Below are 103,995 nucleotides of genomic sequence, written 5' to 3' on the forward strand. Positions count from 1 at the left end.
GGCCGATCACATGGATATGACTTTTGTGAGTCAAAGTTATAGCGCCACCAACTGGCAGCAGGAAGTGTGACACTTTCAAAATTGCTTTAAATCCCCATCTTATTTTCACCCGATTCACTTCAAACTTCATCAGTTTAATGTCAAAACATGGCAGATATAGACATATGAATGGATTCCTGATTCTTGAAATACTGTTGTCATGGCAACGTGTCAAAGTCTAATAATCTTTTTATGTGTTTTTGAGACTCTTAGCATGCTTGAAATTGCATGAAACTCAACACACACATCAGACATGCTGTCCAGAAGATGCAAGCAAAGATTCAGAAACGGGCGTGGTAGAGGGGCTCAATAGCGCCATCTTTTGTCCAAAGTGGGGGGTTAGTTTTATCTACAGTCACCAAACTCGGTATAGATATTGTACTTTTCGAGCCGGACAACTTTCTAATTTACTGTCATTAGCTCTGACCAACAGGAAGTTAGATAATCTGGTTTGAAAATGAGAAAAAGTGAAAAGCGAGCTCTGAGTTTTTACCTTCTCATCAAAAGCGATTCATTAAATCTCCTCCAAACTCGGACAACATGAAGTAAATATACAGAAGATGCTAAAATGCGAACGGTTATTGGATATCTCAAACGGTGTTCCCTTAGCAAAAGCCTAAAAAACACAAAATAAGCACACCAGTGCCTGGTTCATAAATAAGGCTATACTCCCACCTGCTGGTTATTCTATATAATCACAGTTTTTTTTTTTCTTTTTTTTTCTCAACACTTATGCTCTCATTTAAATGACCAGTAGAGGGCAATATTGTATAAGTTTTCAAGCAAAAAACCTTGCCTCTGTGTGTGTGTGTGTGTGTGTGTGTGTGTGTGTGTGTGTGTGTGTGTGTGAATGGTTTTTTAGCCTGGTGGGGACTTAAACCTGAATGCACAAAGACTCATGGGGACTTCCCAATGGGTACAAAAGCTTATAAATCATACAGAATGAGTTATTTTGAAAATGTGAAAATGCAGAAAGTTTTGTGTGATGGGTAGGTTTAGGGTAGGAGCAGTGTAGGAGGACAGAATATATGGTTTGTACAGTATAAAAACCATTAAGTCTATGGTGAGTCCCCAGAAAGATAGCACACCAGAGACCAGACATGTGACTCTGACTGTGTGTGTGTGTGTGTGTGTGTGTGTGTGTGTGTGTGTGTGTGTGTGTGTGTGTGTCTGATGGGGGATGGGTGCCAGTTGCATTTTGATGAGGAAAAGATTAGCTCTTTTATTGCTGTGTGCTTTGGCCAGCATTAAAGGATATATATATATATATATATATATATATATATATATATATATATATATATATATATATATATATATATATATATATATATATATATATATATATATATATATATATATTTTTTTTTTTTTTTTTTTTTTTTTTCTGGGTTTGAATAAAAAAATTGAAAAAGTATGGAACCAGTTAATTTGTAGAGCATTGACAATATCGTTTTATATAATTAGTTTCGTAATTGTGAAAATACAAATATAAAAAGACCTTTAGATAAATACTAAAGTCAACTCGGTCAACATGAAACAAAGGACACTGAAGATTTGACAGGCATTGACAATATTTTTTATATAATTAGTTTAATAATTGTGTTAATACAAAGAAGGTGGGAGTATAGCCTTATTTATGAACACGGCTGGATAAGTCTTTGAGAAAAATGTAAAAAAATAAAACACTTGGCTAGTTTTTTCTATAGTCACCAAACTCAGAAAGAATAAAAATGTAAAATGAATGTACTTTTTGTATTTTTTTTTATCAATATATTGGTTTTCTTTAACATTTTGTATTTGAAGATTAATTCTTAAAACTAAAATACTAACATAAAAAAAACACATTTGAGTTTCTTTTTCAAATAATTTTCTCTGACCATTTAGATTTTATTATTATTTTTTGTTTAAAATCTTGTTCAATGTTCATGTTTTTCTTGCCTGGTGGGGACTTCAACCTGAATGCACACAGACTCATGGGGACGCGTGTCACTGTAGGGACCTAAATTGAGGTCCCAATGGGTACAAAAGCTTATAAATCACACAGAATGAGTTCTTTTGAGAATGTAAATGTAATTTTTTGTTTCAAATCTTGTTCAATCGGAATCAGACTATGCCTCTCTCTTTCTGTCTGTCCTTACCCCCCCCCCCACTCTCTCAGGCTCACTCTGTGTGTGTGTGTGTGCGTGAGTGTGTGTGGTGGGAGGGGGGTCTCTCTCACTCTGTGTGTGTGTGTGTGTGTGTGTGTGTGTGTGTGTGTGTGTGTGTGTGTGTGTGTCACCTTGTCTCTTGATTGTCATACTTTAACGCTTTTATATCATAGGCTATCACAAATAGCTATCACTTTGATGTGAAAAATAAGTTAAAAAAACCACACAAAATATAACATATCTTTAAAAAATATACAGGCCTTCTGGACTTACAAAATTGTGCATGTATATTACTCTTACCTGACACTGATATTAAAATCATTTTTGTGGATTCTGCGATTTAGATTTATTTATCTATTTATATTTTTAAAAATATTGAATGCCACACATATTAAAATAAAAACATGCATGCTTTTTACTGCATAAGACTGGTGAACAAACAGAAGCTACGGTAGGTCAAAAACACAAAGAGAAGTGTAAGGATAATACAACTTCAGCATTTGGACAGTGTTCTGCACTCATTTTGAAATTGACATTTGACATCATCTGACATAAAATTAGTGAATAAAATGTAATTGATCTCATAGATGTGACTGTTGTGGTTCCTGGTCATAGCAGCACCAGTTTCTGCAGTTAATGAGGTGAATTCAAATGACTTTGACATAGTCCTTTTATTTTTTCCCATATTAAATGCCTATTGGCCTTCTGCGCACAGTTAAGCTGATGCCACCGGGGTGGCGGTGCCCCCGGCTTGGGCCCGTCATTGCTGCTCGCAGCTTTAATTATTTATTATTTTTTTACGCGACTATTTGGGCATTTTTGGGGCCCTTCCCATGCTCGAAAACTCTTGAAACTTTGCACACGCGTCAGAATGCGCGGCCATCAGGGCCGGGCTGAGGCTGGGACCCGGGCGTGGCAGGGGGGCTCGACAGCGCCCCCTAAAGTGGGGTCTGAAAACGGGGTCTATAAATCAAACACACTTGCACGTACACATATGAAACTCGGTACACATATAGAGCTCATCGGGCCGAACAACTTTCGTGCTCTAAGTCATGCGTCAGCACAACAGGAAGTGAGCTATTATGGGTTGTTCGGGAAACGCATGCTGTGGAATTTGCGATACTCCTCCTAGACGATTCACCCGATCAGCACCAAACTCGGTCAGCATGAAGTCAAGACACTGAGGATGCTAAATTGCGAGCAACTTTTTGATATCTCAAAAGGTTTGGCCGTGGCGAAGAGACGAATTTATGGCGAGAAAAGGGAAACAGGAAGTGTGTAATAACTTCTGCATACATTAATTCATTTTGATGAAACTTCAGCTGTGTGTTCGTTGTAAGAGGCCGATCACATGGATATGACTTTTGTGAGTCAAAGTTATAGCGCCACCAACTGGCAGCAGGAAGTGTCACTTTTGTCCAAAGAGGAGGGTTAGTTTTATCTACATTCACCAAACTCGGTATATATATAGTACTTTTCGAGCCGGACAACTTTCTAATTTACAGTCATTAGCTCTGACCAACAGGAAGTCAGATAATTTGGTTGGAAGATAACACAAAGTGGAAAGCGAGCTCTGAGTTTTTACCTTCTCCTCAAAAGCGATTCATTCAATCTCCTCCAAACTCGGACAACATGAAGTAAATATACAGAAGATGCTAAAATGCGAACGGTTATTGGATATCTCAAACGGTTTTCCCGTAGCAAAAGCCTAAAAAACACAAAATAGGGACACACGTGCCTGGTTCATAAATAAGGCTATACTCCCACCTGCTGGTTATTCTATATATCACACTGGCTGTTTTTCTGTTTTTTTTTTCTGTTTTTTCAACACTTATGCTCTCCCTTAAATGACCAGTAGAGGGCAATATTGTATAAGTTTTCAAGCAAAAAACCTTGCCTCTCTGGGTGTGTGAATGGTTTTCTAACCTGGTGGGGACTTAAACCTGAATGCACACAGACTCATGGGGACTTCCCAATGGGTACAAAAGCTTATAAATCAGACAGAATGAGTTCTTTTGAAGAAAGTTTTGTGTGATGGGTAGGTTTAGGGGCAGGAGCAGTGTAGGATGACAGAATATATGGTTTGTACAGCATAAAAACCATTACATCTATGAGTCCCCAGAAAGATAGTGAACCAGACATGAGTATGTGTGAATGTGTGTGTGTTTGTGGGTGGGTGTGTGTGTGTTGTGGATGGGGGATGGTGGATGGGCTTAACTGATAAGAGTTGCCTGCAGCATACTTCAGCATTACTACTGTGTGTGTGTGTGTGTGTGTGTGTGTGTGTGTTCTTTTTTCTAGCCTGGTGGGGACTTCAACCTGAATGCACACAGACTCATGGGGACACGTGTCACTGATTTCTACAGTGTGTGTGTGTGTGTGTGTGTGTGTGTGTGTGTGTGTGTGTGTGTGTGTGTGTGTGTGTGTGTGTGTGTGTGTGTGTGTGTGTGTGTGTGAGCCACTCTTCTGTCTAAAAAGATTACCTCTCAATGCTGTGCTCTGGCCTGCATTCAAGGATAAAAAAATTTATTCTGGGTTTGAATAAAAAAATGAATGTATAAAACCAGTTTATTTGTAGGGCATTGACAATATTGTTTTATATAATTAGTTAAATAATTGTGTTAATACAAATAATTATTAATAAAAAATATAAATATAAAAAAACATTACTAACAAAAGAAAAAACCCATTTAATTGTCTTTAAAAAAAAAAAAAAAAAAAGTAGTGTGTGTAACTTAAAAAATGAGAAGATTAATGCCTTTTGTTTAAGGACAAAAATGAGAACCAATGAGCTACCGGCATATAGAATAACCAGAAGGTGGGAGTGTAGCCTTATTTAGTAACCAGGTTGGATATGTCCTAGGGAACACTGTTTTGAAGATTAAACTATTGTTGTTATTGCAAAACAGTGTTTTCAGACAGTGAAATAAAAACAATGTTCGCTCACTGTTTAGATTTTGTGTCTGTCATTCCCCTCCCCCCTCACTCTCCCTCTCTCAGGATCACTCTGTGTGTGTGTGTGTGTGTGGAGGGGGTCTCTCTCCCTCTCTCAGGATCACTCTATGTGTGTGTGTGTGTGTGTGGAGGGGGTCTCTCTCACTCTGTGTGTGTCGCCTTGTTTTTTGTTTTTTTTTCATAATTTAACCCTTTCATATCATAGGCTATATTAGCAATTTCTATCACTTTATTGTGAAAAATAAGTTTAAAAAATGTATTATATATATATATATATATATATATATATAACACTGGTCTTCTGAACTTACAATATTTTGAGCTGCAAAAAATGCATTTGCACATAATTGAAAGTGACCTATTATATCCTAATACTTTTAATTGTTTTCTATCACATGAGCTTTAAAGAAGGTCATGTGCTGTGTTTGCAAAGATCATGTATGTCACCTCTTTAAACTAATAATTTATTGATATAATTCAAATGGATTAAAAAAATAATTTCACATGATCTTATAAAAGTGGCTGTTTATAATAAACTTCTATAAATGATATGCACGCATATTACTCTTACCTGACACTGATATTAAAATCATTGTTGCGGTCTCTGTGATTTGGCTTAATTTATTTTTAAGAGAAGTGTAAGGATAATACAACTTCAGCATTTGGACAGTATTCTGCACTCATTTTGAAATTGACATTTGACATCATCTAACATAAAATTAATGAATAAAATGTAATTGATCTCAGAGATGTGAGTGTTGTGGTTCCTGGTCATAGCAGCACCAGTTGCTGCAGTTAATGAGGTGAATTCAAATGACTTTGACATAGTCCCATTATTTATTTTTTCCCATATTAAATGCCTATTGCCTGCTGTGCACAGTTAAGCTGATGCCACCGGGGTGGCGGTGCCACCGGCTTGGGCCCGCCATCGCTGCTCGCAGCTTTAATAAATATTGCTATTAGTGTATTATGTGCAATTAAACCATGTATGTGTATTGTGTAAACAACTTTTACAGTCTATGGTAAACACAAGATAAATCGTTTCCCAGTAGAATAACTGGAAAAAAAACGGCCTAACAGTTGAAAATTATGGAGTTAAAAGGCAAACTGGTGTTACTCAGATTTACACATAGGTCTTTTCCTGTGATTCTTAATTTTAGAGCAATCGTTAAATCTTGGCCTAGTAAAAAAAGGAAATGTGACGCATTTAAATTCAATACAGCACCGGAATATAAAATACACAATTAATAAAAGTAAACGCAAAAGTATTTAATTAATTAATATTGCTGTTTGTAAATCTTTTGGATGAAATCTGAGAGGTGTCTGTCCCTTCATTGACAGCATAGCAAATTGGCACGTCGAAAAGAGATCGTAAAACGAAACCATACGCCGCATTATATGATGAACAGATTTAATGTAAGCTTTAATTTACATATAAACATGCATCAGTGAACATAAAAAGAAGCTCAAGCAAACATGATTGATATTCTGTTTATCATAACTGATGTGTGCGTTGATGGTTATTTATAGAGAAAATCTTAAATTACGTAGGCCTATAGCCTTCATAAAGATTGTGTCTCTTCAGAAGATTCAGGCTAAACGGCTCAAGTCATATGGATTAGTTTAACAATCTCTTTATCAAAAGGTTTGATAAACCTAGGTAGCAGTCAATGGGGTTTCAATGGAAGGGTTGGGTTATGATTTCATCAATAAGATCTTCATTTGTGTTTTGAAGATGAACAAAATTCTTACAGGTTTGAAACGATATGAGGGTGAGTAAATGATGACAGTATTTGAATGTCTGAAATAATGGCATTATACAAAATATCAATTGCCATATGCAAACAAATTTGAAACCAAAACAAGTGTGTTTATACAATACTTTAAAATAAATGGCACTCTGACTCGACACATGACGTAATGTCAGACGGATCTCACGAAAATGCGTATAGTACGAGTGTGCAATGTTGTGGAATGTATACGCCAAAACTCATTTTGGCGTGCATATGATACATATTTTATGGCGTATTATACATACGAACCCCCCACCCCACCACCCTAATCCTACCCAAGAGTGTGCCATATATACGCCATAAAATGCGTATCATATGCACGCGAAAAACAGCGTATCATATGCACGCCAAAATGAGTTTTGGCATATACAGGTCCTTCTCAAAAAATTAGCATATGTGATAAAAGTTCATTATTTTCCATAATGTAATGATAAAAATCAAATTTTCATATATTTTAGATTCATTGCACACCAACTGAAATATTTCAGGTCTTTTATTGTTTTAATACTGATGATTTTGGCATACAGCTCATGAAAACCCAAAAATCTCAAAAAATTAGCATATCATGAAAAGGTTCTCTAAACGAGCTATTAACCTAATCATCTGAATCAACTAATTAACTCTAAACACCTGCAAAAGATTCCTGAGGCTTTTAAAAACTCCCATTAGTTTTGGTTCATTACTCAAAACTGCAATCATGGGTAAGACTGCCGACCCGACCCTGTCCAGAAGGCCATCATTGACACCTTCAAGCGAGAGGGTAAGACACAGAAAGAAATTTCTGAACGAATAGGCTGTTCCCAGAGTGCTGTATCAATGCACCTCAGTGGGAAGTCTGTGGGAAGGAAAAAGTGTGGCAAAAAACGCTGCACAACGAGAAGAGGTGACCGGACCCTGAGGAAGACCTTGGGGGACCTGCGGAAGCAGTGGACTGAGTCTGGAGTAAAAACATCCAGAGTCACCGTGCACAGGCGTCTGCAGGAAATGGGCTACAGGTGCCGCATTCCCCAGGTCAAGCCACTTTTGAACCAGAAACAGCGGCAGAAGCAGCACTGGACTGTTGCTCAAACATCGTGCGTTTCCACGTTTGTCAATACACCATGCGTCAGGTCACAGGTCACTCTTTGGCCGGTCACAAGACTCACAAACTCCCATTACCAGAAGCCAGTGCTTATAAAGCAATATTGATATTTTTATTTTATTTTTACTTTTTAACCCCCTGGAGCCGTATATTACTTTTATGGTGAATGGATGCACTTTTTTGGGCTTCAAAATCTCTATCACTCCTATTATAAAGCTGGGAAGAGACATTTTTTTCATACAACTCTGATTGTGTTTGGCTAAAAGAAGAAACTCACACTGCTCATACTACACTGCTCTGGAGAAAACGGTGATGTCATCAGCTCATTTCAATTGCCATATAGCAACAATGTGGGCAGATCAGTAATATAGTTGATTATAGTTCATTTAGTTTGGTAAATTACATTTATTTGCATATTTAGTAGAAATATATTTGATATATTTAAATTATATTTCATTGATATATGAAATTAGTTGATATTTCAGTGAAATTTTACCTAATAATAAAAACAGGAAATGTGATGCATTTACTGTACACCAATGCACCAGAACATAAAATACACAAATAAAAGTAAATAAATTGACTTAATTAATATTGCTGTTTGTAAGTGGAACATACATCAAAATATCTACTTTTAGTTTCAGCATGAGTGTGAGTAATGGCAGCATTTGGGAGAACTCTACTAAACCTTATTTCCTTTTAATATCTGAAATATCAAACTCCTGATAAACTGTGAATATCCATCAGATATTCCATCCATCTGATGATAAACTCAGTACTTATCCAAATTCTTTCTAACTGCACGTGTCATATTCAGGAAAAAGCCTAAACCTTTAGAGAATATGTGGGTGTGCAGTTTCATTTTGAAATCTTGGCACAGATAAAACAACTTCCTTTCCCTAAACTTTGAAACACGCTGACTTTCCCTTTTCCTACAAAAACAATGTAACAAGTCCATTTGACCTGTTAATTATCACAGGCATTGTTTATTGTCTTTCTGTCATCAGCAAGTTTCATTCTTTGTTCCAACACCGCAGGCGTTAACATACACTGATTTAAGTGCTGTCAGGGGTGTATGTTATATCAAGGGATTTTACTCGATTAATAAAGTGTGGTTTACTCGAGTGCTATTTAAACTGACCTGATACTTTTACATTACTTTTCTTTTTTTACAATTAACTACCTTTTTTGAAATTAACTACTAAATTACAATATTATTTATACTTGAAAAGTATTTGAGTAAAAAAAGTATTACAGCTGTGTTTTCGTATTTTGTACTTATTTTTATAACATAAAAATTGATTTGTTAGTAAAAGACATAACATTGTAAAAAACAATCAAATTAACCCGATTTCTTCAGTGAGATTTGATTTAAAAATGTCTACTTTTTTTTTTTTTGTGTGAAAATTATATTGTATAATCTTTTGGAAAACAATTATTTAAAAAACATTATGAAATGATACAATCTTTGTAATTATTTATTGACGTTGTTCTTACCAGGGAGTGGATAAAGTATTATTATATTAAAGTTAATAAATTATTATATTGACTAACAATTAGGGCTGTCAATTAATTTGTAATCAATTACGTAATACCCTATTTAATTTAATCGCAAACAATCACATATCAATAAAAATAAAATTTTAAAAAATGCCACAAATTAACTATTGAAATAAGGGCTGTCAAGCAATTGAAAAATTGGTCCCACTTGATTATTAATGATTAATGTTTGAAGAATTTCTGTTATGGGGGGGGGGGGGGGGGGGGCAATCATAGTGACAAGTGGATCATGAGCTTATTTGAGAACAAAGTTCTATACTGTTGTACTCATTCAGCAAGAATTGTGCTATGCTATGTAGCGACTGGGCTACATATAATAATAAATTAAATTAGCTCAATAGGGAATTATGGGGATTAATATTTAATTATTTATTCTTAATCATAACTGGTTATGATCAAACAATAAATCTTCAAATCACCCAATAGGACATACCTAACCTAGGTATTTAAGCAATATAAATTTGGTTAACCACAATGGATTGCAATTAACGAATATATATTAAATCATTACAGAATAACCTTTAAAGAATTAATTCAAAACTCATCTGATCCGTTCTTTTAACGAACGATCAGTACAACCTCTTATCAACTCTCAAAGCTTTTATTCTTTCTACCAAATCTCTGGGAAGGTTACTCCTCTGGCCACAAAGAGTAAACTTTCCGAGCTAATGGGATATTAGTTAAAGTATTCAAAGATACTCATGAGAGCTGTAGCTAGATCTGAACATTAAAATGACTTGTCTTGTGAGCAGTAACAATGACAATTAAACATGGATACAATGGTTTTAATAATTGATACTACGAATACACACGACTAGATAAAGAATACATGTATATACAGAATAACGACAGGTAACGAAATAGAAAAGGAGAAAGAAGAGAAAGGAAGGGTTCAGAATGGCATTTCACAAACATTACTACAGAGAGCCAGCAAAGAACAATAACACCTTAAACAGGGTTACTAGTCTTAAAAGCATCTAAATTTCGATGGAATTTATACTTGCATGGGTTGCTTTGTGTTGAGTATAAAAGAATGTGTGTGAGTCGTCTCAGAGTGTTCTGTGAGCTGGAGTTCTCTCTCTCAGTTCGTCCATGTGATCATGTCTCCGATCCGCGGGAAGTTTGAAAGTAGTTTGAGAGTGAATGTTGCCAAAAGGAGAATAAGGTTTCCTTCGAGGTTGTGGAAGTTCCTTGACCGTTGAGATGGTTGAGATGGGGCTCAGTGACTGTCCACCTTTGTCTAAGGACTGAGTAGCGGAGCGCGCAGACTTCAAAGGACACAACCAACCTGACTTCACCTCCTAGCCAGGGCCGAAGCCTCACGGCAAGAGGTGAGCCGGCTTCAGAGGATGGGAGGAAAGGTCCGAGGACGAGTAGAGAAGAGACCAAAGAAATGTTTCCACTTGTCTTTTAAGACAATTAATCCACACCCCTTCTAGGTTATCTTACCCAATCCAGAGGGTGAATTCTGAGCGGGAAAAATTCTCTTTGTCTCTGTTTACGACCTACTTTGCATGTTTTATCAGGTGTCGTAAAGGGTGTCGATTTTATAAAGTTTTACTCCCAAGATTGCTAAACGTACTAATGATACATTTCATAATCCTATTCTGTGCATCGTTGATTAAGACAAAGAGAGAGGAATATTTAGATATCAAACACGTTATGGCTGGGAGATATTAAAGCAGAGATACATTCTCACACAGGAATACAAGCATTTAAAACGAACTTACATGGTTTATACATCATGACTATGTTGGTATGACATAGGGAGCATACAGACACACAAGGATACTTCATATACAGTCTGGAATAGTTTTTAATTAAAGCTTCATAAGGAATGTGTGTGTGTGTGTGTAGGTCTGTGTATTGGGAAGTCTCCGGCGTCTCTCTGTCTGAGAGAATGTGAGGGGGGAACAGGGTTCAATTCATGTGACCAGATAACAATCTGATTGAAGTTGTCACAGTTTTCCAAAGATGCTGTCTGTCTCATTTCATCTAGGTCACAAAACTGTCTAAGGTGTCAACTTCACCAGACTCGTTGGCATCGGGCCCCTAATTTATACGTGGCTATAAGCTATCCACCCTAAACATCAGAATTGACTCATCTTTGATCCTGATGCGAGAGAGACCACAGACGCTACAGCTATATGGCTATTAAAGCACGGTGTTACCAATTAGCAAGGTAACATTTATTGAATTAGGTAGTTAAATATTTCAAGTTAAGAATAATTCAAACATATAAATACAAAGTACAAATCTGCCAGTTCTTCTTCATTCAACTAAAACGTTGAATTCCTGTATTTGATGTAAATGATCACCACAAATATTTTAAGTTTTGCCAACTTATTTGGGTTACAGTGCACTTTGGATTGTGTAAGTAGTTTATATTTTTAAACAATTTATCTTCCACCACCAGATAAATGTAATCATTGTGTAAAACTCCTGGATTTCCTTTGACAATGACATTGTTCCTGCAGGGGAGCAAAATAAACAGACTGCTTCTTTATCTGCTTCCAAACACGTGCAATCAAAAGTGAAAGTACATTCATCAAGAAAGGGGTTGCACTTTATTTTAAGATGTCTGTTTTACTGTGTAATTATTTATTACAGCTATTCTCAATTGCCAAAACACAATTTATGAACCCTTGCTCTATTTTCTAAAAACATGAAACGTTTTACCCGTGTTCAAAATCAAACAAAATCATAAACAAAGTGATCAAAATGATATACACAAAACAAAGAAAACATTGTTCAAAATATAGTTCTCAGGAAAAAGTACATTTTTAATCTCAAAACAAATTTCATAAAAATGTTCCATCATTGTCTTTTGATCAATGAAAACATGTTCTATCATAGCTCAAAATCGATCAGAAGTTACTAATCTGCTTTGCTCTTTGCCATTTTTTTTGTTCTTCCTCCTTCTTGTACCTCTATTTTTACCCGGCACCTCACAAACTTGTCCTTTGTCTCTCTGATACTGTAATTCTTGTTCTTTGTTGATATTGTTAGGGGTTAACAGCGTATGACCCAGGACCAGTAGTGAAGAAATGAGGACAAAGAGTCAGGATTACAATTAATTAAAAGAAAAATTTACTTAAAGGGTTACTTCAGCAATTAGCATATGGCTTTGTATCATTAGAAACCCTGCAGTATATTCGAATGATTGTGCCCCCCCTCACATATCCCCCTGCGACAAGAGATTTATGCATTTTATTTCTGGAAAAATTCCTCCCATGACGCAAATATCGTCAATTTGTGTCATCGGAGGAATTTTTGGCCAGAGGCTAAAGACTACAGCCAGCAGAGGGAGCCAATTCCGCATGTTTTCAACTCGCGCGTGGGGGATGGGAGATCACACTCACAGCACTCAGCTCGCAGCTGCAGCCTCAGGCATTCATGAAAATGGTGCGGCCAGCAGAGCAAAGTAAGTCTTTCAAATTCTCAAATTAATTCCTATGAAAGTTAAGCTTTCAAAGGCATAAACTGAAAACGCACCAGACTGAACATGCGCTGTGGATCTATGCCGCGGACGCGTTTACCTCGGCTCTCATCACAAGCTCATCCATGACTGTCAATATATCTGACTCCTGCAGTTTTTTGAGACTCCCTCAGCGGCTAAATCACATATTTGAACAGACACTTTCAGTTTTTAATTGTAGTGTCTGTTCTCTAACTGAACTGATTTTATGAAAATTAATGCGGTAGCGGTGGGAAAGTGATCAGTGATTCAGTAATCTAGTAGTGGTGGCATTGGGTGTGGCTTCATAGGGCAGCGAAGCATTCTGGGAATTGTTGTCTTGAGACAAATACGTTTTCTGTCTATTCTCAGTCTAGAAAGCACTAAATTAAAAAATAATTTCACATTTCTACTACATTAAAGACCAAGTTTAAATACAGATTCCTCTTCCCAGCGCTAAAGTACTCCTTTAAGAATAGTTTGTGGTTTCAAAAGCAGAAGCCAGCTTCAAGTCTTACAAGGAGTTCGTAGGCCGCGCTCCCTCTCTCACCGTCTCGTTGCCTCGACCCAACATACATACAATTGTACCAATAGTTATAGTGTTTTCAAGTTCTTATCCATGTCGTTACTGCAATGTGGATGGTTTTGATTGGATTAGAGACAATGCACAGTCATGGTAAATTTCCACACGTCAGTTTATCTGAAACGAGCCACTTGTTGACGCTTTCACCCCAGATTTAGGCCCGTGGTGACCTTCCAGATATGGAGCAGGCGCCAGCTTGCCCAGAACAAGAAGTCCAGAACACCAATCTCTTAGAGTGCCCATTGTACACTATTCTCAATACTGATCTGTAACCTAGAATATTGCGCACATACACAGATACACAGTCTCTCCAAGGTTAGAGCTGATTATGCTCCAGTTCTAACCAGTTCTAACCAAAACATACTAATAACGGGCTTTCTTTCTGTGAGAGGGACCGACAATAGTACAGCCAATATTCATCTCGACTCTTTAGTGTTTCAGTAAAAGGAAATATAAAAAAGGAATAAAATATAATAAATTAAATGAAGCCGGGCTAAGTGAGCAAACCCTGTTACTGCACTCCTGACATGTTAGGGATGTGTGATGCCTTGGCACAGCCTTGCCTTGTTTCTAAGTGTTTAGTGAAACATCACACATCCCTAGGCCAGACCCCCAGTCACTCCTCAGAGACCAAATATACACTTTAGAAAACAAGAATCTAAAAGCAAAATCATAACTGGAAAGAATCATTATAATAATATAGGAAGATAAATATTGATTAAGGTTTTGATTATGAAGTTAATTAGGATACACTTACCTAAAGGATTATTAGGAACACCATACTAATACTGTGTGTGACCCCCTTTTCCTTCAGAACTGCCCCCAATGCAAGCTTATCTGCCAACAATGTCCTTGTTACCAATGTCTTAATTACGTTAGGCTGGCGATAAGCGATATGAACGTTCAGTAGGCTGACCGTACCCCCCGTGATGAACTCCAGAGTCTCAGGTTGCCTTCTGATACGATTGTGCCGTTCCAATCTAGAATTGACCCGTAGTCCTAACTCCATCAGGCCATTAAGGCTCTTTGGAAGGTCCAACGTGTAGATCTCTTGTTGGATACGGTCAGCCAGCCCATGCAGGAATCAGTCCCACTGCACCTCCTCGTTCCAGCGGCACTCGGCGCCCAGGGTGCAGAACTGGATCATATAGTCAGAGACAGAATGTTTGCTGTATTTATTATGCTCAAGTTCAGAAGAACAAACAGTTCGCTGCAAGATGCGATGACGAATACTCAGGAACACAGTAGAACAGGTAGACAGAAGCTCAAGAACCAGCTGGACAGGCAGGCAGATCGGAACCTCGCCGGGCTGTGACGCAGGGATGCAATGGGCTATCCGAATCGACAGGAGACAGGACTCCGGAATGACGAGCAGATAATCCAGGACACACGAGGACAGGAAACATGCAGACAGGAACGAAATGAACTACAATAATCTGACAACAGAACTGGGTGTGACCCTCATATAAATAGCCCCGGTGATGAGTGCAGCAGGTATCCGTGATCAGAGTGAACAGCAATCAGAAACCACGCCTCTAACAAAACCACACACACAGAAAAGGTGAGACCATGCATACGGGACACAACACAGAGTTTTTAAATCCTAATTATGAAATCGCTAACATGAGAATTTTTCTCTCTCTCAAAAATGCCCACACTAAAATATTTTTGTGCATCACACTACAAGATATTATTAAGATTATCATGCCAGTATGAACACATCACATGATGGAAGCAGTGGGAAGCAGATGTAAAAATGTTGAACGCTTGCCATACAGCACTCCACACGCCGTTCCCCCATCTCCACTGTTCCAACAGTCCCGCAAACAGCAGCTTGGTTTGTAGATCAATCACAACAGACTGGGCCACCTGGCCAATCAGAGCAGAGTAGCTCATGAAAAGGAGGGATTTAGAGAGACTCAATCATCAGACGAATTGTTTGAGAATCATTGAACAGTTTTTGAACTTTTAAAAAAATAAATGTTTTCGAAATCTATTAAGACGACATCTAAAACAAAATTTGCAGCCTTTAAAATAGCATGTTAAAGAGACTTTAAACACCTTGTACAAACCCTGCGCAGTTTCTTTGGGGAGTGCAAAAGCATTGAAATATAATTTTCCCTCCCATGTCATATTTTTTCCCTTCACCTCGTCCCTTTAAATGTTCACACAATTATCAAATCAAACACAATTCTGACTTTTGTTTCTCCCAATTGTGAGATGTAAAATCGTAATTGCAAGTTATAAAGTCTAAATTGTGAGATAAAAAGTCTCAATTAATATTTGTTATTTTTTATTCTGAAAACAAGCTTCCATAGTATCATAAGCAAATGCATAAATTCTCAAATTAAATAAAAAAAGAAAGAATCTAAGCCTAAATATAATATAAATGTAATTTAATTATACATGTAAAACCATCAAGGCCTGAGAATGTTACTGTGGTACTGTTACAAAATTCCACCAAACTTGTGTTGGACAAACTCATGCATTATGAGATGTGCACTTTCAAGGTTTTAAAAGTACCATGCATGGCATTTGTCCAAAAATGATGACATATCATCTTATAGTTGAGATTGCACCAGTCTCTCAAATATGCTAATACATCATATCCTGCTCTTGTGATTAGCATAGCTGGGAAAGCCGAACTGTGAGATCATGATGTTGGAGTGGCGGAGCGGCATTTCCCCGTAGATCTGAGTCAGCTTGTTGAGGCAGTAGGAGCGCTGCAGCATGTGCTCCGCTCTGTGCCACATGCCCACATACCCGCTGCTGGCTTCCTTCTCCAGATTACGCATATCTACGGGCCTCACGAACACCCCAGAGGGGCGCTTCAGACCGGACACCCGTGAGAGATGATGTGCTACGGCAAAGTTCATGGCGATGTCGTCGCAGTTCTGGGTTTCGTCCACCAGAGTGTGCACTTGACCGGGCTGATCTTGATACAGCTTCAGGAAGCGCTGATGGAAGAACGCTGCACCCACTAGGATCATTGAATAGCTAATGGGATGATAACATGGCATTCAGGAAGTTTTTGCTGCTCTTTCAAAGACATTTTACATTCATAATGTGAAATGGGGATCAATTACATATAGTTGTCAACAAAAAAAACATTTTTTTAATCGATACAGTTTAAAACCAATGTTATTTTAGGATTATTTCTATACTTTTATAGCATTTATTATTATATGTTAAATGAGCTTTGATATTTTTTATTTTAGGTTTAAAGGTGTCCTAGAATGAAAAATTTAATTAACCTCGCCACAGTGAAATTATAAGAGTTCAGAACATGAACATCACATAATGTGAGTCTCCTCCTTTATATGTAAATCTCGTGCATAAAAACACTACAGAAAACTAAGTGATTCTCAACATAACGCCACCTGTGACGCAATCGTTGGGGATCATTTATATGTACGACCCCAACATGTTCGAGCATGTGCATTGTCAGGCGGAACTGCACAGCCAAATGATCGGAACTGCAGGTAAACAAGCGACACTCGAGGGATAGAAAAAACTGCTGCCCTCATGGACACACGTCATGTTCCAGGCTGTGTAGGAGACGTGAGGACTTTTCTACCCTTCCCACAGATTAAAAATGTCAACAGTCATGGTTGATGTTTATAATTGGATACCTTAACAGACCATGAATAACTCTAAAAGCACAATACTTTCCACAGCAACAACAGCCGGCTTAAATATCACTGTAGTAATATGTATTCTGCAACATACTTTGCCTTAATCAATAATGTTCATTAACTTCAGCATTGCGTGATACTAAAGTGATTGCTGTCATTTTGATAGATAATAAATAGTATTTACCCGTGAAAACAAACCTGGAAAAAGAGAGACACTTTCCAGTGAATTCCATTCTTCATTCCAGTGAACTATTAAATGGATTAATTGTAAATGAAATCAAGAGAACAGACCACAAATGTGCAGTGTATGTTGTCCGTTTTCATACTTTAGGCCTACAGCGCAATGCAAAGGGGAAAAAAAATAATCATGAGGAAATTAAATAGAGCGTTTGCCATATATATTATTCTTGTTATAACATGTTACGTCAAAATACCAAGCTTTACGTTATTTTCATGATGTCTGACAATAAAAGATAAAAGGAAAATTGACAGCTCATTCATTCAAACTGACAAAGAAGCTTCATTTGAAGGGCAACTTCATGATTTAAAATTATTTTGTTTTCAGTCTTTTTAAAATGGAAGTTTCTCGAACGGGAAGTTCCACCCATAATTTAAAATACAGTATTCTCGTCAGGAATAAGGTGGATAAAGTTTCAAGGGCAGTTTCAATTGCATGACTTTTTCTAGGTAAAATATATTTTTTTATAAAATAAATATATATTTTATAAAAATATATATTTTTATATCAAGTTCTTGAGATTGTCTTTCTGAATAAATTAATAGATATGACAAAAAGGAGCAGTCATTTATCCAGTGAAAAGGAATTTAAAGGAATTATATGCAAGAAATATATTTCAATTAATCATAAAATGGCCCTCATATGTCACTAAACATTAAGAAATATGTTAATTTCAAATACTTATATCACTGACAACAGTAGTCTGGCAAAGTTAGTCATTTTAAAGTTTTTGTTGCAGCCCTCAACTTATGTTAATGTTGACATGTGTTTTGGTCTGAAGCTCCGCCCTCCACCTATCGACCAATCACAAAGTCAGTAGTGTTTCGGCATTCGGGTTGCCAGCTCTGCTCTAGTTAGCACAGCTGCAGCTACAAAATTTCCTGCTGGATCCTGCAGCCTATCTGGCAACTTGAGTGGGACAGGGGATAGTGATTGCAGTACCAGTTTTGACCACAATCTTACATACACTTCCTTTAGGAGTGTTTCTGTTTCTTTATTTGAGTGACAGTAATATGACTTTTGAGCACAGACTGTAAAAAACAACGTGCCTCCACTTTTTTCGACTATAGAAAAATGAATTGATGATTCCATCATTCGGAGTGGAGCCGTGGTATCAAGGTCCCTCCCATAATCCTGCCCTAGACTCCACTTTTAGACATGCGCTCGCTAACTTCCCTAAGCACAATTCCTGTTTCTCTAAAGCCCCTTTCACACTGCAATTCCGGCAAATACACGGATAATGCGACCCGGCATTTGTTCCCGGGTCGCTAGATTTGGTCCAATCACACTGCCAGCAAAATACCGTAATATGTGCACTTTTCACACACAACCCGTAACGGTCCCGGGTCGAGTTGACACGTGACATCCTGATGTGACGTATAATGGCGAGCGATCTCAGCTTCAGCGTGGATAGTAAGTAGCTCCATGGTCTCGACTTGTGTCCAGTTTGCACATATTTCTGCTTGTTTAATAGTTTCTTTAGTATACGAACACTCTCTGCGTTTAAAACACCGACTAGCTCTTCTGGCACTGCAGGGTTGTATTATTGAAAAAACAAGCTCTAGGAGTCGCACGATAACTACGTTCACGTTGCTGCATTAGTTTCGGCTTTTGTTCACACAGCGCTCGTCCCGGGTCGAATACCGCAATATTACTAGGTCCCCGACCCGGGTCGAATTCGGTAATCAATCCCGGGACGTGGTTGCTTTCACACAGAAGGCGACCCGGCAATGTTCCGGGAATATTGCGGGTCCGACGTGCAGTGTGAAAGGGGCTTAACTGTCATCATGTTAAACCCGCCCATAGCATGCCAGGTGGATAATTCAGTCTGTGATTAGTTCCCGCAAAAGTGTAACAGAAGCATCAGAAAAGAATGTACAGGTTTCCAGACGGAGTTGCCGGGCAAAATCAAAGGCAGATCAGGCTGGGTTTACCCAGTCTAACTCATAAGGGAAAAAACTAAATAATAAATCAGCATGTTGACCAGTGCAATGTTTGCCATTAAGTGTAGCAAAAGCATATTTGTGATATTTGAGGCTGGATGTGCTGCGGTGATACGCTAATTCCTTGTTGTATAGCTTGCTCACAACCATGCTCTTGACGACGCTTCCATTCTTTCGTTTTTTAAAACAAAATTTCCCATCCACGGGGCCAAGCAAAGCAGTCTCATCAGCTTCTTCGTTCATGTTCACTATGGTTTGTTGTTGTCGTGACTCCGGAGCGCTAGTTGGTGTTCCAGTATAATCGGTCCGTCGAAACGTATTCATTGAAAAACGTTCCGCGGTGCAAAAATAAGTGTGGTTAATTTTTTTTTTTTTTGGCGTAATAAATTAACGCGTTAAAGTCACGTAATTAATTAATCTTAGTTAACGCGTTAAAGTCCCGGCCCTAATTTTTATTTAAAAAAAATTGACTAAGCCTTGTTAAATGACTATCATTTCAACTTAATGGTGAAGGTGACGTTAGTTACAAGGATCGAGTGAGCGATCTGTAAGCAACTAAACAGTAATAGTAAACGTAGTTAGCTTCTGAGTTGTGTGTTAATGATGAAATATAGACTAATTAAGATTTCAATCCGTCAAAAGGGATCGACATAAGTATCTACTGTTGTATTTTATGACAACACTGGCAAGAAATAATATTAACCTTTGTCATTTGACAAACTGTTACATGAGCTAGTTGAAGTTTCCAATATTCGCATCTCGCGTTAGATCTAGACAACACAGGGGATATTATCGTAATGTTGTCTTACTAAGAAACTTTCAATTTAATCAGAAAGAAGTTCAACAGTCAAGAAGTGGATAGAATCACTACTTACTGTTTGCAGGAATATGGTTGGAATCTGCCATTTCTTCAGTTTTAGACGCTGAGCGAATCCTGCTTGATATTGCCCCAGGATAGAAAAACTCTCCGTGGTGAAATGGGCCGAGCAAACAAACAACTTTTAATTAAATCGTTGCGGTATCCGATTATAAATAAACATCAACCATAGCTGTTGACATTGTTTATCTGTGCGAAGGCTATGAAAGTCCTCACGTCCCCTGCGCAGCCTGGAACATGACATTTATTTCCATGATCTGCCATTTTCGCTATCCTTGCGTGAAGCTTGTTTATCTGCTGAACTCCCGATGGCTGTGCACTGCGCAGTTCCGTTTGACAATGAACATCAGCTGACATGCAAATGTTAGGGGCGTACATATTAAGGATCCCAGCGATTGCGTCACATGTGCTGTTAAGTTGAAAATAGCCTGTTTTTCCGTGGTATTTTTCCATAAACAATATTTACATATGAAGTAGGAGGTAATGGTGTTTGAGAATTACTGTATGTGATGTCCATGCACTTAACTCTTTATTTAATTATGGCAAGGTTAATTTAATTTTTCATTCTAGGGCACCTTTATACCCATTGTGCAACGTAAGCAATGTTGTACATCAATTTGTGAGGAAAGAGCATAAACAAATGGACTTAAACAGCCTCAATCGCAAGCACAACACCCCCCGTTTTTATAGCATCAAATAACTAACTAAAACCTAACTTACTTTAAAGCAGAGTATACATCTAATAAGAACAACCTAAAATGACAGAAACCATCTTTGAAAAAAAAATATTTGTAATTGGATTCTTTTGACCTATATTGCGGCAAGCCATCAGGGGTTGATCGAAATACTATGGCTTCACTTTTCAGATGTATGCGGCACTCTTGAGTGTTCATTTGCCACAATGCTTATTGATATATTTTGATATATTAACCATGAAAAATATAGGACAAGACTCTAACCCTGTCAGAAATTTATTTGGGAGGAGACAATAAAAATAGCAAAAGGAAAGTTGTTTCAGAGGCGAAGCGAGTTTCCTTTGGAATAATGTACTCCAATGGACAACAAGTCCAGAAACATCATTTTAACTAAGTAGGTTCGTTTTAGTTTCATATCGACTTTTGTATTAATTTGGAAATTTTTCCCAGTCTCACCTGTCACCTCCACCTTTGTCTGGATCCTGAAGCTCAAAGCTGCCATAGCTGTACACACCAGATGCTGTGGTCACATGCTTCCGCGGAACAAAACCCACAATCTGATCCGGGAATTGCTATAACACAAATTGAAATGATAAGTTAGGTTATGTGTCTCTAAAGAGAGTAACCAAAACAGCATTTAAAATGATAGTCAAGTAAAACACACATTATCCACTGACTGTCAACAACACAACGCTTATGGCAAACATTACCTTCCAGACAGAAAATGCAAAGCTGATGTCAGGAACACTGATCAATGTGTCATCGTCTAGCATCAAAACAGCTGCCCGGGTGAAAGAGAGTGTCAGTCAGTACAATCTCAAAGACAAGAGCACATACACTTGTAATGAATCTAGTAGGATCATGCTTTAAAGGGAGAGTTCACCCAATCATCGTTTATTCACCATAATGTTGTTACAAACCTGTAGAACTGACTGGGAAAACAAGATATTTTTAGAAATGTTGAAAGAAAAAGAAAAAATTGACAAATTAGGCACATTTCTGAATGAACATTTGTTTGGATATTTTTGTGGGGCATAAAGTAAAAAAAAATTAAAACCTTGTTTTGAGTACCTTCAAGGCATGGTCCCTGACACATACTGAGTTCCGTAATGATACGATAATGCGTTCTTAAAGTACAGCATTTTAGGACAAAATTCTAAATGGCTGACACTCACAATAGTCAAAGACCAGTTTTATGATCTTAGAGCAAACATTCAGAATTTATAAGCAAAAGGACCAATTTTTCATATCTCCTGACCAGTAGGTGATGCTGTGCTGAGATGCTGCATGCTGCATGCAGCCTCAGGTCATGCTTGAGATGACAAGTACCAAATTTGGTCAGAATACGCTAAAGTGATACCTGACGTCCAATTTGACACGCTTTTAGTCAAATTCGGTTGCACGTTATTCAAAAACTGTTGGGTTTATCAAAAAGTTTTTTATAACGTTTTGCCAGCATGGTCATGAAGAGGATCTGATTCGATTTCCGTGAAAATCGAATGTACCACCTAGGAGGAGTTTGAAAAAGTATGGGTTTTTTTGGCTGGAAAATTTTCATGACAAAAATTATGAGAAAGAAATGAAAAGAAAAAAAGTCAAAAAGTTCAAAAGTTATTCGCATAAATGTAAGTGAAAATTAGGACAGCTGATGGCGCTAGAGAAATTGAGTTAGAGACTCCAAATTTGATGTGATGAATGTTTGGACTGTACTCTGTCTGTGTGCCAAATTTTACACCTTTTTATTAACTGGCTCTATTGTCTGTCATAGACTTACATGGTGGAAGAATAATAGCAATAATAGGAAATCACACCTTCAGTGCTTGGCCCCAAATAATAATATTTTATGTATTAAAATATTTTAATTTTAAAAAATGTGCATGTCTATAAAAAAAACTATTTTCAGGGGGTCATTGTGTCCAGAGACTACAGACATCTGGTACATTTGCAGAAGTGTTTATTAATCTGTGCTGTCCCCGTTAAATAAACAAATGAATAATACACAAAATGTGTACTCTCATGAGTGTTTTAATCCAGTTTTTCAAAAACGTCCTTTTCTTTATCATGGGCACTCTTATGCCACAGACCCATGACCCTAAATTGGAAATGATATGGTTACATTTTTGGATCAACTATCTGGTCACCTCTCCTTTATGTGAGAATCACACACCTACCGTCAGTCTTGATCTCAAGGTGCGGCTGCAGTCGATTGCGCATTCTGTTGACGGTCTGCTCTTTGAAGATGACGGACACAGGATGTGGGCCGAGGGCATCCCACAGTTTCCTGGGCGGTGGCTCTCCAGGGTTATTCCACACGATAATGATGCAGTGCAGGTGAGGCACAGCCTGATAATGATTGAGGAGCCTTAGGAGTATATCCGTGCGGTTGTACGTTTGCATGATTATAGTAAAACTATTCTCTGGGTCCGGGAGGCTAAGTGAGGTGTTGGATCTACGGCGGAGCTGTTGGAGAATGTTGCCGTCCTCATTGTTAGGCAATAAAAAGGTCAGAGAGGCTCCGGCCAGAAGCAGTAACACAATAGAGCTGATGATGAAGTGTGTCCGCACACGGCCCAAGGATCTGCAGCAGCACCAACGAATCCTGAAGACAGGAGAAGACAAGAGTTTTTAAGTGAGGAGTTTTTATATTGCTGCAAACCTGTATATATTTATTTTTCAGTGGAACACAAAGAGATATTTAGTAGAATGCCCAATTTGCTCTTTTCCATAAATCAAAAACACACTGTGGCAATACTGACTAGCATTACAGTTATTACTGGAATAAGATTTCAGACAATTGTGAGGGTGCATGCACACACAAACTGGAGTAATGGTGCTGAAAATACAGCTTTGGAATCACAGGAATAAATACATTTTAATGTATGTTAAAACAGAAAATGTATTTAAAATTATAGTGATATTTCAGAATATTACAGTTTTCACTGTATTTTGTGTATTACAGTTTTTTTTGGTAATCCTTAGAATAAGGATATAAAGTCCAAGTTTTGCAGTAACAAGTAAAAAATAGTGACTTTTTGTTGTTGTTGTTGTGAACTATCACTTTATGACCATAACAACATTTACAGAATTATTAATGCTTGGACTTATTAGTGTAATTTAATAAAGGGGGGTTTCACTACCATCTCTATGCAGGTTTTGTTCTCAAAAGTTTCAGTAGTAACTAAATGGCCCCCCAAAAAAATCTTTAAAAAAAATCGAGCAAACAAAAGAAACAGATAATATGTGTTTACAGACACGGATGCCTTTCTGGCATGCCATCAATTTTACTAAAATTATTGTGCGACCCTCTGGAAAAAACAACAGAAAACACTGTTGATTTATTAACATTATTGACTTAAAAGACACGGCAAGCGACGCATATCAAATGCATGTAGCAAATAAACTCAATATAACTTTCATGATAGACAGAGTAGATTTACATCTTGAAATATGGAAAAGCAACAAGTACCTCATTGTATTCCCATCATACACGGCTCCAGAAGGAAGTTTACTTCTCGCGCATGAGCATATTCGTTTCTGTCCGGCTCGTTTTCGGGAATCTGTTCGTTGCAAAGATCCGGTTCAAAAAGCGATTCAGCGGTTCTTTACGTCACCATGTGGATTCTGCCTTTTTTTTTTTTTTTTTTTTTTTTGACCACAAAATCAGTGATATTGGATTTATTAGTCCACTATTTGTCGACGAGGTTTTATTAATAAGACTGTTTATTATAATTTCATGTATTCCAGCGGTGCAACCTATCTCTTAAAACATATAGCCATTTAGAAACTAAATATTAATTTAATTTACAATAACTCATCAGTTTTTGGCTAATTACGAACCTATCCTAAATCGCCCTTTCTCGGTTCAATGTTTCAGCGAGTCAAACATGCCGAATCTTTTCGACCCCTATTGGTTCGACCACTGACTCGGCCAGTTTAGCAAATGATTCACTTTCATTTGGTTCATTAAAGTCTTCTACTCAACGGAATTTCGTTCACTGTGCTTATTTATTTAGAATAGAGATACGTTTGAGACTGGTACATGTTTAGACATGGTTTGTGCGTCCCCATTTTGTGCGTCGTCGCAAAGCAACTTTGTAGAAACATTGAGAAACGCTCGCGTTCTTTCCTGCAGAGAGCGGTAGTGAGTGAACTGCAGTACTAAGACGGGGTTTCTTCACTGATTACACATCAAATCGTTTTGTGTCCATAGAGTGCACATGATCTGCAGTCTAAAATATGGTGACAATTCCCAGCAGCTGCTCAGCACCCTGTCCTGCAGTTACGCTGTCGAATGGACTGAACATTCCCATACTGGGTTTAGGTGAGAACAAGCTGAATTTATTACATCCGAATGCAACCATATGAATGACAGAAAAATGTTTCTACTCACTGCTTGTTTATCTGACTGAACGCAAGCCTGTTCAGGTCTGAATTTCGGCTTACATAATAAGTCATATTTATGAGATGAAAAGTTGAAATTGTGACATAAACATATTGTCATAATTATGACTTTTTAATGTAATAATTTCGGCATTTTTGTATCATAATGATGGTTCTTTATTATTTTATTGTTTCATATGGCCTTAATGGCTATTAAGTTTTTCGTCTTAGACTTTATCTCATTTCAACTTTATAATCTCTTAATCTACATTTTATAATAATGACTTATATGTGATAATTATGATTTAAGGTCATGGATACCTTTTGTCCTTAGGGATAAACAAACTGAATTGAACTAATAATATATATGTATGTATGTGTGTATATATATATATATATATATATATATATATATATATATATATATATATATATATATATATACATATATACATTTTTTTTTTTTTTTTTTTTTTTTTTTTTTTTATATACTTTTTGAAGCACTTGAAAGGCAAATTTCCATGAGCCCAATGATTTTTCCTCAGCTTAACTTTGAAATAAAGCTTACATATTTCTAAATTAGCATTTTTAGTATACACATTTACTTTTTGACAAAGAATACCATTTAGGTGCATTTTTTTAACGTGTAAAAGCATTAAATTAGTTTATGTCCCTCAAAATCCAGTTCACCCTGTTACTTTGATGCTATTTTTCCATTATAATATTAAAGCTACAGTCCGTAAGGTATAGCTCCTTGTCAGCATCTCGTTTGAAACCTGCAATTGTAGTTATTTATTTGTGGAATTATCTTCTTTACGTGGGTTGTCTATTGGCATGGCTCCTGCAGACCATTCCTGTCGGATCCAATATAGAAGGCACAGCCTTGTGTTTTAATTTCCATATGTCTGCAAATCCAGCTCGACCTGAGACTTGTTTACAAACTATTCCGCAGTGAAATGAAGTGAACACGTGTACATGTCTTCCCCACGTGAGCTAGAACTTGAAAATAATAATAAATATTATAATAAATACTAAATGGAACTTAAATAAAATAATAATGGAACTTTGCAATAAAATAAGCATCACACATTGATCCAAAGGGAGCTTATGCAGCGACTGTGTGTTCTTCCACAACCAGGAATAGCGCAATATCTTGCTATCTTCTTCAGCATGCTTATTGCTACTGGCTAGCATGATCCAAACTGCTCCATGAGTCGGTGGGCGGGGCTACTAAATAAGACTTGCTCTCGACATGCTTATTATTCTGTAGAGGCAGTGTTTCGCAACAGATGACTTAAAGATAAACACAATCGCTTTCTGGGCCTGGTGTCTGTCTATAAAAGCTTTTCTTTGACTAACAATGAAGTTTTCAGCTCTGAAACTTACAGGATATTCTTATATTACCATGACCTTTTATAAATCGAAAGCTCAAGGGAAATTTGTTTTCTCAATGTATCACGCATACAGATGATTTTGTGATAATGAAGAACCACAATGTCATGTGAGCGTGTCCGCGATAGCAGGGTTGCCAGGTTTTCACAAGAATACATGTCCAATTGTTACTCAAAAGAAGCCCAATCGTGTTTCAGGGAGTTTTTTTGGCAGGGTTCCATGCTAAAAAATCGCATTCCTGGGGCTAAATACCTCATAATTGGGGTCGCTTATACCCACAAACATGAAAAACAGCCCCCGGTAACAGTGTTACAGTAGCCCACTTCCATGGGAAATCTGCGGCCTTGGCAACACTGCGTGATAGAGAACCAAGCAGATGTATCACGTCTTCGTTTTCATTTGTGTGTTCACAAGCTGTGAAGGATCCGCGCTCAGTGGTGTGGAGCAGCAGCTTATTTGCATTTCAAGCAGATACACAAAACAGCAAATTTTTCTCAAACCCAAAAATCGGCTTTTTCAAAAGGTTATATTAAATGATCTGTTAGGGATTTTGATCTGAAACTTCACAGGCACACTCTAAGGACACCTGAGACTTATATTACATCTTGTAAAAAGGGGAATAATAGGTGCCCTTTAATGTTTGATGATACCATTTTTCTACAAATGTATATGACTAAATATGCTATCGCTTGTTTCTGCTGCTTCTTCACATATGTTTTGATCAGGAGATTCAGTACTCTTTTAGAAGATGTGTAATGGCCTCTACCATATAACAGTGTAAACACGGAAAGCCATACATTTTCGTCAATGGTAAAAAAGTTAAAAGTTAAAAAAATGTACATTTGTCAAAGAATCATTCATTCAATAAATATATATATATTTTCAAAAACTGCAGCGATTAACATTGTGTCAGAACCGCTAGTAAATTACATGTTTTGTTTAGTTGTCTGTTTCAGAATCGTTGGGAAATTGTGATCTTTATTAGAAACAAAAAAATTGTGATTCTCAATTTATCCAGAATTGCTTAGCTTTAATAGACAGATATTTTCTTCAACTGACAAGACATTTTTTTTTTTTTTTTTTTACCAAAATTGCTCAGTCCAAAATCAATCAAACTGTAGGATTGACCTGGGAATGTTTTCGTAGTGTTTGTTTGGTAATATTTCGGTAGCTGTAGTTATTTGTTAGTGACAACCAAATTGACAGCATTTACTTTTTACCAGTAATAATCATCTGTGTATATATTAGCAGTATAACATGTCATTATTGTCACTACACTTTTACACAGTTAACAGTTTTGAATTATTGTCGTCTCTCATTCATCAGGGACATCTCATGATGGAGGCTACAGTCATGAAGCGGTGATTTATGCTCTACAGGAGTGCAGCATTAGACATATAGACACAGCCAAGCGTTATGGCTGTGAAGAGGCTTTGGGGAAAGCTGTGGCTGACAGTTCTGTACCACGAGAGGAGCTCTGGCTCACCACCAAACTATGGCCTGGAGATTACGGCTACCTGAATGCCAAACAGGCCTGCCGGGACTCGTGTGCCAGGTTGGGGGTGGATTATTTAGGTAAGAGTGACATGTTGTATCAAAACTCAAACGCTAGATTTCTTTGTAAACAGGCATTGACCGTCTCGAAACGGCTTTTAAAACAACTTTTCAGACTTGTACCTGATGCACTGGCCTGACTGCATGGTTCCAGGTCTCTCCAGTCGCGAGGTTCGGGCGGAGACGTGGAGAGCTCTGGAGGAGCTTTATGATGAAGGTTCATGCTCTTTGAGGCTCATTCTACTGTGCTGAAATGACAGTAACTCAGACAGTAGATAATGTCCTATCTTCCTTGTTGCAGGTTTGTGTCGTGCCATTGGAGTTAGTAACTTTCTCATCCATCACTTGAACGAGTTGAAGGATCGTGGTGGAATTGTGCCTCATGTTAACCAGGTATGACTGAATGAATGGCTTTTGATTCAACTCGAACTGCAACATCTGATGATGATCATCTTAAAAACAACTGTACACTACTAAGAAAAACATAAAAATGTTGGTTAAATCTTATTTAGCTTTATGTATATAGAATTATGCAGTTTACAATATAATGATAATTTTTTTATTCTCCATGATAACACCAAACAATGTTTATTCTATCTTAAAGGGTTACTTTAAGCGATTAGCATATGGCTTTGTATCAGTAGAAACCCGGGAGTATATTCGAATGGTCGTGCTTATACCAATAGAGCATATTTGGGATATGGTGGAACGGGAGCTTCGTGCCCTGGAAGTCCCACAAATCTCCATCAACTGCAAGATGCTATCCTATCAATACGGGCCAACATTTCTAAAGAATACTTTCAGCAATACTTTTCATACCTTGCTGAATCATTGCCATGTAGAATTAAGGCAGTTCTGAAAGTGAAAGGGGGTCAAACACAGTATTAGTATGGTGTTCCTAATTTAGGTGAGTGTATATACACACTGACTACACACATAACATTATGACCTAATATTGTGTTGGTCCCGCTTTTGCTGCCAAAACAGCACTGACCTGTTGAGGCATTGCCCCCACTGTACTCCTGAAAGTGTGCTGTGGTATCTGACGCCAAGATGTAAGCAGCAGAGTCCTGTAAGTTGCAAGGTGGGGCCTTCATGGATCTGGCTTGTTTGTAGTTTCCCAGCAGAACATTGTCCAAAGCTTCACACATCCTCCGCCAGCCTGCCTTCATAGTGGTGCATAGTGCATCAACACGACGCACAAGCACCCAACTATCTGTGTGATCTAAAAGAAAACGTGATTCATCAGACCAGGCCACCTTCTTCCATTGCTCTGTGGTCCAGTTCTGATGCTCATGTGCTCACTATTGCCCCTTTCGGCAATTGACAGGGGTCAGCATGGGCACCCTGACTGGTCTACGGCTATGCAACCCCATACGCAACAAACTGCGATGCATGTGTATTCTGACACCTTTCTGTTAGGACCAGCTTTAACGTCTTGAGCAATTTGAGCTACAGTAGTCTGTTTGATCGGACCACACGGGCCAGCCTTCACTCCTCACGTACATCAATGAAGCTTGGCCATGGCCCTCTCACCGGTTCACCAGTTTCTTCCTTAGATTACTTTTGATAGATACTGACCACTGCAGACCGGGAACACCCCACAATAGCTGAATAATTTGCAGCTGAATAATTTATTGTAGGTAAACCATGTTACTGTTTGATTGACTCGCAGGTGGAGTTTCATCCCTTCCATCAGCCCCTGGAGCTGGTTGAATATTGCCGGAAGGAGGATATTGTTTTTGAAGGCTACTGTCCTTTGGCCAAAGGTCAAGCCCTCACTCACCCAGCAATCTTGGAGCTCGCCCATAAATACGGCCGTAGCGCATCACAAATATGCATCCGCTGGAGTATTCAGGTACAGTTTGCTTTTCAAAAGATCCTCAACTTCACTTTATAGGGATCACTCAAAAAGATTATTCTTCCATTATCTACTCCCCCTCATGTTGTTCCAACCTGTAGAAAGTTAGATGACAGATATGTTATTTTGTGTTTGAAGAAAAGCTCAAAGCTGGTTATGCGTAGTGCAGCTAACAATGTAGATTGTAACACTGTTATGAAACCGTATATATAATGTGCATCCAGCTGCTTATTGCAGAATAAACTGATGGGGTGATCAGGTAATCTTGCATCAGCCTGAAGGGGTTTATTCTGTGACAACAACTGGCTGGATGTAAATTACCCTAATTATTATGCAGCTACGTGCCACACAAGTAAATAATTAGACATTAAATATTCATACAAATAGTGTCTATAAAAGCTTTTCTTTGACTAACAAGGACGTTTTCAGCTCTCAAACTTACAGGATAGTTTTATATTACCATGACCTTTTATATATCAAAAGCTCAAGGGAATGTTGATTTCTCAATTCGTAAGCCCTTTAAATATTTTATTAACTCACAAAATTCAAAATTTCCATGAGGAATTTTTTTCCCCTAGCAAGCATAAAGTGCTGACTTCAGTTATCCATTTTTACGGGTTGTTGTTATAATATTTGTGAAAAATCTGTCTGTTAAAGGGGGGGTGAAACACTCAGTTTCAGTCAATCTCATGTCAATCTTGAGTACCTATAGAGTAGTATTGCATCCTTAATTTCTCCGAAAAGTCTTTAGTTTTATTATATTTATAAAAGAAATATAGGCTGTACCGCGTCTTTCCGGAAAAAAACGAGCGCCTGGAGGTGTATCGAGTGGGCGGAGCTAAAGAATGACGATCGCGAACAAAGCGGTGACATCCTCAAGCGTGGAGAAACCCATGTTTATCTCAGCTAATAGATATATGATCCAGAATCAAATCTGAGGCTGAAATAAATAGAACAGGAGAAACAGCAACAGCAGGACTTCCGTCTCTGTGGTATGTACTGTATTTAGTGGACTGTCAACATTTGCGTGTGTTTACTCGCAGTTTATGAGGACATGGTTTCGGTTTATGGACTAATGTATGCGACTAAACCTTAGCAGTAGCAAGCAAAACGGTTTTGCACGTCAGACTAGTGTAACGTTATACATAGAACAACAACGGACTAACCGTTAGTGCATTTGAATGATGAAGCACGTGATCGTGTCGTTTACTGATGTTTACTCACGCGACGATAGCCAACAGCACAGACATTTGAAGCAGTTTTACTCACCGGCTGCTTCCAAAGCAGGACCGAACCTTTATCGCTGGGACCGCTCCGTCAAAAACGCACTTCTTTGGTATGATTTGGTGAAGTCCTGTGACAGCATTGACCGTGGAAATCCACTTTGATGTTGTGAAGCTTCCCGTCATTTCTGCGTTCAAATCGGTTCAAATGCAGCGCTGCCTTCCTGGAATGCTGTGCTGAAGCGTTGAAGTCGATTGATGTCACTCATAGGAATAGAGTGGAGCACGGCGCGACATAAGTGTTCACGGACGACTGGATCTGCACCTGAGCGAGTGTTTATGGGCGTGCATTTCCTCTCTCGCTCTAGTCACGTGCGCACCCTACCGGGAGAAGAGCCCGTACGGCCCATACAAGGACCTTCCGCTCTATTAACGTCAAGTCGAGCCATACTCAAAAAAAAACTCTCCGAAACTTGTGAGAAACCGGAAGGAGTATTTTTGACACAGAAATACTCCATCAAACGTCCAACATTAGTTTTTGAAACTTTGTCTATGTTTAGGATGGGAATCCAAGTCTTTAACAGTGTAAAAAGCTCAGTATGCATGAAACAGCATTTCACCCCCCCTTTAATGTAATAAAATTAACTTTTGATTGTGATATTTTTTCCCCAGAATGTCATACAAATATATTTCACAAGCATCCGTTTTGTTATTCATTAATTGTAGTTCTACATTTATTTTCAGAATGGAGTTGTCACAATTCCAAAGTCCACCAAACCACACAGGATTCATGAAAACTGTCAAGTAAGTTTGAATCTGGATCTTAAAGTTGCAATTTTCAGACAATTACACTATAATTTTATACAATATTAAATCAAACTTTAAAGTCATTAGCCGAAATAAGACATTTAAATGCAAAAATACATTTAATGCCTTGCAAAATGCTTTTTACTAAACCACAGAGGTAAAGTAATACTAAAAATGAATAACACTAATAACTATTTGTACCAATTAACAGGCAGAGCTACACTAAGCTCTACTAAGCTGAGATTTGTATTATACATTCTCAGTTCTTTTTTTACTTTTTGCCAGTTTGTACTGCACCACAATGGAATCATCAATAGTTTCTCTATGAAATCATCCTTTTTAAACCGCACTCATAATGTTGTGCTGCACAGGTGTTTGGGTTCAGGTTGGATGATTCAGACATGGCAGCTCTGAGTTTGTTGCATGATGGGAGACATGTGAGCTGGGACCCAACTCATGTGGAATGACAAAATCTCCAAGAAAACCACCTTTTCAGGTGAGCTTGGAAAACAGTGAGGCTCTATTTAGAAATAACGGAGAACAAAATGGTATTATCTTTAAGTAATTATGTACAAAGGGCTCCAGACTGCGACCAAATACTCTGAATTCTCGACCTTTTTTCTTGTTGGTGCGACAAAGTTTTGTGAGTGGTCGCACTGGTGCCACCACCACAGTGCCCAACTGATAAGAGCTGCCATTTCTGTTACATATGAGAAACATCAAACGGAAACAAAACGGAGCTGCGCTGCATGGACCGTTTATCAGCTTGGAGCAAAACTAGACAGTGCAATGCGAGCTCACATACGGGCCGGTCTCGATCACGTGACATCGCTTCTACACAACGCTGGGAGATCCATTGCAAAAGCGTTTGAATTCACCACAGAATGAATAACATTGAAGCGAAATCTAGTGGAAGTGTTCGCCGCAGAATTCTCGGTTAATGTTATTTTTAATGTGATGATTTGTCAAACTAAAAGTTTAAATGTGTTGGCCACTTTGTGGCAAACAGGCACTTTTATTTAAAGACATGAAATTATCACTATAACCAGTAGTTGGCAGCAGAGGAGCACTTATTGACTTATTTGCCATTTCCACTCCTTTAAGTGTAAGTTCACCCAAAAATGAAAATTTTGTCATTTAATTCCTCACCCTCATGCGGTTCCAGAGTCCATAAGACCTCCGATCATCTTTGGAAAACAAATGAAGATATTTTTCTTGAAATCCGAAGGCTCAGAAAGGCCTCCATTGGCAACAATGTAATTTCCTCTCAAAAGACCCATAAAGGTACTAAAGATGTCTCACTACAGTGGTTCTACAAACATTATATGAAGTGACAAGAATAGTTTTTGAGTACAAAAAAACCTACATAAACTCTTATTTAGCGTTGGCCAATTTCGAAACACTTCTTCCTGAAGCATCAGAGCTTAATGAATCAGTGTATTGATTCATGATTTGGATGGTGTGTCAAACCGCCAACCTGCTGAAATCACGTGACTTTGGCGATCCGAACCACTGATTCGATAGACTGATTCATAATGGTTTGAAGCTTTAAGAAGCGGTGTTTTGAAATCGGTCATCACTATGTAAGTCGTTCTTTAGGTGTTTTTTTGTGCACAAAAACTATTCCCGTTGCTTCATAAAATTATTGTAGAGTCACTGTAGTGAGATGGACTTTGTAACGACGAAAATATCAAAATAACAAAAATCAAAGTAACAAAAATATCTTCATTTGTGTTCCGAAGATGAACGGAAGTCTTACAGGTGTCGAACAACATGAGGGTGAGTAATTAATGAAAATGTTCATTTTAGGGTGAACTAACCCTTTAAATGGTTAGAGCACCCAAAACTGAGAATTGCCCCATGATTTATTCACCCTCAGCCATAGGTGTATATGACATTCATCTTCCAGACGAATAAAATTAGAGTTGTATTAAAGGTGTCATGAACTAGCTTTATATATATATATATATATATATATATATATATATATATATATATATATATATATATATATATATATATATATATATATATATATATATATATACTGTTGTCTGAGATCAACTAATGATGTTGGTGTGGCTTTTACGTTTTTACAAACACATAACTAATAAGTAATAGGCTATTTTCTACACTGGTTTTGAGGCTCTCTCTCCAAAACCCTGGGTTTTGATGGGCGTGACGCACTGGAGACTTGGAAGTAAACACCCACAGCTAGGATTGGATAAGATTTGCATATTTAATGAGATCCCCTTTCAGTTCAGTTGAGGGAGAAATTGTTTTGAAAGCGGCAACCGGAATGATTCTCTTGACCACGGGGCTCGTAAACATCTTAATCAAACAAACACAATTATTTATTTCTTAACCACCCACGATTGATTGAAATATTATTTTTTTATTACTTGGCCCGCCCGAATGGTGGATATGAGCGTGAACCGCACACGCCCCGATCAAGAAAGCACACGTGCGCACGCCCAGATCAAGAAAGGAATATTATTTCATTATTTGATATTCACCAGCCTGCCGATGGTCAGATCCAATATAGAAGTCACAGCACTGTGTCTGCAAATCCAGCGTGTCCTAAGACTTGTTTACAAACGATTACACAGAAATGAAGCAATTGCGTCTTCCCCACGTGAGCTGGAACTTCATTAAAAATAAATGAAGTAGTATCACACATTCCTAATATTAGGATTCGAAGAAAGCAAGATATTGTGGAAGAACAAGTTATCTTCTTCGGCATGTTTATTGCTGCTGGCTAGCGAGATCCGAACGGCTCCATGAGTCGGTGGGCGGGGCTACTGAATTAGACGTGCTTATTCTGTAGAGGCGGTGTTTCGTCAGTCGATGGCGTCAAGATGTGGCACATGATCGTTTTTCTGGGCCTGATGTCTATAAAAGCTTTTCTTTGACTAACAATGTTTTCAGCAGAATATTCTTATATTACCATGATCTTTTATATATCAAAATCTCCAGGGAAAGTTGATTTCTCAATTCACCCTTTTAATATAACCCCGCTTTTATTAGTCTGAAAGAAGAATGTCATATACACCTAGGATGGCTTGAAGATGAGTAAATCATAAGGGGTGAGGGTAATTTTCATTTTTTAGTGAACTAATCCTTTAATATATGGAAAAAAGTAGGAAGTCGCAGTCTCATGAAAAAAAAAAAAAAACTGTTCTTTGAATTATGACTGAATTACAGAGAAAACAAAGTAGAGTGCACCTTTTATCATCACTGAAACTCTGTCCGTTCAGTGTGATACTAGGAGGAACACTGGTACATTTAATAAGAGTAAAATATTTAAATTTTCCCTATAAAAATCAGGTTTTTGCACATTACTGTTGTTAATGAAAGTGAATTGTATTTGCATATAATTTCAAGCTCAGTCCTTCACCGTTACATTTTTGATAAACAAAGATGTAATATTATTAGTAAGTGCACTATTAACAAAACAACGCGAAACAAATTTTTATGATTAAATTAACTTTTCCTCCAGCACTACCAAATCTGGCGCTTGGCGCCACTGCTCTCAAATGTTAGTCTGGAGCCCTGACAAAGGTTGATTTTTGACAGTTTCGGTCTTTAGGTAAAGTTATTACAGGATTTGAGTTTTTTTATTTACCTGATATTCATATTAGCTTCATCATTATTTTACAGGTTTTTGGATTCACACTAACAGCAGCGGACATGGACCAAATTAGTGGATTACACACCAATCAGAAGCTGATTCATCTCACTCATCCAATCTGGAAAGGATAACCTAGCAATCGAAATCCAAGAGGATTGTTTTAGGATACTGGCAGGCCCTGATCTCTCTGTGAAAGGAAAGGTCATTTATCAAAGTGATGCATTCAAGGCAATCAGGGATTTGAAAGCTGCTCTGTCCACATGTGCCTTTTTAAATGACAACACAAATGTGGTATTTTAGTCATGTTGAGGGACTATTATTTGTGCAATGTCTATATATTTATAGTAACAGTATGTAGTATTCTGCACATGGTACAGAATTTTTGCCTCAAATATTTTTTGACATATTAGCAGTCATTACCTGTGGCTAAATAAATGTACAACTCTTCAACGCATACATGATGTATTACTCTGAAACTACAACAACAGAAAACTACAACCTCATTATTTAGTGTACATAACAGCTAGTTAGTATACTTCATATCCTCAAACACTAGACATGAGAACATTTTTAGTCTGATGTAAAACTATAGGTGAACACAAGCAAGATAAGTTGATATTGACATATACTCATATGCATCCTCATTCTGTATTATGATTATGGCATGTTATGGCAGATACATATTCTGCTTTCCCCTATTGTTTGCCATTAAGCTTAAATGTCAAATTGTTGGTTCAATGAGAAACACTACTTTACCAAAAGTTTATGTATAATTCTACTGTAAATTTGGGACCACAGGAAAAACTGCATCTGACTGCAACAAAATATTAAAAAAAAACAAAAGATTGTATATTTTTTAATTATAAAATCAATCATAATTAATAAAAGGTTAGTTTTAACCTTTAAATAGATCATTATTTACTTACCCTCATGTTGTTCCAAACCCATAAGACTTTTGTTTATCTTCATAACACAAATTAAGATAATTTTCATTCAATCTGAGAGCTTTCTGTCCCTCCACTGACATTCTATGTAACTACCACGCTTCAAAAAGTTCAGAGATCGTAAATATAACCCATGTGAATTGAGCGGCTTAGTCCAAATTTTCTGAAGAGACACTATCACTTTATATGATGGACAAATTGAATTTATGCTTTTATTCACATATAAACATTCATCAACGCACACATTAGTTGTGGTAAATAGAGGCTCAAACATGTTCACTTGAACGAGGTTCATTCTCATGTTACACAGCACGGCGAGCACGCTTGACTATTTGGACTAAACTGCTCAATAAATATAGATTTGTTTTTGATCTCTTTATGGACATTTTTCAGTGTTGTCAGTAGCATAGACTGTTTATGGAGGGAGAGAAACTAACCCTTAAACTAAAGGGTAAACTAACCCTTTAAGGTGCATTACCTTAACCCATAAACTTCCTAGTGCAAGTTCTGTACAATTTGTAATTACATGGCACACAGTGAGGTCATTGTGAACAAGGAAAGCTACTTTGATCTGTGTTTGAGTTTCTCTGAAGCCGCAGTGTTGGGACTGAAAGGAATCTTTATAAAAAAATAATAAAAAATCAAATAAAAAAAGCACAGCCAACACACATCTTTATAGCAGTGTTACCAATATTGTTTATTCCATCCCTTGCATTTAGAATCGTTGTACACAAGTTACATTTTCTTCTCAATATCACAGGTTCTGTTAAATTATTTTTTTTAAATCTTGTCCTCTAATATCCAGTTTCACCTCCCTCTCCTTTTAAACAAACAAAAAGCAGATTGTAGTATACAAAAATGCAAACCAATTTTCACACAGTGAATTCTTTTACAAAGTCATAAAATGGCGTAATAATGGCTACATCCACATTGGAGTAAGATGGTTCTAAACATTCCTTAATGGAGTATAATATATATTTATATATAAAACCTTTCCTTGTTGAAATTGAGCCTGTACCTTAATTTAAGAGATTTTACAAGACAACTTGGAAGTAATCATAAAAAAGCCATTACATTTCCCAAAAAGTTAGGAATAAAACAAACAAAAACAACCAAAAAAATAAAGACAGCCATAACAGTGTTATAAGGTTCAAAATGAGTTAATTTGCATTTCATTTAAATGAATTCAACAGGTCTGTTCAAAACAGACACAATCCAGGCAGAGAAATGAATATCATCCATTGGGAACAGACCCATTCTCAAAGAAAATCACATTATTCTGCAATTTCTTACTTGAGGAAAAATAACCTCATGCACAAAACTGTAAATGAGCCTTACTGAGTCGTTTCCCATAAGTTGCTATCTGTGGATGGTTGACAATAATTTGTAAAACAAACAAAAAATATCCACGCCTGAAGTAATTCGCTCAGTGATATCACTGATCATTAGAGGTGGGGGAAAAAAGCACCCAAGCAAGTGCTAAATATTAAATACAAGATAGCACTTTCCCATACAATCCAAAGATTCAAATAGAAGCAGCATCACTGGAGAATGCTTACTGTCATACAGCTTTGGGCACTCTGTGAAAGCCAAAAAAAAAATCTCTCAACACACCTGCCAAACGCTGGCTAAAGGCTTGCCAGTCGTAGAAGCGATTAGCACTGCGAAAGAGCGTGCTCGTTTTGCTAGCGCCTAACAAAAACCAAAGAAAACCCAATGATAACGGTGACAGGAGCGTGTAAATTGTATGGAAAGCTAGGGGAAAAATAAGCAGAAACCTTCACCTCTGTATAAAAGCCTTGCCGTTTAACTGTTCTTAGGTCACGTTCGTACGCCTCTATAGATGAGACGGCAATATCCCCCCCTCCCTTATAAATATAAATTGAATTCTTAGCGCATCATATCCTCCCGATGTTAATGTTCCTCTCAATTTGAGGTGGCACATAATCGTGAGCAATATCTAGAAAGTTTAGTAAACCTGGGTGAATCTCATGAAACCTGGCAAGAACATGCCTGGAACATATTTAATCTCAAAATAACAATAATGTATATATTCTCCATGTGTTTTCAATTCGGGGAGGAAGATGTGCTCCATTGTCATGAAAAAGCCACAAACATAACAAAACATTGCATTTTTGGGTGAAATGTGACACGGCATGTTCTCATGAGCTTCACTTTTAATAAATGCGCTACAGCAAAGGTGGAAAGATCTCAAAAGATCGAACCAGAGGTAAGATTCACCAGAAAGGAAACAAGCGGCTCAGCTGAGAAATCATAGGCTAACCCTACTCAGTTCACGAGATCTTCAACGGCATTAAAAGGAAATTCACTACGAGAATTCAAATTCCTTGTCGAAGAGAGGGAGGAGCTAACAATTTAGCATGGAGAAAGACAACATTCTGGAAAATTAGCTCATGGACCTCACGCGATAAGTTTAAACCTCGATAGCAAGGTTGACGTCGTCTCCGCGTGTCGGCACAGCTCGATCTTAATCTCGACGACTGCTTGAAAAGGCTGCGTGTGCTCTTTCACGAGCAAGAACATCAAATCATAACAAGAGAAATCAACTATATCAACACGGGTATAGCACAGAAACCACAAAAGATTACACGTTAAGAGGTTGCACCCAAAATTGGAGCTGTATATCATAGTCGGTCTCAAGAGACTAGAACAAAATGTCACACGTGAAGAATGTCATCACTATAGGAAGACTTCAGACTTCAAACCTTTGTTCTCTTCAGTTACGGGGCTACGTTTGGAAACAGTCACTGTGTAAAACCATGCTTCGGCCGAAGCCGGTTGATGAAGGGATAAACTCAAAGGGGCCTCCATTCACGAAACATTCGAGTCGCATTAAATTCTGTGCGTCTCTTTTCTGTTTTCTTTTCAATTCTTAAAGGGTTAGTTCCCCCAAAAATGAAATTGATGTCAGTAATGACTCACTCTAATGTCATTCCACACGCGTAAGACCTTCGTTCATCTTCGGAACACAGTTTAAGATGTTTTATATTTTAGTCCCAGAGCATATGCAGTCTATGCACACTAAGGGAATGTCCAGAAAGGGAATAAAAATCATCAAAAAACATCAAAGTAGACCATATGTGACATCAGTTAGTTAATTAGAATCTCTTAAAGCATCGAAAATACATTTTGGTCCAAAAATAGCAAAAACTACGACTTTATTCAGCATTGTCTTCTCTTCCGCGTTTGTTTTCAATCCTCAAATTAAGATTCAAATGGCCATGAATCAGTGAATCAATCAATGATTCGGATCGCCAGTGTCACGTGATTTCAGCAGTTCGGATCACGTGTCAAACTGCCAAAATCACTTGACATTGGCGATTCACTGATTCATGGCCGTTTGAATCTTTATTTGAGGTTTGAAAACAAACGTTGAAGAGAAGACAATGCTGAATAAAGTCATAGTTTTTGCTATTTTTGGACCAAAATGTATTTTCGATGCTTCGTGAGATTCTAATCAACCAACTGATGTCACATATGGACTACATTGATGATGTTTTTATTACCTTTCTGGACAGTACAGTATAGTGTGCATAGACTGCATATGCTCTGGGACTAAAATATAAAATCTTAAACTGTGTTTCTATGATGAACGGAGGTCTTACGGGTGAGGAACGACATTAGGATGAGTCATTAATGACATCAATTTCATTTTTGGGTGAACTAACCCTTTAAGAATTGATTCCAAACTGTTTATGTTAGACTTAAAATACATTAAATAGCTCATCTATAATGAACATCTGTCTGGATTTTGCTTCATGCCTTTCAAAATCTGCATGACTTTATTCTGTGGAACACAAAGGAAGATCCTCTAAAGAATGTTTTAGTCCATATATATGACAAAAAAAACATCTCGTTATACAGGTTTGGAAAGGCATGAAGGTGAGTCAATGATGACAATTTCTTATTGGTTGAACTATCCCTTTAACGAATTAATCAAATTTCGAGCGTTTTTATCAGTGTGTCAAAACTAACCCAATCGCTCAGCGCTACGGGACTATGCACCCTGGTGTGTTTCTCTGCAGCGATTTAGTGGCGAGACCCGAATATGCAAACTCAAACCAGGAGAGCCAAATATGCAACTTCACAGAAGTTAGGGAAAACTGATGAGATCATTTCCTAATGGGTTGTAATCTTACGAAGACTGTGGCACTCGGAGAAACAAAAATCATCCTGACCCCAGAGCTCTGAAGAACACAAGGGAAGCGAAGTGTTGCACCTCCTCGACTAAAAAGCACACACTCATGGAAAACATGGAAAAAAGTGCTCATTTTAAAGACGTTTGCATTCTATAAAACAGAACGCTTTAGACACGTGTCACCACACATTTACAAATTCCTTAACAGTTATATAGCCAAACCATAAATTAAATGAATCCTGACAACTGATTATATATAAAGATATATCTATCGCTCTTGCCCCTTGTGTCATCCAGAGCCCAATCGAACTGCCTTACAGCGATAAACTGCCACGGTCGAGCATCATGCAAGGAGACCCGTGTTAACGGTCCATAAAAATGGATTCATAAAAGGTTCTCCATGCTACTTTAAGCCTGGTGAGTCAGATCATATTCAAGGCTGCAGAGATCCAGGGAGCTGAACGTTTCGACAGAGCCCGACGGCACCGTCGCAAATCTGCAACTTGCCCCGAACGCCGCGTTCGATTCTCGTTTGGATTCCACTAGTTTGCGTCGTCCTGTCTGTGCTAGCTTTGGGTTGACTGTCCTTTCTTGATATACTGGGAACACAACAAAGTAAGCATTATTCAGATGCCCTGGTTTCCAGGCGATGAGAAGTCATTAAAACAAAAAGCTCATTCACAGAACAAAAAGAAAGAAAATTTATATCACGGCAGATACTGCTCATTTTTCTAAATAAAACAACAGAGAAGTTTGTGTTGTGCATGCATGTAGCAGCATGCAGGTGTGTGCGTGTTCGTGTGTGTAAATGTGTGTCCCTAATATCAGCTCCTTCTGATTAATAAAAACACATCTCGCAAAAACTCTTGAAACTGGTTGAATTAGTCAAGAGACAAATTTCAAAGCCCTCCGAGAAGGAATATTGACCTCTGGAGAGGTTGTCTGTGTGTGTGTGTGTGTGTGTGTAGGTGTGTGAATACACTCTTAAGAGCAAGAGTGAACGACACCGTTCTTTTGAAGGTCTGAGCTATTCGCCGCTTGGTCAGCGGAGCAGAGGGTGAGAGAAGTCGTCTTATTGGTCAGTGAGAGCATAGATCCACCCATGCTGCTGGCTGGCTTCATGCCACTGGATCCATTAGACACCTCACTGATGGAGAGAAGAGGAACAGACGAGACGGAGAATAAGTGTATTTGTGGAAACATTACTCAAACATGCCTCCTGGCTAACAGAGCAACAGGAAAACAGACAACAAAAGAGGCTGTTTTAACTCTATTTGCTTAGCCTAAGGGAGCAAACTGCTGAGCCTCAAAAGTAGCAATGTCAAGGTAAACAGATGTCGAATGGAGATAGTTCAAACCAAGTCTAGATTTTGATAATCACTTCATCTCATTATTTTAAAGCTGAAGTCACAACCATATTCTAACCATAGCGATGCTATCAAAGATGTGCATTTGTCAGTTCAGTTATAGAAATAAAAAAAAGTAGTGCAGTTGAATGCAAAAACTCATTATGAACAGCCTTTTAAATGGTGAGTTAGCAAGTTTCCTCACTCACCCCAGTGCTAAAGAAAGCTCCTCCAGCTGGGCTTTATGGTCAGGCTGCCCGTTCTCAGTGGGCTTCAGCTTGTACTCATGGGCCACCTGGTTTTCCTTCAATCATAAACACAGGTTTAGTGAGCTCAGACTGGTCATACAAAAATTAGGGTTGTCAATCGATTAAAATATTTAGTCGTGATTAATCGTATGATTGTCATGAGTTATCATGTTCTAAATGTACCCTAAATTAATGTTTCAAGTTTTTTATACTCTAATCAACATGGGTATAGACAAATATACATGCTTTATGTAAATGTTCATTTATTATTAGTGAAACCATACTCAGAGCATGAAGACAAGACATGCATCAAAGCTCATAGATGTTTTTCAAAGAACTTGTTCATGTCTCTTAAGCCTAAGCTTAAAAATTCAGAATAAGCAGTTTCATTTTAAGAATATAGAGTTTTTACATTGGCAGTTTAGTTCAGAACAGGTCACAGTTCCTATGAAAAACTGGTAATGTGAAAGTTGTCATGCGGACCTGAGATTGCACCAGAACCACACCATACCTGGAGGAGATCTATATTCCACCAGTAGGAATATAGTGTGTTCCCTTTAAGAGATGTGTGTTCCCTGTTGAACTGCTAGTATTTTGTGTGTGCGCCGAACTGTGCCGCGATTCAGTGTATTCACGCTCGTACTTGGACTGCAGAGAATGTGCTCAGTGTAAAGTCTTATGCTGCTTTCACATGCTATCAGAATTATATTAAATACCAGTTTCCGAGGTAAAAATTGCACGTGAACGGAGAAGGGTCTAACTGCAGAGCCTAAGTTTTACCACAGCAGTTCTGACCGCGCATTGCGTCGTGAGAATCTTATGTCTTTGAGATGCAAGTTATGACACTGGAAGGGAATAAAACTACAATTTTATTTATTTATTGTAATTAAACTTGTTTGATTTTATACTGATATTAGTTATTAGTTAGTGATCAACTGTAATGGTAAAATAATTACATGTTTAAAATGTAAATGTAATAAAAAATAAAAAATAACATTTTTTTTAGTTATGTCTCCAACAAATTAATAATATGCTCACACTTTCAGCAGACTCACCATTTCAATTTCTCGGGTTCTCTTTCCGATCTCTCGCTCTACATGATGAAGCTCCATGCTGAGCTGCTCACTGGACACAGTGCCACCTGAAGACCACTTCACCCCAGCCGCGGGCTGAGCCGCCAGCGCACACGCCTCCCTCTGCAGGAGCATGGAGTTGCTGGCAGCCTGAGTGCATATGTGAGACATTAATATTCATGAACTTAAGAACGTTTTTAGTTGGAGTCATGAATATAGACAGACAATTCATACACACCTCTATCCCGCGGGTCTGCTGACTGATCTGTTGGTTGACTTGCTGGAGCTCAATCTTGAGCTGCTCGCGGTCAGGGGCAGACATGGGCAGACTGGCAAAAACATGGGGGGAAAAAATCAATGTTTTGTATGCTCAAAAATGAAATCATACTAAAACCGAATTACACATCCTGATTAAGTATCTGCAGTTGTTGTTGTTTTTTGGATGAAGGTTCATGGTATTTTCACACGTTATTTTACTTGACTTAAATGGCATATCGTTTAAGACAATAAAATTATTCTATTTGCCAATAAAGTGCAAAATTGCAAAAACAAAGACCTATATATATATATATATATATATATATATATATATATATATATATATATATATATATATATATATATATATATATATATATATATATATATATATATATATATACACGCCAAACTTTAAATTCTTTCCACACTTGTTTTTTTCAAAAACATAATTAGTGCATTGTTAATATTCTGTTGTTTTCATTAACATTGTTTTCCATAAAAAAATTCTAGTATTGCCATGATGAATCTTTACATCTTGTCTTTATCAATGATAAAATAAAATATTATTTTTCATTTTTGATAGTAACTTGATGGACAATATTGCCACTGTTCTGGAAGTGTAAGAGGCAAGGATAAGTACCGCTCGCTGAAATGTCCCTGAGAGTTCATGCTCTGGTGCTGAGGGTATGACGCTCCGCCCCATCCGCTGTGGCTTCCATACGGATAATCTGCAGAGAAGAAAACTAATTGTTAATAGTGTGGCGATGTATGAAGCACCGCTTACACAGAAGTCACTTTCAAAGCCAGCTACTTTCACACTAAATCTGAGTTACTAACTTTAATCTTAATGTTATAAGATAAAACTTAAGGTTGCAGATTCTGCCAGGCAAAGTTTCTGATCAATTCCTACTGATATAGAAAACAGCAGAACATTGGTAAGTATGACAGTACCTCTAGTACATCATTCCAGAAGTAATAACCTATTATAAACAGATTTCCTCAAATAATGTGCATGTTGCATGTAAGTGCATGTTATGTTTGTTTGTTACCAGGGCAACCACTTTTGTGTCCAGGTTAGTTTAACACATTTCTCATGTATGAAAAGCATCCGTACACATGACAGGCTGCAAACTCGCAAAAAAAAAAGCTTGACGTTAGGGCTGGGCAATATGGCCCAGAAAAATTATCATTATATAATTTTCCATATCAGTCGATATCGATAAACATCACGATAAATGTAAAATCTTTATTTCTTTAAAGTTTAAAGGCATTTTTTGCTCCTGAGTGAAATATGTAGAAAACAGACAGTTAACTGTGGTGGGGGAGCACAATCATTTGAATATACTCCAGGGTTTCTACTGATACAAAGCCATATGCTAATCGCTGAAGTAACCCTTTAACTGTGGTCAGCATCTTTTTACTCTACACTATATATCAATAATATCATTATATATACTTAATTGTGTAGCATTACGCATAGCGCATAAGAATTATATTGAGAAATTATTGAACTGTTGTTATCGTTTAATCGAGGAAAATTATATTGTGTTAATTAACGTTATCGTTTTATCACCGTTTTATCACTTGACATGTGCTGACAACTATACAGTAGCTTTAAGATGTTTAATATAGCAACTGTTAATATAGCAGAACACTTCAATCTGATATAAAATGTCATTGTCCCTCATAACCTCATCAGGTTGACATTTAGCATTGGTAAAAATTATAAAGCAAAACATAAAATAAAATATTGTATCCGATTATTATTTTCCAAGGCTAGTCTCGCACATCACTAATTCTGATGACACATTTTCATGTTATATTTGTATTTGTCAACATAAATTTTTGCAATAGTGTTTTCATTCAAATTTTTCTAATTCATTCAAATTATTAATTTTTCAAATATCTGTTTTTAAGTGATTCAGTCCAAACAAATCACAAATGTACTGAAAAGTTGTAAGAATTTTATTTTAGAATAGGACAATATTAAGAGACCAGAAAACTTTCTCTCCCCATAAATGATTATTATAAAGATCTCCATTCACCTGACATGGTCATGTGTTTAGAGCCCGAGACCTGTGAGGACGCCATGGCCTGTACAGGCCCAGTGGTCTGGTAACCCGTTTTAGAGGTACGTGAAATGGCACCAAAAGGAGACACTGTGGGCAGAGGACCAAAGGGAATGATGGGATCGTCATCTTTGGCTTCCGCAGAGCGCCGCTGGGTGTCCAGTGGAGGCTCACGCAGAACTTTTCCCTCCGCGTTCTGTTGTAGGAGAGTACGGGAAGGAAATGACAAATTAAAATTACTTTACTTTAATTAACATTACTCTAATTACTTATAGTCTTAGTTAATGTGTGGAAACACAGTGTCATGTAGATCACTTGCCATCATCTCCACAGCACTACTGACATCTTTTGGTTTAGCATCCTTGGAGCCAATGTATGATCCTATGGTGTCACATGACCAGGGGGAATACTGCCCAGCATAGTCCGGCTCCCGACTTCCAAAGGCTTTAGAGCCATCCTCCAAATACTGCAGACATTCAGAATCAAAAATGACAGAGCATTGTTAAGCAATATATAATGAAAGCTTAAAAAATAAAATAAAAAACATCTCACAATTCTGACTTTTTTCCTGAAAATAAGCTTCAATATTAAATTAATGATCCATTATATACCTGCAAGCATTGGGGATCTCCTTCAAGACTTACCTCCTGAGGGTAGTCGTTGGGGAATGGGTGTGTAGGGAGAGTGGGGGAGGCAGCAAAGGGGGGAGGGGAGATGACTTTTCTCTCCTCCAGCTGGACAAGCAGCTCCTTGCGCCTGCGATGCAAGTCATCCAGACTGGGCTGAGAGCGGCTGTATGGGTCCTGCTGAGGGACAACATTGAAATAACTGAACTGACTTGAGGTTCTTAAGGAAATTAGTGCAACAAGTACTCAAGTGATTTGGTATCAAAACATACTAAAAATGGCCGGAAATTAAGTCGTATTTAAAATTAAAAGTTGACTCTGTTAAATAACAAATTTACAGAATCCCTCTGTAAAGATTCACAAACAGTTAATTTTTTGTGAAGTGTTTGAATGTTTTTAGAGTGCTATTATTCATTCCTTACATGATGTAAGGAATATTTCTTAAACGTGTTGAATATTTTGTCATATTAAAAAAAGTGAGTGACTAATAAAAGTCTTGTTAACCTATTAATCGTTAACCAGAAGTATTTCTGGTTCATTTCGAATTGCCCGTTCACAAAGACCCGTCACCTTTAGTTACTGTTGCTATGTCCGACAAGCCATGGCGATCTCACACCACAGAAGTTCACACTTAGAGAAAATACATCATGGAGCAAAGAGGACATTGACCACAAATATCACTGTGGGTGTTGGGAGAAAGTTGTAGAAAGATCACTGCAGCCCTCTAACAGAGTGGCCCGACGGAAGCCTCTCCTCAGTGCAAGACACATGAAAGCCCTCATGGAGTTTGCTAAAAAAAAAAAAACACCTGAAGGACTCTAAGATGGTGAGAAATAAGATTCTCTGGTCTGAAGAGACCAAGATAGAACTTTTTGGCCTTAATTGTAAGCGGCATGTGCGGAGAAAACTAGGCCCTCCTCATCACCTGTCCATGCAGTCCCAACAGTGAAGCATGGTGATGGCAGCATCATGCTGTGGGTTTTTTTCAGCTGCAGGGACAGGACGACTGGTTGCTATTAAAGGGTTACTTCAGCGATTAGCATATTGCTTTGTATCAGTAGAAACCGTGGAGTATATTAAAATTATTGTGCTTTCCTCCCTCATATCTCCCTGAGACAAGAGATTTATGCATTTTATTTCTGGAAAAATTCCTCCTATGATGCAAATTGATGATTTTTGCATCATAGGAGGAATGTTTGCCCAAAGGCTAAAGACTACAGCCAGTAGAGGGAGCCATTTCCGCATATTTTGAATCCGCGCATGGGGGATGGGAGATAACACTCAGCTTGCAGGTAGAGCTCAGCTGGCAGCTACAGGCACTCATTTAAACGGAGCTATGGTGTGCAATGTAAGTCTTTTAACTTCTCAAATTAATTTCTATGAAAGTTAAGCTTGTAAAGGCATGAACTGAAACGCGCCAGACTGAACTCGCGTTGTGAATGTATGCCGCGAATGTAGTCGCGATTACCTCAGCTCTCATCACTCGTTCAGTTAGTGCTCAGTGCTGTGATACTCGCGCGGTGACTAGCTCATTATATTGAACAGACACGTTCAGTTTTTAATTGTAGTGTCTTCTCTAACTCAGTCACTGTAATCAAGTTGGTGGCTTTGGGAATGGCCTCACAGGGCAGTGAAGCATTCTGGGAATTGTAGTCTTTCATCCCCATGTGACAAAAATACATTTTCTGTCTTTTCTCAGTCTAGAAGACACCAAATTCAAAAATAATTTCACATTTCTACTGCATTGATGACCCAGTTTAAATACAGATTCATCTTCCCAGCGCTGAAGTACCCCTTTAAGGAAAAGATGAATGCGGCCAAGTACAGGGATATCCTAGACGAAAACCTTCTCCAGAGTGCTCAAGATCTCAGACTGGGCTGAAGTTTCACCTTGCAACAAGACAATGACCCTAAGCACACAGCTAAAATAACAAAGGAGTGTCTTCACAACAACTTCGTGACTGTTCTTGAATGGCCCAGCCAGAGTCCTGACTTAAACCCAATTGAGTATGTATATGTATATATATATATATATATATATATATATATATATATATATATATATATATATATATATATATATATATATATATATACACAAGTGAATGTTAGATGCAATTAATCACGGTTAAACAATTTTGACAGCACTAATATTTATACATACGCGTGCGTGTTTATAGTAACGTTCAATTAACGCGAAAACCTAAAAAACTAAAATTAACTCTTCTAAAACCTTATCTGAAACATAACGGCAGGCATATCAAGCAAGGAAAACTACCGTTTAGTATGCAAAAACCTTAAAAAGAACGTAACTTACTCTTATGTGGGACCTCATTTGGCTGTGGTGCGGTCCACCAGGATAGTACCCGTCCGATGGGTATCTGTCTCTGGATGACGTCTCCTGGGGGTGGTACAGAGAACCTGAAGCTCCTGGAGGTGGAGGCATAGCAGTCGGGGGAACGTCCAAAGGAACCGGGCTCATCCTGACCAAGTCGTCTCTGGGCGGGGCAAACGGAGGTGGGGGAGCAGGATAATGCCCGTGCCTACGACTGTAATGAGGGGGCGGTGCATAGTTGTGGGCTGAGAAAGGGGGACCCGAGTGGTGGCCTGGATATTGGCTTTCTGGGCCATAACCTGGGTAGGGTTCTGTGTAAGGTGGTACTGCAGACTCGCCTGGTGGCGGCGGGTTACGGATGTAACGGGGAGGGACATACTGTGGAGGTTGGTATGGGTAGGGGTTGCCTGAAAGAAAACAAAGGTTATGAGCATTATGAAAATTCTAAATGTCTATTTACACCAAGACAAATATTTATTCACTAATTTCATGCAATAAACATTTTAATTTGAATGAACAGCTGTTGATGCAATTGTTCAGACCAACACAAGCATTTGCATGCCGTCAATGTCACAGAGAGGTGTTCTAATATCTCCACCATCGCACTGCGAAGAATAGTGGCCAACCAATAAGGTTTGCATTTAGTAACATGAACAGATTCACTGCCGTTACATAACACAATGACTTGATGGCACTCACGAACAGAGAGTTTTGCTGAATTTCAGAGGAAGAATCCTGAAGCGACTCTCGTCTCTGTATTCTTGTATTTAGTCATGTTTGATAAACACCACAGTAAATACAAAAAAATGAACGGCTGTTTGAAAACATGTAAATACTGTTCGACTTCGTGACAAGCAGGTGTCTGAATCTGAATGCTTTGTGTACCGGGTTTTCCCTGCCATTTATTTACGCATTGGTCTGCGCAAGGCAAGGCAAGGCAAGTTTATCTATATAGCACATTTCATACACAATGGTAACTCAGTGCTTTACATAAAAATAATCATAAAATAAATCACAACAAGTGCACAGACAAATCACATGCGAAATCGTACCAATTTTTTGTGCCGAACATTCGTGTTGGGCCTTAAGAAGAAATTAGATGCATTTCTAGTCACAGATTGCACAATTACATTGATATCACCATCTAATTCTCATTTAAACGTAAAGCTTTAAAAACACCAATGTAATAACGCTGTTAAAATCTCTAGATGAATATCCATTATGCATACAGTATATTTTAAATGCTGTGATGCTTAAATTTACTTAGTTTTTAGTATTTTATTATTTTATCTGTTTATAATAAATAAATACATTTGCGATTAAATTGACAATTAAAAATGGGCCTAATTCCTGTTTTTAACAAACATTTACAGCTATTCAGTCAACTCCAAGCTAACACAGTCATCAACTTCCTGTAAAAATGAGTCACTTGATTATTATTGCAATATGCATCTTCTGCATGTTAACATTTTATTTTGATTGGTTGGCCGGCAGTACTCAGAGTTCATCTATTACAGACACATGAGCTAGTTAGGACAGTGTCAGATGAAAACTTCTTGACGATCAATTCTGTGCGAAACTCTGGGTAGCAACACTGGCATTTAAAGGTCCCGTTCTTCGCGATTCCATCTTTCAAACTTTAGTTAGTGTGTAATGTTGCTGTAAGAGCATAAATAATACCTGTAAAATTATAAAGCTCAAAGTTCAATGCCAAGCGAGATATTTTATTAAACAGAAGTTCCCTTTCAAAGCCTACAGCGAACGGCTGGTTTGGACTACAGCAGGAAGTGCAGGGATGTAATGACATCACTAGAACCATTTGTTGACTAACCCTCCGCCCACAAGAACACGCAAAATAGGGGGAGTGGTCTTGTTGCTCTCCCACGTGGAGAAGAGCGCACATTCAGCGCTTGCATCTCCCCGTTATGGTAAGAGGTGGGACCTTTCCAGGCAAAGTGCGCTAAGCTGCTGTCCAATCACAACACGGGAAGCGCTGGCCCAATCAGAACTTGTTACGTGTTTCTGAAGGAGGGACTTCATAGAACTAGGAAATCAACAGGCTGTTTTTAGGACAGAGGAAACAGCGCTGTACAGATAAGTCAATTGTGTGAAAAATACTGTGTTTTTTTACACGCGAAACATGAACTCATGTTATATTGCACACTGTAAACATAATCAAAGCTTCGAATACACGCGAAGAACGGGATCTTTAAGACCTTTAAGAATCTGGGGAGCCAATGAATGACAATAGTCATAATCTGTTCAGACAACCATCCATATGAGCAAATCCATTCACCTGCTGGGTACTGAGTATCATACTGAGATCCTGAAGCAGGTCTGGCTGGCTCTGGATAGAAGAGTTCAGGCTGCTGTTGCGGATACATCTGTGGCGCACCTCTGGGCATGACTTGCACCTGCTTGGGCATGGGTAAGTGCTCCGCCCTGGGGTGAGGCACAGGGTGGGGTGTCAGGTTTAAGCCAGATTTATCCAAACTGAAGAGAAACAATAGGCAGGAATGAGTCAGTGGTAACATATGTTGTTCTTTTCTGTTTACACCAAATCTATTTAAAGGTCCAGTGATGAGTGGACAAAATGCCAAATGGCTTAAATCTTTAAAGGTCAGTTTAAATCCGATCGATCAATTAATTGAAAAAATAATCGGCCAACTAATTGATTATCAAAATATGTATTATTTGCAGCCCTACACTAAACCTCTGCTGTGGAACACTTAATCCAGTCCCTCCAGGATTTCGCAATATTTTTTTTGTGATTTTTGCGATCAAAATTACTTATTTTGTGGTGGTAATTTTTTTTTAATAATTAGGATACCAAATGTACCATATTATGTACTATGTTTATTGCACAATAAGTCATACATGACAATAAAACAAACAATGCACAAATCTATTTTGGTATCTGACTAAAAAAATTCTAGTGATGTACTATGTAGCTTTAATAAATATCACTTAGGGTCAACAGTCAGTAAATAAAATAAGAACTAACAAACAAATGATAGGAGGACAAATAAATACAACACAAAGATACAGATACAGTTTAAGTGTTTTACGTTTAAGTGGGCTATTGTTTTTTTTCTTCCAGTTGTTATTTGATGGTGTATTAGGCTAGGTTGCTTTCACTTTAAATACCTACTACAGTAATGCACATGTTCAGAACCAATACTGTCACACATCCCAAACTTATTCACTCAAGACATAACCGCCAAGACGGACATTTAGGCATAATCATGTGTGTATTTGATTTTGATTGTTCAAGGGCATAAGCCTATAAATTAGAACACATTTCTGTATACTCAGCCAGTCTGACATCAGTCCGTGTGCCAGTAGAGAATTGAGTTTGTGGTATACAGCATGTATATTTAGTGTTATCGGACATATCATACTGTTATTTGGTAATTCATCGATCTTGAGTAATCAATTCACCCAGTCCATGGCACTTGCGAGACGGCAGGTGTGAAAGATTCGCTTTCAATTTCTCACAGACCATACTGTGCATGCACAACAACGTCTGTATCCTCATGAAAACAATGCATTACAGCTTTAAATAAATTAAAGATAGTTCAATTAGATACTGTTAATTTTTTGTGATTTAAAATATTTTTTTGTGATTATTTTGCCGTGAAATTACAAATTATGCAGTATTGCAAAAAATGCGGCATTTTGTTGATTTTGCATTGTATTCAGCGATCGCGGGTGAATACAACGCAAGGGACTGTTAATTTAACAAAAGGGACTGTTAATTTAACAAAAAAATACATTTTAAAAGATTAATCAAACTGTTAATGCCTTAATTAGATTGCCATCATTTTTTATAATACTGTATTAAATCATAAATTCAAAAAAATTTAAACAAAAAGAATATCTGGGATAAAAACACTTTATACTATTTCAATGAAGTTGTTGATGTTAAGAAACTGAATTGACTAGACCTGCTTTTTGATTATTCAAATTTATTTTTACCATTAAATGGAATTGAGAAAATTAAAAAAGGACCTGAAATAAGTTGCTACAATGCTTTTGAGTTACTACAACTTCAGAAAAATTTAAACAGAAAAAAATTAATTTGGGGGGGAAAAGTCAAACAAGGTTGATGAAATCGAAAGCTTACGAGTCAGGTGGCGACCCAGGAGCGCTGAGGCTAGTGGCATCCATCTTGGGCTTGAGTAAGAGGTCATACGTGGAGGGGTCTGAGCCTCTGGGGATGAGCTGGGGAAGAGGCGTCCCAGGACCAGCTACAATGCCGTTGGGAAGTGTAGAGGCCTTTCGCCCAGGCTCCAGCGTGACCACCTCTTCAGGCAGCAGGCCAGGTGTGCAGGGCAGTCGCGCAGCAAGACGTTTGTTCATTTTACGGTACCTGCAATGCAAAAAACAAATGGGATTCTCAATGCATGTTTTATTTTTTCTAACATGACATGTGAGATGTTATAACGCCACGCACTTTTCCAGCTCCTCCTGAGAATGGGCGAATGTGCAGCTAGCTCCTCTGGGACAGCCTCCTTTCTGCTTCATGTCTCTGCACATGTATGTCTTGTATTTGCTGTGTTGTGGTGGCTGCTGCGTGTCGGCACCCTTCTTGCTGTGATTCTGGATGAAGTCCACTAGGCCGTGCACCACCGTCTTTACCGCCACCAGGCCCTTCTCCAGCTGTTCCCAGTTAGGAGGAGGAGCATCTGAATAAAAATTAATCAAAGCCAAACTAAATCATAGAACAACTCAAACAGATGCTTAATAACAAATTGGATGTAACTAATTATCTCTAGGGGTGGCCGGCAGTATGACTTTAAACCTCACAAATAAAGTAGGAGTAATTTTTGTAGTTTTTCACAGTATATATAATTAAGGTTATTACAGTTTATTGCTCTGGTTACATGTGCGTGTACTATGCCTCCTGCAGCAGAACTATGTCATGTTCGTTCAGCTGGGCATCTTTCTCCTGCAGTTAAAGGTCTCTTTAGCCTGAATCCCAAACGGCACACTTCTATGCACTTTCGGTGTGGTGGACTTGCAATGGCGTTAAGTCCACAAGACCGTAGGCTGTGCCATTCACCATTTTAGGTTTCAAAAGGGTGCTCGTGAGCTCCCCCTTTGGGGCCGTTATGCGCCCACGATTCGCGCTTCACCTGAGCCCAAAAGTTTGCGAGCTCAAAGCAGCATTATGTCACGAAAGCATGTACTCAGAGGAAGACTGTGAGGGTTTAGGATGCCATTTGGGATCCAGCCTTAGAATCCTAAGTTACTGGAACTCTGACTTTAATTTTCTACTGCATGTAAACTGTTTTATGGACTGGGCTGTTCCACAGGTGCATGTGCAATAATTGTTTACATTTCATTAAGCAAGCAAGAAAAAAAATATTTAACCCCTTTCAAATATAGATATATAAAGCTTATTATGGACTTTATATAATTGAAAAAGAGAGGGTTTTTTTTGCAGAGTTTAAATATATATACACACAACTAAAGTTTAGGGTCAGCAAGATAAGTTTAGGGTCGGCGAGAAATAATTATTTTATGCTCAACTAAGCTGCATTTATTTGATCAAAAATACTGTGAAATATTACAATAAAAAAACTGCTTTCTACTGTAATATATTTTAAAACGTAGTTTATTCCTGTAATGAAGGACCATGTGACACTGAAGGAGTAACATTTTGGATGCTGGAAATATAATATTGTTAAGATTAATTTTCAGTATCATTGCTCCAGGTTTCAATGTCACATGGTTCTTCAAAAACTCTATATGCTTTATTTTTTTAAGTAAGCTCTAATGCATTGTATTCAACGTATTCATTTCTTATGTGAAAATAAAAACCTCAAGAATCAAAAAGAAAGAAAAAGGCACCTGTGTGTGTGTGTGTGTGTGTGTGTGTGTGTGTGTGTGTGTGTGTGTGTGTGTGTGTGTAGATTTTTTTAAAGAGGTGATGAATTGAGAAAACTTTCCCTTGAGCCTTTGATATATAAAAGGTCATGGTAATATAAGAATATCCTGTAAGTTTCAGAGTAAGTTTGAAAACTTCCTTGTTAGTCAAAGAAAAGCTTTTATAGACACCAGGCACAGAAAACGAGCCTGTGACATATTAATCAATGACGTATTAGAACGGTGAAATGCCACCTCTGTGTACGCGGCTTCTGTAGGCCCGCCTACCAACCCGTGGAGCTAAACTGATCGCGTTACCGAGCAATAAACACACCAAAGATAGCAAGATAATTGTTTGTAAACAAGTCTCAGGTCGACACTGGATTTGCAGACATATTGAGATTAAAACACAATGCTGTGCCTTCTATATATAGAGTACGACAGGAATGGTGCAACACACTTATGTGAGTAAAATGTTTAAAAAAAAAAGGTTTTTAATATGTGATAGTATTGCATAGTTATAGATCATACTGATTGTGTGTGCATGACGTGTCTCACGGAGCATACCAGCACGCTGCCACAGGCTGGAAAATCCCTTATTCGTTGGTTCATTGCAATTCAGGTTCAGACTCCCAGGACTTGCAAAGCCCAACATCCTGGGGCTATGTGTTTTCCAGGCAGGCTATCAAAACGTAAGCCCGTCGGCTGGCCGGTGAATCTTAAAAAGTGAAATAACATTAATTTCTTGATCTCCGTTGTGTTTGAAGTCGCGCGCATGTGCGTGTGTGTGTATGTGGTTTGCGCTTATATCCACCAATCGGGTGGGCCAAATAATAAAAAAAAACTAATCAAATCGCGGGTGGATGAGAGATAAATCAGTGTTTGCTTGATAAATACGTTTTGAGACTGAGCCCCATCAGATAACTATTCCAGCCGCTTCCAAAACAATCCCTCCCGGGAACTGACAAGGGAGCTGAAGCTCATTAAATATGCAAATCTTATCCAATCCTAGTGGCACGCCCATCAAAACCCAGCGTTTTGGAGAGACCCTCAAAAACAGTGTAGAAAATGGCCTATTACTTATTAGTTATGATTTTTTTTATGTAAAAATCATGGGACGACATAAGTTGACCTCAGGCAATGGTATAAAAAAATAAAAAGCCAGTTCATGACACCTTTAAAAGGTTTAAAGTGGGGTGTGACCAAAAAAAAGTTTGAGAACCACCTATATAACACAAATATGCTCTGTCCATCATAATGGTTTTGTCTGTCTTTAAGCAAACCTGGACTGGGGTCGATGTTAGCGAGCAACTCCAGGTGAGGTCTTAGCCGGTTGAGATTGGCAGGGTCCCCCGTCCTCTGCAGTGCGATGGTCAGCTCCTGCACGCTCTGAGCAAATGACGCTGGGGTCTGCAGCTGAGAGAGAAAACAGTCACATTCCTTTTATATGATATTCTGAGGGGTAATGCTATTTCTGGCATCTAAAAGGATGCAGGAAATTTTCAAGCTGTGCAGACAGATGGGCGTCATACCTTATCAATGATGGACTGCATGTGTGACTTATGAGACTGATCTCCATACAGCAGAGAGGACCACTGATCAGGGGCGATGCGGAGCCCTCCCTCCATTGCGATTTGAACGATCTGAGAGTCGTGTTCTCGCCGAAGTGCCTCATACGTGCGGAACTCCTCTTTCAACTGCATTAGCGATGAATCCTCATCTCGCTTAGTCACCTACGACACACAAGAGACACAACTGAAACCTCTAAGCTAACGCCGTTAATGTTATTGCAAATAAGCTGTTATGTAATGAAAAAATTATTTGCACACAGAGCAAAAAAAAAAAAAATCTAAATTACTCCCAATTTAGAAAAAAAGAACTTGCAACTTGTAAGACGCATGTGATCAGCTCGAGTGAGATCAAGTACACAATAAAGAACAACTACCTTGAAGCAGGAGGCTCGGTAGAGGAGCTGAACTACATGTCCAATACTGGTTTTGGAGGCCTGAGGAAATCTCGGTTCAAGTCTCTGGACCACAAAGAGGACCAGAACCTTCCTAGAAAGAGCGGATCCATCTTCCAAGGCCAACAGTACCAGCTTTAGTGCCTCCTCCTGCATGGCTGTTGATAAAAAGGGCTGACATAAGACACTAGAACTTCCACAAATAAGTTAAACGACAAATTGAGACCAGTTCACACCAAGACAAACATTCACTGTGAAAACATGGTGTGATAAACTAATTTGACTTTAATTTGAATGAATGACTGTTAATACATCTGTTTAGACTTCTTTTGTGCTAATCTCTTTTCCATCACTCTGTGACAAAGCTGACAAATTAGATTCATGCTTTTTTTGATCCCATTCCCAGATCCACTGCTATTACCGTATTAACCGGACTATAAGTCGCACTGGACTATAAGTCACATTAGGGCAGAGTGGGAGCCGCGTGCGCATGCGAGCACCCGCTCGCGTGCACTCACTCGTGCCCGCTTTACTGCATAACCGAGCAGAAGAAAGAAAGTTTGAAGTGAGTGAGAAACTTGTAAGGCAGGGCTATTCAAATCTTACCCTGGAGGGCCAATGCAGTGCAGAGTTTAGCACCAACCTTAATCAAGCACACCTGAACATGCTAATCAATGTCTCCAGGATCATTAGAAAATCACAGGTGGGTGTGTTTGATCAGGGTTGGAGCTAAACTCTGCAGTGCATTGGCCCTCCAGGGTAAGATTTGAATAGCCCTGTTGTAAGGGACTGGCGAAAAGCAGAGGTTACTTTAACTGTAATGAAGAAGAAAAAGAAAGCTACTTGCGGACTGCAAGCAAGATGGCCAGAGCTGAAGAACGAGTCCACAGACGATTGAACTCTCTGCCGGGAGAGGCTCAGCCGTGCGAGACGAACGCTGTGTGAATCGTTCTCGGTTGCATATTTTACTACATGCTGTTTGTATTTTGCAGAATAAGATTTTCTTTATGGGGGCATTTTGTTTGTGTTCAGTCTTTGTTGTTGTCTTTAAGTTAATATTACTACAGGAGCAGCATAGAGGGCATTCTCGCGGATATATGTTTATTCTTGTCAGTCAGTATGAATTAAATTTGATATATAAGTCACACCTGACTTTAAGTCGCAGGACCAGCCAAACTATGAAAAAAAGTGCGACTTATAGTCCGGAAAATACGGTACCTAAACATATGACTTTGTTTATGTAATAGACAAAGAATATATTACGTTAAAGGGTTAGCTCACCCAAAAATTAAAATTCTGTCATTAATTACTTACCCTCATGTTGTTCGACACCCGTAAGACTTCCGTTCATCTTCATAACTCAAATGAAGATATTTGTGTTGAAATCCGATGGCTCAGACAGGCCTTCATTGACACAAATGTCATTTCCTCTATCAAGACCCATAAAAGGCACTAAAGACGTTGTTACAAAGTGCATCTCACTACAGTGGAGCTACAATAATTTTATGAAGTGACAAGAATAGTTTTTGTGTGGAAAAAAAAACTAAATAACGACTTATAACCTCCTGGGACCCAGAAAAAAAAAGTTTTTTGAATTTTGTATTTTTTCATGTCATTAGATTGTTTAGAGCATAAGAAACAAAGTGACAGATTATTTTTTTGGAAAATTATATTTTATTCATATTTTATGAAATGTCCTCTGTAGTTGACACCAGGACTCAGTTGTCAAAAAAATGTAATGAAATGAAATTGCATGTGTAGGCAAAAACAATGGGATTTATTTTTAATTCACGAATACATTTTTAAGTTTCAGGATTTTTTTAAAACAAACTTTTTTAAAAGATGATTCTGAGCTATGTTATAAAAGATATAACTGAATGCTTTGATATACCATCATACTTTATGCAATATGTGGGTAAAATGGCCATAGTTGGATTTTCCCATTCAATACAATGTATCGGTATATTGCATCTAATTTGCATATTATTGTGTTCTTGGTGCAACATGTAAGGAAAAAAAGAAGTGTAATAAGGGGAGTAATAATTGGCTACATTTTCATAATAATATGTAATATTTCATAGGAATATTGATATGTAATTTATTTCCCTATTTACTTGTTGTGTCTCCAAAATACCTGATAAACTTGATTTATGTCCCGATGTCCTCTACAGTGAACATTTAAGAAATCAATGCCCTGTTTTGTAACAAAGAGTCATATTTTGATTAGAAACCCCATAGCATTGTTCTGAGATGTTGATTTATAACAAACAATAAGAAAATTAATCAGATTTAAATTATAATTCAAAAATATTATCATATTTCCATAAGGGTGCTAAACATTAATGTCAGCCATTTTTAAAGACCAAGAAGTTGTTGTTGTCCTGGTGAAACCTCCAAACATTTGGTATCTGTGCAAAGCCCTGAATGTGCTCTATAAAGGACATCCTGACTCAAAACTGTGACGTGTGTGATGTCACAGAAACTCACTAAAATATAATGTCCACTACAGTGGACAAAAGTCTATTACTGGGTCCCAGGAGGTAGGGCTGGGCGATATGACGAAATATATCGTCTGGACGATAGAAAATGTCTATCGTTTTATATAAGGCTCTATCGCTTACGCCACGATAAGGCGTTTATGGCAGAATGGCAGAATTTTACGTCAAGATGCACCTCACGCCACGGCATGCCCATGCACGCTGCAATACATAAACAAACATGGAGGAAGACGGTAGTAAACACGGTTCAGACCAGGGTAATTCTCAGAGTAATTATGCCAGAGTGGTGGCATAAGCGCTCAAAAGAAACTTCAGACACAGACGCTGTAACGGGCTTACGCGTGGCACACCATATAGCCATATATTGAAATATTTTAATGGCAGGTGTAGGGATGGCGAAAACTAAACATTTTCTTGACCGACCACCGAGCCTCATTAGCCGGTTGAAACCGGTTAACCGATTAGTTTAAAATATGCTGCGCTATTTGAAATAACAGCCGCGAGCCGCGCTCCCTCTGTCTCTCTTTCGCTCTCTCATTCACACACACACGCGCTGCCGCCTCCCTTCCACAAGTTCCACTCACGTCACTTTTTTTAAATCCCCCACAGCGCGAAACACGAGTCCCGCAAACGCGCCGCAGAAGAGCTTGTTTGTAATCAGAGGACAAATGGCTCCTTAGTTTCTAAATGGTTTGGGTACAAGATCGCGTTGAAAATAAAGGCATTTGTCCAGCGTTAGAAGCTAATTTGAATCATCGCCGCGGCTCATTTAAGAAAATGACAGCTCCGAAGAGACGCTGCTTTAGTTCGAGGTAGTGCTAACAATAATAAAGAAAGACGATCAACACCTTATGTGTTACCACTGAAATGAAGATGTAATATATTTCCAAATGTAAGCCCATCTTAAGCGAAATGCACGCTTCATACTGTCGTCTGCCCTGACTCTAACCTCAAGTGTTTACTTTTTGCAAACCTTGTGAGCGCGCAAACCCAAACGCTGTGACCTCGCTTCAAATGTTTTTATTGGTTTATTAAGTAGCCTAAAAACAGGCGAGTTATGAAAAATTGAGTGCGAGGGATATGTTCAATCACACAAAAAGATTTTGGAATGAGACGGATGACTGTAGTAGCGTTTAGTCCACTGTCTATAATAGCCTAATTTAGAGATCACTTTTTTTTATTTATTTTAACCGTCAACTTTGATTGGTTAACGTTGATACGGTCAGCCATCGGTCAAACGGTCATTGGTTAACATCCCTAGGCAGGTGTTAACTTTACCAACAGTCTTGCTTTAAAAAAAGGTTCTAAATAAAATAAAAATGTAGTCCATACTACCTTTATTTGTTTTGTATAAACTGCATTTTCACATTGCAATTTTGTATAGACTATTCATAAACTGAATTAACAGAAAAATTGCTATATCGTTATGTATATCGTTATCGGGATATCAAATGAGCTATATCGGGATATGACATTTTGGCCATATCGCCCAGCCCTACCAGGAGGATATAGTGATGGGCAGATTTCAAAACAAAGCTTTGAACCGTTATGAATCAGCGTATCGATTTATGATTCGGATCACGGGTCAAACTACCAAACTGCTGAAATCACGTGACTTTGGTGATGCAAATCATGAATCAATACGCTGATTCATTCCGGTTCGAGGCTTTGTTTTGAAATCGGCCCATCACTATATAAGTTGCTATTTAGTGGGGGTTTTTGCGCACAAAAATAATTTTTGTTGCTTAATAAAATTACTGTAGAATATATGTAGTGAAATGGACTTTGTAACGACGTCTTTAGTGCCTTTTATGGGTCTTGAGAGAGGAAATAACATTGGTGTCAATGAAGGGCTTACTGAGCCATCGGATTTCAACACAAATATCGTCATTTGTGTTCTGAAGATGAACGGAGGTGTTACGGGTGTCGATCAAAATGAGGATAAGTAGTCAATGACAGAATTTTTATTTTTGGGTAAACTAACCCTTCAAGCGACAATGAATAGACCCTTTTTACAGACTGATTACAACACTAGACATCTGTTTATTATTTTTTTTGCACTATTTATTTAAATGTACAAGCATAACTCTATACTTTGTGGACTATTCCCTTGGCATGAAATTGCTGAAAACCAGTAAACACTGCAGTGTGGGAGTTTCTAATAGCGGGCAAAGGCAAATTTTACATTGTTCTCTCTTCTGACCACCATAATCAATCTCTCAATATTTTTTTCCTCTTTTGTAATGCCGTAGAAATACTATTGTGATTTTTTTATTTTACTATTGGAGCGAATTAGAAAAAAAATGTATGTGCTGTAGCTTTCGTTCACCACTACAGAAGTATACCCAACTATAAAGACTTCTGCTTTTGAGAACACCTAAAATGTGAAAACAAATTATGTGTGAAAATCAAAACTATTTCCGTGAAAAACATCTGTGTTGGTGTGAATACATTTTTAAAGTGCCATCTTACCGGGACCCAGGAACTGGCATCCTCTGGCTCTCACGGCAGCCCACAGGTTGGACGAGAGCTGCTGGGGGTTTTGGTGCTGCAGAATGAGCTCCGTAACAGTTCTTTCGCCCAGAGAGCGGGCTGCCCGCATGGCCCTGACACGTCCTTCTTCTTCCACTAGCTGACAGTGCACCAGAGTCACCAGTTTCCTCTGCATGGGGCGACTCAGCATGCTCTGAGCAGCATTACTTAACCCCACTCCTAAAACATGATTAGAACAAAATCATTTGGTCAGGCCCAACATACTGGCTTAAAGTCAGCATTAAACGAAAATTCTACTTATCTACTTTCTAAATATGAAAGGTGGTTGTTATCGTGAATGAAACATAGTTTAATTTCTTTCTTTTTTTGTCAATAAATGTCATTTTTTATCTTTTTCACTCAGATGTATGTCACAATATAGAATACTTACATTACATTGGGACTAGGGATGTCACAGTACCAAAATTTCAGTAGTCGCTATCGATACCATACATTTTTTCAAAAGCACAGCTAAATGTTTTATTTTATTTTATTTTTTATTTAACTATTTAAAAAAAAATTCAATGAGTATTATTTATAATGATAATCATTATAGTAAATAATACATAAGCATGTAAAAGCTGTATGCTGTTTAGAAGTAAACATTGTTTATAGAAAAGACCAAATGTCCCCACAATTTCATATAAACCAGAGATCGCCTACACTGTGTGGACCAGCCAGCTGTTATCCATTTAAATGGATTTATAAACATACTAAATTATGTTTTTTTGAAAATGTAAAAATGCAGAATGTTTCCTGTGATGGGTAGGTTTAGGGGCAGGGGCAGTGTACGGGGATATAATGTTCAGTTTGTATAGTATAAAAACCATTCCACCTATGGAAAGTCCCCACAATTCACAAAAACCCAAAGTGTGTTTGTGTGCGTGTGTGAGCTTCTGCACATCATTCACACAAAGATGCAGAACATGCAGGAGTAATAGTATTATTAAATAGTATTTTGCAGTTTAATAATCATAGACACTAGTATATATTCGGCTACAGTCTGGAGCCCTGCATATAGATAAAGACAGAAGTGGCTGAACAGCTGCGGATACCAAATATACACAGGAGTCGGTACTACAGAAATGCTGGTATCGTCACATTTTTTAAATTTCAGTGCCGACTTGGCACCAAAGTACCGGTACTTGTTGACATCACTAATTGCAACTTTAAAGTATTGATGCATATTTTAAAACAAAAAAAAACAACAAAAAAATGTATATATATATATATCATATGCATCAATACTATCTATCCATCTATCCACAACTTTCCTGCCAGTCTTAGTGGGCGTCTCCATGACACTCGATACTTCCGGTTGACGGTATCTCAGTTCCGGTTTAGCACACATAGCAGTTACGCAGCGTTCACACCAGACGCGAGTGACGCAAATAAATAGCTGTTCGCGTGAACATTCGCTTTATTCACGCGTGACATTCACAACACAACAGACACGAATTTGCGTCACCGGAGGGGCTTCTGACAGGCAGCGGCAGTTGTCAGAAGGACGAGCCGAGTTAAGGCTGCTCTCGCCGGGGTTAATGAGCGCTGAGCGCCTGGGTTTCACACCTCCAAAACCTACTTGCTTCCATAAACCATGCAACATAACCAGACCCGTTCGGCATGTTGCCTAGCACCCTACGCACTCCATTCAATGCCCAACGAGCTTCAAATAAACTCAAGACATGTGATGTAGAAGTAATATTTGTATTTTAATATTTGTAATTGTTGAAATGTTGTTCATGTCAGACATTGTCAGTAGACTTTTTTTTAATCAACATGAAAATAGATGCATGAACTTCAATTAATTTAAGTGCATTGTAATAAAAATTAACATTTCATTGCTGAGTTTATATATTAGTTTAACCTATTTAAAATACTGCAGTACAACTGTATAATTTTTTGCAAGGGTATGTTTATTGTTTTCAATAATTTACAGATTTAATGTGTAGCAAGACCGCTCTAACAGCCTAATGTTACTATCCAAATAGAGACCTGCACTCCCGCAGGACCCAGCACAACCGAGTGCGGCGCAGGATCATATTTGATTGGTGAATGCGGATGCGGGCGGCAAGATATTATTGTGTGCGAGTCGCGTGAAAATACAATTATTTTGCGGGACTCCCGCAAAGTGGAAATGTATAACAAAATAAAATTAGTTAGAAACAACTAAACCTTTATTTATAATAAAATAAAACCGATTTACAGGCGCATGGACGGAAGGTCTCGTGTGGTTCATAGGAACAGCCAAGCCTACCACACAGTGGCAAAATGTGTACACCGCATAACTCGCTTAGTGCTACAGATATTAGTAAGTTCTTGTAAGATAGTCAGATCCATGCGACCATCTGGGACATGTGATCATTTTGCCATAAGCGTTGTTATAAAAGTCTACTCCTGAATCCTGATAATACAACCAAACGTTTAGCTGATAACAGTGCAGACTAACTTAAGCCGGAAGTTTGTTACCGGCTTGTTCTACGTTGCCATAGCAATTCGGGAAAGTTGTGTATATATATATATATATATATATATATATATATATATATATATATATATGGTTTTGGAGGGCTGAAGTCAAATAATTAGTGCTTCACTGATAATGCATTTTTACTGTGTCACCGTCTATATCTTATAGATACTGTGCATTTCCGATGCATGACATGCAATTTTTACTGTTGAGATACACTGTGGACATCAATAATTTTAGATCATATTCCAATCGAATGCACATATAATCATATTTGGACTGAAAGTGTGACTGACCTCGTGCACTGCTGAGGGGTTTGAGGTAGAGGGCCAGCTCCTCAACACACTGCCGAGCCTCATCATAATGCTTGGTGTCCTCTGGACACGTAATGAGTGCCACAGGTTGCTGTTTGGGCACCTGAGACAAAAAGACAAATAAAATGAAGCACACCGTGAGAGATCTGAAAGACTATGATTACTCTGCTTGGTAAATGCAGTCAAAATGCCTCACCTGACCCCCGACCAGCTGTAGCAGGGCCGAGTTGACGGGCAGCTGCTCGATGTCTGTGTTAATGGCCGTCTGGTCAAAGGGACAGGCCTTGCGGTGCAGCTTGTTGAGGCACATCTTGCAAACAGTGTGGCCGCAACCCAGACTGATGGGCCGACGTACTGTCTCCTCGAACGTCTGGGTGCATATGGGGCACAGTAAAAACTCTGTCCATTGTGGAGCTTGTACAGGCATTGTAGCAAGGTTGTTCTACATGTAAACAAGAGTGGGGGGGTTTCTCCTGGGTGTGCGTACGGGTGTATGTGTGATTGGGTGTGTCATTTAACAAAAAGGAAATAATAGATTGGGGGGTAATGAAAGATTCCACTGGAATCAAAAAATCTTCTGAACACAGGAGTTCTTAAATAAGTTCACACGTCCCGGGTGATCATCACATGGTGTGAAACCTGAAACCTGAAAAAAAAAAAAAAAGAGATGCCGTTGATGATTAATCAGACAAATATGGGATTTAAGAAGCAATATTTTTACTGTAAAGAATACCAACAAAATTAAGCAGTGAAATACAGTAACCGAAGTACAAAAATCAACCAGGTCTGGCAGCTGTATTGCTACCCAAACAAAGGAGAAACCTAAAACCAAGATTAGTTTTAACATTTATTTATAAAAAAATTAAATCTTTAAAACCTATTGAGGCAGTTAATGTGATTTTCTAATTTCTAAAAATAATGGTGTCATTGAGCAACTATTACAGCAAGCACTACAGGCAAAACCATGGTTTTCATGCTGTTTTGGAAGTGGAAGTAGAAGTAAAACATCCAAAATACACGTTTATTACACTTTATCTAATTGTCTCTTTAGACTTTTAAATTACAATAGCTATCTTTAATAGCAGTTTCCTTAAAATGTGTTTTGTACCGAGTCAAAAATCTACATTTATATACAGGAAAGTTTAAAGTTTTATTCCTATCTATATTATGAATGTTTTTTGATGATTTACAGAATGTTTGATTTTTTACAAAGAAACATGGTGAAAATGTATTTTTGTCTGGCTGTTGGAAGAGCTCAAAAGAGAACAAAATCTAAAATCCTCTTAAATGTAAAAACATTTAAATCTAATATGACAACAAAGCAAAACGATTTTGAACATGGCTTTATCCAATGTTCAGATTTTCGTTCTGTCATATTTAATTTGTTTAAATATTTGTTTAACTTGTTATACAAAAACAAAGATGTATTAAAGCAACGTTACTGTGATTAATCGGTTGTGGAAGCATCCATACGTTCAAATTGTTAAACTATTCACCTGTGGTGTACACAGGCTCCACTCAGCTAACTCTGTCAATAAACTTAACTTCATATAGTTTAAGCAATGTTGAACACATAAGCATTACATTAACTCGTCTGATAGCCAAGTATTAAAATGAACGCCATTTGCCTTCAACAAATAAGTCAAATTGATTAACATTAACAGTTTAATATTGTGTTCCCAATTAGCTATAGAGCTAACACGATATTCACTGGCTCGTGCGTCTATCTGGGCTGCAAATACGCACTCTTTTAATTTCTGACAGGGATTGTAAGCATAGATGGAGAGTTAAAAAGGCTCCAAATCGTGCTGAGATTGAGACGGTGACACAAACGATCTGTAACTGTTATATGCTAAACCACAAGAGATCCCGCGATTATGTAACACAGTAAACGCTGAACCCGACCAGAACACTCGGTTATTCTCCAGCCCGCTGTCAAAACACTGCAGCGGAATCATGACATGTGGTAAAAATATATGCAAATACACAATCACGTGGATTACTGTAAACAGCTATTTTTGAAAGCCTCCGGAGGCCCCTGTAAACACAGCTTTCAGTTCAGCAACCCAAGCTAATAAGCTAACGTTACACTGGCTAACGAAATTGCCATTTCAATCGAATGCACACCTGAAACCAAATGTACTGGCAAAGGTAACACCAAAACCTACATGTTGCCCGACCTAACCACCAATTAAGCCCCCGTGCTGAATTAAAAGACAAAAAATATCTCAAGCCGAAGCTACACAAGGCTAGCCGGGCGGCTAAATGCTGCAAACGTGCTATCAGATTTAGCCGTTAGCCAGCCATGTACGGTCCACACCCATAAACCAACACATAATACACGCAAAATGCGCTGTTCTGCATCCCACAGGTGTAAGTCAAAAAATGCACACTCACTCACTCGCTCATTCTTACTGAGTATCAGCTATCTTCATCTTTTCTTAAGAAAACCCTTGATTATTTCCTCGGTCGCCATGTCGACCGTTATAACGGATTGCCGAAGTAGTTCGGGAGTTCCTCGCGCAAAACTACCAGCAGAGGCAGCGCTCGAGTTCAACGACATCGAGAAGAAACTGGTGGAGACTGGAGAGTAGCGGGCGCCCCTTCTGGTTGAGCAGCGCGCTGCAACTGCTCATTGTGAAAACCCATAGACGGTCTATGAAGTGAAAACCCGTGAAAACCCTATGGAAGCCCATCTCTATGGAGGACCAAATTACTTAAAATGAAATAATTCAATAAATAATGATTTCAATTACATGTACTAGTTTATTCTGAAATAATGAAATAATTAATTAAATAATTTATTTTTAAATATTAAATAAATAAATGTATCTATTTATTTTGTAAAATTACATGAAAATGTTTAATATATTTCACTATAACCTCTTCCACACACACTCTTATGTTTAAAAATCAATTTTCTCATTATTTAATGTGCTTTTTCAAAATTAAGTTTTTCATAATAATATGCTGCATTTATGAATGATGCCTATTTGACGAATCATGCATTTCCAAAGCACTGCATTTTTTAATAATAATAGAAAAAAATTCACAAATGCCAATCAATAAGTTGAAATAATTACATTAAAAATAAAGTGTGCAATGAAAAATTATAACAAACTATCCTAATTATGACTACAAAAAAAGTAAATTGGGACATAAACATGTAAATAATGACATAAGTCATTATGAGATAAAATTCTAAAAATTTTTTACAACATGTAAAAACCACATGAACAGATTCAATTATGTCACACCAAGTGAAATTTATTTGATAAAAAGTGAAAATTATTATTTTTTAATCGATTGGGCCATAAACATGGATTTTATGATATACAAAGTATTTTTTAAAATCTTATGAGATTAGAAAAATAAATTATGAGATAAATGTCGAAATTATTTAATAAAGATTAAATTATGACAAAAAGTAAAACATCACATAAACAGACAAGATTACAGCACACTATATTAGATAAAAAGATGAAATTGCAACATTTAAGTTATTTATAAAAATTAATATGGAAATTAGGCTATGACATAAAAACACCAAATAATGATGATTACAATTATGCAATTACACCATGAAAGGTCGAAATAACAAACCAACTCAAAATATTTATGACATCAAATCTGTTTACATCTTAATTATGACTTATTAATGTTAAAGAATAAATATTTATGAAAATAAGTTACATTTTTATTTAATTTTAACATGAGTCATAATTAGGACATACAAAGTTGAAATAATGACATACCAAGTCATAATTATGACATAAATGTCATTATTGAGACATGAAAATTTAAATGATGACATAGAAAGTCATTATGAGATGAAAGTCAAAATTATGATAACGATTAAAAATGATCACAAACCGATGAGATTACGGCACACCAAGATATTTATTAGATAAAAAAGTGGAAATTATAACATAGTAAGTCATAATTATGACATAAGAGTCCTTTGGGAGATACAAATGTAAAATGTGACATCAGATTATGATTAATAAAGATTAAATTATGACAAAGTATAAAAAAAAATCACAGATTCAATTATATCATTAAGTAATTGAAATTGAAAAGATTCAATTCCGATAGCCAACAGGAAATTATGATAGTTCACACTTATGAAATTACAACATGAAATGTAAAAAGAACAAACCAAGTCATAAGTATGACATACAAACTTTTATATCCTAATTGTGGTGTTTTAATGACTTTTAAAAATAAAGGTCAATAGTTGAAATATTAACAAGTCTTAATATGACAAAATCTCTTGTGAGATGAAAGTACAAATTCTGACCTAAAATGTTGACATTGGCATTATATTTGCTCTTTTTTATCATTTTTATTTTCTTTTCTTACCAAAGCATGAATTTTATTCCCATATGTGCCAGAAATGCTACAAATGGCTAACTCATACATTCATATTTAGAGATTCTAGTTTTAGATGGCATATAGTATACATGGTTAAGAAAGTATGCATTTAGACAGTGTCTTCATAAGTGAGTTGTGTGTCTGTGTTGTATAAAAATAGATCCTCATGAATATTATGATAATAAAGCAATCCAGTATTATTTATGTTGTTGTATTTTTAAACATTGTGACATTTTCAAGATTCTCATCTAGATTATCTTTCTGTACATCTGCAATCAGTAGCATCTCTCAAAATACTTCTTCTGGCACATATGACCTTTACATACTGAGTTCACTTTTTAAATAGCGTTTCTGTGAATTGCACCAACTTATGCAATGAAATGCTACGGTTGACATCAAAGGAATTAAAGTACGCATTTATTTTCCATTTTTGTCTAATCCGTCTGATTTCTGCGGGGATTAACAGACCAATCATGAATATTGAGTGAGCGCTCATAGGTTAGAGATGGAATCCACCACGAGTGGATGCGCAGTGATATGTGCTGGTGACAGCTGAGCGAAGAGGAGCATCATGGGAGTAATTCCTCATTTCAACAGGCAACATTTTTTTCATGTTTTCGGGCCATTCAAGTATTAGAAGAGAGGAAGGGATGATTCTGCATGTTTTTGTGATTTATTCAGCTTGAACCACTGAACTGTAACAGACTCAAATGGACCATCAGTGAAAGTTTAAGGTAAGATGTTATACAGTATAATATAATGTCATGGAATAAAGTAATGACATATATAATATAAAATAATACTGATTTGGTAACACTTTAGTTTAGGCTCCAGTTTTCACTATTACCTAAAAATTTTAGCATGCAAATATAGATATTAACTGTTACTTATAAATCACATGTTGATGATGCCTTATTCTGCATGATCATATCGTCATCCTTTAATCCTACCAAATATACCTAACCGTAACAACTATCTTACTAACTATTAATAAGCAATGCTTAGGAATTTATTGAGGTCAGTTAGTTCTCCCTAACCTAAAGTGTGACCATTGTTACAAATAAGCAATGTTTCATAAATCTAATTTACCATTTATTATCATTATCTTTATTGTGGTTTACCTAAGCCTATGCAGATCCTTTGCAATATCTAATATCTCTCCATGAACTACAGTTCATAAAACATAAGGACTGATAAGGCTGAATTCACTATGCATCCATTACACAATAATGTAATATTTGTTTATATTCAAAAGAGTGTATTCATGAACTTGAAATCATGAACTTGCACTCGTTTTTGATTGCTTGGTGTGGGTAATCTAACACTATGAAAGTATTGGTATTATGCAAACTCTTACATGGTATTTTGTGCGTAAGAGGGATTCAAGAATATTTAATCTACTAACATGGAATCCCTGAGCAGCGGCTCAGCAAACCCTTCTGCTCCATCTTGTTTACATTTGTGTGTCTGGTGTTTTTCCTCTTTGAAGAATCTCTTAATTGCAGAATGGAGGAGGAGACGGAAGAGCTCTCTGGGACACAGCCACTAAGGAGTGTGGCAGAGCAAGGTGCAGAGCTTCCAGATGACCCTCAAAGTGGACCCTCCACTGGCCTGTTGAAATTCAAAGCATCTTTCCCCTCCTGCTCCCCTCCCGTCGGTTCAGCAGTTTCTGCCCTGCAATCTAAAGTCAAAGCAGTGTCCCAGAGAAAGTTAAAGGGGACTGAGAGGGATGATCTGTTACCAGAGGATTCCACAGAAGAGTCAGCGAAGAAACCCCAAGACGATGAAGTGCCGTCTCCTTGTCAAACAGAATACACTGAGCAGTGCAATACGTCAAGCACTGGTGATGAAGAAGTGCTGGAACCCAACTCAGGGACTTGCAGACAAAGTGGAAAAGACAGCCCATCTCAAGGTGCACCAGAAATGTCCCGTGGGCTTTGTGAAGGGTCTAGCCTGGAGAACATTGCAGTGGGGGGTACTGGTGAACCTCAAGGGGACATTGCAACAAAGTCATTGGCATCTTCTCCCAGGCACTGGGCTCCTCCCAAGGGCTTTTGGCGAGTGGCACGACCAGAGACGCTGCTTCTTAATTCAGACAGTTCCTCAACACAGCCAAATACAAAAGACGTACCACAAACAATTGAAGAGGGTCCAAAACGGAAGCCAAAACTAAAAACTGTGGGTGCAGTTGTTCACAAGGAGCTGAAAAGGTCTGATAGCTTGGAAAGCGCTTTTCATAGGTGTCTCCAAAAGGAGATTGGAGCAGCAGATCCAGTTGGTGGGCTGTGGAAGGCAGACAGTTGGGAGACTTTGTGCTCCAGAGGAGGATCTTTGTCTGTTGCAGAGAAAGTCAAGATGAACAAGACATACCTGAACCAATATCAAGTTGAGGCCATTGAGATCACAACTTCCATGCGTCCAGAGGGACAGTATCAACCACCAAAGGAGCTGCACAGAGGTAAGACCTTTGTTTAAAGGGATGGGATTAAAGAGGATACAGATTAAAGAGAAAATTATGTAACAACTTACTTGAAGTAGAAGATATTTGTCCAATGCTATATGGATCCCAACGTTACTCAAAATATCTTCTCTTGGGTTTCGTTAATTGCCTCATGCAGTTTTTCACTGTATTTATCATTTAAACGGCATTAGACACCCAAGGGTCACTGAGCCAAAACTCACAGCAGGGAGGTTAGTATGATCTCTCGGAACAGATGTGCCTGCCTGTCACTGTAATTACAGATGTGGGGGAAGGGTTTGGGAAAGAGCGGAGCAGTGGAGATAACAGTGTTTTAATACCGTACGACGTAGGGATAGGCTGAAATCTGCCAGCTTGGTTTTCCGGAGTGTTGTGTAACAGCAGGCTGAGCTCTTTTGGCTCAGAGGGCTACAGGATAATAGTTCAGTTTGTTTGTATTCTTCCACTTGTATGTAGCACCCTTATGTTGAAAGCGAGAAATTATGTGACATTGGGTACGGTCTTGTGGTGGCAGATGACCAAATTCATATTTATCTGTTTGCAAGGTATTGAAATTATATTTCGTACATCAGCTGGGTTTTTGAAACCTCTGTGCTTTTTTGTGTTTTATTTGTTTACAGATTTACCTCCCTACAAAGTAGATGATTGGGACTCAGCAATTATCACAAAGGAGCCTGTGTTTAACTATAAGTAAGAGACATTGTCCTCAATCAAACACATAATTCAATACTGATGTTTATGTGCACTTAGTTGTGGTAGACCTCTGCCAGAACACAAATCCATGTGAAAGAGACACATCTTTCTAAGATTAAGGCCTACACATAACATGTTCATGATAGAGATTATATAAGACAGATTTGTGCTTCTGACATTCTGTATGTTTATTTTTGATTTGTGTAAAGTATAGTGAGAGATCATCAATATTGAAAGTCTAATGTTCAATATTGCACACATACATGGAAATTACAATCAATTTGTGGGTTTGGATGACTGCTGAGACCTATCAAACATTTTGAATAATTATTCAGTTTACTCGGGAAAGTGTCAAATTCCTTTTCTGTTTTGGACAGACCTCTGATCTCTGCCGGTGAAGTAACTCTCAGTCCACGTCATGAACAAGCAAAGCGTTTGTTAGAAAGAGCTCGATTCAAAGCCCGTTCTCAAAACGCCAAGAGCGAAACCCCCACCTGCCTTGGTCAAAGAGAAGGCCTGTAAGTCACCTCAACACTGTTAATTCCCTTCTTGTTGTGTTTTTTTACAGTCATATATAAATTGTATTACTGTGTGAACAAACCAGAGCAATCCTATAACGTCATGACACATATCCTGTGATACACAGAAATATTAATTTAAGCAATTAATTCAGAGCTGTGTTCTTGCTTATATAATTACATGTACTTCATACACTCACCTAAAGGATTATTAGCAACACCTGTTCAATTTCTCATTAATACAATTATCTAATCAACCAATCACATAGCAGTTGCTTCAATGCATTTAGCGGTGTGGTCCTGGCCAAGACAATCTCCTGAACTCCAAACTGAATGTTAGAATGGGAAAAAAGGTGATTTAAGCTATTTTGAGCATGGCATGGTTGTTGGTGCCAGACGGGCCGGTCTGAGTATTTCACAATCTGCTCAGTTACTGGGATTTTCACGCACAACCATATCAAGGGTTTACAAAGAATGGTGTAAAAAGGTAAAAACATCCAGTATGTGCAGTCCTGTGGGTGAACATGCCTTGTTGATGCTAGAGGTCAGAGGAGAATGGGCCAACTGATTCAAGCTGATAGAAGAGCAACTTTGACTGAAATAACCACTCATTACAACCGAGGTATGCAGCAAAGCATTTGTGAAGCCCCAACATGCACAACCTTGAGGCGGATGGGCTACAACAGCAGAAGACCCCACCGGGTACCACTCATCTCCACTACAAATAGGAAAAAGAGGATACAATTTGCACAAGCTCAACAAAATTGGACAGTTGAAGACTGGAAAAATGTTGCCTGGTCTGATGAGTCTCAATTTCTGTTGAGACTTTCAAATAGTAGAGTCAGAATTTGGCATAAACAAAATGAGAACATGGATTCATCATGCCTTGTTACCACTGTGCAGGCTGGTGGTGGTGGTGCAATGGTGTGGGGGATGTTTTCTTGGCACAATTTGGACCCCTTAGTGCCAATTGGGCATCGTTTAAATGCCACGGCCCACCTGAACATTGTTTCTGACCATGTCCATATCTTTATGACCACCATGTACTCATCCTCTGATGGCTACTTCCAGCAGGATAATGCACCAGGTCACAAAGTTCGAATCATTTAAAATTGGTTTCTTGAACATTAAATAAGTTCACTGTACTAAAATGGCCCCCACAGTCACCAGATCTCAAACCAATAGAGCATCTTTGACATGTGGTGGAACGGGAGCTTCATGCCCTGGATGTGCATCCCACAAATCTCCATCAACTGCAAGATGCTATCCTATCAATATAGGCCAACATTTCTAAAGAATGCTTTTAGCACCTTATTGAATTAATGCCACGTAGAATTTAATTTATAAAATGTATAATTCATTTTTAATTCATTTAATTGTTTTTAATAATCCTTTAGGTGAGTGTATAACACATACAGTATTTGTCAAGCATTTTTTAGTATTAATCCTCTCATAATTGCTTGAAACACAAATAAAGGTCGGTCAAAAGTCATCATTAATGTACTTAAAATTAATAATGAATTTGCTGTTTGTTTCCATTCAGGTTTGAATGATAACCGTGTAACATTATGCACTGATGTAATAGAGATAATGATCTCCAGGTGTTCTCTAAAAGCTCTTGTATCTGCTTTATAGGGAGCTCTTACCAATAAGTGTGTCATCTACACTGCACACTGCTGTTCTTGTCACGGCTCAAGAGGAAGTGCTTTCACCTGTTCAGTCACCGGAAGTTCGTGGAAGGAACCATGAACGTGGGGTGCGCTCGCGTCGGAATGGCCAGTCGCCCACAAGAGTACGTTTTGAAGACGAGTCAGAAAAAGAGGCTGAGCGACGATACCTGGAGCGGGTGCGTGAACGCGGGCCAGTGGTGGTTGAGAAATGTCACTCCACCCAACAGCTGAAGGCAGATCCAGTGTACAACATCACAGAGGAAAGCAGAGGGAAGGCAATAAATTGGGTAAACGTTGGTATCCCTGTAGCCATATTAACCAAAGAGGGCGAGTGTTTGGCTGCCATGGTGCCAAAGGATGAAATGCTCAGGACATGTGAAGCCTGTGGAAGCATCTTGGGAACTGCACAGACCAAAGATTGTCCTTCCAAGCCAACACACAGTAACACAGATTCTCGGGAAAAGGCAGCCCCTCGATGGGTCAGCCCTAGCCAATCATGTTGCCGAACCATTCACCCGACCTTCATGGAAACGATAACTTTTACGGGAGGTGTCAGCCTGGCAGAAAGTGTAGGGCGGGGAGGTATAGGAGGTGCAGGTGAGAGCATATCAGCTTTCGGGAAGCTTCGAAGAAGGAGCAGGAAAGGAGAAAGCAGAGGTGAAACTAGTAATGGACCTTATGCTCGAAGTCAGGATCTATGGGCTCAGAGGAGGAACTCCAAAACCAGGTCAAGTCTGGAGGATCCAACTACTCGCTCTAAAATTGTAAAGCAAGGCACTACAGAAACCTCACCTGACCATGAGAATACGGATCTCTCTAGCAATGTCAGGGAGTCTCCTCCAAACCCTCCTATTAAATCGGCTCTAAAATCAGGTTCTAAAAGCCGTCCAACAGGGCAACGGGTGGTCAAGCTAATGCCCTCCGTTCAGTACCGTTTAATTCACCTTGATCATAAGCTGGATGCAGGCTCTCCCCATGAAAACATACAACCAGAAGAGCACCTCAGTGTCACTCTCAGTGCCTCCCCTCAGGTTCATCAAGTCACCTCAGGACTGATGTCTTGCAACAGACCATCCTCTCTCAGGTATTCCTCAGCTATGCTGACAACAGACCTCCAGGCTCTAACAATATGGGATTCTGCAGGCGACCCAGTCACTGGTAAGTTTACCTGAAACAAGATCTCAAATGATTAAATGTGGCATTACTTTTGGTGCTCTATCAAGCATGTAAATTCAGCATACAGCTGAAAATTGCCTGAAAAACAGCTAGTGAGACCCTGCATCTAGATGAACAACAGTTTTACACATAACCTGATTCAGAACTGTTTTATTGATTCCTACTCCAATATGGTTTGCTCATTCATTTGTTTTGCATCAGGTCATTTGGTAGGTGAGGGTGTCTGTATGGATCCCAGAAGTCCTTGCACAACTCCTGTTTCCTCAGATTGCCGCCCATCTTTGAGAGCTGTGGGTATGTCCAAGGCAGAAGACCTGAGGGCAGAACTTCTGAGAGCAGAGCACCGGAAAGCTGAAATACATTGGGATGACAGTTTAGCTGTGTCTAGGTAAGTGATCCTTTACCTGACACGTGTAATTTTCTTTATGGGCTATAGGTAATTGCATATTTTATATATGTTAACATTTGCATCATAAAGTACACAAAGGTTCCTAAAGAGGTCAAACTCACATGAAGGAGTTTCCTTAAAGTAACACTCCACCGTTTTTAGAAATGGGGCTTATTCAACTTTTTCCCTACATTTAGATATGTGGGCAAATGCATTTGTCTCATTGCATGCATTGTTTTAGCAGGGTCACCGCTAGCTTAGCTTAGCGTAATGAATGGAATCCCATTAGGGGATGACAGTGGTTATGATTTACCTTATGAGCTGGAGTGTGCGTGAAGTATAATCGTGCACAGTGAATGAGCAAATGAATGGCTCACAATCCGCTGTCTAGTTTGCACCCAGTCAAAAGCTGCCTTTATGCGACATACAGACAAAAATGTATTTTACTCTGCTGTGCATGATAGTACTAAATTAAAAAACAAAAAATATAGGCCCACACAGTGTCCTTTATCATGTGCACTGTGCACATGTGTTGATGCAAGATTAGTGCAAATGCAAAGGGTTTCTATAGAACCAATGAGGGTACCTATAGAACACTGCAGGGGGTGACCGAAAAATAAATCACTCTCAGATTCGGACAGCAGAAAATTTGCTCAGCATGAAAGTCCCTCAAAGTAATGACTTGATACGATTACAATTGAATACAAATCTTCTGCAACCCAGCACTTGTTTAAGATTAAACATTGGTCTGGGGAGTCTAAACTGTATTTTCTACAAGAGGCGTGATAAACAAGCATTATTCAAATGACACTGTACGCAATTCAATAGTCCTTCAACCAATCACACCACAAGAGGTGTGATCAACGGACAACGACCCATCTCTATCCGTCATCGAGGTAAACCTGCCAATAGCGCACCAGGTGGATAAGCCAGTCTGATTGGTTCCCGCAAAAGTGTAACAGAAGCAGTAGAAATTAATGTACATGTTTCTAGACTGAGTCGCAGGACGAAATCAAATCGCCGGCAGATTGGGATGGGTTTACTTAGTCTAACCCAGCACCTGATTACATAAAAACTATGAACACTGTGTAAAGACGGGAGTACCCGGTGCGATTTTTACTGTCGTACGAACTCACAGACGTTTTTTTTCTCTTGAGGGAAACCTTGTGGACATCGTGGATGCTCGTATGGTCGTGGCTCGCAGCGTGTGAAAAAATGTGAAACGAGCCAAGCACGTTATGAGCACCTCCCAACTCTGGGAAAATTCCCACCTCCCAAATTTGGGGATTTTCACCAGCATATAGCTGTCCCCTATTGCCAAATCATGCACAACCATGTCACATAGGCTCGATCTATGAGTATTATTAGGCTATAGCTCAGTGATTGCAACAATACAGCGTACACACACACACACACACACACACACACTCACTCCCTCTCTCTCACGCGCTTCGTCTCTCGGTTGAAAGGAATGGCTACTGTTCTCTGCTTCTTAACAAATCATTTGCACACATATTTTTTCTTTATTTTTTTCTATCTGAAGCTATCAGCAACATTGAAAGCTCCTGTATTTAATGTGAAAGCACGTGTGATTGCTGCTGGCTCGCCGTGCAGTGCAGTCATGTCGTGCACCAGCTGATTTGATGAGATTATCAAATTAACTGACTCGTAGCGTCTGCAATATCTCAGGACCTCCCGAGTGTCCGAATTCGCACGGTGTACGCCCGCCTTTACTAACAGAACAAAATGGCCCAACAGGCTGAACCCAGCATTCAACCTGAACCTAAAGATAAATAAAAAAATGCTAATGTGTGTTTTGGGATGGAATTTACCGGACATCCAAAACAATGCTGTGTCTGGAATTTGCCTGAGAATTCTGTCCTTTTTAGGGTTGCATCTTGTGACATAATTTCCTTTTTTGGTTCGCTTAGATGTCTTTGATCCATGTTGCATTTATATTTTAGGGGAATTGCACCAGCATTAGTTGGTAAGTGCAATGCGGCACACATTTCAAGGGTCTCAGTTCACTTGTTTGGTGGGCACCAAGGTTCTGATGGCAACGTTCACACTTGCATCATAAATAAGCGTTCAAATAAACAAGCAAAGTATTCGCACCAGAGTTCGTTTTAATCAAACTAAACCTTCCAAGTGTGAACTCACCCTTTAGCTTTGTGTTGATAAAAACATTACTTCACAAGATTGTAGTACTTTATAGTCCTTTACAGCGCTAGTGAATTTCTTCCATAACTCTATTTGTAGGAGAACAGGGGAGCGAGAAGGGAGGCCTAAGCTATCCCTCCGTCGCTTTTTCTCAGCCATGGGACTGAACAGTATGGGTAAGCTGGTAAAGGGTAGCCGGTCCAACAGCATGGAGCACCTGTGTTCCCCTGCTGCCCGCTACAGTTCTGCCTCCCCGAGCCCTACACACAGAGGCCTTGTCCCTCTGAAGAGGACCCCCTCTCTCCAGTCTCTCCACACAGTGAGTTATCTTCATTGTGAAAGTGTTAATCCACCTACCGTAGCACACACCCTTGTAATATCATAAGAGATAATTTGGACTGTATCTCTGGCTTTGTTTAATGAAATTGAAAAACATATCATGTGGTTTGCTGACCTTAATACAACTGCAGAATTATGTAACAACACATTTTGATCAAACTGGTGGAGCATACAGAACAAACTAGAAGCAAATGTAGTATATTTAGGGAGGCAAGTTGACATGAGATGCATTACTGAATTTAATTGAGGCAATTTGGTTTTAGAAAATACTGTATAAATTCTAAAGGCTTACTGACACCAACAGTCCCATTCGTTGGGTTGTGTGTTGGCAACTTGGCATTGGTCGATGCTTGTTTTTATAGACTTTTGTCGGGTCATAGTCGTGGCATGTACATTAACCATAACTACACTTTATTTTTGTACACATTATTTTAAGGTGCCATTGTTATGGTGGAATTATATATTTAAGTACTGAGTAATATTAATTAACAACATAGGGTTATAGGTAGGGTTAGTTTAATCATGTAATTATAAATAATTTACTGGTATTACTATTGTAATTTCAAGTAGCAACATGTAACAAGAAGACAAATAAAGTGTTACCTAAAAAGTACTTAAAGTTTAGGTCAAAATCTTTTAATTCTATGACTTACCTTCATGTTGTTCCAAACCTGTAAGACTTTAGTTAATCTTCGGAACACAATTGAAGATCCTTATAATTAAATCTGAGAGTGAACATAAACAGAAGCACAACCAAACCTGCTTGACACGTAAGAACAAACCTATTTGGTTCTTGCGGAAGCTCCAAGTTCTGCATAACACATAAGAATGAACCACACTGGTTCCTGCGGAAGCTTAAAGGTTGTGTGTAACACACGTGAATGAACCTAATTGATTCTGGAAGATCATATGGAAGATATAGCATGCTGTGTAACACAAGAATGAACCTAACTGGTTCTTGCTAAAACTCAAACAAGCAGCGTAACATGAGAATTAACATCATCGGTTCTTGAGGAAGCCCAAACGTGCAGCGTAACCTGAGAATGAACATCATAGGTTCTTGCTGAAGCTCAAACGTGCAGCGTAACCTGAGAATGAACATCATAGGTTCTCAAACATCAAGTGAACATGCTTGAGCTTCTGTTTTCCAAATCTGATGTGTTGATGAATGTTTATATGTAAATAATATATGTATTAACATATCAAACTATAATGTCCATGTAATGTCAGAGCTTTGAACATGTCAGTAAAATCCAAGTTTATCAAATTCAATCAATGTTTCTCTTTGACACCAGGAATCTCCTTTGGCTCAGTTACGCAAAGCATCTTCTGTTCAGAGCCTACAGTCCCCGAAGAGGAAGTTTGAACGTTCCACTATATTAGGAGAGCTACCACTGCCATTGAGTTTGGCACCACGGTGTGTAATATTAGATGTGATAAAGTGATTTTGTATAGTGATTTTAAACGCATACTTTATGCCTCAGATAAAGTAAACTCTGGTTCAGCTGTAAAACCATATAGGCTATGCCAGATTTCTGATTGGGATGTTGGTTTCTGTGTTTCAGGGAGCTTCAAAAGGAAGAGAGCATAGATGAGGCACTAGAGGATTCTCGAGGTCCACTAGGGCGGCTGGTGCAGGCCTTCCCTGATAGGACTTTGCTGATAGAGCTTATTAGACCTGCCAACAATAGACCCTTTGGCTTTGTCATCTCTAGGGGTAAAGGAAGACCTGGCTCAGGTAAGTTTGCCCCCACTTTTGCCTCTATGACACCCAAACTCTATCTAAAATGATCCAATGCATTTAAGGTCAAAATCCGTAATTCTGATTTTATAGGTATATATGTGGAACGGGTCGGAGACAGTGCCACAGAGAATATCTACACTGGACTCTTGGGAGTTGGAGATGAGATTCTAGAAGTCAATGGAGAAATGATTGCTGGACTGACCCTAGATCAGGTTACACGCCTCATGACCCGCGACAGCAAAGCCATGATCCGAATCCTTCCACATTCCTGGATTAAGCACTGATACAAGAGGCAAAATACAGAGCATAGAGTTATGAAGATGAGATCAAAATAAAGGAAAGTTTACAAAGCACTGACTGTGATTACTTTTATATGCCACTGGTCTTTTTTAATAATTGTAATGATTCTCATTGTCGATGGATAAATGAATGAAGGGGACTGCTACCTTGAAAATGGAAGCAATAAGCTGTCAACACAGACAGGCTGATACAAAGTACCAAATTGTCTATTGTCAAAGAATACATTTAAGAATATTTTTTTTTCAAAATATCTTTATGCTCAAGAAAGAAAGTGACCACACATGGGTGAGTTCAGTAAATTATGATAGAATTTTCTTATCTTGTCAATTATCTCTTTAAATAAGCTAATTAGTAATTACCTTAAGTAACTGCAAGTCCAGCACACCAAACTGTACAGAAATGACAAACAGATTTATTAATCACACTGAAAATGGAAGTTTAAGTGCATAGAATTGTGGGATCTTTTGCTAAAATGTGCAGTAAATAGATTAAACTGCATGAGATACTGTATGATACAGTATTTCAAGCAGTTTAATCTATTTACTGCACATTTTAGCAAAAGAAACGTCATGTAGGTCTTCAATACATGAAGAAAATCTGAATAGACATTTTAAGATGTTCCAATCAGAAGCATGATCTTAAAGACGTCATTTTCCCCATCTGCTGGTCAGTTTTCATAAATGCAACTTTGGAATATGCATTGCATTATTGTCATATTGGTAACACTTTAGTTTAGTGTCCATTTCTTACTATTAACTAATAGCATGCATATAGGATATTTGCTGTTAATTAATATTATAAAGCATATTAAGGCCTTATCCCGCATGACCAAATCCATTAAAGGGATAGTTCACCCAAAAATCAAAATTTGATATTTATCTGCTTACCCTCAGGGCATCCAAGATATAGGTGTGTTTGTATCTTCAGTAGAGCACAAATTCTAATTAAACCCCATTGACATGCATTATATGAGTTCAAAATCTTAATTTGTGTTCTACTGAAGATACAAACACGGCTACATCTTGGATGATCTGGGGGTAAGCAGATAAATATCAAATATTCATTTTTGGGTGAACTATCCCTTTAACCCAGTACCCAATATATAATGCGTTCGATTTATATAGCGCTTTTCAAGGCACTCAAAGCGCTTTACATTGAAGGGGGGAATCTCCTCAACCACCACCAATGTGCAGCATCCATCTGGATGATGCGACGGCAGCCATATTGCGCCAGAACGGTCACCACACACCAGCTGATTGGTGGAGAGGAGACCGAGTGATGAAGCCAATCAGGATAAGGGGATTATTAGGAGGCCATGATGGACAGGGACCAATGGGGAAATTTGGCCAGGATGCCGGGGTTACACCCCTACTCTTTATCGAAGGACATCCTGGGATTTTTAATGACCACAGAGAGTCAGGACCTCGGTTTAACGTGTCATCCGAAAGATGGACGTCTCATCCGAAAGATATATTACTAATTCGGTCTCAAAACTCTGGCCAGTTGATAATACCTAATATCTAAATCAACTGCAGGCGGTAGTTCCTTTCCTATTTAGCACCTAAACTCTGGAACAGTCTTCCTGGCATTGTTTGGGAAGCAGACACACAATGTCAGTTTAAATCTAGCTCAAATCTCTTTACTATGGCATTTTTAACTTTCATTATTCAAATCAATTGACTGATTGTTTGGCTGCATTATCTAGGTCAGGGGGAACCGGGAACACTTCCCATAACACCTGATGTACTCGTTACATCATAAAAGAGTGGCATCTACACTAATGTTAGTCTCTCTGTTTATCCCAAGGTTTACTGCAGTCGGCTGGATCTGAAATTTTGAATATTCCGATCTAATATGGTTTCTGACCTATAAGGTTGCCATAATAATAATCATACACTGCTTGTTAATAGGCCAGAGGAGAACTGGCATGCCGACTGAGTCTGGTTTCTCCCAAAGTTTATTTTCATCATCATGCCCTGGTGGAGTTTTGGTTCCTTGCCACTGTCGCCTTTGGCTCGGCTTGCTTAGTTGGGGACACTAAAATTATGTTATTCAACTAAATATACAAATACATTGAATTAATTTGATCATTATTAGTTCATAGGCTTATTTAATTCTATAAACTATAATACTGATCTGCCAACAGCTATGATAAATTAATATAAGCTGATAACATCACTGTTTTCTCCAGAACAACGGTACAGCCAAATCAAATTTTGTTGCAATATTGTCCTGTTTAACACTGTGAAGCTGCTTTGACACAATCGTCATGGTAAAACCGCTATATAAAAAAAGGTTAATTGATTGATTGATTTATATCTTGGGAATTAATAAAAGTCAAAATGGCTTGCAAAGGTATAACATATCATTGTAGAATCCTATTAGTAATAATGCATTTTTAGATATCAAGAAAGAATAGTAGTTTTTACTATTAAAGAATTTGATTTGAGCGGGTGAGGACATTGTTGATATCAAGAACTTTTTACTAGTTCTGAAATCAAAAATGACCATTTTAACTAGTGAAAATTGAATAGTTGATTTCACAAATTCATATCCTAGGAATAAATAAAGACCAAAATAGCTTACCATATTAAACAACGTTGTGCCATTATTTATTAATTAATTTGCATTTAAGTGTATGTTATTCTTTTACAGTCCCTTCAAGAGTATACTTGCGTATATAGGCTGAGCACACTCAAAGCTCCCCAGTCAGTGTGTCTTCACCACTCTGACTGCTATCCTATACTAAGGCATGCATTCAAACACTATGGCATACCTTAGAGCACCTGGAAAACTTTTGTTTGTACTGTTACTGTTACAGACATGGCTCGGCTTTATTCACACACTCATTGACCTGGAGCCTATTTTGCAAGAGACATCTCTATTCAAGCCCAAAGTAGTCATAGCGGTTTTGTCCCGTAACGCTGAACACAGCCTTCCTTATTTTCTGGGATGTATTGAGAGACTGGATTATCCCAAAGACCGCATCTCTATATGGTAAGTCATTTTTGTTTCATGCTGGTGGGCACATAACAAATGCTTTACAAATGTTATTTTCTAAAGAATTTGTGAACTTTATTTCTATAAATAACGATTTGTGTTTTAATAGGAAGACATATCAGCTGAAGGTATATGAATCGATATTATCGATTTTATTGATTATCGATATTATCCCTCAATATTATATTTAAAAAGCTTATCACTTATTACATTTAAAATTCACATGGCTATAAACACATTTTTCTGAATTAAAGCACTTTCAGTTATAATCACATTTAAATCTGCGTACTCATTTACATGAGTTTAATGTTCTATCGCTGAAAGTTACTGTGTTAGCACTATTATCACACAAATATAATACCTGTGGTTATATCAGTGGTTCTGTATTTGACCACACATTGAAGAGAGCGCTAGGCTTTTTAATTACACCTCAGTCTGAAAAATCCTGAAAAGCTTGAAAAGTAAATATGACAAGAATCACAGTCAAGTGAAAGAATGCAGATGAGTAAAAGGAGAAATGAAGGAGAAAATACCAGGCAGTTTGCACTCCAATAAACAGCAAAAGTGACCAATAATGATGTGTTCTATATCTTTTAATATATAGAACACATCATTATATATATATTAAAATAAGTATTATTTAATAATAATAATAAATAGTAATAAAAGTATTATTATTAGTTGCAATATAATGATTTATTAATTAAATTGATTATTATTATTTTACTTGTTTTTATCTTTTACTTTTGTACACCATCTTAGGTTCCTGGATCCCAGTTTTAAAACCAATACACAATAATGGACAAAAGATATAAAAATATATATATATTAGCATCGTTAATCCAGTCTCCAGTGTCACATGATCCTTCAGAAATCATTCTAATATGATCAAGAAACTATTCTTAAGATTATCAATGTTGATAACAGGTGTGCTGCTCAATATTTTTGTGGAAACCGTGACAAGGTTTTTGCTTGGATTCAGTAAAGAATAAAATATTTATTTGACAATTATTTGAAATCGAAATATTCTGTAACATATTAATGTATTTACTGTTACAGTTGGTCAATTTAATGATCAATGTCTTTGCTGACTGAATGTATACGATTCTTTTAAAAAATCTTACTGACCCCAAACTTTCGAATTGTGATTTTCCATGGCAAGATGACAATGTTACAAAAAATGTCTGTGTTACGGTGTAATTACACATTTAAGTACTGTGTAATAATAATGAACTACATGCACTATAGGCTTAGGATAAGGGTTAGTTGCATGTAATTATGCATAATTTATAGTTATTACTACAGTAACTACATGTAACATGTAACAAGTACAGTACACTGTAAAATAAATAATGTTACACTTTATTAAAGGTGACATATAGTTAAATTGTACTTACTCAAATAAGTACTGAGTAACACTTATTAACTACATGTTACTATAGGGCCAGGGTTTGATTTACAGTTAACGCCCAATTTATACTTCTGCGTCGAGGGTACACCGTGGCTACGTCGTAGGCTGTGTGTTGCACACGTAGCCTACGACGTACCCTGACGTGCACCTCTCCAAAAATGTAATAACATGCCGATTCTACGCGGAACACAAGTGCTGTGATTGGTCTGCCAGAACCCCTCATGCTCCCTCTTAATGTGTAACTGCACGTCAACGTGGACAAGGATGCAGAACATCGACGTGTAGCCCACAGCGTAGGTTCGTTGCAGAAGTATAAATCAGCCTTAAGGCTAATTTATGTTTCTGCGTTGGATCTGCACCATAGCCTCTACTGCAGACAAATCACAGTGCTTGCAGTCCACGTAGAATCGACGCATTGTTACATTTTTGGAGAGGTGCACGTCAGGGTACATCGTAGGCTGTGTGTTGCACGTGTCGCCTACGACGTACCCTGACGTGAACCTCTCCAAAAATGCTATGGTGTACAGTTGACACAGAGGTATAAATTGGGCTTTAGTTACTTGTACTTATTCATAATTTACTGTAATTACTATAGTAAGTACATCTAGTAACGTGTAACTATGTTACCAAAAACTGCAACATGGGCTAAATGCTATAATTCTGGACCTAATTTCTGTTTGTTAGGGCCGCTACCGATCACAATATTGACAACACCACTGCAATGCTGCACGAATGGCTCTCTGGAGTGGAGAGTTTGTATCATTCGGTACAACTGCAGACCATGGAGGAGGACAAAAGGTGACAACACATGCACATTACATTATATTACAGAACACTGTATGTTCAGAACTATTCTCTTAGAAGTTATAACTCACTAGCGTCCCTACGATAAGTAACGTAAAACTTTTAATGTTGTACAAAATTAATATATAAAAGAGGAAACATCTCACGTGTCTTAGCATACTGAAGCATTTGGTTCTAATTCACTATAGTTATAATAATTATTTACAGGTATTATGTGGATGAGCTGGGCCCTAAGCACTGGACGGAGTCTCGGTTCACCCATGTGATGAAGCTGAAGCAGGCTGCGCTCACATCAGCCAGGGCACAGTGGGCAGATTACATTCTGGTGAGGTGACCGCTCCTTCTGTGCTGATCTCAGGACAGCTTCTGGTGTCCCTGTATTTGTTTAAAACTCTCTGTGTTATTATATCATATAGATCTACTATATATATATATATATATATATATATAGATATATATATATATTTTTTTTTTTTTTTTTTTTTTTTTTTTTTTTGAAAAGCGACCATGTATTAGCCTAGAAATCTAGATGCACCCAAGCGGCAGCAAATCTAATCTGCCACGAGTGTCGTCTAGCAACTTTCACCTCTCAAACCAAACTCTGGTCAGGCCAATCACATCGTGTATAGAGTCAGTGGGTGGGGCTTAACATAATGACGACCGAGTTGCGCTTGCGGGCTAGTAAACAAAGAAGCTGGCGAACGGCGGTCTTTCAAATCAGCTTTGACCGCGACTCTGGAAGACTTGGAGTTAAGCTTTTCTCTGAGAAAAGAACAAAAAACGGCACTGAAGTCATTCTCAAAAAGTGAAGATGTGGACTGAGTTTTGCCGACCGGATACGGATATGGCGTATACGGTACGGATAAGTTTAATCTATCAACTAGCTCCGCTTCACCTTCGTTGGTCTGGTTGGTTTTAGCGCTATCCTATCGCGTGCAGAGGGAGTTTGAAAGACAAGCGTTTATCCCGCCTCTCGGATTGAGCCCTGTCAATGGTGAGTTTCCAGACCAAACATCTTGATGTACCAGTACAATTTTTAACATAAATGTTTCCATTTTATGCATTGTTTCGGATCATCTGCAGTCCCCTTGGGGGATTTCATGGTACTATATTATATTTATGGAACAGTTATGATCCATTTAATACCTATTGACCACTTTTTGTTGTCGCAAATCTTTGGAGCACAGCCTTTTTGTTGTTGTTTGGTCTCTTATTAAAGAAGACACTTGACAGATGAAAAGTAAAAACTTTTTTTAACAGATTGAGTAGAAGTTTGTTTATTATTAAGAAAAAATTTAAAAATACTATTTTTAAATTTGATATGAATTATATATTTTTCACAAAAAAATTATAAAACTAAAGTGTGATTAAACTAAGCATATTAAAAGATATTGAGAAAACAAATGAAAGAAACTGTATGTAAGAAATGTATTTAAATGAATCATAAAATGACCCTGATATGTGACTAGACATTAAGAAATCATGTTAATTTCAAATACTTATATATTTGACAACAGTAGTCTGGCCAGGATATTGTCATTTGATATTGTCAAGCTACTGTAAGGTGTTTTTTATTTTTTATTTTTTATTTTAGAGGTGAACTGTCCCTTTAAGGACAGCGTTAACCGACTGCGTTTATATGTTAACCTTGTGTGTATTTGACAGTATTAGCGCTGTAAGACTGTCCAGTAATCACGTGTGTTTGACAGACGTTTAGTGCGTGCACTCAATGCAAAACAGTGCATAGCACGCAAATTAAATGTTTAACTGGCAAGGCTTTAAAACGTTGCTAAACACCCCCTAACTTTAGTGCATATGATTGGATATTTGCTCATATCAGCGCGTAGACTCACAGGCACACTCAAACAGATCCGAAATAAACTGAGAGAAATATTTCAAACGGAGAGAAATGGAAATAATTAATTAAATGCAAAACCGAAAAAAAAAGAAAAAAAAACGCAATTCACCAGTGCGTATTGACCGAACAGTTCAATATTATATTGAGTATTGTGGCATCCCTAATATTATATATATACAACCCCAAATCAGACAAAGTTGGGACAGTATGGAATGTGCAAAAAAAAAAAAAAAAAGAAGTGATTTCTAAAATTACTTTGACTTGTATTTCATTGCAGACTATATGAACACAAAATATTTCATGTTTTGTCTGGTCAACTTCATGTCATTTGTAAATATGCATCCTTTCCTGTCATTCAGACCTGCAACACATTTCAAAAAAAGTTGGGACAGTAAAGCATTTACCACTTTGTAATGTTGCCATTCCTTTTCACAACACTTAAAAGACGTTTAGGGACTGAAGACACCAAGTGATGAAGTGTTTCAGGTGTAATTTTGTCCCATTCTTCCTGCAAACAAGTCTTAAGGTGGGCAACAGTACAGGGTCTTCGTTGTCGCATTTGTCGCAGTTAAATGCGACAATGCATTTAACCCAATTTGTCGCAGTTCCCTGTACTGTTGCCCACCTTAAGACTTGTTTGCATGAAGAATGGGACAAAATTACACCTGAAACACTTCATCACTTGGTGTCTTCAGTCCCTAAACGTCTTTTAAGTGTTGTGAAAAGGAATGGCAACATTACAAAGTGGTAAATGCTTTACTGTAATAAAATACAAGTCAAAGTAAATTTAGAAATCACTACTTTCTTTTTTTATTTCCCAACTTTTTCTGATTTGGGGTTGTATATATATATATATATATATATATATATATATATATATATATATATATATATATATATATATACTAATTTAAAGGCTTATTAGGAACACCTTTTCAGTATATCATTAATGCAATTATCTAATCAACCAATCACATGACAGTTGCTTCAATACATTTAGGGGTGTAGTCCTGGTCAAGACAATCTCCTGAACTCCAAACTGAATGTCAGAATGGGAAAGAAAGGTGATTTAAGCAATTTTGAGTGTGGCATGGTTGTTGGTGCCAGACGGGTCGGTCTGAGTATTCCACAATCTGCTCAGTTACTGGGATTTTCACGCACAACCATTTCTAGGGTTTACAAAGAATGGTGTAAAAAGGGAAAAACATCCAGTATGTGGCAGTCCTGTGGGCAAAAATGCCTTGTTGATGCTAGAGGTCAGAGGAGAATGGGCCAACTGATTCAAGCTGATAGAAGAGCAACTTTGACTGAAATAACCACTCATTACAACCGAGGTATGCAGCAAAGCATTTGTGAAGCCACAACACGCACAACCTTGAGACGGATGGGCTACAACAGCAGAAGACCCCACTGGGTACCACTCATCTCCACTACAAATAGGAAAAAGAGGCTACAATTTGCTCAAGCTCACCAAAATTGGACATCTAAAAAATGTTCCCTGATCTGATAAGTCTTGATTTCTTTTGAGATATTCAGTTGGTAGATTTAGAATTTGGCGTAAACAGAATGGGAACATGGATCCATCATGCCTTGTTATCACTGTGCAGGCTGGTGGTGGTGGTGTAATGGTGTGGGGGATGTTTTCTTGGCACACTTTAGGCCCCTTAGTGCCAATTGGACATCGTTTAAATGCCACGGCCTACCTGACCATTGTTTCTGACCATGTCCATCCCTTTATGACCACCATGTACCCATCCTCTGATGGCTACTTCCGGAAGGATAATGCACCATGTCACAAAGCTCGAATCATTTCAAATTGGTTTCTTGAACATGACAATGAGTTCACTGTACTAAAATGGCCCGAACAGTCACCAGATCTTAACCTAATAGAGCATTTTTGGGATGTGGTGGAACGGGAGCTTCAGCCCTGGATGTGCATCCCACAAATCTCTGTCAACTGCAAGATGCTATCCTATCAATATAGGCCAACATTTCTAAAGAATGCTTTCAGCACCTTGTAAAAACAATGCCACGTAGAATTATGGCATTTCTGAAGGCGAAAGGGGGTCAAACACAGTATTAGTATGGTGTTCCTAATAATCCTTTAGGTGAGTGTGTGTGTATATATATATATATATATATATATATATATATATATATATATATATATATATATATATATATATATATATATATATATATATATATATATATATATATATATACAGGCTTACAGGCTTAAAAGTGTGGTTTATCTTCCAAACCTAAATTTCAGGGTTCAATGGGTTCAATGAGTTGAATGATCATTTTTGAAAGGTTTGTATGATTTGTCTTCTAGTTTGCAGACAGTGATAATCTGCTGACAAACACACAAGTGCTGAACCATCTGATTGCTGAGAATCGGACGCTGGTGGCTCCAATGCTAGAGTCAAGGACACTCTATTCCAACTTTTGGTGTGGCATGACCTTGCAGGTACAGGCTACTAACATTTACATTACAATGGCTTTCACTTACAGGAAATCAGTGTGGCCTAGTATCAGGCTCAATGGTCAGTCGTGTATCATTCAGGACTCAGTATGCTATTTTCAAACCGATGGGTGATGATCAAACACTTTACCCAATTTGCCATAACCAACTAGGGTATGTTTGGGGGCGGGATGTTCATGATTATAGCAAGCCGTGTACATTTAGGATATGGAGACACATAATTCTGAAAGGGGTTGCCTAATTGACCCAATTTTTCATGACACCAGAGACACAAGTTAAAGGGTTAGTTCACCCAAAAATCTAATGTATGTCATTAATGACTCACCCTAATGTTGTTCCACACCCGTAAGACCTCCGTTCATCTTCGGAACACAGTTGAAGATATTTTATATTTTCGTCCCTGCAGTCTATGCACACTTTACTGTCCTTGTCCAGAAAGGTAATAAAAACATCATCAAAGTAGTCCATGTGAGACATCAGTTGGTAAATTAGAATCTCTTGAAGCACCGAAAATACATTTTGAAAAATTCTATGAAAAATGCAACGCAAACACCACGCGACACTATGGAAAGTCTATTGCCCTTATACAACAGTAAAGTTCATAATGAGTAACTTACATTTTCAACACAGTGCTGCCAGTTACGTTGTCTAATGTTGCTCCATTAAAGAAAACAGCTAGAAAGCAAAGCTAAATCAACCTTTTACTGTCTATGGAATCAACCATTCATGTTTTAGAACGAATCATTTCTGAACAACATTCAATGAGTCACTTATTGCCGCCACCTTCTGGTGAATCGATGTAAGCTGTAGAACGCGTGAGAAACTATGGCTGGGTCCGAAAACCTAGGCAGCTGACTCGTTGCCTCGCTTGATTTGCGCGCAGAGGAGATGTCATGCGCGCGCGGGTTCAAAATGAGCTTGGGGCTCCCGTTTTCTCGCCTGTAGATCTGTTATTCTCTCGCGGAAGTGATTTACTGCGCGCGCGAGTAGCCTATCAGTTGTGTTGTGCGCTCGGTTATTAATGGCATTATAATGCCGTCATACAACGACTTGTAAGGCAGCGTTTTGTGCACCAAGGCACCTCGCGAAACTGATTTCAGACAGACTAAGGCAGTGTAGGCCTAACAGTTTAATGATCTACAGCAAAATAGAGAGAGCTTAGAACTAAACACAAATTTAACTACATTAGTAATTTCTCACTAGAAATTACATCAGAAGTGGAACATATTGGTTAAAAACATACATTTACAAACACACAACTGACCAGCAAACGCAACTTTCGGACGCCATCTTATTTTCCAAGCTCAACTGTCACTGAAGCACAGGATTGTGGGATATCCGAAACCTGTAAAATGCTGCCTTCGGAAGACACATTTGTCCCAAACATTCACATCTGATCCATTTTTGAAGGCAGCATACATGTGTCCTTCGCTGCCTTTGATATCCCACAATCCTGTGCTTTCCATTCACTGACAGTTGAGCTAGGGAAAATTAGATGGCGTCCGAAAGTTGCGTTTGCTGGTCAGTTTGTGTGTAAATGTAAGTTTTTTTTACCAAATCTGGTAAAAAACCAACACCAGATATTAAACACTTCTGATGTCATTTCTAGCGAACAGTCACTACTGTAGTAATTAAATATGTGTTTAGTTCTCACCAAATCTCTCTGTTTAGCTGTAGATCATTAAACTGTTACGCTGCCTAAGAAGTCTGTCCGAAATTAGTTCCGTGAGGTGCCTTCATGCACAAAACGCTGCCTGCAGAGTCATTGTCTGATGAGGCAGCGAGGCAACGAGTCAGCTGCCTAGGTTTTCGGACGCAGCCAAGATCAGATAAAGGAGACAGGAAGGGAAGCAAAGATTAGATTCGGACATTGCTTGATGCCTTCCTGCCTTGAAATGTGTCCTCCAAAGGCAGCATTTTCCAGGTTTCGGACGCAGCCAAGAAGTTTAAAAAAATTATATTGCAGTGTTTTGTAAAAGTTAGAATATTATTATATTATTCCTTGTTTCTCCGTTTGTCTGCATGTATTAGAGCATTTTATTATTTATTGATCATGCTCTGAATCTTGAAGATGTTGAGCATCTCTTTCCTTTCTGCAGGGGTATTATAAGCGAACACCACAATACGTACCTATCCGGAACTGGAAGCGTAATAGCTGCCACCCAGTTCCCATGATTCACTCCACAATGCTGATAGACCTGCGACGCAGTGCTAGCGCTGCCCTGGCCTTTTACCCTCTGCACCATTATTATCTTTGGGCCCTGGATGATATTATGGCTTTTGCGTTTTCTGCAAGACAAGCAGGTAACAATTCCATTATTTCTTTACTTTTGACAATACAGTACTATTCTACTGTACTTTACTGTAAGTCTGATTAAAAAGGGAGCACACACTGTAAAAAATTATATGTTCGATAAGTTATGACAACATAAGTTTTTACATTGTTTTAACTCATCAAAATAAGTTAAGAAATGTTAAACTTTTTTTTATTAGTTATACAAGATGTAACTAATTTTTTTAAGTCAGTTTAACATAATTTAAGTTGAAATAACATCCAAGTCGATTGTACTGCAAAAGTTCAAAATTTGCATTTTTTACAGAGTATAGGTCATTGAGTTGAAACCTGTGCTTGATATTTGCTTAATTTTTATTTATTTATTTGTATTTAAATTCAACTTGACTGAAAATAATTTCAGTCCTACTTGTAAAAATCATTGATTTATTCCTCTGAAATGAGATGTGCCAATGTTCCCAAAAAAATCTGTTAAAAACTGTTTGTTTGTTTTCTCCAAACATTATGGGAAAATTACTTTTGAATGTTCTCTGAACATTTTACTACCACTTTAAACATGTTAGATGAACATCCAGCTAAAACAGAAAAAAAGACATTCTATGAACAATGTATGATTTTTTATTTATTTTTTTGTGCTGACGTTTTGAGAACGTTATTGAAGGCCAGATAACTCTGAATAGCCGCTTTTCTACTGTGTGGCCAGTGTAAGCCAGGACTGAAAATGCTGGGATGGGCCAAGAGCCTCTAAAACACTTTATGATTCATATGATCTGCTCTGTGCTATCATGTCTCATCCATGAGATTCAAGATCAGTGTGTGGCGTGCAGGTCCCGCTCATGAGCAATCGTGCCACCGGCCTCGCACTGTTCCCGCAGCTTTCGGCCCCCACATTTTGTTCATACTTTGAGAGAACCTGTCCAGAATGTGCTACATTTTTGCCTTTTAGCTGATTCTGGCCATTACTAAAAAAATGTGTGATAAAAATATGACTTACATTATTATCTTTACAGGTGTGCAGATGTTCTTATGTAACAAAGAGCATTATGGGTACCTGCCACTGCCTTTGAATACAAAGCAGACTCTGGAGGAGGAGGTGGAGAGCTTCAGCCACACTGTCACCGAAGCACTACGTGTGTATTACTAAATCTGCTTAATCACAAAACAATATGAAGAATTGACAAAAGTCTTCACACACAAAAACAGCTTTTAAGCGGAGAGACTTAGTACTGAGGTGATGTTATTGGCCTATTAGTACAACATTTATGAGTGAATAATAAGCTGTGAAGGAGAGGTGTGGGAAATCTATTGAATTCCCACTATTCCTCTGTGTTCCTTTAGCTTACACAAACTCTCTGTATGCTTTTCCATATAGTTTTCACAGGAAAGAGAGAGTTTTCACTCCTCTGTGACATCTCTCACACATTCTTTCTGCTCTTTCTGATCCTGTTGTCTCCCACCATCAGATTAGCTTGACTGTATTATGAAATCCGTATGTTAAAAGAATAAATACAATTTTAAAAAAACGGATAAGAAAACATGGTGCTACTTAGAGCTCAAAAGATAAAAGATTTTTTAGCAAACTAAACCTTCCAAGGATTAAACATATGTGTAAACTTAGCAACAGAGTCTCATAAAAATTAAAACCTTGTGCTGTCCCCAGTGTGTGTAGCACCTAAAGCTCTGCATATCCTTCTAAAGAATCCCAAAATTACAAGCTCAAATCGACTGAAGTGTGTTTATCACAAAATGTGCATGATATTTAAGCACAGATTGTTTGTGGTCCTATCACAATTTAATACAGGTTATTAAATTGCCACCATATTAAAAAAATACCGACCCAACACGCAATTTAACTTACATTTACAGTAACTAATATAATATTAATTTACTATTGAAGTACTAATATCTTTTTTTGTATCTTTATAATACACGGACAACCACCAAAGTGGTGGTGACAGTGGTGATGAGAGCCACATGATTAATCAAATCTCATCACAATTTAACGATATTTTACTTTAAATGTACAGTTAGATATATTAGTTATTCTCTGTATATAGTATGGAAACTTTCTGTAAACCATTTAACTTACCATTAAATTCACAATTAGTTTTTTTTTTTTTTTTTTTTTTTTACAATGCATCCTACTTTACCATATGCATACAGGTCCTTCTCAAAAAATTAGCATATGTGATAAAAGTTCATTATTTTCCATAATGTAATGATACAAATTAAACTTTCATATATTTTAGATTCATTGCACACCAACTGAAATATTTCAGGTCTTTTATTGTTTTAATACTGATGATTTTGGCATACAGCTCATTAAAAATTTGCATATCATATATCATGAAAAGGTTCTCAAAACGAGCTATTAACCTAATCATCTGAATCAACTAATTAACTCTAAACACCTGCAAAAGATTCCTGAGGCTTTTTTAAAAACTCCCAGCCTGGTTCATTACTCAAAACCGCAATCATGAGTAAGACTGCCGACCTGACTGCTGTCCAGAAGGCCATCATTGACACCCTCAAGCGAGAGGGTAAGACACAGAAAGAAATTTCTGAACGAATAGGCTGTTCCCAGAGTGCTGTATCAAGGCACCTCAGCGGGAAGTCTGTGGGAAGGAAAGTGTGGCAAAAAACGCTGCACAACGAGAAGAGGTGACCAGACCCTGAGGAAGATTGTGGAGAAGGACCGATTCCAGACCTTGGGGGACCTGCGGAAGCAGTTGACTGAGTCTGGAGTAGAAATATCCAGAGCCACCGTGCACAGGCGTGTGCAGGCGTGTGCAGGAAATGGGCTACAGGTGCCGCATTCCCCAGGTCAAGCCACTTTTGGGCTTCAGAGAAGCAGCACTGGACTGTTGCTCAGTGGTCCAAAGTACTTTTTTTTGGATGAAAGCAAATTTTGCATGTCATTCGGAAATCAAGGTGCCAGAGTCTGGAGGAAGACGAGAAATGCCTTCCTTCTGGGGAGAAGGAAATGCCAAAATGCCTGAAGTCCAATGTCAAGTACCCTCAGTCAGTGATGGTCTGGCGTGCCATGTCAGCTGCTGGTGTTGGTCCACTGTGTTTTATCAAGGGCAGGGTCAATGCAGCTAGCTATCAGGAGATTTTGGAGCACTTCATGCTTCCATCTGCTGAAAAGCTTTATGGAGATGAAGATTTGTTTTTTCAGCACGACCTGGCACCTGCTCACAGTGCCAAAACCACTGGTAAATGGTTTACTGACCAAGGTATTACTGTGGTCAATTGGCCTGCCAACTCTCCTGACCTGAACCCCATAGAGAATCTGTGGGATATTGTGAAGAGAAAGTTGAGAGACGCAAGACCCAACACTCTGGATGAGCTTAAGGCCGCTATGGAAGCATCCTGGGCCTCCATAACACCTCAACAGTGCCACAGGCTGATCGCCTCCATGCCACGCCGCATTGAAGCAGTCATTTCTGCAAAAGGATTCCCGAACCAAGTATTGAGTGCATAACTGAACATAATTATTTGAAGGTTGACTTAAAAAAACAAACAAAAAAAACACTTTTCTTGTATTGGTTGAAATATGCATTTTGTTTTAAAGATTTTTTTAGAGGGTTTTCATGAGCTGTATGCCAAAATCATCAGTATTAAAACAATAAAAGACCTGAAATATTTCAGTTGGTATAACTATATTATCACCCAGCTCTTAGATATAAGTATGTTTTTATTCACATACATGCACCATGAAAGTTGATGTATCTCAAATGCTTGATTGCATGTTTTGTTGCGAAATGTAAACTATCATCACCCAGCTCGAATCAGCTAAACGCAACTATAAAACATGAAGATATACTTTTTAAAAATATATAATTCTCCATAAAGATAAGGAAGCAAAAATGTCCCCCTGTAATCTGTTACAAAAATGTGTACTGTGAAAAGCATAAATATTATAAATATTTGTCTTGAATCAGAAAGGGAATGGAAAAGTTATTAAAAGCTAAAATTTGACAGTTTTTTTGACACATAAACAATTGACTAACACTGTGAACAAGTGACCCCTGCAATTAAAATTCTTAAAATTAATAAACTTTTAATTCATTTAAACACCTTTAAATTATAATTCCAAATGTATCATCCAATCACTAAGCTCCCATTTTTATATATCGCTAATGTAATTACTATGAGGTTTTTTTTTTTTAACAGAAGCTTTTTCTTTGTGCTTAAACGACAAATAACTTGAAATTTATCTTCCTTAGTTGACTTCAAAATGGAAACATCACATTATCTGCACATGGCTTCTAAACCCAAAGACACCATGACATTCAATCAGGTATAGATACTGACAGCTGAAATACTAAATGTAGAATACTGCAGTCCATTTGCAATATTCATTATAGGAATCAGAATGAAACTGTTAGGGTATTGTCTTCTCTTTTTAGGTCTACTTGATTAATCTAAAGCGCCGGGAAGATCGCAGAGATCGTATGCTGCGCTCGTTGGAGGTGTTGGGCATAGATGTCACCCTCACCGATGCGGTGGATGGCAAGTATGATTATAACCCACACTTTTGCACCAGTTACACAATGTCACATTCACTCTTTTGTTTATACTGTATACTGTACTTTATACTATACAAAGAGTATTTTTCTATTACACCACATGCCACAGTCAAATAAGACTTCATGTTTCTTCTCTCTCCCAGAGCCCTGAATTCAACTCAGCTAAGGGCTTTAGAAATTGAGATGCTGCCTGGATATAAAGATCCTTACTCTGATCGTGTGCTAACTAAGGGTGAAATTGGTTGCTTCCTTAGTCATTACAACATCTGGAAAAAGGTATACAGCAAAACATGATGCTCTACAATAAACTGAAACATTAGCATGTGTAAATGGTCCTACTCTGCCTGCTCTGAGCGGGATTCGAAACAGCGTTTTCGCTAACAAGGATACTAAAGAGCACAGCCTCTTGAGGCCAGGGGAGTGTAGTTTACACACACAGCTCTTACTAGCTGGCCTCCGTTACACTGACCCCCTAAACGTCACTCCCACCCGGGTCACGGCACCAAATGTAACCGGTCCTACTTTTGAACCAGTGGCTCGTTCCGACATAGGAGGTGGCCGTGCTAACAAGGATGCTAAAGACTACAGTCTGTAACATCATTCGCCAGTGCAGCTCTTGAGGCCAGGGGAGTGAGGTTTATACACACAGCTCTTACTAGCTGGCCTCCGTTACACTCACCCCCTCAAAAAATCACTCCCAACCGGGACATGGCACCAACCGGTCATATTCAACCTGCTCAGAGTGGGATTTGAACTTACGTCTCCGGCATGGGAGGTGGGCAAGCTAACAAAGACGCTAAAGATTGCAGTCTCTAACATCAGACGCTAGTGTGACTCTTGAGGCCAGGGGAGTGAGGTTTACACACACATGGCTCTTAATAGCTTGCCTCCATTACAAATCAACTCTTGTGTATGATGGTGTTAAATGCAAACTACAGTCTTAAAAATAAAAGTTCTTTATTGGCATTTATCGTTCTATAAAGAAACTATGACTTTTTTTGGCTTTTAGCGTGCCTATGTTAGCCTTACTGTTAGTTGGCGCGTGCTACAAAACAATGACAAAAATTATATTGATAAGATATAATGATTCAAAACTTACAGTCTCTTATTCTGCCAATAATCTGATCAATGATTATGATGATATCACTTTGCACTTCAGCTTCTCATCAGATTGTCTGTCCAATCAAATGCTCTCCAGAATCAAAACTGTCCGGCCCCCTACATTATAAATAGACCCCGAAGCTGAGGCTAGGCTAAAATCAGTCACTTGTTCATGCATTTACTATTTTCTATATTGTGAATGGCACACTATTCAGGGGACAGAGAATGATGTAGACAGTGTAAATATGGTTTCCATTAGGGTAAATGAGGTCGGGTTCCACGTTAGTGACACGAGAGCCACCATAGCGCACACAGTCTGAGGTCCAGAGAGATGGTTGCAAAAATTCATCAGATCCATTTGAATTTCTGCACAGAACTAGCCTAGAAATCTAGATGCACTCTAGTGGCAGCAAATCTAATCTGCCACGAGTGTCGTCTAACAACTCTCAATACACTTCTAAGCTGTTAAAACCAAACTCTGGTATGGCCAATCACATCGTGTATAGAGTCTGTGGGTGGGGCTTAGAATAATAACGGCAGAGTTGTGCTTGTGTGTTACTAGTAAACACAGAAGCTAGCGAACAGCGGTCTGGAAGACTTAGAGTTAAGCTTTTCTCTGAGAAAAGAACAAAGAACGGCACTGAAGTCATTCTTAAAAAGGGAAGATGTGTTCTGAGTTTTGCCGACTGTATACGGCAAAAGTTTTATCTATCAACTAGCTCCACTTCACATTGCTCTGGTTGGTTGTAGCGCTATTCTATCGCGTGCAGAGGGAGCTTGGAAGACAACCGTTTATCCCGCCCCTCTGATTGAGCCCTGTCAATGGTGAGTTTCCAGGCAAAAAATCTTGATGTGGGTCTGGCTTGTCAGGCTAGCACAGAACTATAGTATACTACATTTAAAGTGATACGGAGGAGAGTAGGAGGAGAAACGGTTTGAGATAAGGAGGGAAATGTGGCTTTACAGAGCTCATTTTTGATTATAAATTGCTCTTCATACTCTTTTAGGAGCTTTTAATTGTTCTTCCATGGCATTACGCCAAAACCCCTTTTTGGAACCTTTCTTTTCGAGAGTGTAATATAAAATGACTTTGATGCTGTGTGAACACTAAACAAGTCACTTTATTTGCATGATTCTTTTTGCTGCGTGTCGCCCTCAGGTGGTGGACCTCCAGCAACAGCAAGTGCTTGTACTGGAGGATGATGTCAGGTTTGAACCCAACTTCAAGAGCCGCCTCATCACCATCATGGAGGATGTGAAACAATCAGGCCTCCTGTGGGACTTAATGTTAGTTGTGGCTTTATTATAACTTCACAGTTCTCTATTCTGCTTTGAGTCTTTATATTGATCCATCGTCATAGCCTCCACAGAGTGGTGATTGGTCTTCTTGAGGTCCACAAATGAACATTTCATTAACAAAATACATTCAATTTCCATTGATAATTAGACATTTGCACGTGTTTCCTGTCTCTGTTCCGTTTTCCCTCTCTCTTTAAGTTACGTGGGGCGTAAACAATTGCAAATTAAGCATCCAGAGCGCTGGGTGGAGGGAGTGAAGAACCTGGTGAGCCCAGATTACTCTTATTGGACATTAGGCTATGCCCTTTCACTGCAGGGGGCAAAGACGCTTCTGGAGGCCCAGCCCCTCAGCAAGATGCTGCCCGTGGACGAGTTTCTGCCTGTTATGTTTAACAAGCACCCCAAGTAAGTGTCGGTAGATGCTGGTAATCAACCCCCAGTTTCACAGATAAGGTTTAAGACTAGCTGCTTTAACTGAAAACAACTTGCACTGGCGTATTTTTTTAAAATATGTAGTAATATTTTTTTCTCTAAGGCACATTCATAAAAGCTACTTAAATGCCCTAAGTGAAACCAGGCCGACATTTCATAAAAGGTTAGTTCACACAAAAATCTCACCCTCGTGTCATTCCAACCCCACAACACTTTAGTTCATCTCTGATGCTTAAAAAAAGTTCATCAAAGTAATCCATATCAATTAAGTGGTTTAATCCACGTCTTCTGAAAAGCGTAATATTATTAGCACATTTAATTTAGGCTTTTATTTACTTATAAACTTTGATAAATGCATATACATATGGTAAATGGCTGCTCAAACACACTTGACGTGCTTGCATGACACACGAAAAACAGCATATTGATCAAACATGCATGTATTCGCTTAAGTTTAGCATATTTATATATACATGTTTGTGCAATGATCAATGTTTAAATTGGAATAAACCACTTGATTCATGTTTGGGTTGAATGGATTTGCAATAGAGGATCAGAAATCTCTTCATTATAAATCTCTTCATTATGGGTTTGGAATGAAATGAGGGTGTGTAAGTGAATTTTCATTTTTGGGTGAATTATCCTTTATTTTTAGCAACATTTTTTTGTTTGCTGTTTTTATAAACCGAGGGATGAGTCAAAATGATTGTCTGTGGCAATTGAAAGCATTGTGTCCTGACCCAGGCACATTTAAAGGTGCAGTGTGTAATATTTATGATGATCTATTGACAGAAATGTAATCGAATATACTTAACTATGTTGTCAGTGGTGTATAAAGACCTTACACTGTCAAAAAAAAAAAAACACCCGTAAAAAAAGATAAATCTCTGGCAGCAATGTTTCTAGACGGGTTCCATAAAATTATAGTAAAACAAATTTCACAAAATTACGTGCCATAAACCATAAAAATACAGAGAACATTTTACAGTGAAAATTAATTTCATTATGTCAAATTCCACACTAATTTTCAAGTTAATCTCTGCAAATTTAAGGTTTTTATGAGTTCTGCTCTGTCTATCTATAGTAATTTACTTTTAAAATACAGGTTTTCAATGTACAATTACTAAGATATTATGTATAAAATATATCCAAGTTCTTGAATGACTTATAAATATGATGGAGCATTATAGTTGTTGTTATCAGTGGTGTAGTCTAGTTTTTGTAGTGAGTATACCGTGATTTCCCCTCCCAGCCTCATATGCACCCATCCAAGAACGACACCCCATAGGCACCACCACACTCACTAATGCATAAAGTATGCATCTACGTGTAATTGAGCGCATTATTAAAGACTGCTTATGTGTTATCAACATTCCAATGTATTATAAGCAACAAAAGACAGCTGATAAAACCTGTGCTCCAGGTACCATATTCATATAACATTTAAAGGGGGGGTGAAACACTCAGTTTCAGTCAATCTCATGTCAATCTTGAGAACCTATAGAGTAGTATTGCATCCTTCATATCTCCAAAAAGTCTTTAGTTTTATTATATTTATAAAAGAAATATGGGCTGTACCGAGTCTTTCCGGAAAAAAACGAGCGGCTGGAGGCGTATCGTGTGGGCGGAGCTAAAGAATGACGAGTGCGAACAAAGCGGTGACGTCCTCAAGCGTGGAGAAACCCATGGCTATCGATCTCAGCTAATACAGATATGATCCAGAATCATTCGGAGGCTGAAATAAATTGAACAGGAGAAACAGCAACAGCAAACCGTCTCTGTGGTATGTACTGTATTTAGTGGCCTGTCAACATTTGTGTGTGTTTACGCGCAGTTTATGAGGACATGATTCGGTTTATGGACTATTGTATGTGACTAAACCTTAGCAGTAGCACGCGATCGTGTCGTTTACTGATGTTTACTCACGCGACGATAGCCAACAGCACAGACATTTGAAGCAGTTTTACTCACCGACTGCTTCCAAAGCAGGACCGAACCTTTATCGCTGGGACCGCTCCGTCAAAAACACACTTCTTTGGTATGATTTGGTGAAGTCCTGACAGCGGAGATCCACTTTGTGACGCGACTGAACCGATCTTGTGAAGCTTCTCGTCATTTCTGCGTTCAAATCGGTTCAAATGCAGCGCTGCCTTCCCGGAATGCTGTGCTGAAGCGTTGAAGTCGCTTGATGTGCACCCATAGGAATAAAGTGGAGCGCGGCGCGCGACATAAGTGTTCACGGACGACTGGATCAAAAAAACACTGGATAGATTTTTATCATTATTGGATGGTTGTGTACAGGTATTGCCAACACACATTTCCATACAATCAGCTTGTAAAAGTACATATACCATTTTATGATCTTTTTAAAACAGATGGAAAGTTGAAAGAGGCCTGCTGTGATGTTCTGTGTTTTAACACCGATGCACTGAACACCGATTAGAAATGCTAACAATAGCTTTAAAACAATTAACAACACAAATGTGCAGCCACACAATATAAATATCATAGAATGAGACTCTTACCTTTTCCTCACACAGTTCAGAGTGTGTTCAATGCTCCTGCTCAGGCTGCTCTTTAAGATCCGCAATTAATCCCACAAGCCACTTCACGAGCGTATCTTAAAATAAATTCAAATTGCCTGCCCCAACATCACTGTGCATCTCGCTCCGTGAACTGCTGTGGGAATTAACAAACGGGAAATGAGCAGGCGGCAAATTTGAATCTGCGTGCGTATGCGCACACACACACACAAAGCTGCACATTGCAACTCGATTTGGAAAACCATATGTAGGCTACATGTATAATATATGTTAGGAAATTTAGAGGGAAATTACTCAAACTTAAACTTTTTAAAAACGTTTTTTAACCTTTCTAAAAACTCACTCACATTATCTTATAGTAAGAAAAAAAGTTGAAAGACTGCTGATCTCTGTATAAACATTAATTTCCTTTTTTTTTTTTTTTACAGAAAAAATCTGTAAAATATTAATCAAACTTGTGTAGAATTACATATTAAACGGAAATTTGATGTAATACCAATATACAAGCAATTTCTGTAAAATTAATAGTCAAAATTTAAATTACAGCATATATCTGTAAAACAACAGGCATTTTACTGTATAATGAAAAAACGGGAAAATTCTGTTAAAAAAAATAGAGACCAGTACCTGTAAAATTACGTACCGTTATTATGTACCGTTATGTTTTTTATTACCTTAGAATGAGTCATTTCTACATACACAATGGGTCCCCTTACAGTGAAATCACCATTTTGCGCCATCATGTTTCTATACAGTAGCCGTAAATGGACAAACTGCTAGCTACTCTCTGCTGTCTTAGTCGATGACATCATTGTCCTGTGTTGGCCACCGTAACTTCTCTATGTGCTTCGAAAGGGAGGGGTCAGCGGTTTAACTTTGCAACCTCACCGCTAGATGGCGCTAAAAGTTACACAGTGCACCTTTAAGCCATAATAATGCAGGTAGTAAATTGAATGTTTAGGATTTAAATGTAGTAGTGGCTATTCTTTGCATTATCTAGCTATATTTTATGACATTTATGAAGAGTTGTACTTATAATAATGAATTTTATTGAAGGCATTTTAGTGTATACTTCTTTCTGTGGGCTAACTGTAGTGCCTCCTCTGTCTGTAGTGAGGAATACATGTCTCATTTTAAAGCGAGAGACTTGAAGGCTTTCTCTGTGGAACCCCTGCTGCTCTTTCCCACACATTACACTGGGGAGTCGGGCTATTTCAGTGACACCGAGACCTCCACCATCTGGAATGACGAGACGGCGGCCACTGACTGGGACCGCCATCACGTCCGCGGAGACCGCAGTCGTGGGGATAAGACCCCCACACCCATCTCCGAGAGCAGCCCGAGAGAAGAACTATGATTTGGCTCTTATAGGATCTGCTTACATTTTTAAGGTGTCCTTGTTACAGTGTAATTACACATTTAAGTACTAAGCAATTTTAATGAACAACATGTAGTTACTAGTGTTCAGGTTAGGATTAAGGTTTGTTTTAGGGTTAGTTCAGTTATTCTGTATTTATTTCCCTAGGGTAATTTGGTTGCAGCATACAAGCATGAGAGAATCCCATACAAACATATAAAACAAACACACACAAAACTATGACCTAAAATGTAAAAACTTTACAGCTGAGGAGATAAATAAATGTCTAATTTTGAAAAGGGGGAAAGAAAAAGGGGGAGGTGAATCCCATTGTGAATGGGGTGGGAATCATCTAATACTCTGGGCTTTTCCCAACACCTGCCTTTGATACAACTGGGCCATACTCATCTTTCTTTTTTGTACTTCCCTGACTTACAATCCTCTTAAGACAGATCTTTTTTCTCATGTTTATG

At 38.1% G+C, this 103,995-nt stretch overlaps 5 protein-coding genes across 10 annotated transcripts; 3 read left to right on the forward strand and 2 right to left on the reverse strand.

Annotated features, from left to right (window-relative positions):
• Positions 1-15,999: 15,999 nt before the first annotated feature.
• extl2 (exostosin-like glycosyltransferase 2) lies at positions 16,000-24,595 on the reverse strand. Its single transcript, XM_067453158.1, has 5 exons — positions 24,473-24,595; positions 23,178-23,605; positions 21,717-21,787; positions 21,463-21,578; positions 16,000-16,615 (listed from the first exon to the last, which is right to left on the reverse strand). Exons 1-5 carry the CDS (start codon positions 24,475-24,477, stop codon positions 16,222-16,224), a joined length of 1,014 nt encoding a protein of 337 aa, XP_067309259.1. The 5' UTR covers positions 24,478-24,595; the 3' UTR covers positions 16,000-16,221.
• A 368-nt stretch (positions 24,596-24,963) lies between these two features.
• On the forward strand, positions 24,964-36,308 carry zgc:110366 (uncharacterized protein LOC550476 homolog). Of its 2 annotated transcripts, XM_067453160.1 has the most exons (8): positions 24,968-25,327; positions 28,105-28,353; positions 28,448-28,549; positions 28,634-28,725; positions 30,008-30,190; positions 32,161-32,220; positions 32,595-32,719; positions 35,884-36,308. In XM_067453160.1, the coding sequence occupies exons 1-7, from the start codon at positions 25,243-25,245 to the stop codon at positions 32,688-32,690; spliced, it is 867 nt and encodes a 288-aa protein (XP_067309261.1). In that variant the 5' UTR covers positions 24,968-25,242; the 3' UTR covers positions 32,691-32,719; positions 35,884-36,308. The 2 variants fall into 2 exon arrangements, with proteins under 2 accessions (XP_067309260.1, XP_067309261.1); XM_067453159.1 differs by lacking the exon at positions 32,595-32,719 and having other exon boundaries at positions 24,964-25,327.
• Positions 36,309-40,392: 4,084 nt separating this feature from the next.
• rc3h1b (ring finger and CCCH-type domains 1b) lies at positions 40,393-67,118 on the reverse strand. Of its 5 annotated transcripts, none has more exons than XM_067454262.1 (19): positions 66,965-67,118; positions 64,760-65,209; positions 64,546-64,666; positions 61,720-61,959; positions 56,732-56,907; positions 56,319-56,519; positions 56,070-56,202; positions 53,372-53,603; positions 53,042-53,287; positions 51,212-51,357; positions 48,898-49,322; positions 46,599-46,760; positions 46,274-46,420; positions 45,931-46,150; positions 44,526-44,613; positions 43,863-43,953; positions 43,607-43,774; positions 42,513-42,607; positions 40,393-42,104 (listed from the first exon to the last, which is right to left on the reverse strand). In XM_067454262.1, exons 2-19 carry the CDS (start codon positions 64,988-64,990, stop codon positions 41,942-41,944), a joined length of 3,285 nt encoding a protein of 1,094 aa, XP_067310363.1. In that variant the 5' UTR covers positions 64,991-65,209; positions 66,965-67,118; the 3' UTR covers positions 40,393-41,941. The 5 variants fall into 5 exon arrangements, with proteins under 5 accessions (XP_067310363.1, XP_067310362.1, XP_067310359.1 ...); XM_067454261.1 differs by having other exon boundaries at positions 46,599-46,757; positions 51,212-51,408; positions 66,965-67,117; XM_067454258.1 differs by having other exon boundaries at positions 40,394-42,104; positions 51,212-51,408; positions 66,965-67,117.
• Positions 67,119-68,886: 1,768 nt separating this feature from the next.
• On the forward strand, positions 68,887-80,388 carry si:ch211-13f8.1 (uncharacterized protein KIAA1614). Its single transcript, XM_067452979.1, has 10 exons — positions 68,887-69,671; positions 70,427-71,395; positions 72,037-72,106; positions 72,487-72,627; positions 74,263-75,455; positions 75,675-75,861; positions 78,121-78,340; positions 79,656-79,777; positions 79,926-80,098; positions 80,195-80,388. Exons 2-10 carry the CDS (start codon positions 70,444-70,446, stop codon positions 80,386-80,388), a joined length of 3,252 nt encoding a protein of 1,083 aa, XP_067309080.1. The 5' UTR covers positions 68,887-69,671; positions 70,427-70,443.
• A 2,783-nt stretch (positions 80,389-83,171) lies between these two features.
• On the forward strand, positions 83,172-103,522 carry colgalt2a (collagen beta(1-O)galactosyltransferase 2a). The gene is made up of 12 exons (XM_067453161.1): positions 83,172-83,401; positions 85,500-85,613; positions 85,827-85,944; positions 89,816-89,950; positions 92,065-92,269; positions 93,269-93,388; positions 96,488-96,561; positions 96,671-96,777; positions 96,934-97,066; positions 99,051-99,178; positions 99,389-99,595; positions 103,279-103,522. Exons 1-12 carry the CDS (start codon positions 83,172-83,174, stop codon positions 103,520-103,522), a joined length of 1,815 nt encoding a protein of 604 aa, XP_067309262.1.
• The last annotated feature ends 473 nt before the right edge of the window (positions 103,523-103,995 follow it).

Source organism: Pseudorasbora parva, chromosome 9 (genome assembly GCF_024679245.1).
Source record: "Pseudorasbora parva isolate DD20220531a chromosome 9, ASM2467924v1, whole genome shotgun sequence".
Classification (NCBI taxonomy): Eukaryota; Metazoa; Chordata; class Actinopteri; order Cypriniformes; family Gobionidae; genus Pseudorasbora; species Pseudorasbora parva.

What these genes read in the sequence shown, in the direction of transcription:
- extl2 (XM_067453158.1), bottom strand. An exon ending in CCTTGAGATCAAGACTGACG is followed by an intron (nt 21,788 to 23,177) that starts GTAGGTGTGTGA and finishes TCACCCGGGCAG; the next exon opens with CTGTTTTGATGCTAGACGAT. An exon ending in GACAAAGGTGGAGGTGACAG is followed by an intron (nt 16,616 to 21,462) that starts GTGAGACTGGGA and finishes TCATCCCATTAG; the next exon opens with CTATTCAATGATCCTAGTGG.
- zgc:110366 (XM_067453159.1), top strand. Translation starts at nt 25,243, where the DNA reads ATGGTGACAATTCCCAGCAGCTGCTCAGCACCCTGTCCTGCAGTTACG. An exon ending in CATTCCCATACTGGGTTTAG is followed by an intron (nt 25,328 to 28,104) that starts GTGAGAACAAGC and finishes CTCATTCATCAG; the next exon opens with GGACATCTCATGATGGAGGC. An exon ending in GCATCCGCTGGAGTATTCAG is followed by an intron (nt 30,191 to 32,160) that starts GTACAGTTTGCT and finishes ATTTATTTTCAG; the next exon opens with AATGGAGTTGTCACAATTCC.
- rc3h1b (XM_067454258.1), bottom strand. Translation starts at nt 64,990, where the DNA reads ATGCCTGTACAAGCTCCACAATGGACAGAGTTTTTACTGTGCCCCATA. An exon ending in CCAACGACTACCCTCAGGAG is followed by an intron (nt 46,421 to 46,598) that starts GTAAGTCTTGAA and finishes GAATGTCTGCAG; the next exon opens with TATTTGGAGGATGGCTCTAA. An exon ending in GAACCCGAGAAATTGAAATG is followed by an intron (nt 42,608 to 43,606) that starts GTGAGTCTGCTG and finishes TTATGATTGAAG; the next exon opens with GAAAACCAGGTGGCCCATGA.
- si:ch211-13f8.1 (XM_067452979.1), top strand. Translation starts at nt 70,444, where the DNA reads ATGGAGGAGGAGACGGAAGAGCTCTCTGGGACACAGCCACTAAGGAGT. An exon ending in ACCAAAGGAGCTGCACAGAG is followed by an intron (nt 71,396 to 72,036) that starts GTAAGACCTTTG and finishes ATTTGTTTACAG; the next exon opens with ATTTACCTCCCTACAAAGTA. An exon ending in TAAAGGAAGACCTGGCTCAG is followed by an intron (nt 80,099 to 80,194) that starts GTAAGTTTGCCC and finishes CTGATTTTATAG; the next exon opens with GTATATATGTGGAACGGGTC.
- colgalt2a (XM_067453161.1), top strand. Translation starts at nt 83,172, where the DNA reads ATGGCATACCTTAGAGCACCTGGAAAACTTTTGTTTGTACTGTTACTG. An exon ending in AGTGGGCAGATTACATTCTG is followed by an intron (nt 85,945 to 89,815) that starts GTGAGGTGACCG and finishes TTTGTCTTCTAG; the next exon opens with TTTGCAGACAGTGATAATCT. An exon ending in CACTGTCACCGAAGCACTAC is followed by an intron (nt 93,389 to 96,487) that starts GTGTGTATTACT and finishes TATCTTCCTTAG; the next exon opens with TTGACTTCAAAATGGAAACA.